General features: G+C 39.9%; 1 protein-coding gene across 1 annotated transcript; it reads left to right on the plus strand.

The window, feature by feature from the left end:
• Positions 1 to 39,825: 39,825 nt before the first annotated feature.
• appbp2 (amyloid beta precursor protein (cytoplasmic tail) binding protein 2) lies at positions 39,826 to 119,429 on the plus strand. Its single transcript, XM_073053495.1, has 13 exons — positions 39,826 to 40,189; positions 53,913 to 54,001; positions 75,330 to 75,481; positions 92,359 to 92,482; positions 95,712 to 95,880; positions 97,415 to 97,504; positions 101,435 to 101,502; positions 101,923 to 102,028; positions 103,712 to 103,836; positions 104,259 to 104,344; positions 109,928 to 110,118; positions 112,011 to 112,176; positions 117,902 to 119,429. The coding sequence occupies exons 1-13, from the start codon at positions 40,052 to 40,054 to the stop codon at positions 118,153 to 118,155; spliced, it is 1,758 nt and encodes a 585-aa protein (XP_072909596.1). The 5' UTR covers positions 39,826 to 40,051; the 3' UTR covers positions 118,156 to 119,429.
• Positions 119,430 to 121,896: the final 2,467 nt, after the last annotated feature.

A 121,896-nucleotide genomic window follows, 5' to 3' on the forward strand; every position in this document is an offset into this window, starting at 1 on the left:
AGCATCTGCAGTGTACTTTGTGTTTACACATCTATAGAAGTTGGCCAAGGTTTTTGATGATGTGCTGAATCTCTGCAAACTCCTAAGGAAGTAGAGGGGCTGTCACACTTACTTCATAAATATATTTCGATGACGGGTCCAGAACAGGTCCTCAATGGAACTAATTATTTTTTATTAAGATACAGTATGGAGTAGGCCCTTTCAGCCCCCCGAGCCACACTGCCCAGCAACCCCTGATTTAACACTAGCCTAATCATGGAACAAGAACGTACAAACTCCTTACAGACGACAGCAGGAACTGAACCCAGGTAGCTAGCACTGAAAAGCATTGTGCTAACCACTACACTACTGTGCCAGGGCAGATTAATAATTTGGCATGAACTAGATGGGCTGAAGGGTTTGTGATGTAGTGTTCTATGACTATGATGTCATTTTTGGAATAGAATTTAACTTCATTTGACCAGTTGAAGGCCAAAAGACAGATCATACCACCTGCTTTCTTTGCCTGTATGAAAACTACAGAAAACCAAAGTTCCAAATTTTAACTTGCCTCAGCAAAAAGGGCATCAAAGGCAGCCTAAGGCAGTCGGCTCTCACCACGGCAAAGCTTGCGGAGGTGACTGAGGGAGGTGTCAATGTCAGCCTGGGAAATAAGTAAGGGTTCTTTCAGGGCAAGGTCAGAGAAGTCTTTGGGAGGACAATTAGTAGGGTATCAGTGGGATATGGACACCCAATCACAAGGAGAAATGTAATGAACACCCACCCAGAAGTACATGGGTCAATGGTCTAGTTAGTGCTAGGCCCTTTTAACTATTGCTAAACCAACCAGAAATCTCCGGTTAATGCCTGCATCATTGTTCAATGCTGTGATGATTTTAAAAAGCCCTAAACTCAAAAGCAGATATTAAGCCCTATCCAATATAGGTATCCTCACTGTAGAGAGGTTATACTATATCAACTAGCTTACTTCCCTATCTTGTCTCAGTGGTAAGGCTTAGCTGCCAATACCTGCTATTTGAGGATTTCTGATTTATAAAAGATTTCCAAATTCCAAAAGACTTATAAACTACAAAGGATTTCCTGGAATTCTTACAACTGAAAGAACATACCAAAATGTTGTCTGTCGGAAACACTGAGAGCTGAGGAATGAATTCTAGTTCTTCTTTTTGTCACCCCATTGTTCTGTTCTTCTCCTGGTCATTCTTAACAATCCCCAATACTTTCTAACATTTATACTGTTTTGTGACTCGTTGACATTATTTGGATGCAAAGTTTTTCAGATACCTTTGTTCAGACAAAGTAATTCACACAGGTGGTCTAAAAGCTTCTGGGGACTAAATAGTGTGAGGGCTGACTCTCTGAGTACACAAATTTCCCAACTATTGATTGATTAGCTGTACCTGTGACCACATTTGTTGTGCTATATGACAACATCAGTCTTCCTTGAACTAAATAACTTAGCGAGTTTGATGCAGTCCAATTAATATAACCCCATTGTCTTGCCTGGTGCAGACGGCAATGTGTCATGGTCACTTCACTTTGTAAAACATATCTCTGGAAAAGTCAGTCCTCTGCTGTGGGCTAGCAGCCTGTGTTCTCTACAGTGCTGCTTGGTTGCAAGGCTGTCCTCTAAACTTCAGATTGATTATTGATAAGATTAGATTAAGAGCTGAAGACCAGTTCTTGTTTGCAACAAGAAGCTGAGCAAGGAATATTGATTAGAAGTTTAACTTGGTCACAATGACTCTGACCCTTTAGAAAGGGCATGCTGCTGTGTTAGAAAGCTGAGGTTAGTAATAAGCCTCTCCAGCCACGGGAAGTGAATATCCATCACAATACTGTTCACAAGCTTCATTTACATAGAACATATAGAACATAGAATAGTACAGCACATTACAGGCCCTTCGGCCCACAATGTTGTGCCGACCCTCAAACCCTGCCTCCCATAACCCCCCACCTTAAATTCCTCCATATAGAAACATAGAAAATAGGTGCAGGAGTAGGCCATTCGGCCCTTTGAGCCTGCACTGCCATCCAGTATGATCATGGCTGATCATCCAACTCAGAACCCTGTACCTGCTTTCTCTCCATACCCACTGATCCCTTTAGCCACAAGGGCCATATCTAACTTCCTCTTAAATATAGCCAATAAACCGGCCTCAACTGTTTCCTGTGGCAGAGTCTAGTACCTTACCTGTCTAGTAGTCTCTTAAACTTCACTAGTGTATCTGCCTCCACCACTGACTCAAGCAGTGCATTCCACACACCAACCACTCTCTGAGTGAAAAACCTTCCTCTAATATCCCCCTTGAACTTCCCTCCCCTTACCTTAAAGCCATGTCCTCTTGTACTGAGCAGTGGTGCCCTGGGGAAGAGGCACGGGCTGTCCATTCTGTCTATTCCTCTTAATATCTTGTACACCTCTATCATGTCTCCTCTCATCCTCCTTCTCTCTAAAGAGTAAAGCCCTAGCTCCCTTAATCTCTGATCATAATCCATACTCTCTAAACCAGGCAGCATCCTGATAAATCTCCTCTGTACCCTTTCCAATGCTTCCACATCCTTCCTATAGTGAGGTGACCAGAACTGGACACAGTACTCCAAGTGTGGCCTAACTAGAGTTTTATAGAGCTGCATCATTACATCGTGTCTCTTAAACTCTATCCCTCGACTTATGAAAGCTAACATCCCATAAGCTTTCTTAACTACCCTATCTACCTGTGAGGCAACTTTCAGGGATCTGTGGACATGTACCCCCAGATCCCCCTGCTCCTCCACACTACCAAGTATCATTACTTTATACTCTGCCTTGGAGTTTGTCCTTCCAAAGTGTACCACTTCACACTTCTCCAGGTTGAACTCCATCTGCCACTTCTCAGCCCACTTCTGCATCCTATCAATGTCTCTCTGCAATCCTCGACAATCCTCTACACTATCTACAACACCACCAACCTTTGTGTCGTCTGCAAACTTGCCAACCCATCCTTCTACCCCCACATCCAGGTCGTTAATAAAAATCACAAAAAGTAGAGGTCCCAGAACAGATCCTTGTGGGACACCACTGATCACAACCCTCCACCACGACCCTCTGCCTTCTGCAGGCAAGCCAATTCTGAATCCACCTGGCCAAACTTCCCTGGATCCCATGCCTTCTGACTTTCTGAATAAGCCTACCGTGTGGAACCTTGTCAAATACCTTACTAAAATCCATGTAGATCACATCCACTGCACTACCCTCATCTAAATGCCTGGTCACCTCCTCAAAGAACTCTATCAGGCTTGTTAGGCACGATCTGCCCTTCACAAAGCCATGCTGACTGTCCCTGATCAGACCATGATTCTCTAAATGCCCATAGATCCTATCTCTAAGAATCTTTTCCAACAGCTTTCCCACCACAGACGTAAGGCTCACTGGTCTATAATTAACTGGACTATCCCTACTACCTTTTTTGAACAAGGGGACAACATTCGCCTCCCTCCAATCCTCCGGTACCAGTCCCGTGGACAACGAGGACATAAAGATCCTAGCCAGAGGTTCAGCAATCTCTTCCCTTGCCTCGTGGAGCAGCCTGGGGAATATTCTGTCAGGCCCCGGGGATTTATCCGTACAAATGTATTTTAACAACTCCAACACCTCCTCTCCCTTAATATCAACATGCTCCAGAACATCAACCTCACTCATATTGTCCTCACCATCATCAAGTTCCCTCTCAGTGCTGAATACCGAAGAGAAGTATTCATTGAGGACCTTGCTCACTTCCACAGCCTCCAGGCACATCTTCCCACTTTTATCTCTAATCGGTCCTACCTTCACTCCTGTCATCCTTTTGTTCTTTACATAATTGAAGAATGCCTTGGGGTTTTCCTTTACCCTACTCGCCAAGGCCTTCTCATGCCCCCTTCTTGCTCTCCTCAGCCCCTTCTTAAGCTCCTTTCTTGCTACCCTATATTCCTCAATAGACCCATCTGATCCTTGCTTCCTAAACCTCATGTATGCTGCCTTCTTCCACCTGACTAGATTTTCCACTTCACTTGTCACCATGGTTCCTTCACCCTACCATTCTTTATCTTCCTCACCGGGACAAATGTATCCCTAACATCCTGCAAGAGATCCCTAAACATCGACCACATGTCCATAGTACATTTCCCTGCAAAAACATCATCCCAATTCACACCCGCAAGTTCTAGCCTTATAACCTCATAATTTTCCCTTCCCCAATTAAAAATTTTCCTGTCCTCTCTGATTCTATCCTTTTCCATGATAATGCTAAAGGTCAGGGAGCGGTGATCACTGTCCCCCAGATGCTCACCCACTGACAGATCTGTGACCTGACCCAGGTCGTGATGATCAGCTTTACGTAGGTGACATTAAAACATGTTTTACCAATTGCATAGCTGTGAATGTGCCAGGGACCACTGTACTTTTGAACAAAGAACACACAGACACACTCACACACTGATGCACCATCAATAACTCTCGGAGACGAGAGGTGAGATATAGGCTTTTATTGGCTGGAAGAAAGAACAAGCAGCAATTGACCACCATGCTACATCCTGGAGACTGAGGCCGGGGCGGTGTCTCCAATCGCCTTTATACCGGGGTCCGTGGGAGGAGCCACAGGAGCAGTCAGTGGGGGGGGGTGGGGGTGTCCAGACAGGTATATGTAGTTCACCACACACACACACACAATAAAATCTAGCTGTAGATACTGAACATCCAGTCAAATTATCCTGTGAGATATTATCCAGATGCCCCCTTACACTGCCCTAAGAGCTGCTTGACCTCAGAGGAGAATTCTTATTAACACATCTGTACTTGAGAGAAATTGGTTTATGTAACAGTAATGACACAATCTGGCATATCATTCTTCTTAGAATTTAGTGTTTTAAAGAACTTCATAAAGCACCAAACACTTGCATGTTCTGGGCATCAGACAGTAGAAAACAGTCAAAAATATATTCAACTGTCCCTTTAAATAGCACCAGTGATGCCAAAACCAAAATAAAAATTGCTGGATGAAGTTAGTGGATTTGACGGTATGGGAAACGGACAGCCAATGGCTCTAGTCATGGTCCCTTATCTGTCCAGTTCTCTCTATGTATGCTGCATGACATCCAAAATTCCTCCAGCAGTCATTTGTTGTTTCTGCACAGTTGGCTGTAAACTGATTATACTGCCCCAAATCAGCAAAGTGCACTGCACTGATTGTCAACAATCTGCCTTCTCTGCAAACTCCCAGCAGTAATATGTGTGCACATGAAAGCATCCTTACACTAGAAGTGAAATGTTCACTCAAATGTGTATGAATGCATATTCTAAAGATGTGGAGGTCAGTGCTGATGGGGGCATTTATTGTCCATCTATCTAAGGAGACAGTGAGAATCAGCTACACAGGTTGGTCTAGGTTACATATAGATTAAAATGGAAGAGGGCTACAGATTTCCTTCCCTAAAGAACATGGGTGAATCAGATAGATCTTTAAGTTGTCTCACAGGTGGATAGGGTAGTTAAGAAAGCATATGGAGTGTTAGCTTTCATAGGTCGAGGGATAGAGTTTAAGAGTCACTAGGTAATGATGCAGCTCTATAAAACTCTGGTTAGGCCACACTTGGAGTACTGTGTCCAGTTCTGGTCACCTCACTATAGGAAGGATGTGGAAGCATTGGAAAGGGTACAGAGGAGATTTACCAGGATGCTGCCTGGTTTAGAGAGTATGCATTATAATCAGAGATTAAGGGAGCTAGGGCTTTACTCTTTAGAGAGAAGGAGGATAAGAGGAGACATGATAGAGGTATACAAGATATTAAGAAGAACAGATAGAGTGGACAGCCAGCACCTCTTTCCCAGGGCACCACTGCTCAATACAAGAGGATATGGCTTTAAGGTAAGGGGAGGGAAGTTCAAGGGGGATATTAGAGGAAGGTTTTTTACTCAGAGAGTGGTTGGTGCGTGGAATGCACTGCCTGAGTCAGTGATGGAGTCAGATACACTAGTGAAATTTAAGAGACTACTAGACAGGTATATGGGGGAATTTAAGGTGGGGGTTATATAGGAGGCAGGGTTTAAGGGTCGGCACAACATTGTGGGCCAAAGGGCCTGTACTATGCCGTACTATTCTATGTTCTATGTTTATGATAATCTGATCATTTCCGGTTACTGTTATGTGACTGATACCTTTATTTCCAGATTTATTTAAATATTTTCATTTAAATTGCTCAGTGGATGGAATTCAAATTTGAATCTCTGGAACAATGGTTCAGAATTCTCACTGCTTGTCCAATAAGTTAGCCACCACATTGTTGTATCCCTGCCACAATGGAACTAATTTGACACTTGCAGTGTTTAACAAATAGACACTGCAGAATCATACCTGACGCCAAGAATTTTAATGAAGAATAAGTGGATAAAAAAAAAGTCTGTTTGTAGCTGGACTATTTTTCCTAACATATTTATAATGGGGAAAGGGATTATTGGATGAAAAATCTGTGTTTCTTTAAAAGGTGAAGAGGTAGTAATAAGTGTCACATTATCTTAAATACGTGTTCTGAAACAGATTTTATTTTTACCTTTATTTATTTTATTTTGAGCTACACTGCAGAATAGGGCCGTCCAGCCATTCAAACTGCACCACCCAGCAACTCCTAAAACTAATCACAGGACAACTTACAATTAGTCTACTAACCGGTACATCTTTGGACTGTGGGAGGAAACCAGAGGACCCAGAGAAAACCCATGCATTCCAAGAGAAGAATGTACAGACTCCTTACAGATGATGTCAGAATTGAACTCTGAACTCTGATGCCCCGAGCTGTAATAGCGTTGTACTCACCGCAGCACCCAATCTATGAATGAAGGATTTCTGGGTGGGTTTTCATGACACTGGCCTGAAGGCCACCTACTTATAGCTAAATTGATTAATGTGCAATATCCGTTTGCACAGAGAAAGCAAATTATTTTCAATTCAGGAGCATATTAACATGTAGAATGAGTAAATACTAATTTATGGACTCAAAAATGTATAATGGAAAGCCCACATGAGCATGACAAAAAAGGAACAGAATTTCACAAAAATATTATTTGTGTGAATCTTCTTAACAATATTTAAATTAGTTAGCCTTGGCTTTATTTACAAATGGGACCAATCTGGCTTACGGTATCAGTAAATAAAATCTCAAGGTATATTTGCAAAGATAGTATTTTTAAGCTGTACTTGCACAATATTTGAAAATAAAGTGCTATTAAAATTGCCTAAATGATCAAAAGTTGGTTTAATGAAAGTTAATAGCTATGACATTTCTAATGATCTCATGGTATGATGGATGCAGTATTTTTATATGAGCAGGCCCAGAATAACAGAAACATCTACTATGACACATCTATTGACCGTGGCAATTTCTTGAACAATGAAGGAAGCACTTAGCTGCTCATGTTAGAAAGGAAAATGTTATTTAGTACTATGGAAGTTTATTTAAAAATAAACTCACCATTGACACCAAATCTGACTGAGCTGTAGATCCCCAGCAAATTTAACTATAATTTCACACTTGTGAATTCATACTCAATGAACATTTAGTTTAATCACAGATGATATTACCTGTGCATTCTGGTGTACTATGGAGATTTACAGAAGACTGAAACATAGACAAGCATGCCAGGTATGCACAAAAACGTTTATTGGTTGTATGACTTTGTAACTGTCTATGGGTCACATTTTGGTTCTTTTGTTAAAGGGCCCCCCCCCCCCCCCCCCCCCACTGAGCAATGGTGACTTTGTTGAATTCTGACTTCCAGTGTTATCTGAGTGGAGTTTGCATATCCACTCTGTTTCTGTGTAAACTTCCTCCACAGTGCTCCAGTTTGTATCCAGATCCGTTCAAGTGCAGCATCGTAACATAATGGTTAGGACGACACTTTACAGTACCAGTGATGTGGGCTCAATTCCTGCCACTGCCTGTAAGGAGTTTGTATGTTCTTCCCCGTGACTGCATGGGTTTCCTGCGAGTGGTCTGGTTTCCTCCCGTAGTCCAAAGACATACTGGTTGGTAGGTTAACTGGACATTGTAAATAGTCCTGTGATTATGCTAGGATTAAATCGGAGAGTTTCTAGGGCCAGAAAAGCCTATTCTGCACTGTATCGCAATAAGTAAGCTGATAAATAAATAAATAGATAAAGGAATAGATAGATAGATAGAGGGGTCAAATCCAATAAGTGCGGTGGGAAAACAGTATGTAGAGAATATGATACAGCTTTATTAGGATTGCTTTATGAACTGGCATCACTTGGTGGACCAAAAGCTTTTTTTTCTATCGTACAGAAATGGAACAATGGAAACCAAGGTTGCATCAGATAGATAGATAGATAGATAGATAGATAGATAGATACTTTATTCATCCCCATGGGGAAATTCAACTTTTTTTCCAATGTCCCATACACTTGTTGTAGCAAAACTAATTACATACAATACTTAACTCAGTAAAAAATATGATATGCATCTAAATCACTATCTCAAAAAGCATTAATAATAGCTTTTAAAAAGTTCTTAAGTCCTGGCGGTAGAATTGTAAAGCCTAATGGCATTGGGGAGTATTGACCTCTTCATCCTGTCTGAGGAGCATTGCATCGATAGTAACCTGTCGCTGAAACTGCTTCTCTGTCTCTGGATGGTGCTATGTAGAGGATGTTCAGAGTTATCCATAATTGACCGTAGCCTACTCAGCGCCCTTCGCTCAGCTACCGATGTTAAACCCTCCAGTACTTTGCCCACGACAGAGCCCGCCTTCCTTACCAGCTTATTAAGACGTGAGGCGTCCCTCTTCTTAATGCTTCCTCCCCAACACGCCACCACAAAGAAGAGGGCGCTCTCCACAACTGACCTATAGAACATCTTCAGCATCTCACTACAGACATTGAATGACGCCAACCTTCTTAGGAAGTACAGTCGACTCTGTGCCTTCCTGCACAAGGCATCTGTGTTGGCAGTCCAGTCTAGCTTCTCGTCTAACTGTACTCCCAGATACTTGTAGGTCTTAACCTGCTCCACACATTCTCCATTAATGATCACTGGCTCCATATGAGGCCTAGATCTCCTAAAGTCCACCACCATCTCCTTGGTCTTGGTGATATTGAGACGCAGGTAGTTTGAGTTGCACCATATCACAAAGTCCTGTATCAGTTTCCTATACTCCTCCTCCTGTCCATTCCTGACACACCCCACTATGGCCGTGTCATCAGCGAACTTCTGCACATTGCAGGACTCCGAGTTATATTGGAAGTCTGATGTGTACAGGGTGAACAGGACCGGAGAGAGTACGGTTCCCTGCGGCGCTCCTGTGCTGCTGACCACCGTGTCAGACCTACAGTCTCCCAACCGCACATACTGAGGTCTATCTGTCAAGTAGTCCACTATCCAATCCACCATGTGAGAGTCTACTCCCATCTCCGTTAGTTTGTGCCTTAAGATCTTGGGCTGGATGGTGTTAAAGGCACTAGAGAAGTCAAGGAATGTAATCCTCACAGCACAACTGACCCCCTCTAGGTGAGAGAGTGATTTGTGCAGCAAATACGTGATAGCATCCTCCACTCCCACCTTCTCCTTATACGCAAACTGAAGAGGATCCTGGGCGTGCCTGGTTTGTGGCCTCAGATTCTGTATTATCAGCCGCTCCATGGTCTTCATAACGTGCGACGTCAAGGCAACAGGTCTGAAGTCATTCAACTCCTTTGGTTGTGGTTTCTTCGGTACCGGGACAATACAGGATGTTTTCCACTGTCTGGGTACTCTTCTCTGCTCCAGGCTCATGTTGAAGATGCGCTGTAGTGGTTCTCCCAGCTCAGTCGCACAGGCCCTCAGTAATCGTGGGGAAACTCCATCCGGTCCAGCCGCCTTGCTGGTACAGATCTTCCTCAGTTGACCTACCACCTGTGCAGCCGTAATCCTGGGCGTGGGCAAGGTCTCCTGTGAGTGGCTATTTTCCTGTGAGGGAAGTAAGCCTGGTGTGGATTTCTGCGGTGAGGATGAGATTGAGCTGTCGAACCTGTTGAAGAAGTTGTTCAGCTGGTTCGCTTTCTCCACATCTCCACTTATTCGTCTATTCTTCCTTCTCTGACTTTCAAAGACATGTGTCATACTATCTCCAAAATAATTCATCATTTGTATCTACCAGAGGACAGGAGTAACAACATCATTATGGTTATGTTATTAGATTTCAATTTCAAATGTCTTATCAGTAGTCCAGACACATGTTTGAATTCTACCAGGGTAGATGAAAAATGTAAACTTCTTTAATAACAGGAATAGAAACTTTATCTCATTAGTGATGACTCTTGAAACTACAGATTGTCAATTAAATGAATCTGGTTCACCATTACCCTTAATGAAAGAAAATTTCTAATAGTCTGGCCTATATTTATTTGTCTGCAAACTACAGCAAAACAATGTAATCAAGATTCAAGATTGTTTAATATCATTTCCAGTACACAAGTGTAAGGGAGATGAAATAATTGTTACTCCAGGTCCAATGCAGCACTAAAAAACACTCTATAACAGGTTTCTCAACCAGGGTTCCATGTGAGGTCGTGATTGAAAAGAAATAAACATTTTTTTTTTTGCGATGCTAGCCTCGCAGTGGTGGGCAGTGACCAAGCAGACTCGTTAGCAATCTCATTAGAGGTCTCTCAGCCCAGTGTGGCAGTGTGCAGTCCATTTTCAGTTTTTGACACAGGATAGGGGAGGCTGTTGATAATTGGTGAGTGTAGTATTTCATGGAGCAGAAGACAGCAGGCTGACCATTGGTGAGTGGTGTTCTGCATGGAAGGGAGCATGGTTGGCTAATGAGGAGCATGAAGTGCGTTTTCTCAGCCTTGAATGGACTCACCCAACTTGGACTGTGACGTCAACCTCTCCCTCCTGAATACCTCCCCCAACTTCCCCTTACACACCACTGACTGACTTATGGGAGCAAACAAACTCTACTGGTGTAGTAGAAAATTGGAGGGTAATTTTTGTTCTAAAGGAGTTTTTACGCGCTGCAACTCAGTTGCTGGCCTGCCACTTTGCTGTTGTTGTAAACATTGCAAAAGGTGAATTGTGTAGTTGAGAAGTGAATAGTATTATGAAGTTTTCATATTTTTGTGGTTTTCTCATTTAGTCTTTTGTAATGCCTTTCTTTTTTATATTTTATTAACCCCTGTTAGGACCAGATGCAACACAAGAATTTGTAAAGGTTTCACTCTCAAACAGTATGATTAAGTCAATGTATTGATGTCATGTCACACGATGCCGAAGAGATTTTGTGCGATAAACTGAAAAACAACAGCTTCTCTATCGAGGTTGATGAGTCGACAGATCTCACTAATAAATGTCATGTTGTAGCATTTGTAAGATTTGTAAATGATGCTGAAATTCAAGAAAAGTATTTCTCTTGCAAAGAGCTGCCTGAAACACACAAAGGCCAAGATACATTTAATGTTTTGTCTTCATATCTGTAAACAAAATGTCTGTCTTGGAGGAACTGTGTTGGCATCTGTACTGATAGTGCCCCATCAATGGTTGGCTCCATGAGAGGTTTTGTTTCTCTTGTAAAAAAAGAAAATCCTGACATTGTCATAACACTCTGCTTTTGTCACAGAGAGGTGTTGGAGTCAAAAACTCTTGGAGATGAAATGAAAAACGTTCTGGATGATGCTACAAAAATGATTAACCTTATTAAACGAAGACCGGTTCACTCGAGAATGTTTAAAAACTGTGTGAAAATCTGGACAAAGTGCACACCAAACTCCTGCTACATACAGAAATCCGGTGCCTTAGCAGAGGAACAGTGTTTGTACTGAAAGGTGAATTGCAGGAGTACTTTCAAGAAAATAGTAGGCCAGATTTTGCCGAGTGCTTTGAAGATGAAGAATGGCTGCAGAAACTAGACTATTTTGCAGACAGTTTTCATCATATGAACCAGTTGAACAAGTCTCTGCAAGGCCCTGGAGAAAGTGTTTCAACTTCAAGTGACAAGATTCTTGGATTTAAAAGGAAACTGAGTTGTTGGAAAAATCATGTTGCAAAAGGAAATCTTGAACCGTTTTCACTGCTGCTTGGGCTTGAGAGCAATGAAAGATATCAGAAAGTCTCAAGTTTTATTGAAAACAGAAATTTATTATGCTTGCCTTATGAGTTTTTAAGTTTTATGAAAGGGAAAGAAAGTAATTAATTTCAAGAAAGGTAAGCTAACCTTAACTACCTGTTTTTTTTCCAAGAAAGGTCGGCTAAAAATTCATTCTCTACTCAAAAGAGCATTGACAATTATTTTTGGATTATTAAATCTACAACTTACTTATCACGCTAACGTAGCGTGAGCTGTAGATATAATAATTTTTACACAGTGGTTTCGAGACCTGAAAATTATTTCAAAGGTTCCTCCAGGGCAAAAAGTTTGAGAAATGCTGCTATATAATAAAGAACACAACAATAATAAAAACACAATAAATATAAATATTATGTACATATTATGCTTATGTACATAGATTGATTATATGTCCATAAATTGACTCTAGACACAGGAATGTCTGTACATAAGGTAACTGGCAGGAAATGATAAAGTGGTAGTGTTTGAGGGTGTGGAGCAGTGGATTAGTGGGTAAAGGTGTTTATCAGCCTTACTGCTTGGTAAAAGTAACTGTTTTTGAGTCTGATGGTCCTGGCATGGAATCAACATAGCCTCCTCCCTGATAGGAGTGGGACAAACAATCCATAAGCAAAATAGGTGGGACTCTTCATGATGTTACTGGCCATTTTCCAGCACCTTTCTGTACATATGTCCTTGATGGCGGGTGAGTGGTGATATATTGGGCAGTTTTGAGTACCTGTTGTAGAGCCTACCTATCCACTGCAGTGTAGTTTCTGTACCATGCAGTGATGCAGCTTTTATGATGCTCTTTACTGCACATCTGTCAAATGACATGATGTGCGTAGGCCAGCTCTCTTCAGCCTCCTCAGGAAGTAGATGCATCGTTGAGCTTCCCTGGTTGTGTAGAATGTGTTCTGGCACCATGAGAGATGTGTACTACCGGGAGTTTGTAACTGTTGCATTTTCCATTGCTGTGCCAACACTGTAAAGGGGTGCAAGTTCTCCTGAAGTCAATGACCATCTTCTTTGTCTTGTTGACATTGCGGAAGAGGTTATTTGCATGACACCAGGCCTCGAGCTCTTTCACCTCTTCTCTGTAGGCAATCTCATCACTGTTGAGTCATTGGTGAACTTGGCAAAGTGATACTCATTCTCAATAATTTCTCCTTCCACTCCGCCCACTTCCTCAAAGTCAAAGGTGTAGCCATGTGCACTTGCATGGGTCTCAGGTATGCCTGCCTTTTTGTTGGCTACGTGGAACAGTCTATGTTCCAAGCCTACACCAGTATCACTCCCCAATTTTTTCTCTACTACATCAATGACTGCATTGGTGCTGCTTCCTGTACCCAAGCAGAGCTTGTTGACTTCATCAACTTTGCCTCCAACTTCCATCCTGCCATCAAATTTAACTGGTCCACTTCTGACACCTCCCTCCCATTTTTCGATCTCTCTGTCTCTGTCTCCTGTATATCAGTAAGACCCAATGTAGATTGGGAGACCGTTTTGCCAAGCACCTACACTTCATGCACCAGAGAAAGCGGGATCTCCCAGAGGCCACCCACTTCAATTCTACTTCCCATTCCGACATTCCATGGCCTCCTCTACTACTGTGTTGAGGCCACAGTGAGGTTGGAGGAGCTACACATTATATTCTGTCTTGGTAGTCTCCAACCTGATGGCATGAACCTCGATTTCTCGCACTTCTGGTGATTGCCCTCCCCCTTCAACATTCCCGTTTCCCTCTCTCACCTCATCTTCTTATCAGCCCATCACCTCCCTCTGGTGCTCCTCCCCCTTCTCTTTCTTCCATGGTCATCTACCCTCTCCTATCTGACTCCCCCTTCTCCAGCTATCTCTTTCACCTATCAGCTTACCAGCTCTTTACTTCACCTCTGCCCCCTCCTAGTTTCAGCTATCACCTACCACCTTGTACTTCTTCTTCCCCTCCCCTTACCTTCTAATCTCCTTTTCTACTCCTGATGAAGGGTCTTGGCCCAAAATGCCAACTGTTTACTCTTTTCCATAGATGCTGCCTAGCCTGCTGAGTTCCAACAGCATTTTGTGCATGTTGCTTAACAATGTGATTACTTGGGTGTTTGGCTGTGCAGTCATGTGTGAGCAGTGTGTACAGCAAAGGCATCAACACACATCCCTGGGGGGAGGGGGCAGTGCACCAGTGTTGAGGTTGAAGGGAAGAGAGGAGCAGTTGTGCATCCAGATTATCTGAGGTCTGTTGTTTAGGAAGTCCAACACCCAGTTGTGTATATAGACCGAGGGGAAGGAGTTAGTTCATCAAGATCTGTGGGACAATAGTGCTGAATGCTGAACTAAAATCCAGAAGCAGCATTCTGACAGAAGTGTTCAAAACATAAAAAGAAAATGTATGAAAGATAAGAAGAATAAAATAAGCATACTCAAAATCTCCAGAATCAACAATGTCACCTAGCCAAACTAACCATTCAAATCCCAGCCATTTAACGTCTTGGAAAATGCTTAAATTAGTTGAGTAACACAGAGTTTAATGTAGCAACACTGTAATATAATCATATGATAGTATCAGGCCTTTTGGCCAATGTCATCTGTATGACCTCATGAGATACTGTCACCTACTAAAGTAGTTCTGGGAAATGGAATTAAACCCAATTTTTATTTTGTTAGAAATGGATTGATTAGATGAAATATGGGTATGTCTCGTTCCAGCTAAAGAACAGACACAGCAGAGGTAGCTGCTCTGTGGAGTAAGAAATCAAAACACCTCTCTGCTGCCACCTCTGGTATGTCTTGACAGTTCAAGAAGCCGGTGGTTGAGAGAACAGTCTGAAATCTGCTTAACTCAATTTATAGTTGTCCACTAAATCTTTCTGTGTCAACAGCTTTGCAGCAGCCATGCTGCAGCTAATAATGTAGGATATGTTGTAGACAAGCATTCAAACTGTGCTTGATATGGTTTTCCAAACTGATGTACTATATAAATATAGTTTTTAACTTATGATTTGATATTGCTTTTTATTCAGCCATCATGATTAAGTAGAAGATATTTCAGCCAACAAATCTCTCCTTTTCTTTCTCCTCCTTCTGTTCCATAATACCAGACAGGATCTGACATCATATTGTCAGGTGCTGATAGATACAGCAAGTGATTGCAAATTTAGACCCTACCTGTGATGTGTACTACCACTGTGGAAGTTGCAGTGAGGCAAAGATAGCCTGGGGCAGATATAGTCAAGTGAGACCTTTGACGTGAGATCACCGGAGCCACCTCTACCTACTACAGGTGAGATAGACTGTGGCAGTGTGTACTCAAGCCAAATGACTGAGACCACTATAATGAGACTTATACAAAAAGGTCTTCCAAAAATATAATGTCTCTTTACACAATAGAGAGCACCAGAGACAGACAAGATAACAAAAGGATATGAAATATACCCAACAACTAAAGCTCTATTGTCTTTACTAACTTTGAAATATCATCAGGTATCTGCTTGAAGTTTCGATTGACTTTAACACCTCTATTGTGAATGGGGGATTGATCTTGCGTATAAGGAATTTAAACATACACAATTTACAATGACCACTATCTGTAACTAATAAGCCAATTCTGTATATTCTGCACACCTTATATTCTGTCTGGGTAGCCTCCAACCTGATGGCATGAACATTGATTTCTCTAACTTCTGTTAATGCCCCTCCTCCTCTTCTTACCCCATCTCTTATTTATAATAACTCCAAAAGACTAGAAGTAGAGTAAATACTGAAAGGCTTTTATTAGCAGTAAAATGGACCGTGTCTATGCTGGATGACTGCCCGGGACTGTTGGAGGAGCAGTGACACAATCACCTTTATCCAGGGGTCTGTGGGAGGAGCCACAGGAGTAGTCAGTAGAGGGGCGTGTCCAGACAGATATACATGGTTTACCACACTGCCCCTCTCACAATCACTCCTTGCCTGCTCCCAATCTCCCTCGGGTGCTCCCCTCCCCCTTTCTTTCTCCCAGGCCTCCTGTCCCATGATCCTTTCCCTTCTCCAGCTGTGTATCCCTTTTGCCAATCAACTTTCGAGCTCTTAGCTTCATCCCTCTCCCTCCGGTCTTCTCCTATCATTTTCCATCTCCCCTTCCTCCTCCGACTTTCAAATCTCTTACTATCTTTTCCTTCAGTTTGTCCTGACGAAGGGTCTCGGCCCGAAATGTCGACAGTACTTCTTCCTATGGATGCTGCCTGACCTGCAGCGTTCCACCAGCATTTTGTGTGTGTTGCTTGAATTTCCAGCATCTGCAGATTTCCTCGCGTTTCTGTATAAAAATAGTAGTTTTTTGTTCAGACTTTAGAACGGTGTGGGTGACAGAGACTTGTGCTGTTTTCCTTGTGCACAAGCAAAATAAAAAGAATGCTTGAGTTGTAAGAGTGTGATTATTTTAGTTATTTAGCTAATTTATTTTATTATCAGCAACAACAGTTACTTCGACACCAGGGTTGGGAAGACTGAGTTGTGGGGTTGGGATGGAGATACAGATGAACAGCAGATGGTGGGATGGTTGATAGTAGTATGAGAGGTTGTCATGGCATTAGGAAGGCCTTGGATTGGGATATCTGAAAATTATTTCAGTGTGAGGTAGGATGCATTATATTGTGCAATTAAATAATTCCTTCCCTCCATCACCAGATTATTGTAGTGAATTGCATCATTAGCAAAATGCCCTGCAGTTACTCTCCTAGCACTTCCCAAACATGTGGCCTCTACCACTGAGAAGGACCAGAGCAACAGGGGCCCATCAAGTCACAAACCTTCCTGATTTGGAAACACTGTATATTACTGTTCCTTCATGGTAACCAGGTCTAAATCCTAGAACTTCCTTGTCCAGTAATATTTTTGAGTGCACTTTCACCAGAATGGTTACAGTGGTGCTTGAGGTTAGTTCATTGTCATAGTCGGTGATGTTGATACCCTGAAAAGTGAATGAAGAAAATTCTTTATTTCCAGTTTAATGTGTTTGGTGCTCCCTATGTGGTCTCCTCCATATTGCAAAAACAAAATGCAGAGTGGGTGACCATTTTCCAGGTCACCTCCACACAATTCACACATGACCCCCAGGCTTCTTGTCATCTGTCAATTTATTCTCCACACTGGTCCTATCTGTCCTGCCTGCAGACAGTGGTAATCTGAAGTGAAAACAATAAAAGTTGGAATCATTGAGCAGGTCAGGCAGCATCTTTTTTGAAAATGCTGCCTGACTTGCTAATAATCCTTTGCACTTTCTGCTCTTGCTTCCCATTGCAATCTCTCGGTCAGTTGCTTGCGACACTGCTCCAGTGAAGTTCAGCCAAAGCTCAAGGAATAGCATCTCATCCTCGGACTCCACACATTGCAATCGTCAATGCTTTCAGCTAAACAACAATTATAGTCTATAGATTATAGATTATATATATATCCTACTTATATCCCCCTGAGGTACATTTTCTGCCATTCACTAGTCTTTATTACTTGTAACAGTTGGTTTCATTATCACGTTTCTCATTCAGCCTGTACCACCTTCCATCCTACCAAGGACCTCGGCCTGAAACGTTGGCTATTTATACTTTTCAATAGATGCTGCCTGACCTGCTAAGTTTCTCTAGCATTTTGCATGTGTTTATATATGGCAGACTGCCAATCTATTAGTTTAGGGAGGGCATCAATTAATAATCAGCAGCAGGTTTCTTCAGCTGTGTTTGTCAGGGTTGCCATGATATTCAATGGAGTATAGTTGAATTTGAACAAAGGAAATATGACCAGTCTTCTCCATCATTTTTAACAGTAGAGGCACTCCTGAGTTGGAGGAAAGCCCTGTGCACTATAGAATTGTTGCCATGGTGGTATCTCAGCAGTCTTTGTGATCTGATTACACAGAGCCCAGCACTGAACATTCACATCAATGTCAGGGCCACAGTGTCATCTTGTGTGGTAGAGGCTTGAGTTTCCATGTAGTGCTCAGCCACTATGTGGCTTCTATGTTGGCATTTATTTCAAGGGGTGTAGAATATAAAAGCAAGGAGCTAATGCTCAGACACTAGACAGGCTGCAGTTGGTGTATTGTCAACAGTTGTGGGCCCCATATCTCAGAAAGAATGTGTTGTTATTGGAGAGAGTCAAGACAGGTTCACAAGGATGATTCTGGGAATGAAGGGGTTAACATACCAGGAGCGTTAGGCAGCTTTGGATCTGTACTCACTGAAATTTAGAAGAACACGGGAAGATATTATTGAAACCTACCAAATGTTGAAAGGACTAGATAGGGTGGATGTGGAGAGGATGTTTCCTATGGTGGGGGTATCCAGAACTAGAGGGCACAACCTCAAAATTGTGGGGCAACCTTGAGGATCTAACCTGGTCCCAACATATTGATGTAGTTATAAAGAATGCAAGACAGCAGCTATACTTCATTAGGAGTTTGAAGAGATTTGGCATGTCAGAAAATATACCCAAAAATTTCTATAGTTGTACTGTGAATTCTGACAGGCTGCATCACTGTCTGGGGCGGGGAACTGCACAGGACCAAAAGAAGCTGCAAAAGGTTGTAAATCTAGTCAGTTCCATCTTGGGTATTAGCCTACAAAGTACCCAGGACATCTTCAAGGAGCGGTGTCTTAGAAAGGCAGCGTCCATTATTAAGGACCTCTAGCACCCAGGGCATGCCCTTTTCTCATTGCTACCATCAGGTAGGAGGTACAGAAGCCTGAAGGCACACACTCAGCGATTCAGGAACAGCTTCTTTCCCTCTGCCATCCGATTCCTAAATGGACATTGAATCTTTGGACACTACCTCACTTTTTTAGAAATATACAGTATTTCTGTTTTTGCACATTTTTAAAATCTATTCAATATACGTAATTGATTTACTTGTTTATTATTATTATTTTATTTTTCTTTTTTTTTCCTCTGCTAGATTATGTATTGCAATGAACTGCTGCTGCTAAGTTAACAAATTTCATGTCACATGCCGGTGATAATAAACCTGATTCTGATTCAGAGGTAAGGCGGAATTTTTTTTAGCTAGGGAGTAATGAAGTAGTGAGCAATGAATCTGTAGAATGCTTTGTCACAGACTGTGGTGGAGGCCAAGTCCATGGGTATACTTAGGGCAAAGGTTGATAGTTTCCTGATCAGTCAGGGCATCGAAGAATATGACGAGAAGGCAGGTGTAAACTACCTCATAGCATGGCAGTAGAAATCTTAACAAGGGAATTACACCTAGAAAGTAACATTTTTAATATTGAGATATAGCTTTAATATGGCAATATGTCTAAATTCAAAATACAGTATATAGTTGATCATTGTTGTTGTTGAGGCACTTCAAGTCATTGTTGACTTATGGCAACCCTATGGATAGTGTAATTATCTATAGGGTTTTCATGGCAAGATACAGAAGCAGATTGCCCGGCCTTTCTTCCAGGAAGATACTACTGCTGCCCAGGTTGGGACCCAGCTGGATTTGAACCCTCCATCTCAAAGTCCAGTGCTGATGCCACTACACCACTGGCCGGCCCAAGTTGATCATTAGGGTTGCATTTTAGATCATTTTGAAAATGTGCTTTCATGGAACAACATTGTCACCTTGCTGAAACAGCACAACATTGTATGCATCAGCACCGATGTATTTTTGGCTCCGGTGCAGAAGAAAGAAGATGATTAATGATAGAAAACATTTTTGTCTCTCGTATTACAGGACTGTTAAAGAGAGAGAGCATGTAACATATGAATGGCCAGTCAGTTAAAAAAAAAGTATTTCTTCCTAATTCTTAAACTTCAGAACTGCATAACTGCCTTCATCCAAATTCCTGCCACTGCCTGTAAAGTGTTTGTACGTTCTCCCTGTGACCACATGGGTTTCCTCTGGGTGCTCAGGTTTCCTCCCACAGTCCAAAGGCACACTGATTGGCAGGTTAATTGGTCATTGTAAATTGTCTGGTGATTAGGCTAGAATTGAATTGGGGGATTGCTGGGCAGCATGGCTCGGAGGGCTGGAAGGGCCTATTCTGTGCTGTATCTCAATAAATAAATAAATCTGAACATTTGTTATCCATTTTCGTCATCTTTGTTAGTAATACTCACTAACATACTATTTGTTACAAGTAGCACACAAAACATGAAATAAATTCTATGCTGTAGATGGTGTTCTGTGAAATTTTAGAGGAAAATGGGAGCAATAAGAATAAAAATCACACAAAATGCTGGAGGAACTCAGCAGGTCAAACAGCAACTACGGAATTGAATAAATTATGTTTAAACTTATTGTTCCTTGTACTTTGATGGTGGATCATTTTCATTAGGTAATAATTTCTAACAGCAAGCAAGGACACAGTAGGAAAGATAGTAGGCAGCTGTCAATCCCAAGGGATTGTGGATTTGTGTCTCTGGTGGACTGTGTCTTCACCAGGGTGCAAGCCTGGGCGGGAAGATTTGAAGAACCAGCTGTTGCCCATGCAGTGGGCTCCCCCTCTCCATGTCACTGATGTAGTCTAAGGGAAGGGCAAACACTGATACAGCTTGGCATCATTATCATCGCAGAAGTTGCCAGAGTGAAGTTGTAAACAACATCAAACTGCCTTAGAGACCCCAGCTGTGGATTTCTTCCTTGGTGGATATGGCCGGAAGGCAGCAGAGGTTTAAAATCAGAGTTTTCCTTCTCCTAGGCGGGTTGCCGTCTAAGACTGACGAGCCCCACCTGCCCGAAGCAACTGGTTTTGAGGCACGAGTGGTCCACCTTTACCCCTTCCCTTGTCAGTAGAAAGAGTTCTGCCAGGCCTAGTAGCTAAGCCACACGTGAAGGCCAAGAGTTGGACTTGGTTGTCAGAGGCTGTTAGAGACACACGCCATTTGGAGCACTTTATAGGTAGTGGGAGCTTATCCCCACTAACACCCCCTGCTATGGCAACCTTAGGAACTTAGGAAAGGTAGTGATGAGAGAAATATTGTGATCCACAGGATTATAACAAAATCTTCCAAATAATATTGCAGCAACTCTGGTTTCCAGCATTTATACCATTTTACATTCTGTATAAGTTCCAAGTTACACAGGGCCTCATCTACTGAAACTATGACCAAATCATTTCATTGGCTCTGATTTGAACTAGTGACAATTGGCTGTCAAATGGCAATGAATCTGGGAGTGTTGTATCTCTGTTTTCATGCAATTACTTAGCCACTAGCGACCATAACTCCCCACTTAGATCTTTTGCTAAGCTGGTCCCTGCACAGATGGCGCAGGATGCAAGATACCATTGTTTTCAATGAGCAAGAAGCAGTGGTGTTACATTTTTTAAAATTATTTCATTTTAAGGTTCGAAGTACACAACTCTGAAATTCTTCAATTCTCCGCATAGCCATGAAATCAAGAAAGAGAAGTAAGCAGCACGATCATCAACCCCCAAATCCCTCCTCCCACCCAAAAAAACAAACAAAATTGACCCCCAAATCCCTCTTCCTGCACAAAGATCAAACAAAACAGATCAGGCACATCAAGCCCCAAATCCCTCTTCACGTGCAAAAAAAATATGAACAAACACAGATCAGGGACATCGAGCCCCAAGTCCCTCTTCCCACACCAAGAAAACAAAAACAGATCAAGCACATTGAGCTCCCCCCCAATCCCTTCTCCCACACAAAAACAACAAAAATGAATCAGGCACATCGACACCCCCTACCAAATCCCTCTTCCCACACAAATGGTTTACTTATAAGCATTTAAGGTGCTTATTTAAATTAGTTTTAATATTAAATAACATTTAATGTTTCAAATATACAGGTTTCCCCAGCAATCCGAAGGTAGAGTGTTCCTTTTTAAGACTTAAATGTCCCTGAATGGCAAAGCTTGGAGCAAAGTGTTACTGCCCGACACAGCTTTCAGATACATTTCAAGATCAGAACTAATTCATTGCACCACTAGAAGTCCCACCACCAATTAGGCTGCAGGACTCTAGGATGCTTTTGGGTCATAAAATGTGCGCTCAATATCTGTTCAATCAAAGTATGGGCATGGGGGTCCTGGTGGAAATAAAAAGTCATAATGTCCATTTCAAAATGTGAGATTATCTGAAAAAAAAAACACCAATGTATTGCAAAATAACTGAGGATTAGCTAAAAATTCTTCCATTGGATTAACCCCAGTAAATATTATTAATAAAATACATAAATCATACTTCAGGGCACATTGATAGACTCATCAAAAAGAGATTGTTTGGATTTCAATAAAAACACAAAACGCTGGCAGAACTCAGCAGGCCAGACAGCATCTATGGGAGGAGGTAATGACGACGTTTCGGGCCGAAACCCTTCATCAGGAGTGAAGTAACATGGGATGGTCAAGGGGGGGATAAGAAGTGGGGGGGGGAATGAAGTAGAGAGCTGGGAAGTGATAGGAAATGAGTTAGGAGGAAGGTGGAGAATTATGGGAAATAAAAGAGAAAGAAAGGTAGGGCTGGGGGGAGATTATAGTGAGGGGGGAAAAAAGAGAGAGAAAGAGAACCAGACTAAAATAATAGATAGGGATGGGGTAAGGGGGGGCAGGGGTATCAACGGAGGTCTGTGAGTTGAATGTTCATGCCGGCAGGTAGGAGGCTACCTAGGCAGGAGATAAGGTATTGCTCCATCGACCTGCGTGTGGCCTCATCTTGACGGTAGAGGAGGCCATGGACAGAAATATCGGAGTGGGAGTGGTCTATGGAATTGAAGTGTGTGGCCACAGGGATATCCCGCCACTGCTGGAGGATTGAGCGCTGGTGTTCGGCAAAATGGTCTCCCAGTCTGCGGCGGGTCTCCCCAATGTATAAATGGCCACATTGGGAGCACCGGATACAGTATATCACCCCAGTTGACTCGTAGGTGAAGTGGTGCCTCACCTGAAAGGACTGTCTGGGGCCTAGGTTGGTGGTGAGGGAAGAAGTGTGGGGGCAGATGTAGCACTTCTTCCGTTTGCAGGGATAAGTGCCTGGAGGGAGGTCGGTGGGAAGGGATGGGGGGGGGGTAAATGAATGGACAAGGGAGTTGCGTAGGGAGCGATCCCTGCGGAAAGCCGAGAGTGGGGGGGAGGGCAAGATGTGGCTGGTGGTGGGATCCCGTAGGAGGTGGCAGAAGTTACAGAGGATTATACGGTGGATCTGTAGGCTGGTAGGGTGATAGATGAGGACCAGGGGGACTCTATCCCTGGTGGGCTGGCGGGGGGGATGGGGTGAGGGCAGAGGTGCGTGAAATACGGGAGACGCGATGGAGGGCAGAGTTGATAGTGGACGAAGGGAAGCCCCTTTCTTTAAAAAAGGAAGACATCTCCTTTGTCCTAGAATGAAACACCTCATCCTGAGAGCAGATGCGGAGGAATTGAGAGAAAGGGTGGGAGGAGGAATAATCTAGGTAGCTGTGAGACCTTCACTTTCACCTTCTCCACCTTCCCCCAGCCCATTTCCCTTCAGCCTATCACTTCCCAGCTCTCTACTTCATCCCTCCCCCCACTTCTTATCCCCCCTCGACCATCCCATGTTACTTCACTCCTGATGAAGGGTTTCGGTCTGAGACATCGTCATCTTCAGCAGTCTGGCCTGCTGAGTTCTGCCAGCATTTTGTGTTTTTATTTATTTCCAGCATCTGCAGATTCACCCCTGTTGTTTGGATTTCCCTTGTTTTAACTAAGATCTCTGTGCTGTGATGTCTTTTGTTATTTTTTGATCCAAGCAGGGATGTTATTCTCTGTTCTGCAATGAACTGATGTTGGTTGCAGCATTCAAGCATATTTTCACATAAACCCATCAAACAAATATGCTGATTGTACCCAAACCAGTGGCTTCAAGAAGGGTAAATTGACAATCCAAATTATATCTGAAGACCACTCATATGAAACAAGTTTTATTTTAACCATATACATTTTAACCATAGACATTGATATTTTTGTCATTTATATGAAGTCACAAATGCTGGAGTTTATCAGAGTAGAGTTTCTGCTCAGATGATTACCAAGCATCATGCTTGGTGATTTAGTGCCTTATAAGCAAAGAATGTCGAAAATGACTGGTATTTTTAAATGTTTAATAGAAAATTTTCTTGAAATAATTTTACAGTCATTTCAGTTAAGGAAATTCTGAAATCAGGGCTTTTCATCCAACCAGCATCTATCATTGACTTTAAAATATTCACTGCTTTCCAAGATAAATAAATGTAATTATTATAGAAGTGCAAATGTACCAACATGGTGTAAAAATATTAATTACCATGCAGATGGTAATTACTTTGTAATTAGTGTTATTTTCTCCCGGGGCTACTTAGACTAGAATCAAAATCCGCGTAGTCTCCTCTACTCCCCAGCTAAAGATTCTAGATCCAACCTCATCACATTTGACCAATAAAATTCTCAGAACACAAGACCTCTGACCTAAGCACAAGTAGATTTTCCTCGCAATGCACACCACAATCAGACCAAGTGGTCCAGCTCCTTCTTCTAGGTTAGGTTAAGGACCTTGACATTTCACAATACAAGCAGCATAAAGCCTTCAATCAGCAGTTAACATCCATGAAATGGACAGTAATCACTGCCTGGCACCCAATCTGACAAAGGTTTTGGATACAAAATTTGAGAGTGGAGTGCCTTGTCAGAATCAGACAGACCACACCAGACAAGTCAAGAAACAGAATATTTGTCCAGTGCTCTAAACGTCAGCTGGAGAAATTCAGCTGTGTGTGAGAGCAATCCCTTGGACTGGCATTTGGGTTTATCAGGATTTGAAGGAGATTTGGCTCTCCTCCCACCATTTAAGCCAGGGAAATAACATACTTATTATGGAGTGACACACAGAGGCAACTTATCTTTTGAATCAATTTCAGAAGCTCAGTACTAAAAAGAAACTTTAAGCAGACAGATTGTGTTGCACACCACCGATACAAACAAACAAATATTTATTAATCAAATTCAGGAACAGGACAAATAGAATGCTGTGTATATTTCACTGAAATTTGCTTCAATAAAAATAAACTGCTCTGTTCCAGTTTCATTGAGTCACACAACATCGTCCATGATAATCTATTATCCAATTCCATTTTTTTATTCTCTATTCCTTGTTATCAGATTCTACTGCTCACCTACACACCACAGGCAATTTACACCGTCAATTAACCTACCAACCTGCATTTCTTTGGAATCTGTTGGAAACCAGAGCAGCCAGAGGACATGGTGTAATGCATGTGGTCACAAAAAGTATGTCAGCACCCAAGGTCGAGATTGACCTCAGCACTGTGAGGCAGCAGCTTTACCTATTGTACTAGTGTGCTGCCCCAACTATTTGGTTGCCTGAACCGAATGGCCTCATTTATTTCACCACATGAACAGAGTTTAAATCCCTGAAATAAAATAGTGGAAGATTCTTGGAGGAAAGTCATTTCCCATTAGTAAGCTGTAAAAGTTCTGATGACTGGCTATCCTCCTTTGGTAACTGAGAAGATCATAAGTTAACCACTAGGTGGTACCCTGTCATTGGTGCAAAATAAAACAAACATAAAACTTTTTCAATGTACTGAGGACACTGGCCACAAGCTATACCAGTCTGCACCTGTTCCTTGGGTGATATTGTCAATCTTTTTAAACCACTTTTCAAACTTATAATAAGAATTGTACCGGCAACTATTCTGCAAAGCATAGAACAAACATTTTTTTTCTTGGGCAGCACCTCAGGACAGAGGATCCAAAATAAAATTACCAGGAAGCATCTGAGATACCGTAATCAAGATAATTTTCAATAAGTCCTGTGAAAAGAGAGCAGCAACATGACTTATGAAGGAAGAGGCCTCTCAGCAGAAAGCTCTTTTCATCAAGAGTATTTAGGAAATGATTCTCCTATGGGAATCTCAGCAGGATGCAATGTATGAATTATTCCACTCTAGCAGTGGTCTGAGCAGAAATATGCCAAATACTGCAGCCACAGCAAAGCCACAAATACTTTGACTACAGAAGAAAACCAAAAATACTTTGCCAGTAGATGTTAATGCCATGGTCATCATCAGCTTTTACACTGCCTGCTCTTTCAAGATTGGAACAAGAAATTAGTGCAGGTTCTAATAAAACCCACATTATCGTTGAGTAGGGTAAATTGGTTGAACAACAAACTACAGCTACAGTGATGTATCACCTTATGCCCTTCACCCATCTCTGCTTTGTTCATAATTATTATGCAAGAGAGAAGCACAGGTAATGAAGAATGTCACAGATTTGTATGAATTGGTTGTGTCACTGAATTGTTGCAAGTTTCTGTAGACTGTGAAACATAGGTCTGAAGTTTAAAGACAGAAAAATGTAAGAAATTTGAGCAGAATGACAAATGAACCATTGAGCCTGCTTCACCATGCAGTAAGCCTGTGGTTGATTTTCATCTTCATTTGCCTAACAAATCCCCATATTGCTTGACTTCATTGGAATTCGTATCTTTTCATTTTAGTTTTTAATTTATTGAACCCATACAAAAGCATGATGAAGGCTGATGCCCTGATGAAGGGTCTCAACTCAAAACATTGACTGTTTATTTCCCCAGACAGATGCTGTCTGACCTGCTGAGTTCCTCAGGCATTTGCATGCATTGCTCTGGATTTCCAGCATCTACAGAATCTCCTGTTCGTAAGGACATTGGTTTTCCTTTATTATATGGAAACACAAATAGTCGAAAAAAAATCTCTTTTAAACTGTGAAAATGTTCGAATTTGATGGATAATTCAGATAAAGGGCACACTGTCAAGGTGAAAACCCTGACTAGCAAAATGGTGAATAGAATACAAAGAAAAACTCTGTGCCATCTCCTAGATGGAATCAGTTTAAAGAAATAAATGGAAAAGCAAGTATCCAGGATAAGAGCAAGAAATGCAGGGAGAAACTGGAAGGAAGTTCTTTGTAATGCACGTGTGTGTCTTCACAACAAAGCTCAGCAATGCTGAGTTAGAGTGGAGAGAAGGAGAAGAGGGAATCTGATAGAAGAGGGTAAAAGATCATGGAAGAAAGGGAAGGGGGAGGAGCTCCAGAGGGAGGTAATGGGCCTAACATCCAGTAATTACCTTCCACCCAACCTCCGTCCTTCACCACCCCCCATTCCCATTTTCCTCTCTCACTTTATCTCCTTGCCAGCCCATCATCTCCCTCTGGTGCTCCTCCCCTTCCCTTTCTTCCATGATCTTCCATCAGATTCCCCCTTCTCCAACCCTTTATCTCTTTCACCAATCAACGTCCCAGCTCCTTACTTCACGCCTCTCCCTCTCCCAGTTTCACCTCTCACCTACCATCTTGTACTTCTTCCTCACTTCCCCCACCTTCTTACTCTGACTTCTCATCTTTTTTCCTCCCCAGTCCTGATGAAGAGTCTTGGCCCGAAACATCAACCATTTATTCATTTCCATAGATGCTGCCTGACCTGCTGGGTTCCTCCAGAATTTTGTCTGTGTTGGTATTTATCAGTTTTGAGGTCACTAAATTTTTGCAAACAAATTATTTATGTTGGTCAAATCAAAGTCTTTCTCTGTTCTGGCTGTGGTCTAATGTGTGGTCTCTCTTGTACTATGCGGAGCAACATCATAGACTGCCTGCAGTTGGCAACTGAAAGACATGGAACAACACCTTACAAAAGATTTTGACAATCATTAGGAAGGAGAGACACACTAACACTAGTGGACTGGAGAAGGCCAACATGAACAACATCTCCACCATGATAAAGCAATACCAAATCTGACGGAATCAGAATTAGAATCAGGTTTACTGTCACCGGCATGTGACATGAAATTTGTTAACTTAGTAGCAGCAGTTCAATGCAATACATAATCTAGCAGAGAGAGAGAGAAAAAAAAACATAATAATAAATAAACAAGTAAATCAATTACATATATTGAATAGATTTTTAAAAATGTGCAAAAAACAGAAATGTCATGTCTCCCCAAAAAGATTCTTACTCTCAGTTGAAGGAAGTTCAGCACGAAGTCCTGGTAGGCAAAGAAACAACGCAAATATAAATCAGAACCAGCCTGAAGAAATTCAGCATTACATCTAAAATCTGGAAAGACAATGCACTCAATAGATACAACTGCGGGAATTCTGTTCAGGAGGAAGCTACGCTACGTGAGAACGACCTTCACTGTGCCACAGAGAACTAGCCGCAGTTGTGAAAGGAGAGACTGAACGACCAAAAGACCCAACTTCTAAGCACAACCAGCACTTACTCTTGCCCACCTTGCAGCAGAATATGTGGATCCCTGATCACCCTTTACAGCCAACCGAGGACCCACCAAAACACAACCCCTTAGGAAAACATCAGGTTCTAATTGAGTGATCACACTGCTGCAGGAAAATAGAAAAAAAAATCTTTCCTAATCCATACCAAGTCCTATTCATTCATTATTATTCACCTGCTCAAACAGATAATCTCTGAGGAGTATTAATAAAGGCTGAGATCATCTGTCTTATAATGACACTTCCCAGAAGAAGGCAATGGCAAACCAATTCTGTAGAAAAATTTGCCAAGAACAATCATGCTCATGGAAAGACCATGATCACCCGTGTCATACAGCACGGCACTTAACAAATGAACAAACTGTTTCATGGACAAACACATAATTGACACTTTTCTGACATCTTGTTCTAGTTCGGATTTTATAAGCATAGTGTCTGACTCTTAAATTTAATGTCTCTGATAGATTCCTGTTTTGTTTTGTTTTGTTAAAGCAGAATGTAGATACTTTTGCAAGGCCTTGTTCCCTTAGCTCAATCTTACATCAAAGATAACACCAATTTGAATATAACTGCAAGGACATAGAGTTATTTTTATGCCTTGCAACAGGAAATGCACAACTATATCTGTAAGGGGGCATTTGAATTTATTACATCTTGAATTATGCATCCAAGACATTCAGAAGGAGCTTTTATCATTGTGTTTTTGCTTCAAACCATTTTAATTTACATGAAACCAAGCATCAGGAAAAAATTGACATATTTTAAATGATAAAGTCACATTGCAGTAGTACCATGGAAAAGAAAACACCATATTAACTCCAGGTATCAAGAAATCTACAATAAGTAGAAAATACTCAGGTACCCTCCCTCTCCACAATTACCTTGTCTACAATTCTAACTATAATTGACTAAGACTTTCTCTTTTAACTTCTCCAAGGCAAAACTCCTCAGTCCTATAATAAAGATTCTAGTTCATCTGATTCATTCATATGAGGACTAAACAGCAATGCTTCATTTCAACACATCCTTCCATATGTTACATTAAGAAACATTGTGGTGATAGTGACAAAACCTCTGCTTGATTTTCTGTCCCCCACTGTCAGCTCTTTCATCATTTCTGCCAGCTTCAGAGGGTAGGATTCAAAAAAATGTAATTATGACATATTTAAATTGGGGAAAAACTTTCCTTTCTCACATCTAAAACTCATCCAGAATTAAAAATCGTGGCCACATACTGTGTTTTACATTTCACAAATGTTATGAAACCAGCAAAGACAAACGATCTTATAATGATATTAGAAACTTGCGTAACCAAAAATTAGCAAAATACATAAAAAAGCAGAATAAGAGGAATCAGCATTCAAATTAGAGGTCAACAAAAAATATCATTATTGTCCCTGCAACACACACAAAATGTTGGTGGAACTCAGTAGGCCAGGCAGCATCTACAGGAAAAAGCACTGTCGATGTTTTGGGCCGAGACCCTTCATCAGGATGAAGTCGACAGTGCTTCTTCCTGTAGATGCTGCCTGGCCTGCTGTGTTCCACTAGCATTTTGTGTGTGTTGCTTGAATTTCCAGCATCTGCAGATTTCCTCATGTTTTCATTATTGTCCCTGGCTGCCTCTAACTAAAACTAACTAACTAGGACGAAGTGTGAATATGTAACTATACTCATTTGTTCCTACTACGACCCAACCTGCATGACAAATTGCCATAACCCATAAAACTCACAACACAAAATACAAATAAACAAAAATATAAATGCATGGCTCAAGTTGGAAGAGCAATGTGACGATAGCCATATGTTCTTTTTATTTGGTAATATGAATAGAGTGTTAAATATTGGTGAAGATGCTGGAGATAATTCCTCTTACACTTAGAAATATTGCTGAGGATCATTCCATTTCACCAGAAAGAGCAACAAGGCCATTGGTTTAATGCCTAATCCAAAATTCAGTACGCTCTGACAATGCAGTATAATCACATTATACTTCCATTGTTTAAAATTCTCATTGACTCCCTTCAGATTCAAACATAAGACACTGAAACAGAATTAGGCTATTCAGCCTATTGAATCTACTCCACCATTATATCATAGCTAATCTGTTATCCCTCTCAACCCCACTCTCCTACCTTCTCCCTGCAATTTTGATAAGCTTACTAATCAAGAACCTATCAATGTCCGCTTTAAATATAGCAGTCTGTGACAATAAGTTCAACAGGTTCACCTCCTTCAAACTATAGAAATTTCTGCTCATCTCTGTTCTAAAGGGACATCTTGTATTTTGAGGCTGTGCTCTCTTGTCCTGGATTCTCCAACTACAGGAAATATCCTCTCCATGTCCATTCTATCTAGGCCTTTCAATATTTTTTAGGTTTCACACTAGAGACTATGTACAATGGCCAATTGCCAACAAAACACAACATTAATTGATGATATTAAAACAATAATCTGATATAGTATATTATACAAGAGGCTTTTCTTTTTAAAAAATCGATATCTCAGTTTCATTGTGTGATCAATATTTATTTTTCAGCAGGTTATCTCCCTGGAAATTCTAATTGGCACAGGCATTTTAGCCAGTTTCTGCTTTTAGATGCTGAGGCCAAAATAGAATCACTATCTATATTTTTGACAATGTATGGAATGGTGAAGCTTAAAAATGTTAAAAAAAGTTCAAGACCCAAATTACTTCTTCTTACATTTAATTGTTCCACAGAAATGAACATCCTCCACATGTTTTGCTGAACATAATGAATATATTTGCAAATATTTTCAAATAGCTATTTCTCTTTTGGATCACATGCTCCTTTGGGGATCATGAACAACTATGACACAAAAAAGTAATAGAGCAATACAGCACAGAAACCGGCCCTTTGGCCCATCTAGTCCATGTCAAACTATTATTCTGCCGAGTCCCATCAACCTGCACCTGGACCATTCATGTACTCATCCAAACTTCTCTTAAATGTTGAAATCGAAATTGCATCTCCAACTTCTGCAAACAGCTCACCACCCTCTGAGTGAAGAAGATCCCTCTCATGTTCCCTTTAAACATTTCATCATTCACTCATAACCCATGACTTGTAAGTCTAGTCTCACCCAACCAATTGTGCTTTATTTTACCTGTGCACAAGGAGAACTGCATGGCTCCTGTCACCACACCATTCTGAAGTCTGAACAGAGAAATTCCATTTGTATACAGAATTGACTAGCAGTTATAGATATGACCATTTGGTAAACTATGTACGTCTGAATTCCTTATTTGCAAGATTAAGTGCCATTCACAATAGAGGAGTTAAAAGTCAATAGAAACTGATAACCAATGATACTTTAAAGTTAATAAAATAAATGTCCCTCAGTTGGTGTGTGTGTTTCACATCTTTTTGTTGTCTTGTTATCTCACCTCCAGTAAATATAACCTGCTTTGCGAAGTGAAGCCATGCTCTCCAAAGAACTTTCTAGAAATGGTCTCATTTCATAAGTCTTACTCATCTCAGTTGACCACACATTTCCCCTGGCTATTCTTGCCTGGACATTATCTTTAACCCTTGCCTTACCACACCTTCTACACTCTCTCCTTTTTGTCCTGTAGAGAACAACACGAATCTTACTGAATTTCAACAGCACAGAGTCTCTGAAACTCTGTGACAGTTGCATCAGGAGCAATTGGTTGTTGTATCATAATAGAGGTGCTGCTGTTTGGACCAATGCTCCACAGAATTATCTCAGACAAGAGATTGAAACGAATATCAGAATCAGATTTAATATCACCAGCATGTGACGTGAAAATGACAACTAGCAAGAATGAAGTTCCCTTTGCCCACCATATAATGGAGTTGCCCTGGCCCCCTAGGAAAGAATGAAGCCAGCTAAAGGGTCCCCATTGTGATGATGAAGTGCCATGTAACTCCTGCCCGGTCTTCTAGCTGGTTATGTATAGTTAAATTGCTGATGTTCTCAGGTGTTTCAAGGATGTATGTGTAACACTCCCGGCCAATAATGACACAAGTATCACCGCTCTCAGCCAACAAGAAAACTAGTGCCAGTCAATTTTAAAGGGTCACAGTGTGATTATCACCATTTCAGCAGTAATGTCGTTGATGGCCTTGCTCATACCTTGTAGTGCTAAGGCTGTATCAATAGCCAATTTCTCCAGCAGCGCTGAGGCCATGTTAGTGCTTTCACAAGTCAGTCTTTCCTATTCAGTTCCACAGAATAGGAAAGCGACAGTCAAGAAATGCTCGGTCGCTGTAGACCTCCAATTGCAGACCCACAGTATGAGTAGAAAGAGCACAGGCAGATTGTACATATATGGTACTATGTAGGCCAGACAACAACAACCCCTCCATGGATTTTGTTCAGGCCAAAGAACCCATTTTAGAAGAGGTATCCCTGGATTCCTGGAAGACAGTGATAGGCCTAATGGCCACATATCCAGTAGTACAGTTAACAAGATTCAGAGGGTCACTGGTCGTACAGGCATTCTTATCTAAATCTCATCCTAAAGCACAGCGGTTACAATAACCACTCTTATCCTCATGAAACAGCTTCAGCGCTGGGAATTTATGCAATCCTCTGTAGGAAGGTTGATACTGTAGGAGTTATGGTAAGACGAGGGTTAAAGACAATGCCCATTTGCGGATGACTGTGATGGTGTGTAGTCAAACCCAGACAAGAGAGACTTTTGAAATGTGTACTCAAGCCAATGGCCATGCCATTCTCCTTGTGCACAAGTAAAATAAAGCATAGTTGAGTCATAAGAGCGTGTGTGTAGTGGATCCAGTTACTTTTTTTTTAAAGCGGAAACAACAACACCATCCTTTAAAACAGTTGCATTGGCAAAGGGCACTTCTATGGGCAGTGGAGTCATATGCTCCTTTCACAGTTCAAGTAATTCACTTTGATTCAGGGATATAGGCTGCACTGGCAATTCTCTTTTCAAATGTATGGACTCTAAAACACAGCCAACAACTTGACAAGTTAGTACATAACAAAGATAAAGTGTTAGGAATGTTACTGTCATGAAATTAAACAGGAAATAGATGCACAGACTATCCAAAACATATAACACATTGTGATCACTTAAGGTCATGAGCAGAAATTATCAGAAATTCAATTAGTCAGTCCTTGTCATCAAGGTTCTTCTGGCCACTAGTTCCCTGGTCTGGTGATGCTGTTGGCTTGACATGTGATGTGCAGATAGTCATCGACTACCCTTGGACCTTCAGAGCAGTATATGTGGTTAACGGTACTTGAAATGGGCCTTCCCAATAGGGCTCAAGGCAATTCAATCATCAGTAGGATCTCACTAGTAGCCAATCTGGTGGCTGATAGATCTGACACTCATGTGGAGATGCACCTGTTACGCAATTTGGAGCACAATGCATTGCCATGAGACCCAGTGGAAACACCATTGGCCACTTTAGTGTAGTCTCTTCACACAATTTAACTAACCTTCTATTCAGGGTCGCTTTCTGTCTTTCAGCTGCCCCAGTAGATTGTGGGTAATAACAGCACGTAAAATGATGCAAGGTTTTTCTCAGTTCTACCATTAACGGTATAACCGTTATCTCTTGAAATTTCTTAGGAATCCCAAACCTAGGAATAAATTGTCATAATCAAAGATTTAGCAACAGTTACAGCATCATTTCTATGAGTTTGGGGTATCATGTGGCCATAGAATTTGCTGCTTCTGCCCTGGCAAAAGAGTCTGCTCATTTGACCCTTCTAGTAATTTCATCATTCCTGTTAGTATGAGCCCCACATGTCATAACATAATTGCAGTTGGTAATTATATAGCAGAAAAAAAAGATTCATCGTTAGTTCATGGTGTTTTATCACAGCTTCTGAAGAGATAAGAAACCCATGTAGTTTCCATGATTGTCTATTATCATGTGTACTCCTAAGGTACAACAAGATTCAGAGCAAGTATATACAACAGCACCAGCAGCAAGGGTGCAGGCTTTTGTGTGGTGCAGCATTCAGACTGGAATCGGCACTACCCCCAGTGTTCAAGGAGCAGAAGGCAAGCTGTATGGAGGTTGCCTGCAGATTCCCTCTGCACTCGTGGACTCAGGGTCTGGACTTTTTTATTTTGTGTGACTGTATTTTAGTGAAATCTTACATGTGCTTGTTACTTTATATGTGCTATATGTGCTTTGTGCTGTGTGTGACTGTTGGTACAGTGTTTTGTACCCTGGTTCCAGAGTAGCGCTACCTTGTAGGGCTGTATTCATGGGTGTTCATGTATGGTTGAATGACAGTCAAACTTGAATTGAATTGAATTTTGTTCAGCTGTTTGTGTGGAATAGGACTGAAGGTAGCTGCGTCACCTCAGCTGCTATGAGGTACAATCACCTCATATTCACTAATTTTTTTTACAATATCAGATTGGGAGGAAAACCAAAGAAAAGTTAGATACAGGCTTACATCAGTTGGCGATTTAGACCGGGCAGAATCAAATTGTACAAGTTCTTAAGTGCAGTTCATGAACAAATTATTTCAAGTAAACTGTGTAACCTATGATGGAGGTGAATGTAGAAACCGTTAGCAAAGTTGTCTTGGTGCTGAGGGCAGCTTCGCCCAGTGGCCTAGGCTGTCCACAAACAAAAACATACCTCTCGCAGGCATTCCCTTGTTTTACCCCTACCCATGTCTGCTATCCCATTTCCATGTTTGTTGAAGTGAATTAAAAACATACATTCAGAATATCACTATCCAAAATATATCTACGATGTACAAAACAAAAATATTGAGTCTCAAGTAGGTCACATGAGCCTTATGTGTATAAAGAAGATAAGGTTAAAAGTTCAGTTTACAGTGAAATTTTAAGCAGAAGTTAATTTTTCAATGATTAGCCAAAATTTGATCACTGTCAATTTGGATAAGTATGAAGGACAGCTGTAAGTTAAAATAACATTTAAAGTGAATGCAATCTCTTTAAAATAATGTACATTATTGCCCAGAGACTATAATGGTGCATCCACAAAGTCTCACATAAGTTTTGTCCCCATTCCCCCTAAGAGCTTTAATCCTTCAAAGTTATAATTGCTTTTGGCAATATTAGAACATAAGAACATAAGAGATAGCAGGAGTAGGCCATCCGGCCCATCGAGCCTGCCCTGCCATTCAATAAGATCATGGCTGATCTGATCTGTCCGTAAACTCAGCTCCATCTGCCTTTTCCCCATAACCCTTAATTCCCTTACTATGTAAAAATCTATCTAACTGTATATTAAATGTATTTAGTGAAGAAGCCACAACTGCTTCCTTGGGCAGAGAATTCCACAGATTCACCACTCTCTGGGAAAAACAGTTTCTCCTCATCTCCTTCCTAAATCTTCTCCCCTGAATTTTGAGGCAATGTCCCCTAGTTCTAGTCTCAACTACCAATGGAAACAACTTTCCTACTTCTATCTTATCTACCCCTTTCAAAATTTTGTATGTTTCTATAAGAACCCCTCTCATTCTTCTGAGTTCCAGAGAGTATAGTCCCAGGTGACTCAATCTTTCCTCATAGGTTAACCCCTTCATTCTCGGTGAACCTCCTCTGCACTGCCTCCAAAGCCAGTATATCCTTCCTCAAGTATGAAGACCAGAACTGCACACAGTATTCCAGGTGTGGTCTCACCAGTAACCTGTATAGTTGCACCATGACCTCCCTGCTCTTGAATTCAATCCCTCCAGCAATGAAGGCCAACATTCCATTTGCCTTCTTAATAACCTGTGTACCTGCAAGCCAACATTTTTTGATTCATGCACAAGCACTCACAATTTTACTTAACTCTTCTCATCTCACACATGTAACAGTATGTGTTTTCCTTTAGCCTAGGTTGCAACTTATAATATTACAATACTTATTAAGACTGGTAATCTGCTTCTAGAGTTAACCTGGAATTCTTTTGAAATCAGTACATACATGTTCTGCATATTCATTACTATCAATGTATTTTGTACAACACTGTATTTTATGCCAATCTACAATGTGAGGGAAACATTTTCTTAGAGCTCCTACTAGATTAGTAGAAGTATATGTAAGTCAATATATCGCTCATCCCTTCTGCACCCCTCCACCTTCCATCACCCAGAGTGCCTGTGGCAAGGTACCAGCTGACACAGCCCTCACTGAGTACTGAACAGACACTACTTGCTGTGGGCCTTATTGAAACCGTGCTTGGGGAAAGGAATGGTACAACATCCAGTTCATCTTCAAACTCTGGTGCCAACCGTTTCTTTTCAAACAGTGAGATAGTTTTATACTTTGCCTGTTCTTTCTATGTCTTTTCCTTCCTTAACTTTTGTTCACATTCTGTGCTTTTTACAGGATTCATCTAACCATTCTTGCATTTCAGATCTACATTGAACCTTACAGGCCACCCAACAGTCTTTTCACATTTTCATTTTCATCTCTCTAACAACACGTCTGTAGACTTAGCCCATTCCACACTCAACTCAACATAGTTAATGCTTTCTGGACGATAATATACAAACATGCACAACACCAGAGTCCCTTAGATGTCCGGGATAGGGAAATTTCACGATACCATTCACATACACACAAAGGGACACATGCATGTGCACACGTACACAGACATGCTAATTTCAGAATTTGTTTTATTTTTGACACATATTTACCGTAGTCCTGCAGGATCTGACCTGGACCAGGGCAACCTCTTTTTTTGGCTCCCATGAGATCTGAGCCAGACTAGGACAACAACTAACGGGTTCCCACGGGATCCAACCCGGACCAGAGCACCCTTCATTTATTTACACTCCTATGTTGGTGACTAAGGTGTTGGCATAACTTGACTACTCTACACAGAAGGAAAGTTGTGTTCCAGCGGCAGACAGTCCCTTGCTCAAGTATGAGCTGCCTAGGATTTAGGACTGATTAGCTACTGGGGCTGAATCCCTTCCTCCCTTATAATGAAGTCATGGGTTAGCCATCTCGCTGGAGCCTCCAAGTGAGGACTGTCATCGCTAATTAACTGCACTCTAAACACAAGCACTCATTCCTCAATCATCCTTTATTTTACTTGTGCATGGCTCCTGTCACCACACTGCTCTGAAGTGTGAACAGGCAAGTTCTATTTTCATGTAGAATTGACTAGCAGTTACAGATATTCACTATTTGGTAAACTCTACAAGATAAATCACCATTCAGAGCAGAGATGTCAAAAGTCAATAGAATTGGGGGATCACAGTTGGAGAGGGTAGAGGACTTGTCCTGGCCCAGTAGAAAAGTGGGGTGGCATGGTAGCATCATGGTTAGCACAACACTTTACAGTACAAGTGACTTGGGTTCATTCCCACCACTGTCTGTAAGGAGACCCTATCTCAAAAAAAGTGAAATTATGAAGAAAGCACCTCTACTTTCAGATTCAGAATCAGGTTTATTATCACCGGCATGTGATGTGAAATTTGTTAACTTAGCAGCAGCAGTTCAATGCAATACATAATATAGGGGAAAAAACAAAATAAAATAAGTAAATAAATTACAGTATACATATATTGAATAGATTAAAAAGTGTGCAAAAAACAGAAATAATATAGATTAAAAAGTTAGGTCATGTCCAAGGGTTCAATGTCCATTTAGTAATCAGATGGCAGAGGGGAAGAAGCTGTTCCTGAATCGCTGAGTGTGTGTGCTTCTGTACCTCTGACCTGATGGTAGCAATGAGAAAAGGGCATGTCCTGGGTGCTGGAGGTCCTTAATAATGGACGCTGCCTTTCTAAGACACCGCTCCTTGAAGATGACCTGAGTACTTTATAGGCCAGTACCCAAGATGGAGCCGACTAAATTTACAACCCTCTGCAGCTTCTTTTGGTCCTGTGCAGTAGCCCCCCCCACCATATCAGACAGTGATGCAGCCTGTCAGAATGCTCCACGGTATATCTATAGAAGTGTTTGAGTGTGTTTGTTGACATACCAAATCTCTTCAAACTTTTTAGAAGTTTGTAAAGATTCTGTATGACATCTAAACTGTAAATGTGACAAACTTCAGTAAATGTGTGGTGGAGAGTATATTGACTGGTTGCATCACAGCCTGGTACAGAAACCACCAAGGCACTTGAATGGAAAATCCTACAAAAAGTAGAGTATATGGCTCAGTACATCACAGGCAAAGCCCTCCCACCATTGACCAGATCTACACAAAACATTGTCTAGATGCAGGTCTCATCAGAGACCCCCTACACCCAGGCTATGCTCACTTCTTGCTGCTGCTATCAGGAAGAAGCCTCAGGACTCACGCCAACAAGTTCAGGAACAGTTATTACCCCTCAACCATCAGGCTCTTGAAACAGAGGGGATAATTCCACACAACTTCACTTGCCCAATCATTGAACTGCTCCCACAATCTATGGACTCACTTTCAAGGACTGTTAATCTCATATTCTCAATTTATATTGCTTATTGATTTATTATTATTATTTATATTTATTTTTCTTTTGTATTTGCACCTTGTTGGGAACAGTCTTTCATTAATTCTATTATGGTTATTTAATTTATTGAGTATGCCCGCAAGATAACAAATCTCACGGTTGTATTCCATGCACTTCAATTATAAGTTTACTTTGACCTTAGATACATATTTTTTTAACATTTCTGCATTACTATCTTTATACTGTTGCGAACATTAATTTTCTTACATAACAAATATTGTTCTGACATGATGATTGGTTGAACCCTCCAAGGATATGAACATTTGGAATACTTGGCTGGCTGACATATCACTGAACGTGTTGCTAACTTAACATTATAGCAACAGCTACTAAATGTTCTAACAAAGAACTTAAAGTTTCTGTCTCTTGCTGACTTCAAGTAATTCCAACACTTTCTGTTTTTAATTCAGTTTTCTGGTACCTGCAGGGTGTTTTTTTTTATTAGCTTTACAGCACCTCAAAAGATTGTTGACTGCTGTCCCTCCTTAAAATTTCAGCTTCATGTTCCCTTTGGGCGTTTCAGTTGACGTTGTCTTATAAAATGCACTGGTGATAATCGACCTGAAAAACTGACTCGGGTTTCTTTCGCTACAGTTGCTACCTGACCAATGAGTATTATCTAGTGGGAGGCAGAGAACGTCCCAAATCTTTAAGTTCCCCTCAACAATCAATCTGCTGGGGGATCCAAGCAGGACGACCAGAGTTTGGGGGTGGGGGGGAATGGATTTGTTCGCATTTGGGTTGGTACCTGCATCAGCCCGTCCGATTCTGATGCCGCTCGGCCCACTGTGTTCCTTCAGCAGACTGTCTGTCGCTCCAGATTCCAGCATCTGGAATCTCCAGCGTCTCCTCCCGCCCGTACAGGTTACATCCTCCCTTTGTGTGTGTGTGTCTATGTCAACTAGAAAAATTAACCCAGCTGAGCCGCGGTAAACCCGCCACTGCGGGTTTTCCTTTCGGTTTTTAAAAGCCCTCCTGACGCCCGATCCGGAGTGGTGGAGCGAGCATGCGCTTGTGCTACGTCATCGCGTACGGCGTAAGGTTGAGGGGAAAAAAATTAGCCTGTGTTCTGCTTGTGAGAAAATTATACCCAAAACGATGAGGGGAAGGCGGTGGAAGTGTTTTTGAATGAAATGGTGATTTGACTATATCACTCTACGAGCGCTGCGTTTGACTGAGAGCGGAAGGTGGGCGAAGGCGTTTTGTGGTGAGGGGAAGGTGGTCTGTGGTCGGTCAGTTGGCTCCTCGGGGTGGGAGACATCAACAACATGGCGGCGGTGGAGCTGGAATGGATTCCTGAAACCTTGTATAACACCGCAATTTCGGCCGTGGTTGACAGCTACACCCGCTCTCGGAGAGAGATCCGATCGCTACCCGAAAACATACAGTTTGACGTTTATTACAAGGTACGGCCATCTTGCCCCGTCGCAGCTTTTTATTTCCATCTCTTGTTGATTTTTTTTATTTGCATTGAAGCTGTCTGACGTGTGGAGTTGTTTTTTGTTTATATTTTACAATCTGCAAAATATCCAGTCCTGCATGTTCTGTTCTGGGTTAGGAGCAAGTTCAATATTATTGTCACCAGTAAATGGTTAACAAATGCATTTAAATTTTAGCTTCCATTTATATTTTAGAAAAGCATTTGCCGCAGATGGAATCCGTCATCCATAAACGGTCAAGTAATGACACATTCCCTATCCATCCCCACACTGCAGTTAATGTAGTATTTTATGGAGATAATTTGTAGAATGTGGTGTAAGCATCGTAATTACATTGTAATGTAAAGGAAATAACGGTCTTTTTCAGCGATTTCTCAATTCATCAGTTAATATGTGCATTTTTTTTGTTTCAAACATCTTTCTCAATTCTTATTTGAAAAAACGCCTTCCTGATTTATTGTTTGTTGAAATCCCAAGTTGAATTGATAAATTTTGTGCACCCCTCAGGTTCCTACTTGTTTCGCAAAAAGTTATTACAGTACTTCATTGTTACGATGTTGCTGCCTCCCATTTATTCAGTGAAGAATTTTAGAGACAAACCTATAGCATTGTTCACTGAGAACAAAACTACTTTTTACTGTGCCTTTTAATTCGGTGCATTCGGTGAACTGAAACGACAAAAAGAATTGCAGATGTTGAAAATCTTGTGCAGTTCATTCAGTTAACCTGTGACTGTTTTGTTCAGTTTTATACGTCAGATGTTGTAGCATTTTACTTCTGCTATGATGCTGTTCAATTTTGCTTTTATAATTAGAACACAAAAATAATGATATTCTATAATGATGGATAGGCAATGTTAAAAATAGTGATGTGCAAATGGTCCATCTGCTTTTTCGTGGTGTGTGTTTGTTTTTATGCACTCTACTGAAGTGTAGGCAAAGTGCTTACTCAGTAAGGAAGGAGAATTGAGGCTCATTCATTCCAAACTGCTTTAATATTTTTATTTTGCAGAATAACAGGCAATAGCCTGGAAATGCCCTTGTGATTTGGCAGTGTTAAATCTGTGACACAAGAAAAAGGTAGTTAACCAAATGAAAAGCAACAATAGTTTATCCTCGGGTTGTCTGACATCCATAATGTACAAACCTTTCTCTAATTGGTTTTTAATATCTGAAAAGCTTGATTTGGTAATATTTTCTAGTAATGAATTGATTTATTTGCTTGGTGTTCCAATTACTGCCATGCTGATAATAAACACATTCTCTCAATATATATTAGAGCAGGGAGTTTGGTATCCACCAATCTCTTAAAGTTACTACATACAATTAAAGAAAATATTAGTGAGTATGTAAAGGTGTAAGTTATGCTTACGATACAGAAATTTAATCAGATTTCAACTGGATATTGTGTTATGTTTTGGTAACATTTCCAAGAAGGGCCTTGGAAATGAAATACTGCAGATTCAGCAAAATTACACTCCAGGTTTAAAATCTGAGGATCGGTGGTATACACCAGGTAATTTTTAGAAGGTTGAGGAAGTATTTCAGATATGGGTAGGATAATTCTTTTGGAGAAAATACAGAATTTTAATAGCAGCAATTTTAAATTTTATATTATGTGTAGTATATTTAATATTTCAGTAATATTTGAGTATTGTAAATTGTAAAGCATTCTTTGTTTACATAATACATTGTGGGTTACATGTAGGAAGTATGCAAATGGCGTTGTGCCACATCATATGTGCACTGCTCTGTAAAAGAAAACTTAGACCATCATCCCAGCTCCTGTATTTTTCTTTCGATTAGTTTCCAGAATTGTAAAACAATGGCAACAAGTAAGTTTTAAAATGAACCTTGGGCAACTACCTACCTATTGAAAGTTTGAGTTAAAAAGAAAGTGCAGCACATTTTCTTCAGAAGAGGTGAGAGACGTTTGAATTAAAAATAAAAGACATAAAATGGATGAAATTCACGGTTTCATAAACAATGAGTACCAGATGATAATTTTTTAAAAAGCAGAAATGGCTGGGTACATCAGAAAGGTAGACATGTTCAATTGTACAACAGATAACTGGATGATGTACTGTACACTGAGCGAATTGAGCAGCATTGTGAAGCAAATAAAATAGCCAATGAAAAGCAAGTGCCAGTGTTACGGAGTGCAATAGGTGGAAAAACATACAGTTTGCTCAGAAGTTTAACTGCTTCAACCAAACCAGCCGAAATAAGCTTTGTTGATTTTGTGAACATAATGCAGAAACATTTAGAACTGAAACTATTGCTCAAAGTAGAATGCTTTAGGTTTCAAATGTGGAATCAGAAGGAAGGGAGGGGGGGTTCCATTTCAGTTTGTGTGGCTGAATTGATGAAATTTTCTTAACATTGTCAGTTCAGTGATGGATTTAATGATGTACTGAAAGATCATTTAGCTTGTGGAATCCTGCAAGAAAGCATTCAAAAATGGCTCCTAACTGAATCACAATTCACATTTAAAAGAGCATTTGAAATCATTGTATCAATGGAAACAACAACCAGAAATGCGATTGAGTTGCAGTCAGGAATGAAATTGAGTGTGAATAAAATTGTAGTGTCCAAACAAAAATCTGCCTGGCCAAACAAATTTTTATTATTGTTGTGGCTGGGGCTTACGTACACTTGACCAATGCAGGTTTAAATTGCAAAAATGAGACAAAATATGCACATGGGAAGAGCATGTTGAGCAGAGAAAAATATAACGTCAAAGGTAACGTTAACAGGAAAAAGGAAAAGATAACATCAAGTTGCAGTTACAAAAAAAGCACTAATCTGCATGCTGTTAATGAAAAATCTGATAATGACAGAAAGTGACACAGGACTGAATAGCCTTGAGATTTATAGTGTGAAAATTAACAAGAGACAAGCAACATCGCTTACACCAGAAGTGAATGGCAAATTAATTAAAATGGAATTGTACACTGGATCAGATGTTTGTCATTCCACAAAGATACTGAACTGAAGCCAGCAGATATCCAACTAAGTACTTGTACTGGAGAAAAGATAACTCCTGTGGGAATGACATTTGTAACAGTGAAATGCAAGAAACCACATTGGGTGAGAAGGCAGGTGTATGGGGTTGAGTGGAATCCGGGATCAACCATGATGGAATTATGGAGCAAACTCAATGGGTGGAATGGCATAATTCTGCTCTATGTCTTATGCTTTCTATGTGGTTAAAAATATTGTTGTGCTATGATTGGCAGAGACAACCACATCTTGATAGGAGAGCCGCCCACTATTTACATGTTCCATACCCTGCAATTGAGTCAACTGAAAGTCAATTGAGAAATGTACTGGATGATGTCACAGCAGCATTCTAGGATGGCATTAGAAAATTCAAACATATCAAGGGTAAAATTGTGTTACATGAAAATGCCACATCCAAGGTTTACAAAGCCTGCCCAGTTCCTTATACTATCTGTGATAATGTATCCAGTGAGCTGGATTGCAAGGAAGCTGAAGTAATTCTTTCAAAGTTTGAGTGGAACCCATGGGCATTACCAGTGGACCCAGTAGTCAAGAAGGATGGGTCTTTCAGGGCTTGTGGTGATTTTAAGGTCATCATCAACCCAGTGCTGAAAGTAGATCAAAGCCATCTGCCCAGTATAGGGGATATCTTCACAAACCTTTCTTGTGGGGGTGGGGGGGGGGGTCAGGAAAGAACACTTCAATAAAAGTGGGCTTAGCTGACACCACCTGCAAATGAAGTTGGAAGAAGAGTCCAATGTGTTTCTCTCCATAAACACTCACACGTGGCTTTATCACTATTATAGGTTTTCTTTTGTAGGAGCATCTGCACCTACACTTTGGCAGAAACCTCTGGTCTTGGTGCTACAAAGCTCCAGGTACTGAATGTTATCTGGATAATATAATTGTTACCAGTGAGGATGATGAGGAACATCTCCAAAATTTTAAAACGATTATTTAAAAGATTGGAAGATTATGGGTTCAGAGCATGACACGGCAAGTGTGTTCTTTAAACCAAGCATCACTTACTGTGATCACAGCATTGATGCACAAGGATTACGCAAGTGTGCTGAGAAAATTCAAGCAGTGGTGGATGCTATCCAAAATGGCTGGAATGTGTACCAGAAATTCCAGTTCCATTTTTAACAGTACCAGAATGAACTTGCCTTTGATAAGGGTTTCCTTATGTGGGGATTGACAGTTATTATACCATGCAAACTGAGAGCTAAAGTGTTGAAGGAGCTACATGCTGGTCATCCAGGCATGGTCAAAATGAAAGCATTTGCTCAAAGCTTTGTCATGTGGCTTGGGATCAATCTGCAGTTTGAGCTCAGCAGAGAGGAGTGTAGTGTATTTAATATTGTAAATACATTTAGCATTTTCTGTTTACATAATTCATTGTGGGTTACATGTAAGAAGTACAGGAATGGCGTACATCATTATGCCACCACGTCAAATGGACATAAAAACTAGGTAGACCATTATCCTGGCTCCTGTGTTTTTCTTTTGATTAGTTTCTGGAGTTTTAAAACATAATAATTTCATTTTGAATAATTTAGTGTTAGGTTATTTTTTTAGTAAAAATCTTAAATTTTTTGGATTTTCTTTGTCTTTTAGTAAGCATGAGAATTATCACCAATATGAATCAGGAGTTGCAGAAATAGAATTGAGTTGCAAATCAGGCTTAATCTAACTGAATGGCAGAGAAAACTTGGCATCAACTTGATAAAGAGAATAACATTGAAAATTTAATTTTTTTTTTGGAAAATTAAAGGTTGGCCTTCTAAGTATCCCTTGCTGAATACTGATAAATATTTCACTGCTTTCCTGCTTTGTCTTGTGAGAATTCATCTTTGGAAAAACAGAAGATGGTTAAACAATAAAAGTCTGAATTTTTTTCTTTCAAATGTTTTATATATTTTACTTTTATGTTCAGATGTGCTAAATGAATAAGTTGCTTTCCAGTTCCATTTTCTGGAATAAGAATCAAAAGCAGGAATGTTCGGACCTTCAAGCTTGCTGCACTATTTATAAGATTTTGGCTAGTCATTTATCTCTTGTTGCTTTCTTACAGTAATTCTTAGGTTCCCTAAACATTGAAAAATCTATTTGTCTTGAATATCTTGAATATTTACTTTCTGGTGAGCAATTTTGAAAAGGTCCACTATCCTTGCAGTGAAGAAATTACTTTTTGTTTCTGTCCTAGATGGCCAATCTTATTTACAATTATAACCCACACAGAGGAAACATTATTCCTCGCATTCCTTGTAAAGCCCTGTTAGAATTTTGTATGTTTCCATGAGATCATCTTTTGTTTTAATAACACAACTTTTATTCTTGTTTTTTCCTTCTTATTACAATTCCTATCCCAGCAAACAAACTAATGAGCCATCTTTACAATTTGTGTATCTTGGTCTTTTTATTTTTTTCCACTAAATGGGAAACCTCATTTTTCTACCTATCCTATTCATCATGTACTTCCCTTAATCACTTAAATTGACTTATCCCATTGAAATCCATTTACCTCCTTCTCAGAACATGTGCTGCCATCCAGTTTTGTATCACTGGCAAACTAATATATTACACATGACAATTCCCATATCAAAATCGTGAAAATTGATTGTGAATAGGTGGGTCATCAGTAAGCACCTGTGACACCCTCCTAACTTGTCAAAAATCACGTTGTTGCTATTGGTTTGTTTGGTGAACCAGTCCTTAACCTACTGACATATAAATCCTAATCCTATGTGCACTCAATATTTTTTAACTTTTTGTTTGACATCTCATGAATGGTCTTCTGTAAGTCCAAATACTGCAACATCCACGCATTCCCTCTTATCTTTTCTATTGGTTACAATCCTTTTTAAAAAAAGAAAACAGATTTCAAGTCTTTTTCATAAAAACCTTAAACCAGTTGCTTCAGTACAGTTTGCTGGAAGAGCTGAGCATGTTGAGCAGCATCAGAAAGAAATTGTTGATTGAATGTGATTTGATTCTCTCATGTTGTTTCAAAAATTTATTTAAGGAGGACTGCAACAAGGCAGGGAGGTTGATTGGTCATTGTAAATTGTCCCATGATGAGGCTAGGATTAAAATCGGGTGATTATTGAGTGGCGTGGCTGGACTTACTTTTATTATTATTTTTTGTATTTGCATATTTTTTCCTTTTGGTTGAACGCCCAAGTTGGTGCGGTCTTTCATTCATTCTATTATGGTTATCCTATTAGAAATTATATAGTATCCTTTGCATGGAGCGATAGATCTATTCCTACATGAAATTAAAGGCACACAATGCACATGCAAATTATTGGCATGCTTTTATTTCTTAGCTTAATTAGTGTATACAGTGGCACTCTTTTAGGCCACTGATAAGCTGCCTGTTGCTTACTAAGACTTACCGTTCACTATGTTCTATACCATGATTGTAAGGCACATCAGCAAAGCTTCACATTGGAAAATTACCTCCCCCTCTGCTATTCAAGAAAAGTAAGAGGAAGAAACCAAGACAGATTGATTTATTAGCACAGTATCCATTGTCAGGATACCAAGTTTAAAATGACCATAAGTAACTGGAACCAGAAAAGCAAGTGTGGCTGAAAGCAAAAAAAATCTATAGTTGCTATAAATTTAAAATACAAAGTGTTGGCGTGCTCAGTCATTCAAGAAGCATCTAAGGAGAATAAGGTAGTCAATATTTTGGGTCAGTGATTATCACAATGTCGATGACTAGATTTTACCTGAAGTGTTCACTGTTTTTTCTCTCTCCACAAATGCTGCCTGATTTAAGTACTTCCTATCTTAGTTTCTGTTTATTTTGTGAAATTGCAGGAATTACTTTGAAGGTGTTAGTTATATGGATATCTTAAACTCAGTCATGTAGACTTTGAGGTTTGCTTCACAAGCAACTGAAGTTGATGCTTGTAGAATCAACTACTGACACTTGATTTGGCTAGAAGATTACAGGATTAGAGCATAAGGATATTGCTTATGTACTCCATTGTTAGGCTGTGACTGGCAGTGAGGCACAAAGACTAGTGTCGGGCATGCAACTGTTCGCTATATTTTTAAATAACTTGGATATTGGGTAGGAAGATTTATATATGTATTTGCTGATGACATAGATGAACAGCAATGTAGGTAGGTGCATTGAATTGCAAAGAGCCTAATAAATTACATGAATGGGCTGTAAAGGTGACAAATAGATTTTTAGGTGGATAACTGAGGTCAGTCCCATTGGATTGGAAAAGGATAAAACAGCAGTATCAACAATGCAAAAAAAAGGAGTAGCATTGACTCATGGACAAGAGGTCATTGTGTTAGGATGGCTAAAGAAGATAAGTTAGTTTAGAGGTATTCTAGCCTTTGTATAGATTGGAGTAGAATAAGTACAGAAGACCTGAAACTTTACACAGTTTTGATTAAACTACAGCTGTTAATAAGATATTATTTGACATTTTCCTCCGTAATCAAAAGGAAGTATAAGGCTCCCACGAAATATTTCACAATTGATTTCCAACTGTTTCCCAACTGTGCTCAACTATGAAATTAGTGATGGAAGTTTAGTAGTGAAGCATTAATTTATCATTTCAGATCAATTAGGCTATAAAGTTTGCCTGTTTGTGCTAGGATAGATCTAGTATGGGTTTGGAACTGAGCTCATTTCTGTGGAAAATAACAATGGGAGTAAGTTTGAAATATTATTATTCAATTGATCATGAAGGATCCCACCCACCTTGCTCATGAGCTGCTTGTCCCATCAGGGAGGAGGCTACGTAGCATCCACGCCAGGACTGTGAGACTCAAAAACATTTATTTTTCCCCAAGCAGTGATGCTGATTAACACCTTCACACATTGATCCACCGCTCCTCATCCCCAACCACCACTACTTTTATCAATTCCTATGTACAGGCACTCCTGTGCCTAGCGTCACATTATGGACATACAATCAATCTATGTATATAAGGTACCTTATGCATTTTATTTATTGTTTTTTATTATTATTATGTTCTTAGTGATTTTATTTTTGTGCTGCAGTGGATCTGGAGTACAATTATTTTCTTCTCTACACTTGTGTGGTGTAAACAATCTTGAATCAAGTTTAATTAGACATTTAATTTTTTTTTAAACTTCTAATACTTTTGTTTCATGTAATCAGAAGATTGGAGATAGTAATATGGTCCAAATTATTCCTTGAAGATCCATGCAAGTGCTGTTCAAATGGGTAGGGTGTCAATAGGAATAGGTTATTGTACTTGGAATGAGTGCATTGTGAGTAACCTAGAATTATACAGGACTCTAATATTAAAATTCTGGAGAATGATACCCAAACTCTGGTTCCATTTACTGGAATTTGAGAATTCTGGGCAATATTCTCAATATTAAGGACAACATATAAGAGCAATTGTTAATACTAGTTGGGATTTGAAGACTAGGGTACAGTGTTAAATTTTTAGAGTGACGGAAAAGGCTGAAAGGGCAAAGTAGCTAACGCATCCCTGTATAAATAGTCAGATGATTGCATTTATAGTGAAGCAATTTCTTTGCCAGTATACTATTTTTTTAAATGTGTGTGTCATCAAGCATATTTTTATTCACTTAACAATACTGCTTCATTCACCAAAAAAATACTTGTGAAGAAGTAACTAATGAACAATAATAACTGGACCTTTCATCAACTGATTTTACAGGAGGCAAGGTCTTTAACAACGGTTCTTTCAGAATATATGTTGATGCTTGGCCAAGTTGTTTTAAACATGCAAAGATATTTGAGTAAACACCACAAGGAAGATCATTTTTTAGTATGCTGGTTTAATTTACAATGAAAGAATCTTTAATATTATGGTTTGAAAATAAGTTGGAGTCATTGGATTTATTTGAGACTTTGTAAAGCAATTCCATGCTTCTCTGGTAAGTCTGCAGCTGAGATCTGCCTGGATGTACAGGTCCACAATCCCTTGTCAGAAATTCCGAAATCCAAAAAGCTCTGAAAACTGAAGATTTTTTTCACCAACAGCTGATGTCACAGGTGTGGCGTGGCAGCACTAGCAGAGGCCGCCAGACATAAGTTGTGGCTTAGCGCTCATACTGGTTACAGATGCATTTGCTGTTCGCTGATATTTTGTGTTCACTGTTGACTTTGTGTTTAATTTCACTGTGAAAATATCAAAAAGAGCTGCAGATACCCCTATGGGTAACAATGAGAAAAAGAGAAGGAAGCATCTATCATTATCAATAACGCAGAAAGTGGAGGTATTGAAAGTGATCGTGGTGTATCTGTGCGGCATCTTTCTGAAGGATATGGTGTTGGAACTATCACTATATATGATTTAAAGAAATAGGCAAGTTACTGAAGTTTTATAGTGACAGTGATGGAACATTTGGAATGGTATTGAAACATTTATTCCAATAAGTTATTTTACCATGTGTTTGATTCAATTCGTTTGAAGCTATATATTTTTATGTTGAATGTTTTTGTTGGAAATAAAATATTGTTCTTGTCATTATTCCCTAAACAATACAGTATAACAATTATTTACATAGCATTGACATTGTATTAGGTATTATAAATAATCTAGAGATGATTTAAAGTATGCGGGAAGATGTGAGTAGGTCTGGAGCTCCGTCGGGTCCTAAAGTCTTCCCACACTGAGACGGGTTAAATAAGGGACTTGAGCATACGTGTCTTTTGGTATCCATGGGGGGGGGGGGGGGTCCCAGAACCAATAAGGAGAGATTCTGAAATCCAAAAACTTCTGAATTCCCAAATGCAACTGGCCCCAAGGATTTTGGATAAGAGATTGTGGACCTGTAATGGCAGATAAGCTTGTGGCTGGGCTGTTTCTGAATTTAGGCAGAACTACAGTGTTGCACACAGCAGAACACCACCCCCAAAGTGTACTTGTGGAGCCTATGAAGGCATTAGCAAATTCCACATGTTTTCAGATCTTCAGAATGGGGAAAATCTGTTAGCTAAATCTACACCAGAGTGAAAAGAAGAATCAGTTTCTGAAGTCACTCAAAACATTCGATGGTAGTGACAGCTTTAATTCTGTAACATGGCCTCACTTGCAGTCAGATCTGTCCTGTCATGCAACCAGCCAAATATGGTTTAAGAGGTCAGTGTCATACTCTGTTATAGTGGGCTTTTCTGAAGATCTGCAGGCCAGGGTCTGAGGAGAAGTCTGCTCCAGACTGCGCTGAAAAAATGGTATGGTCCAAGCAAAGGTGGTCTCTGATTTTGATTATTAAAATACATCTTTGTGTGATTTGTTGCACTTAATATCTGGATCCATTTTACCATACATTGTCTTCACCAGTTAAAGCTGATCTATAGCCTGGCTTAAATGGCATGCTCTTGATACCATTTTGCTGGCTTGTTATCCATATCTAATTTTTACAGAAAACTGTTTTAGTGTATATATTTTGAAAAAAAGTCAGCGTTTGTGCTCGGAAACACGAATTCGAACTTGCTTAATGAATTGTAAATCTTATTGTCCATCTTAAGGCTAGTTGTGCACATACCCCTCATCCCTCCCCCTCAACTTTCCCCTACAACACTTAACTGGAAGCAACTCTTCCAGGTAAGACAGGTTCATGTACATCTCCTCCTGCCTCTTCCAATCGCATTTGGTGCTCTTGATATGACCTCCTCTACATTGGTGAGACCAAACACAAATTAGGCAGCTATTTTGCCGAGTACCTATTTTGTTTGGAGCTCCTGACTGCAAGCCATTTTAATTCCTCTTCCCATTCTCCAACTGACGTGTCTTTCCTTGATTTTCTCCACTTCTAAGGTAAGGCTAAATGCAAACTGTAGAGCAAACCTGGTATTCCTCCTGCATAATCCACAACCCAATAAAAATAATACAATTTTTGAATTCTCCAGTTCAGGTAACCTGTTCCCCTTCTGTCCCTATCTCTCTCATGATCTACCCAGGTCCTCCCATTTCCAATCTGCCCATCATTTCTGTCTCATTTGGTTCTATTCTTTACCTTCCCCATCAGATTTCATTATCTGCAGCACTTGTCTCCATTTATTACCTCCTAACCTCTATTGCTATCTTCACCCTTCCTGACTTTGAGAGTAGCATAAAGAAAACAGTGATCTCTGTATAAATGTGCAGCTCCTGCCCTGGATGTGTATGATGTTAATTTTGCTTACAATAGAAAGTTCCATTTCAGCAGTAGCTTTTGTTTTCTGCTTGACATGCTAATGAATAGTGACAAATACAAGTGGAACTATGGAGTGGACATCCATTAGACTATATCAGATGTTTGAACAGAAATACCCAAACTTCAGGACCTGAGCAGAATGTAGTTTTCTATAGTTCAAGTACTGCTCTTAGAGATAAATAGTTTGTGCTGCAATATTGTCAATAGGTACATATTGGGGAAATATGATTGATCTCCAATCTAAGTAGATGTGTTTTAATGTCCATTGCATTGTGCTCTCTAACCTTGGGCCATGTTTTTAAAGGTTAAGCACCACAATGCCCTCTAATCTCTATGCTGATATATTGTAGATAGCAATTTTGTATACAGTTGTATAAAATAATTCTGCTGAAAACACGGCCTCTGTATTACAGGCTGAGGTCACAACTGGTAAGGTGTGTGTGTCCCTCCTGAAAGGACAAAAATGGCATAAATCAAGGTGTAAGATTCAAAGGTCAGTTTTAGAACATAGAACCGAGAATAGTACAGCACACTACAGGCCCTTCAGCCCACAATGTTGTGCTGACCCTCAAACCCTGCCTCACATATAACCCCCCACCTTAAATTCCTCTATATACCTGTCTAGTAGTCTCTTAAACTTCACTAGTGTGTCTTCCTCCACCACTGACTCAGGCAGTGCATTCCACGCACCAACCACTCTGAATGAAAAACCTTCCTCTAATATCCCCCTTGAACTTCCCTCCCCTTAACTTAAAGCCTTGTCCTCTTGTACTGAGCAATGGTGCCCTGGGGAAGAGGCGCTGGCTGTCCAGTCTGTCTATTCCTCTTAATATCTTGTACACCTCTATCATGTCTCCTCTCATCCTCCTTCTCTCCAAAGAGTAAAGCCCTAGCTCCCTTAATCTCTGATCATAATGCATACTCTCTAAACCAGGCAAATCTCCTGGTAAATCTCCTCTGTACCCTTTCCAATGCTTCCACACTCTTCCTATATTGAGGTGACCAGAACTGGACATAGTTGTTTTAAGATTTTGTTTTAAGACAAAATAAGAAGAACAACATATTTGTACACCTTTCAAAATGGTGCTGCCAGTGCTACGAAGGAATAGTTTGATTTGACACCATGAAATAAATGTCTTCATGTGAATAATCTGGAGCAGAACTGAGTAAAAACAATGTAACTGCTACTAAAGGATTCTTTGCAGCCATCGGACACTGATTTCTGTTATATGGTAAGTAAGCTGAAGAACAGAAGCTAGTTTTATATATCAGGCGATAGCATTTACATGAAATAACAAATTCTTAGTCAGAAATTCAATTTCAGGTCCAAATAACAAAGCTGGAGTGACTAATAAAGTATATCTCACTATTGTTCCACAGTTCATAGAGGAGTATCTCCCAATCAGTGCTATTGTTGTAAGCAGGAAATGCAAAATGCTCAGAAGAATTTACTAACATTTAGCTTTTCTATTAACAACTCTACAGACATAAAAGATCTCAGCTAGAACTGTGTAAAATAAGTTGTTGGATATGATAGTACTAAATGAAACAACCTGGAAGTAAAAAAAAAGTTCACTTAACTGCATTGAAAAATTCCGGTCTAAAAATGACAAATAAACATTTCATCCATGCAGTGGATGAAGCACCAGCAATGGTAGAAAAAATGTAGACATGTTAGACTCTTAGAATTTCCACAATTTCTCCTAGCTTATTTCATCATTCGTCAAGGTTGTCTTGGAGACAGATATTTGAAGTACAAAGATGTTAAAACTATTTCAGAAATTGTAAATTTTATTTTCTGGATTATTGATTAGATAAAATCAAAATGTTGGAATTTAAAGTAATGTGAGATGATCGCAAATCACAGTCTAAAAATTTGAAATGTGAAATAGTTAATTCTGACAATTTATGTGACGAGGTGTGAAGAAAATGAGCACCGTATATTTTGTTTTTCAACCCATGTTTCTTGCACAGATTATGTCATTTTGTGCTATAGAAATTCTATGAAGGCAGCACGTCTATAATATGATAATCAAGTAGATATTTAATACTTTATATCATGTGAATTATTAACATTAAAAATAAAGGTCTGTATTCTTGAGATTAAATGTTTTGAGTAGTATTGCATGTGGCACCCAAAAGCAATCTAGTTTGGCACTCCTGTGTTAGGCAGAAGATAGGAGCCAAGTTATCAGTTACATATTATGCAATATTCACAGACATCCTGTGTGTTTAGTGCCTCTTGGATAAGCTCCCACCCCATTCCTGAACCTACTGTCACAATTAATTAAAATCTTTGATATTCACTACCTGAGTGCACTTAACTCTCCTTGAAAAATCACATGGGTGTAATTAAGAATATGGTTTCTTAGAAGTAACTAAAGTCTGTTTATTTAGTCCTCTCAAGGGCAATTAGAACTGGAATTAAATGATGACCTTATCAGCATTGCCTACAGGTTATGAGAGAACCTGGAAAGTACTAATTTTTCTAATTAAAATCATTTGGCTTTTACAGCTTTATCAACAAGGACGTCTATGCCAATTGGGTGGTGAATTCTGTGAGCTTGAGGTGTTTGCAAAAGTACTGCGAGCTTCAGACAAAAGGTAAGCAAATTCTATGTGAATGTAGAAGTTTATGCTTTGATTTAATCAATTTATACCTGCTGTCAGTCAATTTCAATTTGGAAGTAACAACAGAGTAATAAGATTTTGAGCCTGAAATGTTGTAATCCAGAATATTCGCAGTGATATTTTTGTAATGCACTTTTTCCTTAAAGTCCAATTCTAGGAATCCTGGGCTAGTGCCAGGACATTCATTTCTGAGTTCCAAATTTGCAAAATCAAGACTGTGTCCTGAAGTATAGGCTTAGCCTGTTTCTGTAGATATTATTAGTGTTGTTTTGAAAATTTTGGGTATTAATTTTGTCTTTCTGGGAACAGCAATAATTTCAACAATAAGTTAACTCTGAATTGATTCAGACACAATTGTATGCATTGAGTGGGTTTGCATTCCTCTCTAATATGTTCAAAGGACTTATTCAGTAATTGCAGAACTTTTTATGTGCTAGAGATTTTTCTGAAAATCTTTATGACTTCCTGTACAGGCAATTATACATTGCTGCCTATGTTCTAGAAATTCCTTTACCCATTATTTGCTTTTAGCACATTTATTGCCATCAGCTTTTTCCCCTTTTCTGGTTTACACACATTACTAAAACTGGTCATTTTTGTTCACCCTGAGCTGGAGCTTCTGCATGGTGGAAAGTCATGTTTTTGATCAGAAAATTCTGAGATTTTTAATTCCGAAGTGCATATATTAAAATAAACCAGGAATTGATACTGTTGAATAGGGACTATAAAAGAAAAGATAACATAACAAGCTCCAATAATTGACAGATCGATCATGTAAAAATACAAAAGTATTTTTGCAAGCAAAATGAACTATATTAAACCTTAATTGTTGAATTTGTGAAATTCCCTAAATTTGCAAGGTCTGAAAATATTTAATTTAAGGGCATCTAGTACAAAAATGCTAAGCAACACCCCCAAATACTGGAGGAACTCAGCAGGTCATGCAGCTTCTCTGGGAATGAATAAAGTCAACATTTTGGGACGAGACCCTTCTTCAGAACTAGAAAGGAAGGGGGAAGTAGCAGAATAAAAAGGTGGGGGGAGAGGGAAAAGAGGATTAGTTAGAAGCTGATGAGTGAAGCCAGGTGAGCGGGAAAGATTAAAGGCTGGAGAAGAAGGAATCTGAAAGGAAAGCAGAGTGGACCATGGGAGATAGGAAAGGCAAAGGGGAACCAGGGACATCTGCACTCACTCATCTTCCCACCAAATACAGGGATAGAATTCCTCTTGTCATTACCTACTATCTCATGAGCCTCTGCATCCAACACACCATTCTCTGCAACTTCTGCCATCTTCAACAAATGACTGTCCAAATAAAGCAAGTACTGTACAATTATTTTTTTAAGTTTTTGCTTATTTGACTATTGTCCAGTATTATTTACATCTACTGTGATGAAGGGCTTTGAGAGGTTAGTGATGAAACACATCAACTTCTGCTTGACAAGCGACTTGAATCTGCTCCAATTTGTCTAACAGCACAACTGGTCCACAGCTGATGCCATTTCATTGGCTCTTCACTCAACCCTGGAACATCTGGACAGCAAAGATGCATATATCAGAATCGTCTTTATCAACTACAGCTCAGCATTCAATACCATCATCTCCTCAAAACTAATCAATAAGCTTCAAGACCTTGACCTCAATACCTCCTTGTGCAATTGATCCTCAATTTCCTCACTTGCAGACCTCAGTCAGTTCAGACTGGCAACAGCATCTCCACAATCTCCATCAGGACAGATGCACCACAAGGCTGTATGCTTAGCCCCCTGCTCTGCTCACTTTATCTTTATGACTGTGAGGCTAAGCACAGTTCCGATGTCATATTTAAGTTTGCTGACATCACCACTGTTAGCTGAATCAAAGATGGTGATGAATCAGCATATAGAAGTGTGGTTGAAAATCTGGCTGAGTGGTACTGCAACAACAATCTCTTACTCAGTGTCAGCAAAACCAAGGAGCTGATTATTAACTCCAGGAGGAGGAAACCAAAGGTCCATTAGCCAGCCCTCATTGGGGGATCAGAGGTGGAGAGGGTCAGCAACTTTAAATTCCTTGGTGTTATCATTTCAGACAATGACACAACCAGTCAGAATGCTCCCCCCGGTATATCTGTAGAGAAGTTTTCAATGTTTTAGGTGACCAGCCAAATCTCCTCAAACTCGTAATGAAGTATAGCTGCTGTCTTCTTTATAGTGTTACGTACCCCGTAACTGGGTCACTTACCAGCAAAGATAGAGAAGTCCGTTGAAGTCTGATGGTACTAATTTTAACAGTATTTATTAGTAAAGATTCACAAAAATAATATCAATGCAAACATACAGCTAATATACGTTGTCAATACTAAATCTAAAGGTGCGGGTATAATAATAATCAATAAGAAATAAGCTCTATCGTTGTCTAGGGGATAATGAATTGTCCAATGGAAATGTACAGTTCACTGCAGTTCCACAAGCTGCCGTCTTTTGGTTGTCGCTGTGTTGCACTTTGTTGGAGAGAGAGAGAAATAGGAATAGAATGGGAACAGTTACCCTGCGGGTTTTCCAACCTTTATGAGTTCGATCCGTCGGAGTCTTGTTGGGGGTGGCCGTTCACTTGTGGCCTCTCCTTTAGCTAAAGCCGTTCTTCCGTGGTAGGGCCGCCAATCCCAGGCAAGGGAAGGACGCACACGAGCCCCCCACCGGCTGTCGCTATTAAACGCTGTCACAGGATTTCTAGCGTGTCTTCTGGTGCGTCTGAGGGGCTGTTCACACAGACCCTCTTTTTATCCTGACTCACAGGGTCTCAGGTGTTAATCAGGTTGGGGATGATGCAATCCCTCCACCAACCTCTTCCTTGGTTTATTGCCTGGGGCTTTGATGGCATCGTACAGGATGCAATACACAAGTCTGTCTCCAAGAGACAATAGCCGGTATCAATGGGTCCGCCTTTCGGAGGCCAGGACACATTCTAACCCTTTTGTGGATTCTGCATGTCTTTCTCTCATTTCCTGTGTCTCCTGAATTGACTCAATAGTGATCTTGCGATTCTCACAAAGGAGGGGGCTACCCCCGCACCCTTCGGCCCCTCAGAGCTGTGGTACATTCATAACAATAGCATATATGGCAGCCAGTCAATACACTCACCACTGCACATCTATAGAAGTTTATTAAAGTTTTAGATGTCATGCTGAATTGTTGCAAACTTCTAAGGAAGTAGATGTGCTGCTGTGCTTTCTTCACAGTTGCACTTGCTTCCTAGTCCCATGATAGATTTTTTGAAATGATATCATCGAGGAAATTTAAATTGCTGACCCTCTCCACCTCGGATTCCCGCATAGAGGATTGGCTAATGGACTTCTGGTTTCCTCTTGCAAAAGTCTGGTGCCAGGGTCCGCGATATCTCGGATCGAGTTCTCAGTATTCTCAAGAGGGAGGGTAAGCAGCCAGATGTCGTGGTTCATGTAGGAACCAATGATGTGAGTAGGAAGAGTGAGGAGGTCCTGAAAGGTGAGTTTAGGGAGTTAGGTGCCAACTTAAAGGACAGGACCTCCAGGATAGCAATCTCAGGATTGCTACCAGTGCCACGTGCAGGTGGGTTTAGAAATAGTAAGATAGTACAGATCAACTCGTGGCTGAAGACGTGCAGGAGGGAGGGCTTCAGACTTATAGATAATTGGGCAGTTTTCCAGGGAAGGTGGGACCTGTTCTGGTGGGACGATTTACATCTGAACTGGAGGGGGACAAATATTGTTGCAGGTAGATTTGCTAGAGAGGCTCCAGTGGATTTAAACTAGATACAAGGGGGGGAGGGGAACCAGAGTGTAGGAGCAGATGTATGGGAGAAGGAAGAAAAAGAAGATAGTAAAGTCGCTGCACCGTTAGAGATAAACAGAGAGGAAGAGGTGGAGAATTTCTTAAATGCATTTATTTTAATGCTAGGAGCATTGTAAGAAAGGTGGATGAGCTTAGAGCATGGATTGATACCTGGAAATATGATGTTGCAGTTATTAGTGAAACATGGTTGCAGGACGGGTATGATTGACAACTAAATATTCCTGGATTTCGTTGCTTCAGGTGTGATAGAATAGGAGGGACAAGAGGTGGAGGTGTTGCATTGCTTGTCAGAGAAAATATTACAGCGGTGCTCTGTAAGGATCGATTAGAGGGCTTGTCCAGGGAGGCTATTTGGGTGGAATTGAGGGATGGGGAAGGTGTAGTAACACTTTTAGGGGTGTATTATAGACCACCTAATGGGGAGCGAGAATCAGAGGAGCAGATTTGTAAGGAGATGAATCAGCATATAATGAGCGTATAATCAGCAGATATTTGTAGTAAGCACAGGGTTGTGATTGTGGGTGATTTTAATTTTCCACACATTGACTGGGAAGCCCATACTGTAAAAGGGCTGGATGGTTTGGAGTTTGTAAAATGTGTGCAGGATAGCTTTTTGCAGCAATACATAGAGGTACCAACTAGAGAAGGGGTAGTGTTGGATCTCCTGCTAGGGAATGAGATAGGTCAGGTGACGGAGGTATGTGTACGGGAGTACTTTGGGTCCAGTGATCACAATGCCATTAGTTTCAATATAATTATGGAGAAGGATGGGACTGGACCGAGGGTTGAGATTTTTGATTAGAGAAAGGCTAACTTTGAGGAGATGCGAAAAGATTTAGAAGGAGTGGGTTGGGACAACTTGTTTTATGGGAAGGATGTAATAGAGAAATGGAGGTCATTTAAAGGTGAAATTTTGAGGGTACAGAATCTTTATGTTCCTGTTAGGTTGAAAGGAAAGGTTAAAAGTTTGAGAGAGCCATGGTTTTCAAGGGATATTGGAAACTTGGTTTGGGAAAAGAGAGAGATCGACAATAAATATAGGCAGCATGGAGTAAATGAGGTGCTCAAGGAATATAAAGAATGTAAAGAGAATCTTAAGAAAGAAATTAGAAAAGCTAAAAGAAGATATGAGGTTTCTTTAGCAAGTAAGGTGAAAATAAATCCGAAGGGTTTCTACAGTTATATTAATAGCAAAAGGATAGTGAGGGATAAAATTGGTCCCTTAGAAAATCAGAGTGGACAGCTATGTGTGGAGCCAAAAGAGATGGGGGAGATTTTGAACAATTTTTTCAGTGTTCACTAAGGAGAAGGATATTGAATTGTGTAAGGTCAGGGAAACAAGTAGGGAAGTTTTGGAAACTATGACGATTAAAGAGGAGGAAGTACTGGCGCTTTTAAGGAATATAAAAGTGGATAAATCTCTGGGTCCTGACAGGATATTCCCTAGGACCTTGAGGGAAGTTAGTGTAGAAATAGCAGGGGCTCTGACAGAAATATTTCAAATGTCATTAGAAATAGGGATAGTGCCAGAGGACTGGCGTATTGCTCATGTTGTTCCATTGTTTAAAAAAGGTTCTAAGAGTAAACCTAGCAATTATAGGTCTGTAAGTTTGACATCAGTGGTGGGTAAATTAATGGAAGATATTCTTTTAGATGGTATAGATAATTATCTGGATAGACAGGGTCTGATTAGGAACAGTCAACATGGATTTGTGCGTGGAAGGTAATGTTTGACAAATCTTAATTGAATTTTTTGAAGAGGTTACTAGGAAAGTTGACAAGGGTAAAAAGCAGTGGATGTTGTCAACATGGACTTTAGTAAGGCCTTTGACAAGGTTCCGCACGGAAGGTTAGTTAGGAAGTTTCAATCATTAGGTATTAATATTGAAGTAGTAAAATGGATTCAACAGTGGCTGGATGGGAGATGCCAGAGAATAGTGGTGGATAACTGTTTGTCAGGTTGGAGGCCGGTGACTAGTGGTGTGCCTCAGGGATCTGTACTGAGTCCAATGTTGTTTGTCATATACATTAATGATCTGGATGATGGGGTGGTAAATTGGATTAGTAAGTATGCAGATGATACTAAGGTAGGTGGCGTTGTGGATAATGAAGTAGGTTTTCAAAGCTTGCAGAGAGATTTAGGCCAGTTAGAAGAGTGGGCTGAACGATGGCAGATGGAGTTTAATGCTGATAAGTGTGAGGTGCTACATTTTGGTAAGAATAACCCAAATAGGACATACATGGTAAATGGTAGGGCATTGAAGAAAGCAGTAAAACAGAGTGATCTAGGAATAATGGTGCATAGTTCCCTGAAGGTGGAATCTCATGTGGATAGGGTGGTGAAGAAAGCTTTTGGTATGCTGGCCTTTATAAATCAGAGCATCGAGTATAGGAATTGGGGTGTAATGTTAAAATTATACAAGGCATTGGTAAGGCCGAATTTGGAGTATTGTGTACAGTTCTGGTCACCGAATTATAGGAAAGATGTCAACAAAGTAGAGAGAGTACAGAAAAGATTTACTAGAATGTTACCTGGGTTTCAGCACCTAAGTTACAGAGAAAGGTTGAACAAGTTAGGTCTTTATTCTTTGGAGCGTAGAAGATTGAGGGGGGACTTGATAGAGGTATTTAAAATTATGAGGAGGATAGATAAGAGTTGACATGGTCAGGCTTTTTCTATTGCGAGTAGGGGAGATTCAAACAAGAGGACATGAGTTGAGAGTTGGGGGCAAAATTTTAGGGGTAACATGAGGGGGATTTTCTTTACTCAGAGTGGTAGCTGTGTAGAATGAGCTTCTAGTAGAATTGGTAGAGGCAGGTTCGATGTTGTCATTTAAAGTAAAATTGGATAGGTATATGGACAGGAAAGGAATGGAGGGTTATGGGCTGAGTGCAGGTCGGTGGGACTAGGTGAGAGTAAGCATTCAGCATGGACTAGAAGGGCCAAGATGGCTGTTTCCGTGGTGTAATTGTTATATGGTTATATAAGTCAATGGTGAGCTCCTTGATCTTGCTGACATTGAGGGATGTGGTTGTTGTGACACTGCTCAGCCAGATTTTCAATGCTGATTTGTCACCACCTCCGTTTTGGCCAATGACAGGCGTGTCATCTGCAAATTTAAGTATGGCATTGGAGCTGTGGTTAGCCTCGCATTTGTAAGTAAAAAGGGAGTAGAGCAGGCGCTTAAGCACACAACCTTGCACTCGTTTTATGATACAAAACTTTATGAAAAGTAAAGATTTTGTACAGATTTTAATATTCTTTCCTAATAATAAGACACTAATCTTGTGTGATAGCTACATTTTATATCAATTTTTATGTCTGTCTAAATGGTTGGTTTTTAGAGAACAGTAGTTGTTCTTCTGTGGAAATGGTTCCACAAGAGATGACTGAATTCCTTTTCACTTTTATACCTAGCACTTAATAGTTTAGTGCAATCAGAATAAACTACTTCATTCGAAATCTGCTGCTTTTGAATTCTGGTTTTGAACACCTGAACAAGGTGTCATTAATTTACTGAAAAGTATTAGTCTTTTTTAGTGACCTAAAGAATTGGTGGTTTTTGCCTCAACACTATCATTCTAGAAGCTTTATTTACCTGTTAAGCCTATTTAAAGATTGCTGTTCAACTTGCTTTTAATGTTGTCAACAACACTGAAGGAATGTTGCAAATGAGAAAGATCTTAAGTTAAGACAGTAAACCACCATTCATTCCTTTAAATACAATGCCTTGTAGAAGCTTTCATTTTCCATCCCTTTGTTCATATAAATGAGTATCTCAACCAGGGATTTTGACCAATTGAACTGAGAATTTTTATTTGTGAATCACATGCTCTTTTTTCCACAGTAAAGCCCAAAAAAAACAGGGAAAATTGTAAAGCATGAAAAACTTAAAAATTGAAATGCCAGCAGTTCAAAAGTTCATCCTGCCCTTTGTTCAGCACTTAGGACTGCCTGCCTCTTACAGCTACTACAGCCAGTAGTTATTTTGGATAAGACTCTATTGGCTCTACACAACATGATGAAGCAAGATTGCCGATTCCTCCTTGCAAAATTGCTCAAGCTAGTTGGGGAGTGGTGGTGTACAGCAATCTTGAGGTCTAGCCGGAGACGTTCCATTGGGTTAATGTCAGGACTTCTAGCCACGTAAAAGCATCAATTTTCTTTATTTGAAAATACTCCATGGTTGCTCTGGCTGCGTGCTTATGGGTCATTGTCCTGCTTGGAAGATGAGCTTTCTCCCCAATTTAAGCTTTCTGTCAGAGGCTAGCAAGTTTTTATCCAGGATCTCTCTGTATTTAGCAGCATACATCTTCCCATCAATCCTACCCAGATTTCCTGTCCCTGCTGCTGAAAAGTATCCTCATAGCATGATGCTACCTCCACCATACTGTACAGTGTTACCTGGTGCAGGATTAAATTTATTCCGCATGTACCACTTAGTGTTGAGGTCAAAAAATTCCTCTTCAATCTCATCCAGCCACAAGACCTTCTTCCACTTCTTTACGGTAACTTCCAAGTGACACCTTGCAAAGTCTTTATGGGCCAGGATGAGCATTTTTAAGCTAGGGCTTCTTCCTTGCCACTCTTCCATTTGTACCCTTTTTGTGCAAGGCCATGTGGAGCCATGAACTTCATCTCCAGTTGCAGCCAGTAACTTCTACAGATCACTCAGTGACTGTTGGCGTCACAGTACCCTCTCTTACAAGTGCCATTCTTCACAGGTGAACAAGTTTAGAGGGGCCACCCGACCTAGGCAGTGTGGCTGTGGTACTATATTTTCTCACTGTTTTAGTGCCTTTGAAATGGTCTTGTACCGTTCCCATGATTTATGCTTCTCTATTATCATTTCCCTGACTTGCCTTGAATGCACTTTTGTCTTCTTTTGGTTTGGTCTGATGAAAATCTACCATGCAGTTGGACCTTACAGAGAGAGGGGGTATTTACTCAGGTGATCCTCCAATTTCCTTTCCTGGGTGTGTTGGTAAGTTAATATACAGTATTGCACTTGAGAAAAGTTAGCATAGTAATTACAAAGGGAATGAATACTTTTTCAGCCTCACAAATTTGGTTTTTAAGTTTTACTAAATTGTTGACAGGTTTTGGAATTTTTGTTTTGATTTGACATGATACACAATATTTTGTAGATCAGCACAAAAAAATCCTATTTCAATCTATATACAGTTGGCCCTCCTTATTGGCGAATTCAGCATGCGCGAATTCAACCAACCACAGATCGCGAAAACCTGGAAGTGCTCTTCCAGCAGTTGTTCGAGCATGTACAGACTTTTTTTTTTCTTGTCATTATTCCCTAAACAATGAAGTATAACAACCATTTTACATAGCATTTACATTGTATTAGGTATTATAAGTAATCTGGAGATGATTTAAAGTATATGGGAGGGCGTGTGTGGATTATTGTGGATCAGGATCGAAAAAATCAGAAGTTCTCTTACCAAGTAAGACAGATCAGGTACATTCGGTATTATTTAGCATCAGTTAGTCAAACGTTTATCTTAGTATATAGTATATATTTTACCTTTCTATGCATGTAAAACACTTAAGAACGTATGTTTCAGCGCCGGGATTGGGAACGGAAGTTCTCGGGACTCGGGACAGATTGCTCCTGAGTGCGCTTTCCACCGTGCCGGGTTGATATGAGGATCAAAAACCCAAAACCCAATAATTAAACCATTGCGTTGCTTAGTAATAATTGTAGCTTTCATCGGGGCAGAGCCTTTCTCACTTTATCCTTTAAAATTGTTCCGATCGTTGACCAACTGTAGCCTAACGCTTTTCCAATGATGTTTCACCTCTTTCCAATCGCTTTATTATTTCCACTTTATTTTCAATCGTGATTTTTTCGTGAACAGAAACACTGCGCTTTCAGAGTTCTGGCGCTGGGTCCTAATGTCTCAGTGCGCTGGACAAGTTAAATAAGATCTGGTGTTCCACTGGGTCCTAAGGTCCACCGGATGGAGACAGGTTGCATAAGGGACTTGAGCATCCGCGAATTGTGGTATCCATGAGGGGTCTCGGAACCAATCCCCCGCGGATAAGGATGGCCGACTGTACTACTAAAACTCTCATGCTCTGTGTTCTGTTTGTGACCTCCAGTTAGCGCAAACGGTGCATTACAGCGACACTTTTTTGGCTAAATCGACCTAAAATGCGCTAACTTACAGAATGCAGACAAAGTTCAGGGTTATATATTCGTATAAAATTGCTCATTCGCCAAAATCAACTTCCCCGTTTTTACCCAAGAGGCAATCTGCCATCATGGAAATCGGGACGCAACACCACGATGCATGCGCACGGCCAGCCTCAGCAGCAACACCAACCGGAGCAAATGGGGAAAGCAGCTCTATTTCAAGCGGTCACATATCACCATCAGCATGTGCAGGATTGGGACAGCTCTAACTACCACCCATCAATAAGAGATCATTAAATCTTATTGTAATGACGTACTTTTCTTTCAATATTTTTATTTGTTTCTGCATAGAGGAATACAGAATACAAGAAGATATACAAGTCAAAAAATAGTACCAAATACATTGTATTAAAAATACAGTTACAATCACAAAACCCTGTATTCACAAAAATTAAATTAAATCGTAATATTGAAATATAATAATTTTGTTATACAGAAAAAAAATCTAAACCCACTACCAACGTCAGAGCTGTTAGGAAAAGCAAGAAAAAAGGGAAAAAAAACCTTATATAATAAAATAAATTATATGTTAAATATATTATTAGCCACCATCTGTACTTTTACAACAAATCAAAGATTTTGAAAATAACTCAAAAATGGTCCCCACAATGAATAAAAGTCTTGACTAGATTCAAAAACTGAACATCGTATCTTCTCTAACTTTAAGCATGACATAACATCTCGTAACCTGTAATGATGTACAGGTGTCCCCTGTTTTTCGAGCGTTTGTTTTACAACACCTCACTGTTATGAAAGACCTACATTAGTTACCTGTTTTCACTAACAGAAGGTGTTTTCACTGTTAACGAGAAAAGGTAGCGCGTGCGCCAAGCAGCCAAGCTCCTCCCCCAGAACTGCATTCTAGCTAGCACTGCTTAAACACATGCCTGTGAGCATCTGTGCTTTATGTTGATTTATTTTGTGCATCCGTTAGCAAGATGAGTTCTAAGGTATCGGAAAAGCATAGAAGAGCGCATAAGGGTGTTACACTTAGCATAAAACTAGACATAATTAAGCATTTTGATCGTGATGAACGAAGTAAGTATATAGTGAGTTTGGCTAAGGATTTGTGGAAGTTGGCGAAGATGATGTTGAAGAGATTTTGGCATCCCATGACCAAGAACTGACAGATGAAGAGCTGATGAAGAGGAAAGGATAACAATTGAAACCGAATGCAGTAGCGAACGGCCCGAAAGTGAAGTAATCCAGGAACTGAACGTGAAGCAATTGCGTGAGATTTTCGCTGCAATTGACAACGCTGCAATGATTGCAGAAAAGTATGACTTTAATTTTGAAAGGGTGCGTAGGTTTAGGGCATATTTGCAGGATGGTTTGAGTGTTTACAAAGAATTGTATGATAGAAAAATGCGCAAGGCTAAGCAGTCAAGCATACTGTCGTTTTTCAAGCCTTCCACATCAGCCACAGCAGACGATGAAACTCGACCTTTGACATTGAGGCAGGCAGACATAGAAGAAGGTGACCTGCTTGCCCTGATGGAAACAGACAACGAGATGACACCCCAGTCACCTCCACCTCCCACCACCCCAACCTCCGACGACTCAGCCTAACACACCATCATCAGTGTGCTCACTGTCTTCCCGATTCCAGTAAGTGAAACTACACTGGACGTACATTATTTCTACTTTATATAGGCTGTGTATTTTTATGTGTTATTTGGTATGATTTGGCAGCTTCATAGCTTAAAGGTTACTGGAAAGAGTGCTTCTGCCGAGAGCACTTGCGCTGAGTGTTTTTGCCGCAAGTACTGCCAAGAGCGCTTGTGTGAGATTTTCGCTACGATGGACAATGCAGTCAAACAACAGTGGTGACTATGTCACGTCCATTTAGGAGAGCGCCAATCACATCATCAAGAATAATCAGCTTCCTTTGGTATTACTGCTTCGTATCTTCTATCCAGCATTAGGGTAAAAAAAAATATGGTCAACCTAATTATGCCGCGTGGAAAGAGAAGGGGGACGTTATGGTCGAGATGACACCAAACGTCGTCAGGAAGCAGCAAGGAGAGGGAGAGAACAAGAATCAGATGAGGCCAGGGCCGCACAACTCCAGGATCAAAGAATCAGGACAAAAAAGATGAGAGAAGAAGAGACGTGCAGGAGGAGAGGCATGCACCTGTCCAGAATAACAAAAACAGGCACAGAAGGAGGAGAGAGGAAGGGACAAAGGAGCTGAGAAATGCAAGTCTCTAAGATCAGAGACAAAGAACAAACAGCAGAAGAGATAAAGAGGCAGCACATGAAAGGACTGCACGTCTCCAGAATGACAATGAGAGACACGAGTGGCAGATCAACCCGAAATGTTGCCATCAGAAGTGTCCTTCGTTAAACGAGGAGGAGCCTTGCTACTACGCGTCTTTCTTCTTTCATAAACTGTTTTTTCTTCTTCAATTTCCAAAACAAAGCAAAAGCAGTAGCATTCAGGTAAACTTAATGTTCATTCTGGTCACATCAGACTGCACTACCTTTTTATCAAAGGGGCCCCAATGGATCACCCCGTTATCTAGTTTATTTTAAATTTAGAAAATGAGTTAATAAAATGTGGAAATAGTTGTGAGTACTGAGTACTTCTTCAAGGCATCATAGGTTAATGGATATCAACATTGAACCTGAACATATATGCAGGTCAATTCGAATGATGTTGCATTTCCTCATAAGACATGCTAGAATTCTAAAGTTAATAGTTCATGGCTTTTATCTTTCAACATAACCGGAAGGTACCTGGTTCCAAACCATTAAAAGGATTTCATGTGATGAGCTTTCTTGCAACAAAAAAGTTGAGCTATTTCATATGGATGGCTTGCTAAAGTTGAAAATTAGTGCTTTGATATTCCAACAGTTGTCATGCTTTTGTGCTATGTGGAATTGAGTTAATAAAAGCACTTTGTACTTTTGTACAGAACCTGCTATGTCAGATTGATTAGAATGTTAATATGCTGTTAGGGGTGAATTATGTCATAAATCCATGCAACCTGAAAGCCACTGGAATAATTGATCTAACATATCAGCCAGAGTATCTGTATTGTTACTCCTGGTTGATCTCTATTCCATATACAGTGGATTCTGTTAATTGGGCCATTGGTTAATCAAGGCAGCCACTTACTCGGGACAACTAATAAAGAACAGAAACAAGTTGAGGAAATAGCTGGGAATCCATTTGTTTTTTGGGGGCACTATACCACTTAATTGAGACAGCAGACTGTTGTTGAACAGTTTCTAACCAGCATCAGTCTCGTGTGTTTGCATGGTCACTTGACACAGCACTGTTTTGAGCAATCAGTTCTTAAATAGCGTCAGTTGAGTGCATTTGTGTTTAAAATGCAGTGATTTTTTTTCATTGATAGTTGGCAAGAAATAAGCAGTAAGACAATTCAGAACTCTTTGCTCACTGTGGTTTCACATGTTCAGGCTTGGAGCTGCTAGAAATGACCATAAAAATAAACTATTTCACTACTTCCAAGTTAGAAACTACCAAGAACTTGAAGATATTGACGATCATCTTGAACGTTACAATGAAAATTAAGATTTGGACGATGCAATTGTCGACAGCATTATATGAAGGCAATCCATTATTTGCACTAGTTTCTGCACCAGTTTTGTTCATGTATAGTCAAAAGAACGTGGTGTGGATGAGTTGCTCTGTCAATAAGTATTCGAAACTAATACAGTTTTGTAGTCCTGCAATGGTATTGGTAGTATTCTAATTTGTTCTGTATTTCATGTAAATACGTAATTTGTTAATCAGTTTGTCTTTTTTATACCTTCAGTTCATTGGGGCAGCTGATAATTTGCCCAAAATGTACGGGTCTTTCCCCAATTAACCAGAATCCACTGTATATAGCAGACCTTACAGAACTGGAATGGATGCAAATCATGCTTGACCCTGAGAGTTTTCCCAAAAAGACTACAGAAGTATTTGCTAGCTATAGAGCACTCTGCAAAATCTGATGTTAATGAAAATTTCCAGGAAATATTTATTCAGATACTGTTGGGAGTGGTGGGCCATATGCGATCTACCACACAGTGTAGTCTGACCCTTAGTTTTCTAATTTAGTGTCACTTTCCTGCTAGGACACTTCCATCCTTTCAGGTGGTGTAAGAGTGCTTCTTTGTGCAATGTGGAGTACAACATGTGTTTGGTATTTCCATCTTGTTCACTAACCTTAATCACTGAAGAGAAGGTGATATTTAATACCTAGAAGATTTGATCATCCTTCAGTTACATGCCATTATATTTCCTTTCTGTGAAATTTGAGGCTGTTCAGTATATGGCAGAATCTAAGGAGATGATTAGAATATGTGAAGATTAAAAATGACTGGATTAATTCGAAGTTAGTGCATATGGGTGACTGATAGTCAATGCAAATTCAGTGAACAGAATAGCCTTTTTCTGTACTGTATCAATCATTCTTTGACCCAATTTTTATAATTATGTCTTTAAGAACAACCCATTGAAACCATGAGGCTATTTTAAGCTATTTCCTTATTGTTACTAATACATTAGGATTAAGAGAGGATCTGATTGAAATCTGCCAAGTACCAAAAGGCCTAGATAGAGTGGAAGTGGAGGAGATATTTCTACTACTGTGAGATACGGAGACCTGAGGGCATCACCACAGAAGAAAATAGTCTGTTTAGAATAGAGTTGAAATGTCCACAAACTTGGCCACAAAGCCTTCAATTTCATCATCCAGATCATTGACATATAACATGAAAAGAAGTGATCTCAACACCAACTCCTGCGGAACACCATTAGTTTCTGGTAGCCAGCCAGAAAAGGGCCCTTTATTACCAGTCTTTGCTTCTTGCCAGTCCTCAACTCTGCTGTCCATGCTAGTATCTTCTATAATACTATGGGCCCTTATCTTTTTTCTTAGCAGTCTCATGTACAGTACCTTGTCTAACGTCTCCTGATAATCCAAGTGGACAACATCCGCTGATTATTTGTCACTCTTTCCTGTTATTTTCTCAAAGGATTCCAACAGCTTTATCAGGCAAGATTTTTCCTTAAGGAAGCCCATGTTATCATGTGTCTCCAAATATCCCAAATCCTTGTCCTTAATAATGGACTCCAACATCTTGCTAACCACTGAAGTTAGGCTAACTGCCTATAACTTCCTGTCTTTTGCCAACTTCCCTTCTTAAAGAATGGAGTGACATTTGCAATTTTCCAGTCATCCAGAACCATTCCGGAATCTAATGATTCTTGATGGATCACTAAAAATGCCTCCATAATTATTTCAGCTTCCCAAGCATCTTCTCCTTAGTAACAGCAACTACACTTTCTTCTGTTTCAGTAGGTTTCAGTAGGTACATTTAATGTCAGAGAAATGTATATAATATACATCCTGAAGTTCTTATTCTTTGGAAACATCCACAAAAACAGGAGTGCCCCAAAGAATGAATGACAGTTAAATGTCAGAACTCCAAAGCACCCCCCCGCTCCCCCTCCCATGCATAACCAACAGCAAAGCAACGATCTCCCCCACCAGCAAAAAAGCATTGGCATCCCCCACCGAGCACTCAAGCATGCAGCATGGCATCAATAACGATGCAGACTTGCAGAACCCCAAAGACTACTTGTTCACCCAGTAATTCGACATGCCACAGGCTCTCTCTCTCTCTCCTTAATAAGGGAAAAAAGAGTTATACCTATTTCACAGCAAGAGGGGAGACATAACAAAGCAACTCGTCGACTTATGGAGTTAGAAGTCTGTCGTGTTGCTTTTTCTGAGCTTTGTGCCCAAAGAACTCAGATCTCTGGGCATGCAGCCAGCAGTCAACTCGCTGCTTACGATCTTCCATCTTCCACGATGTACCAGGCGGCGGCACCAGCCTTGAGTCCGCTTGCCTCTAGAGCCATGAAAATCCAGCACCCTGAAGACGCACTAGTCTTCCAGGACATGTCTCTGGCATATCGAAAAGTGTCCAATTGTGAGACCCCGAGAGTGGATCCCATTTCCACAAAGAACCGGAGTTGGCGTGTAACTCCAAGTCAGGGTCTTCAAAAGAACCCTGAAAAGGAAAAGAAGAGATATTAGAAATAGAGCTGTTTCCAAAGATGTGAGTAAAGAAGTCGCCATTGGGTGCCATCTTCCTCTGCACCACCCTCTGCCCCTTACACTCTCGAACTTCTGGCATTGTAGTGGTATTTTCCACAGTGAAGACTGATGCAAAATGCCTACTTGGTTCGTCTACTATATTCTTTTTGTCCCCCAATACTAACTTTGTATTGTCATTTTCCAGTACTCCAACATACACTCTTGTCTCTCTTTTACTCTTTATATACCTGAAAAATCATTTGGTACCCTCTTTTGTATTACTGTATAGCTTACATTTTATATTTCATCTATTACCTTGCTTTCATCTTTGTCTTTCATCTTGCTTTCATATTTGCTCCTCTTGTGCATAGAATTACCGTAGATTTCGCACTACAGAGCGCACCTGATTAAAAGCCGCAGGCTCTAATTTTAGAAAGAAAATCAATTTTGTACTTGTACAAGCCGCACCGGATTTTAGGCCGCAGGTGTCCCACGTTGTAATATGAGATATTTACACAGAAAGATATTACACGTGAGGATTTTTTAACTTTTAATTAAATCCATATGGTAACATAAACAAATACATATTGCAAATGCTTTTTTTCGAACCGTGCCTGTAACACGGCTACTTTTAAATATACATACGTATCGGTAACACACAAATTACGTTGCGTATACTTTTTTACTGAACAGTGCACGAACAACATTCCAATATCTCCTAACGACTGGTAAAAAAATATATACTGTAGCCTACCAGTAAAAGTTATTGATCGCCTTTAACTTAAAAGCAGCGTTTTCGCTCGGGTGTAATGTGCTCGCCCCCACCTTCCCGTTTATCGCAAACCAGTATTTCCCACAAGACGCGGCGAAACCGGATGTGACGTCATAGTATCCCGGGATGTAGTACAGAAAACAAATATACTTAACACTTCTAACTTTAACTAGAAAATACTAACAAATGAATTACTAAGCGAAAATATTATAAATTAAATAACTGCCATAAAGGCAGCACAATGCTTTTCTTCGAGTGTTTTCCATGTTGATGAGGGTGAGTACAAATGACTGATTTACAATAATTTAATTGTGAAAGTGCGCTTGATTTATCGTACAATTTCATTGGACCTCTGTGAACTACTCATCAATTTTATTGGTCTACTGTTACGAGGCAAAATGTTTTTGGCGGCATGAAAAAAAACCATGCATTAGCCGCACCGTAGTAAAGGCCGCAGTGTTCAAAGCTGTTCAAAGCGTGGGAAAAAAGTAGCGGCTTATAATCCGGCATCTACGGTATGTGAAAAATCTAGAAATAGGCAAATAATTCTGTGTTTATCCTCCAGATAAGCCCTCTCCAAACATAATTTCACACTGCCATCACTGCCATCCATTAGTTTCAGCTATGCCATGTTCAAATTCTATTTTACTAATGTATTCAGAGTAGTTATGGCAAACATGGAAAATCCATTCTTGTTTTAACTTGTGAAATTCCTTCATATTTTTAAAGGTTTGTTTTAGGTCATCTATTGATATTTTTCCAGCCTAATCATTGTTTCCTAATAATTGTACACTCAGTTCTGCTGTTATCTTTGTAAATTGTTAAGACTTTTTCTTACGCTTTACAATCTGGAGACTTGAATTCTGCATTGTTACACTGAAGTGTGATCAATTTTTTGTAAAAAAAAAAAAAAGAGGTTCTGTGTACTTAATATTTCTGCTGTTGCTCAGGTAATGATACCCTTGGCTCTTGAGTCAGGAAATTGGGTGGTCATGTTTTGGTGCATTTGATTGAAGAAATAAAGGGGTTAGCTACTTCCCAGACTTTTCATAACTTAATAGCCTTTTATGTTAACATTAACTTAGAAAACATTCAAAGTGCTGAGAATTAGAGGAATTAGAACTAGGTTGGCTTTGTTGTTGGCTTTGAAGTGCAAGAAAAAAATTCCTATGGTTCAATTCAAAGAGATGAGAGAGATTCTGCAGATGCTGGAAATCTTGAGCAACACAGAAATTGCTGGTGGAGCACAGCAAGTCAGGCATCATCTGTAGAGGGGAATAAACAATTGAAGGTTTGTGCTGAGATCTTTCATCAGGATTGGAAAGGAAGAGGACAAATGTCAGAATAAGGTAGTGTGGGGAAGGGGAGGAGCACAAGCTGGTAAATGATAGGTGAGTTCAGGTGAGGGGGAAGGTAGGATTGGGTGGTGGGATTGAAATGAGTGGGAACCAGGAGATCCTAATTGCTGTTCTGGACAGACCAAAGGTGCTCAATGAAGTGGTCCCCCAATCTGCAGTGGAGGAGGCTACACCAAGACCATCAGATACAATAAATGAAGCAGACAGACATGGGTAAAGTTCTGCCTTACCTGAAAGGACAGTTTAGTCCCTGAATGGTGGTGAAGGAGAAAGTGTTGGGCTGGTGTAGCACTCAGCATGGTTGCAGTGATAGGTGCCATAAGGGAGATCTGTCGGGAAGGAGTTGGGGAGAGAGGGACCCCATAGAAAGCGGAAAGGAATGGGAGGCAAAGATGTGCATGGTGCTGTGTTCTCATTGGAGATGGCAGAGGATGTGTTGGATGCAGAGGCTCATTGAGTAGTAGATGAGGACAAGGGGAACCCTGTTGCTGTTATTTCAGGTGGTGGTAGGAATGGGATGAGGACACACTTGCAGGAAATGGAGGAGACACGTGTGAAGACAGTATCAATAGAGGTGGAAGGGAAAACCTACTGAAGAAAGTATACATCTTGGATGTCCTGAGGTGGAAAGACTCACCATGTGATTAGATGCAGCAGAGGTGAAGGAACTAAGAGAAGGGAATGGGTTTTTATAAGGGACATGGTAGGAAGAGTTGTAGTTAAGCTAACAGGTTTGTAAAAGATGTTGATAAATAATCTGTTTCTGAAGATGGCAACAGATCAAGAAAAGGGAGAGAGTTATGTGGTGAACTAGATATACCTGTCTGACTGCTCCTGTGGCTCCTCCCACAGACCCTGCTGACTGCTCCTGTGGCTCCTCCCACAGACCCCTGTATAAAGGCGACTGTGGGCTGCTGCTCTCCCTCATTTTCCCCAGGATGTAGTGCTGTTTATTCTTCCAGTCAATAAAAGCCGATATCTCACTTCCTAAGTCTCAGCGTGAGTTATTGATGGTGCATCAAGTTATCAGAGAGGCACCGTAAGCTTGAAGGCAGTGTAAAAGCTGGAGGCAAAGTTGATGAAATTGATGAGCTCAGCATGGCTGCAGAAGGCAGCATAAATGGAGTCATCAGTATAGCAGACAGAGTTGAATTTGACTGGTGTAGGCTTGAAACATCGATCTAGTTGATGAAAAGGCAGTTGTAGGTGGGGCCCATGGTAGCATCCATCTACACCTTTGGTTTGAAGAAATTGGGAGGAGTTGAAAGAGAAATTAAGCTCCAGTTCCACCAGATGAAGAAGGGTGGCTGTGGAGGGGGATTGGTTAGGTCTCTTAAGGTCTTTCTGATTTGGGGGTGCAGGGGTGTGGATGGAAGCATCCAGAAACTGGATGTCCATGGTGAAAATAGGGTGGTCAGGACCAGTGAACTGAAAATAGTGGAAGTGATGGCAAACGTGTGAAGTATCAAAGGTTCAAAGGTCCAATTTAATGTCAGAGAAATGTATATAATATACATCCTGAGCTGCTTTTTTTTCGCAAACACCCACTAAATCAGAGAAGTACCCCCAAAGAATGAACGACAGATAAATATAAGAACCCCAAAGTCCCTCCCATGTGTAAGCGGCAGCAAGCAGCAATGCCCCCTCCCCCACCAGCAAAAAAAGAGTAGGCATCGGCACCGTCACCAAGCACTCAAGCGTGAACAAAGCAATAACAGAGACACAGACTTGCAGTTACCCCAAAGACTTCATGTTACACCCGGCATTCAACATATCGCAGATTCTCTCTCTCCCTAATAAGGGAGAAAAAGGTGTCTCTGATTTTTCCCCAGCGAGTGGGGAGACATAACTAACAACTTGCTGGTTTATGATGTTAAAAGTCCATTGTGTCACTTTTTTTGAGCTGTGTTCCTGAAGATCGCAAAGATTCTGGGTCTGCCAGTCCTGAAACCCAAGAACAGGTCCCATTCCCACAGAGAACCGAAGTCAGTGTGTAACTTCAGGTCAGGGTCTTCAAAAGAACCTTGAAAGGGAAAAATAAAGATATTAAAGTTGGAAATAGAGCTGTTTCTGAAGATGCATCAAAGGAGTCGCCATTTAGCGCCATCTTAACTTCGCTCCATGTAAGTGAGAAGGGGCTGAATCAAGGGGAACCAAATGAAGTCAAGATACGCAGACACGAGTTCAGTGAAGCTGGAGCAGATGGGTTTGTGAATCTTGGGAGAAAGCGGCAGTACAGAGTATGGGAATTCTGGTTGGATGTTATTGATTGGAGACCTCCAGAGGTGATGAGGTTGGTGATACTGCACAGTTAATGTCCTGATACTTCTTAGTGTGGTCTTGGTTAAGGCGTAAGTGGGACAGTTCCTCTAGTTCCCTACTTTTGATTTCATTGCCCACTTTTTCCTATCAGAATTGTTCTTTAACTGCTTACCTATTCCACTGAGCACCTCTCTGCTTTTCTCGCATCATTCCCCCTTGTACTCCTTCCCCTCCCTCCGGAACCTCAACTATTTATTTCCCTCCATGGATACTGCCTGACTTGCTGATTTCATCAGCATTTTGTGTGTATTGCTCAGTTCGAAGAGGAGATTTTCTTGATGTAATGCACAATATTAATAATACTTTCAAAGATAGATTGTCTGTTCTTTACTGCCTGTGAAAGTTTGCTTTGTAAAATATAAAGAGCGGACAGTCTAGCTTAATTTGAAAGTTTTGTAATTTAATGTCTTTCTTGCAGATGTAAATCTCAGCACTTTACAGGTTTTATAGGTTGGTTTTTGTGTTCTGCTCTTACTTCTTTGTTTCTACCTGATCTTGTTAGAGGAGTAGATGTCCCTTTATTCTATTTTATCAAATGCTGCCTAATACTTAAATTGTTGGTTATTTCCTTTCTGCAACTTTATGGAAGTCTCATTTTTGCTGAGGTCTTGCTCAATGTAATTATAAAATATATTTTTTTTTGGTCCAGTGAAGGGATTTAGTTACCCCACCCCCACTACATAATATTATTATGTATAAAGGTAAAAGTTAACTTCAGTAAAAGGTCTTTTAAGTTGTTCCTAATGCAAACTGCTCTCTCTCCTAGACATCTCCTGCATCACTGTTTCCAAGCTTTAATGGACCATGGAGTAAAGGTGGCTTCGGTATTAGCCAATTCCTTCAGCAGACGCTGTTCCTATATTGAAGAGTCAGATGCTCATGTGAAAGAGAAAGCAATCCAATTTGGATTTGTTTTAGGTAAGCCATGCTTTTAAGTTGATAAAAAATATATTTGGACCATGTTCAGTTGTAGTGTTGCACTGTCCTTGACAGTAATACTATCCTTCCATCATGTGCTATATTTTGGTTAGTGTTTCGCCTATTTATTTGAATTTGTTTCCTTCTGTCGAAAAATACAATTTTGATTCTTTTACAGATCTCTGTCCCTTTTTATTTTGTAATTTTTTTTAGAACCATTGAATTTTGTGATAGGTTCTTTTTAAATCAATTTTCCAAGAATTACTTGGACCTTTTTGAATTTTCTGCTTGAGTTCTTGACATACATCATTTCTGGGTGACACTAAATTAATAATTAGCATTGGGCATGTATTTAATTCCTTTTGAATTTTTTGGCAATTATAACATTTAAGTTTTCATGATATAATTGTTAAAATCTGAATAAAATAATTGAATTAAATTAGTTTTGATATTGAAAGGTTTGGCTTAAGTGCTAGTATATTCATAAATTTGCCTGAATTTGCCTGTGAAATATTCATCATTTTTGATAGTTTTTCAAAAGCTATTATTGAAGATTTAAATACTGATTTTGCAACAGTAATTTTTTGGAGTATCTATTATTACATGTAGCAATATCTTTTCAATCATGATTAGAATAACACTACATTTGATTCCTGTATCTGATTTCTTAAATGTGATTTGTATATTGTTGATGTAACTACTAACCTGTGCTCCTGTTGCAGTGTCTTTCACCTTTTTAATTAATTATTTGATCAGACATAGGAATTTTAAATACTTCACTGCTTTGTTTTGAATTTGTACAAGCTAATTTACAATGCTTTCTCTTTAAATAGTCTTTAGTTTCTTCAAGATCATCATGTTTAACTTTTCACATTGAATTTCCTCCCCCCACCCCCACTTACTCCCTCCCTACACCCAACAACAAAATAAGTTTCCTTTAGGTTATAACTTGAAGTGTTAGAAAGGATCTTCTCAACTTGCAATTTGATCTTTTGGACTTGCATCTGTCAAGAATTGTAGGAATGAGTAATTTTGATCATTGTTATTAAACATTACAACTTGATCATATTTAGTTTAGTATTTTTTATGCTTTCAATTTAATTACTTATCTGGAATTTTCATGACATCACGATAAAACTGCTAGCAGCTGAAATGGTATATTGATCACTGCTGGATATTAAGAACACTAAGTACTGCCCCATTAGCAAGTTGTTGATAGCAATTAGAGCTGGGCTGTCTGTGATAGTGTGTGGCAGATTATAATATTTGGCAGAGTAATTGTTTTACATATTGAAATGCAACAAATAATTCCAAATTGCTTTGGAGTTTTATATTTAGTGAGAGAAGTTTGCAAGTACACCCTATCCCCGTTATATGTGTCTTCACGTTATGTGCGTTTAACCAGTTGTGCGTCGAACCTATTTCTACCAACTTCTCCTTAAGTGCATCCAAAACTCACAGTTAAGCGTGCGTGTCCAGTGGAGTCTGCGAGGCTGTTGGCCAACCAGTATTGTGTGGGACGAGATGCACCACTTTCCCACCAAAACAAGCCACGCGCGCACGCCTCTCAGCCTCACTCCCGCCAGTCTTGCATTGGTAATGGCAGCATGTGGATGTGCGATCTTGCGCTCTTAACATCTTGTTCTTATTACCTATGGTGCGGTGATTTTGTGCTTGAAATATTTAACTGTGCCTCCTAAGCATCCTATGTCAAGTCCTGGGCCATCAGCCAAGCGGCAGAGAACCACTTTAACACTTGAAAAAAAGTTGGAAATTATAAATAGGGCCACGTCAGGTGAAGGTAACACAGCTTTGGGACGCTACTTTGGCCTGGGTGAGTCCACAATCAGGAACATAAAGAAAAATGCTGAGAAAATAAAAAGTGCAGTGATTGATTCATCTCAAGTGTCTTCAAAGATTGTTACCAAAGTGCGTCACCCAATTATGACGAAAATGGAGAAAGTGTTGAGTTTGTACATTGAGCATGAAACAAAGAAAAGAACAACACTCAGTGTGAAAGCTTTGGAAATTTATGGTCACCTTTGTTCAGAGGCTAGTGAGGAAGTGTCAAGTGATATTGTTAGCTTTAATGCAAGTAGGGGATGGTTTTCTAAGTTTGTTAATCGTCAGAGGCTTCACAACTTAGCTGTGCGTGGTGAGCAGGCTAGGCTGACCATGAAGCTGCTGGACACTACCCTGTGCAGTTGCGGGCTATGATAGCTGAGTTAGGCATCACACCAAAGCAGGTGTTTAATGCAGACGAGACCGGGCTTTTTTGAAGGTGTATGTTGAAACGCACTTACATAAGTAAGGATGAAAAGACTGTGTCAGGTTTCAATGCAGCAAAGGATAGGTTGACTTTGCTTATGTGCTCCAATGCTGAAGGAGACTGTAAGATAAAGCCTCTCGTAGTTTACCATTTACTAAACCTCTGTGCTCTTAAGAGTTTGAGTAAGAATATGCTTCCTGTCCACTGGGCAGCTAACAAGAAAGCATGGGTCACTGGTCAAGTCTTTGAAGATTGGCTTGCTAAAGATTTTGCTGTTGAGGCTGAATGCTACTACTGGGAACAGAATCTTGCCTGTAAAGTTCTTTTGTTGCTTGATAATGCACCAGCCCATCCTAAACATTTGGACAGCATTCATCCTAACATAATAGTGTGTTACCTGCTGCCGAACACAACATCGCTGATTCAACCACTTGACCAAGGTGTGATATCCACATTCAAGGTGTATTTTTTATGGCGAACCATCTCTCAGATGCTGCAAGCAACAGATGATTTTAAAAATCCCGGGAGATTACCAACAGTGAGGGAATGGTGGAAGTCCTTCAACATCAGACATGCCATCAACAACATGGATAAATCCTGGAAAGAGGTCAGGTCTTCCACTCTCAATTGAGCATGGAAATCAGTTTGGGCAGAGTGTGTGCACACCTTCAAGGGGTTTCCTGCATTCATTGCAGCTGTCCAGGATTGTGTGGCCCTGGGCTGTAAAATTGGTGGGGAAGGGTTCTCAGATCTCACAACTGCTGACGTGGTAGAACTCCTGGATTCTCTTGATGAAGAAATAAGTGTGGATGACCTTCTGCGTTCAACTCAAACTGAAGGTGATAACAATAATGAAGAAGAAAGTGTCGAGTTGCAGGTGAAGGATTTTACGGTGAAGCAACTGGCAGAATTTTTTAAGGCTGGGGAACACTTGGCACAAATTACGATGGACGTGGACCCAAGTTTAGAACGGAGTCAGCATTTCAGTCATTCCCTACAGTCAGTCTTTCTTCCCTACAAGCAAATTTATGCTGAAAAACAAAATGCTGCCAAGCAAACAACCCTCACCACTTCCTTCAAATCGGTGTCATCCACACCAACTCCACCTCCACCTGAGCACTCCACACTTTATCGCATCTTCTGCTACCGGCAGTTCTGAGAGTTCCACTAACTTGACAAAGTTCTTTGAGTCTTCCTTCACCCCTTGCTGAACTTGATGATCCTGATGACCCACAACCATCCACCTCATTCATATAAAGCTGCCCAACACCACTGCACAACCACTCATCTCCCAGAGCCTACATACCCGGCACTGTTGGTGAGTACCGTAGATTCCGGACTACAGAGCGCACCTGATTAAAAGCCGCTGGCTCTAATTTTAGAAATAAAATCAATTTTTTAATTATACAGGCCGCATCGGATTTTAGGCCGCACCGAATTTCCGGCGGAACGGATTTTCGGCGCACTGGATTTCCGGCGGACCGGATTTTCGGCGCACTGGATTTCTGGCGGACCGGATTTTCGGCGCACCGGATTTTCGGCCGCTTGTAATATGAGATATTTACACAGAAAGATATTACACGTGTTGGGCTTCAAATTCTGCCCTGTGTTCGTTTTGGAAGAGAGACAACCAACACCGGATTACAGTGCAGCGTGGCTTTATTGCAGAACGCGTTTTGCCTTCCCCTTACATTCTGCTCTTATTTATACTCCTTTTTCCCCCAAACCAAACCCTCGCTACACATATTTGGTAAGGCTAAACTTTGTTATACCTACCGGTATTTGGTAACATCGGACACTTGTGTCCTTATTGGCCCGATACCATTCACACACGAGTTTTACTGTTTTTTTGTTTACTGAATCGCTAGCAGTTTCGGTGCAGCGGAATCCTCAGTTTCGCTCCCTCCCTCCCTTGTACTGCTGTCTAATATCACGTGAGCCATTCCTGACCTGAAGCGGCAGTCCCAAATTAAATCTCCACCGTCTCACCATCGATTCATGTATGCCAAGATTACGCGCAGCAGCTCGATTTCCTTGTTCAACCGCCAGATTGATTGCCTTTAACTTAAAAGCTGCATCATATGCTTTTCTTCGAGTGTTTTCCATGTTGATGAGGGTGAGTACAAATGGCTGATTTACAATAATTTGTGAAGTGCGCTTGATTTATCGTACAATTTCATTGGACCTCTGTGAACTACTCATCAATTTTATTGGTCTACTGTTACGAGGCAAAATGTTTTGGCGGCATGGGAAAAAACCTTCTATTAGCCGCACCTTATTATAAGCCGCTATGTTCAATGCTGTTCAAAGCATGGGAAAAAAGTAGCGGCTTATAATCCGACATCTACGGTACTGTACACCCTAGTATGTTAACTTCCTATGATTTATTATGTTGAATATTACCTTAAGTTGATGAAATATAATACGAATGTTGCCTTGTGGTACTGCTTTTGTGTCATATTGGTAAGAAAATGTGAATAAATTACAGATAAAACATATTTAGGAAGCCCTCCAGAACACATCCCTATTTTCTCCATTTAAATAATTACTCACATAATGCATTTTCCATACTATGCGTCGACTGCATGGAACGCATCCCTTGCATATAACGGGGATAGGGTGTAATGCTTAAAATGTGACAAAGGTCCATAGTTGAAATTGATTGAAAGTTGATGTGTGCAGCTTGTAGATAGTTTTTGAAGTTGTCTCCATTTTGAATTGTATTTTCCAACCTGGCCTTCTCACTCAAGTTTGAACAAATGTTCAATTAATTATTACTGGAAACAAAATCTTTCATTAAGCCAGCTAAAAGTATTTACTTTTCATACTTATACTTTGTTTAATACAACTAAAATGGTTTTGTTTCAATCAAATGATCAAACTATAATTTTTAAAGAAACATTACAGGGATCAGAGCTGTGTGCATACATCTACTGATGCTTCTGGACACATCATCAGTGATGTTCCTGGAATCATCAGGTGTTTCGGGTCTTTCAACATCATACACCCTTCTCCAGGTGACCCAGCCGGGGCTGATCAGACCCCAGCTTGTGTCCAGATGGCTAGCTACACATAACTCCATGGCTCCCCTCTCTTGAGCCACAGCCACCTTGAGGCCCTCTCTGCCGCATCGGTGGTACTGCAGATGGCTCTCCTCTTCCTCTCTCCCTCGAGGCCCAAATTGCTGTAGGCTCTAGCTAAGGAACAGGCTGCAAATCCCCTACAACCAACTTCCACTGGGAGACACCTTACTTTCCATCCAGCCTGCTGGCAGTTGCTGAGCAGTCCTGCCACAGATTTCAGCCAGCCTTCCAACTCGGTGCAGGTGGCCTGAATGGATGCCGTGTCCCTTAGCTGCGATGCTGACCATGATTGTTGTCATGGCTTGCAGCTTCCTATTGACCCCTTCCTTCGCCGTCGCCTCCAGAATTTGGTTGACATCTTCGTCAAACTGTTTCCACAGTGATGTCATGTTAGCTGCAGGCCATTTGATCTGCCTTCTGTTAGAATTGATGTTAGAGGGATCAGTTTGCAACACTTGGAGGTTCCGGGCACTATGGGGTGATTCCGGGCCTGGCGCCTCCTTCGTCTCACGAGGCTGGACACTTGCGTGTTGTGCTGCTCCTGCTCCCGCCAGACACTTCATCCTCACTTGATGGATCTTCAAGCTGCGATTGTTCTTGCAGATTTTGCCACATACACACTGCTTGCTCATAGTCATTTGTTCATTGGCTGGGTCTGTTACCGTCGTGTCCATCCGACTGTGGTGCTCATATTCCCCCCCACCCTCGGGCACCCCCGGGGGTATCTTTCCCTTAGAATCATAGTAGCTATTGTGGGGGTCCTCCTCTCGCAAAGATTGAGAATCCCAAACGTTGCGATGCTTGTCTGGTGCCCACGTTCAGGATATCTCATCTGATCTGTAGAGGAATTTGCAGTGGGAGGCAAGCAATCTAGTTATTGTGGTCCATGAGGGTACCAATGACATATGTAGAACAAGGAAAGAGGTTCTGCTAAGGGGAATATAAGCAGCTAAGGAAAAAATTACCAAGCAGAATCAAGAGGGTTTTAGATCAATCTCTGGATTGTCACCTGAGCCACATGCAACTTTGACTCAAAGATTTGTGTCGGTCTGAAGTGGGCTTGAGTTTGTGGGACATTGACACCAGTATTGGAGAAGGAAGGAGCTGTTCTGATGGGGCAGTATGTGTTGGGATCAAAGTCCTGATGAATCACATTAGGGCTGTGGATAGTGCTTTAAACCTTAGTAAGGAGGTGGGTTCAACTGATTAGAAAAAGATTTGAAAAGTTAAAGGGAGGAAGAACACAGGAGAGGTTACTGAAGTCACCAGAAGAACAACAAAAATTAGAAAGTTAGAAGAATTTAACTTCAGGCACCAGAGATGATTTTAAGAAGAGGGGTAGTGAATACTGGACTAAAGGGGTTAAATTTAATGCACGCAGTATATGAAACGATATGAAGGAGCTTATTGAATTGACAAGTACATGGGAAGAGAAGTGAAGGCTCATGGTTAAAAAAAAAGTGAAATCAAACCTGCACTAAAAAGTGACATAGGATCAGGGATGTAGAATCCTTGTTAAAGTTAAGAACCACTGCAAAGGTAAAAGACCACAATAGGAGAACAGCAGTCAGAATGTGGGTACAAATTACAACAAAAGATAGAAAAATCCATTTAAGAGTCGGTGTTACTGTGGCCATGGGGAACTTCCATATCCAAGTCAACTGGAAAAATCAAGTTGGCACTGGATCCCAAGAGAAGGACTTATTTAGAATGAGGGTGGTACTGTTACTCATTGTTACTGAGATGTGAAAAGATTAAGGGAGGATCTCATTGAAATCTACCAAGTACTGAAAGGCCAGGATAGAGTGGATTTGGAGAGGATGTTTCCAGTAATGGGAAATTTTAGGACCTGAAGGCATTGCCTCAGAATAAAAAGAAGTCTTTAGAATAGAGATGAGGAATTTCTTTAGCTAGAGGGTGGTGAATCTGGAATTCATTAACACTAATGGCTGTAGAAGCCAAGTGATTAAATATATTTAAAGTGTAGGTTGGTAGATTCTTGTCTGGTAAGGGTGTCAAAGGTTACAGGGAGAAGGCAGAAGAAGGGGGTTAAAAGGGAACAATAAATCAGCCATGATTGATTGGCGGAATGGACTCAATGAGCCAAGCAGCCTAATTCGGCTCCTTTGTTTAATGGTCTTGTTACAAAACCATCAAGTCTTTCTAGCTTGCTAGGCAGAAGTAACTTGCAGCATTTTGTAAACGAGGGTAAATCATTATTGGAAACAGGGCATAATTTGTACTTAAGAAGTTTATAGTCCTTTGTTCCAACCAAGGTAACTTATAATAAATTGAGGGGAACACAAAATGTTATGCTAATCTGATTTTTTTCTCTTTGAAAAATACATCATTTAGCATTGCTGTATCTGATTTTGGAGTTAATGGATAATTTGTTTTGTGATGTTTTACTGAATGATGAGTTTCTGTTTGTCCTTTTAAGCTTTCCCTTTGAAGGTGGTTTGTGCAAAATTTGGATCAGAGGTGCTCTAATGCATGCTTATCCATTGGAAATAAGTTTTATGATATCTGAAGTCAGAAACCTGGAGTTATTACCATCCTTGATATAAAATAGAGGTCCTCTATTTAGTCCTGCAACCTATCAATTAATTCAGATGGAAGAAGAATTGAACTGGGGAGGGTGGTTGGAATTTATGTTCTGCGTAATGTATTGTACTAATGAGCCATCAAACAAACCTGAACATTAATCTTATTAGAAATATTTTCAACAGGTAATGGATATCAAAATTAGTTGAACACTTGGGAGGACACCCGTTTTCTAAAAGCTGTACCAAATTCTCTGTCAGTAAAACTCTGAACTGTTGAGAGATAGCGTGCTTGTTTCACTGTCATCTCCACAGCTGACTTCTAAGAATTATGACGAGGCTTGCTCTCAACTACTCTCCATGTGTTTCAAGGCTGGTTATTGATTCGTCAGCTAATTCTTGGAAGCATATAGAAAAAATGAGCCATGCACTCAAATCCTTTGCCAACCTGTCCCTGATAATAAAGGTCGTGGCAAAACCCTGAAAAAAAGTAGGGACTATTTCCTTTATCATGATGATCTGAGGAAATGGCAGTTTAAGACATCATGACAAACCAGTGCAAAACTCATGGTCTACCAGGCAGCAGAGTTCTCTGCCCTATATCCACTCTACTTCTGAGTAGATAGTTACTCCTCTGCATCAAGGATAAGCAAACCAATGTCTTGTGGTTTTGTTTTTGCAGGCCAATACTTCTGAGATTGCAGCCCTAACAACATCTAGTCAGAATCATGTTTGTATGGCCAAAAATCTGGAAAAGGATGTTTTTTTTTAAGCTCTGGAATAAGAAGAGATGCAGTGATAATTTTAAAGCTCCTTTTGGGGAAATACAATATCTCCATTGACTCGTGATAATTCCTAATTCATACTCATCGTGGAGAAAAGGCTTTTGAGTTGGCTCTGGGAACTTTGAGTCTGTGTGTGGGGCTATCTATTAGCCATCATAAAAAGTGGATGGCATGCAGCAGTTTAGACCTCTCCTGCCTGAGAGGCAAATTGTATCCACTCCAATTTGCCTCCAGGAGCAACAGATCCACAGCAATTGCCGTCTCATTGGTTCTTCACTCAATCCTGGAATATCTGGGCAGCAAAAATCTATGCATCGGGATGCTCTTTATCAACTAGTATTCAATCCCCTCAAAACTAAGACCTTAGCTTCAATACCTCCTTTTACAATTGGATCCTGGATTTCATCACTTGTAGACCCCAGCCAGTTTGGATTGGCAACAACATCTCCATGATCTTCATCAGCACAGGCGTACCACAAAGCTGTGTGCTTAACCCCATACTCTATTTGTTTTATACCTATGACTATGTGGCTAAGCACGGCTCCAATGTCAAATTTACTGATGACACCACTGTCATGGGCCGAATCAAAGGTGATGATGTATCAGCATGTAGGAGATTGAAAATCTGGCAGAGTGGTGTCATAGCAAGAACCTCCCACTCAATGTCAGCAAGACCAAGGAATTGATCATAGACTTCAGGAGAAGGAAACCAGAGGTCCATGAGCCAGTGCTCATCGGAGGATCAGAGGTAGAAAGGATGAGCAACTTTAAATTCCTAGATGTTAAGAAAATGTTTGTGAACCCATTGCAGTTACTCATAAAATGTGGTCTGATCTTAATCTAAGTCACAGCAATAGACAAACGCAATCTGCCTAAACTAGTAACACACAAGCAATTGTACTACTTCTTGTCAATACTGAGTACACCATTTAAACAGTCACAATCTAGGTTCACAGAAGTATGTGAACCTCTGGAGTAATGCCTTCTACAAAATTTATTTAGACTCGTGTTCAAATCAATGAGATGAGATAGGTGGTGAGGGTTGTAAAAAAAAAAGACACACAAAATCAGGTTACTGACAGAGCCTGTTCTCAAGAAAGATCTGTTTATATGCACAAAAAGCCTATAGAAGCATTTCTAAAGTCCTGCATCTTCATCAGTACACAGTAAGAGAAATTGTCTACAAATGGAGGAAATTCAGTACTGTTGTGACTCTCTCTAGGACTGTGTGTATTGCAAAGATCACACCAAGAGTACAATATTCACTGCTGAAGGAGGTGAAAAAGAACCCAAGGGTAGCAGCAAAAAACCTGCAGAAATCTCTAGATGAAGTTTCTGTTCATGCGTTCACTATAAGAAAAAACTGAACACGAATGGTGTTTGTGGAAGAACACCATAGAAGAAACTGCTGCACCCCAAAAAAAAATTGCTGCACGTCTCAAGTGTGCAAAAAAAAAACCCACCTGAATATTCCACAGTGCTTTCAGGACAATGTTCTCAGAACAGATGAGATAAAAGTTGAACTTTCTGGCAGAAATGCACACCGCTGTGTTTGGAGGAAAAAAGATACTGTACACCAACACCAAAACCTTATCCCAACTGTGAAGTATGTTGGAAGAAGCATCATGGTTTGGAGCTGCTTTGCTGCCTCAAGGCCTGGACAGCTTGCAGTCATGAGGGAACAATGGATTTGAAATTGAATCAAGACATTTTACAGGGGAATGTCAGGGTAGCGGTCCATCACCTGAAGCTTAATAGAATTTGGATGATACAACAAGACAATGATCTGAAACACAAGAGTAAATCAACAACAGAATGGTTAAAAAAGAAAATTTGTGTTTTGGAATGACCAAGTTGGAGTCCAGACCTTAACCCAATTGAGAAGCTGTGGCATGACCTGAAGAGGGCTTTTCATGCAAGGTATCCCAGAAATATTGATGAACTGAAACAGTTTTGTTTGGAGGCATGGTCTAAAATTCCTCCTCACCATTGTGCAAGTCTGATCAGCAATTACAGAAAATATTTGCTGGAGGTTATTGCTCCTAAAGGAGGTTCTACCAGTTATTAAATACAAGGGTTCACATAATCTTCAGATACTACAAGTGGTGGGAAGGAATGCACCTGTGATATATTGGGCATCAACTACCATCTGCTGCTTTTTGCAATCCTATGCATTTAAGTAGCTGTGTCAGGCCACGATGCAGCCAGACTTTCAACAGTGCCTCTGTCCAAGTTAGCATTCAGTGACAGGCCAAACCTGAACATGGTATACAAAGGCTGTTGTAAATCAAGTCAAGAAGAAAAGGTTCAAAAGAGCTTACAAAAGCTTCAAAAAGCTAGGTAATAATAGATAGCTAGAAGATTATAAGGCTAGCAGGAAGGAGCTCAAGAAAGAAATTAGGAGAACCAGAAGGGGCAATGAGAAGGCCTTGGCGGACAGGATTAAGGAAAACCCCAGTGCATTGTACAAGTATATTAAGAGCAAGAGGATATACGTGAGAGAATAGGACCATTCAAGTGTGACAGTGGAAAAGTGTATGGAACCGGAGGAGATAGCAGAGGTACTTAATGAGTACTTTGCTTCAGTATTCACTATGGAAAAGGATACTGGTGATTGTAGGGATGACTTACAGCTGACTGAAAAGTTTGAGCATGTCGATATTTTCAAAATGGGGCCGCAGATGGCGGCCTCGGTGCCGAGCTCTCTGGCTTTTTATGTGTTTTTGTGTCTTTTTATTGTTTTTGTTCAAGCGGATCCAGTCATATTCAGCAGGGATGAGCTCCTGAACACCAAGCAGATCATTAACATCTACCTTCCAACTTTCCACTCTGACCCGAATAGTTTTTCTGAGATCTTGGTCGGCGGAGCAGCGGTTCTGTATGGATTATGGAAGAGTCGTAAACGACGGAAGAGAGCCAGTGTGCTTGTTAAACTGAGACTGTGGGGATTCCGCTCCGCGCTCCCAGCGATACACCTCGCCAACGTTCGCTCTCTTCCTAATAAGATGGACGAGCTGCTTCTTCTGACCAGAACCAGCAGAGACTTTGCGAATTCTGCGGCTCTTTGTTTCACTGAAACGTGGCTCGGTGATTCCGTTCCGGACGGAGGTCTGCACGTCCCCGGCTACCAGCTGCTGTGAGCGGACCGCGTCACGGAGTTATTGGGGAAATCAAGGGGTGGTGGAATCTGCTTTTACATCCATGAAGGCTGGTGCACTGATGTTAAGGTTCTTCACAGACACTGCGACCCGAACCTGGAGTTTCTCGTTCTGAACTGTAAGCCTTTCTATTCTCCGCGAGAGTTTTCCTCATTTATCCTTGTCGGTGTTTATGTTCCACCTCAGGCCAACGTGAGCGAGGCCGTTCGGCGGCTGGCTGATCATATTATGCGTTTAGAACGGGAACACACAGATTCGCTGTTGATCATCCTAGGAGATTTCAACAGAGCTAAACTGAATTACGAACTCCTGAAATACAGACAACATGTTAACTGCCCCACCAGGGACAGTAACACTCTGGACCACTGTTATACTATCCTAAATAATGCTTACCGTTCTATTCCCAGTGCAGCCTTAGGACTCTCTGACCACTGTCTGATCTACCTCATCCCAGCCTATAGGCAGAGACTTAAATCTGCTAAGCCTGTGGTGAGGACAGTGAAGAAATGGACCAGTGAGGCGAAACAGCAACTTCAGGACTGTTTTGACACCACTGACTGGGGTGTCTTTGAAGCTGCAGCCACCAATATACATGAACTGACAGATACTGTGACATCCTACATCAGTTTTTGTGAGGATGCATGTGTACCCACAAAAACTTTCCGGACCTTCGCCAACAATAAGCCATGGTTTACCCCCAAACTCAGACATCTTCGCCAAGCTAAGGAGGACGCCCACAGGAGCGGGAATAGGGCCCTGTACAGGCTGGCCAGAAATGCACTGACCAGAGAAATCAGAGTGGCCAAGCGGTTCTACTCTGAAAAGTTGAGGAATAATTTCTCAGCTAACGACTCATTGTTGGTGTGGAGAGGCCTGCAGGAGGTCACTGGCTACAGGAGACGCCCTGCCCCCCCCCCCCCCCCCCCCCCCCCCGCTGAGGTTAACAAAGCTTTGGCTGACGACCTTAATACCTTTTACTGTAGATTTGAGAGGGTCCATCTTACACCTGTTCCTCCCCCCTCTTCGGTCTCTCTTCCTGCCTTCCCTCGACCATCACTCACTGGCACTCATCCCCCAATCACTGCAATCACCTCCCCACCATCTCTGCCCAGCCCCCCTGGATCACAGCTTAGAATCAGCGAAGGAGAAGTATGTCGACTGTTCCAGCGACTTAAGACCCGAAAATCTCCAGGCCCAGATGGGGTCTCCCCCTCCTGTCTACGAGCCTGTGCTGATCAGCTGGCTTCCATCTTCACTCAGCTCTTTAACAGATCTCTGGAGCTGAGTGAGGTTCCGACTTGCTTCAAGCGCTCTACCATCATCCCGGTCCCCAAGAAACCCACCATCACAGGACTGAACGACTACAGACCTGTTGCACTGACATCTGTAGTCATGAAATCCTTTGAACGCTTGGTGTTGAACCACCTGAAGACCCTCACCAGCAGCCTGCTGGATCCCCTGCAGTTTGCCTACCGGGCAAATAGGTCAGTAGACGATGCAGTCAACCTGGGACTGCACTATATCCTGCAACATCTGGATTGTCCTGGGACCTATGCTCGGATGCTGTTTGTGGATTTCAGTTCGGCGTTTAACACCATCGTCCCTTATACCCTCTGCTCCAAATTGTCTCACCTTACTGTGCCACCTGACCTCTGCGATTGGATTTACAGTTTCCTGACCAACAGAAGTCAGCAGGTAAGGATGGGACAGGTCACCTCGGATATTCGAATCACCAACACCGGCGCCCCCCAGGGGTGTGTCCTCTCTCCACTGCTGTTCTCCCTCTACACCAATGACTGCACCTCCTCCAACCCCTATGTGAAGCTTTTGAAGTTTGCAGACGACACTACCGTCATCGGACTCATCCAGAATAGTGATGAGTCTGCATATCGACAGCAGGTGCTCTGGTGCAGTCGGAACAATCTGGAGCTGAACACGCTCAAGACAAAGGAGATAATAGTGGATTTCAGGAGACATCCCCCCGCTATGTCTCCCCTCACAGTCCTCAGCAGCCCTGTGTCCACCGTGGAGAACTTCAGGTTCCTGGGAACCACCATCTCTCAGGATCTGAAGTGGGAGCAGAACATCAGCTCCATCTTGAAGGAGGCCCAGCAGCGGATGTATTTCCTGCGGTTCTTGAGGAAATACGGTCTGCCTCAGGAATTGCTGCTGCAGTTCTACACTGCAGTCATTGAGTCTGTCCTGTGCACCTCCATCATTGTGTGGTTTGGAGCCGCCACCAAGCAGGATAGAACCAGACTACAGCGCATAGTGAGGACTGCCGAGCGCATCATTGGAGCCTCCCTGCCCTCTATTGTGGACCTGTACTCTTCCAGGTTGAAGAAGAGGGCGGGGAACATCATAAAGGACTCCTCCCATCCTGCGCACGGACTGTTTGATCTGCTTCTGTCTGGTAGGCGCTTCAGATCCCTCCAGACTAAGACTAATAGGCACTGGAGAAGTTTTTCCCTACTGTGGTCACTTTGCTGAACAGTTAACTGCCGGTTAACTGTCGGCTAACTATTACTTGGATTGCACTACCTGTATGTATAATCTATATTTTCATTTATATTTATCGTTATTATTGTTATGAGCAGAGAGACAACATCTGCCGGAAGTAAATTCCTTGTATGTGCATAGGTACTTGGCGATTAAAGTCTGATTCTGATTCTGAGAGGATTGTGCTGCAGCTTTTGGAAAGCATCAAGTTGGATAAGTCACTGGGACCAGAAGAGATGTACCCCAGGCTACTGGGGAAGAGATTGCTGAGCCTCTGGCGATGATCTTTGCATCATCAATGTGTGTGGGAGAGGTTCTGGAAGATTGGAGGGTTGCGGATGTTGTTCCATTATTCAAAAAAGGGAGTAAAGATAGCCCAGAAAATTATAGACCAGTGAGTCTTACTTCAGTGTTTGGTAAGTTGATGGAGAAGCTCCTGAGAGGCAGGATTTATAAACATTTGGAGAGGTATAATATGATTAGGAATAGTCAGTATGGCATTGTGAAAGGCAGGTCATGCCTTACGAACCTGATTGAATTTTTTGAGGATGTGACTAACCACATTGATGAAGGAAGAGCTGTAAATGTAGTGTATATGAATTTCAGCAAGGCATTTGACAAGGTACCCCACACAAGGCTTATTGAGAAAGTAAGGAGGCATGGGATCCAAGGGGAAATTGCTTTGTGGATCCAGAGCTGGCTTGCCCACAGAAGACAAAGAGTGGTTGTAGACGGGTCATGTTCTGCATGGAGGTCGGTGACCAGTGGTTTGCCTCAGGGATCTGTTCTGGGACCCCTACTCTTCGTGATTTTTATAAATGATCTGGAAGAGGAAGTGGAGGGATGGATTAGTAAATTTGCTGATGACACAAAGGTTGGAGGTGTTGTTGATAGTGTGAAGGGCTGTCTGAGGTTACAGTGGGACATTGATAGGATGCAAAACTAGGCTGAGAAGTGGCAGATGGAGTTCAACCCAGATAAGTGTGAGGTGGTTCATTTTGGTAGGTCAAATATGATGGCACAATGTACTATTAATGGTAAGACTGCTGGCAGTGTGGAGGATCAGAGGGATCTTGGGGTCTGAGACCATAGGACACTCAAGGCTGTTGCGCAGGTTGACTCTGGTTAAGAAAACATATGGTGCATTGGCCTTCATTAATCATGGGATTGAGTTTAGGAGCTGAGGGGTAATGTTGCAGCTATGTAGGACCCTGGTCAGAACCCACTTGGAGTACTGTGGTCAGCTCTGGTCGCCACACTATAGGAAGGATGTGGAAACCATAGAAAGGGTGCAGAGGAGAGTTAAAAGGATCTTGCCTGGATTGGGGAGCATGTCTTATGAGAATAGGTTGAGTAAACTCAGCCTTTTTTCCTTGGAGCGATGGAAGTTGAGAGGTGACCTGACAGAGGTGTACAAGATAATGAGAGGCATTGATCATGTGAATAGTCAGAAACTTTTTCCCAGGGTTGAAATGGCTAGTACAAGAGGGCACAGTTTTAAGGTGCTTGGAAGTAGGTACAGAGGAGATATCAAGGGTAAGTTTTTTACGCAGAGAGTGGTGAGTGTGTGGAATGGGCTGCCGGTGACGTTGGTGGAAGCGGGTACAATGGGGTCTTTTAAGTGACTCCTGGGCAGTTATATGAAACTCAGAAAAATAGAGGGCTATGAGTAACCCTAGGTAATTTCTCAGGTAAGGACATATTCGGCACAGCTTTGCGGGCCGAAGGGCCTGTATTGTGCTGTAGGTTTTCTATGTTCCTAAGAAAATAATTATGCATTTGTGCTTTCTTTACAATTAAAGGTGTGAGGCTCAGAGCTAACTGCTGTACCACTGAGCTAAATTTATCCTTAGTGATTTTTTTTAAATGTATGTGCTATTTTCTGTTCTAAAATCAAAATAATGATGAAGATTAGTCCCTTAAAGTCACCTCAGTGATGATATAAGTAGGTGTAGGATAAGGAGCATATTTGAAGTTTATCCAATTATTTCTTGTTTATTCCAGAAGTATTTTTTTCTTGGTCCTCAAGCATTGGAATTACAGATATCATTTGATATTATCACGGGCTTATCATCTTGTTTTGTTCATTTGAGAAAGTGGAGTTGTAAGTGAAAATATGCAGTGGAAGATGAGGCTTTTCACCCAGTTTTTAAGCCTGTAACTGTGAGAGCTGTGATGAATTCAAAACCTTTAATTAGACATACTTGACTTCTATAGTGTTTATTAGAAGTTGGAATTGTATAGCTTAATTTCATTTATCATCTTAAATGAGTACTCTAACATGTTGTTCAGTCCATTTCTTTTAGTGTAAGTATGCTATTGGAATTTATGGAAACCCAAATGAAGTACAAGTAACAAGCTATTTCAGTTATCTTTTTATAGTTGCTGCAGCTGTTCCGAAAGCTTTAATTGTTTAATGAGAGGTCAGCTGATTTTAAATGTAATTCTGCTTGGTGTGCCTCTGATTTGAAGGCTGTACAAAATATCCATTCATGAGCCAACAAGAAATTGCTTGACAACTTTGTTTTCCTTTTCTGCAGGTGGTTTTCTTTCTGATGCAGGCTGGTACAGTGATGCTGAGAAGGTGTTCCTTTCCTGTCTGCAGTTATGCTCACTGCATGATGAAGTACTTCACTGGTTTCGTGCTGTGGAATGCTGTGTCAGGTGAGTGGTAAATAAAAAATCTTTTTATGTAACAGTTTGCAACTCTAGGCACTTCATTACTTTTAACATATAGTCTTATTTGTAATGTAAATATTGCAGTAGTTCACACAGTTCTAAAGTGAGGCAGATAATAAATTCCAAAACAAAGACCACATAATTCTGTAAATATTTAGCAAGTCGGGCAGTATTTGTAAGGAGAAAAATGTTCCAGCACAATGCCCTCACAAATTATTTATGTGCTCATTTATGTCTCTCAAGTGGATAATTAAATCAGTTGTTCATGAATTCAGAATCATGAGTTATACACTTACTATAGAAGTTATCATTTACAAGCTAATTTTAAAATTTGATTTTAAAACTGCTTGGCCTAAGTCTGTTCTCAATATATGGCCCATGCAGAGTGACTGATTTTATATTGAGAATGAATCAATTTCGAATATTGCATATAATAGATCTTTCCTAGCTGTTACATAGATGCATTTTGTTTTGAAAAATAGGCACGATGCAGCAATTTGGAACAAGGGGAATAATCAAATTTAGTTCTACTAAAGGTCTTGGGTCTTCTATTTTGGCTTGACTATTCATTGCCAATCGTATTAAGCAGTCTATTTTAATTCAGAATTTACATTAGTTAAGTCCCACATATGACCTGACTTCAGTTTATAACAGAAGGATCAACTTGTACTCTAAAATGTGATTAATTTTTGGGTCTATTTCAAGAATTGTCCCTGTATTTATTTTTGGGCCACAGTTAAAAATGTGTTGCACATGAAGAGCAACATATTCAATGTTTGTAAGAAGACTCATTTGTTTAATGTTTATAAGAAGTATTCTCTTTTTACAGTCTAGATCAGGATGTTGCCAGAGTCCCAGCTAAGGAAGCTCGGAGTTGAGCAGTAAGCAGCATTATAGATTGCCATGTACTGTTTTAATTTGGTGTTGTCAGATGGCCACCCTGGTTTAATGGAAAAATAAAAAAGTAGAATCCCACACAGTTTATTGATTTGTAGCTATCCGTAGCTGGCACCTTTGCAGCCTATCAGAAATATTCTATTTGTTCTATCTATCCATCCCTCCTATTACTACAAGTGAAAATTTAATTGTTATCTATCTTTCACAATTCCATCAAAGGGCTCTCAGACGTGAAACATTATTTCTGTTTCTTTTTCCATAGTTGCTGCTTAACCTGTTGAATGTTTTTAGCATTTTCTGTTTTAATATCATGAGCATGCTGCCATGAAGTAGAGGTTAGAGGTTCTTTCACTGTTTATTTATTTTATTTTTTCTGTGTTCTTCTTCCCCTGCCCCCACTACCCTTCTACTGCAGAAGAAAGTAAGCATCTATTGAGGGGTGTTATCAGCAAAATTTAAAACTGATTTCCAATCAGAATTTTGTTTTACATTTGTTTAGTTAAAAAAAAATTCCTTTTCTACATTTTATTGTATTTCAGACTATCCTCCACTAAAACATACATGCTGTCTAACCAAATATAGTATATGCAGCATGGTTTCTGTTTCTGTGCTACCAGGTATAAGACAGTTGGCATTTCAGGAAGTCTCCAGATCACTGGAAAGTGTATGCTATGTGACATTGAACCCAATACACAACTCTCTGCAAAAAGCTGTAAACCTCTTAATGTCACCAAGACATAGGAGCTGATTATTGATTTCAAGAGGAGGAAACCAGAGTCCATGAGTTACTACTCATTGGGGTATTAGAGGTGGAGAAGGTCAGCAATATTAAATTCTTCAGTGTTATCATTTCAGAGGACTTGGCCTAGACCAGCACGTAAGTGCATTTATGAAAGAAGCATGGCAGATTTGGCATGACCTCTAAAACTTTGCCAAACTTCTATAGACGTGTGGTGGAGAGTATATTGACTGGCTGCATCACAGCCTGGTATGGAAACACCAGGGTCCTGGAATGGAAAATCTTACAAAAAGTAGTGATATGGCCCAGTTCATCATGGGTAAAACCCTCCCCACTATTGAACATCTTCATGGAACGTTGTTGCAGGAAAGCAGCATCCATCATCAAGGAGCCTCAGGACTCTCACTACTACATTCAGGAGCAGTTATTATTCCTCAACCGTCAGGGTCTGGAACCAGAGGGGATAACTTCACTCAGCTTCCACTTGCCTCACCACTGAACTGTTCTCGCAACCTTTGGATTCACTTTCAAGGACTCTTCATCTCATTTTCTGGATATTTATTGCTTAATTTTTTATCTATTATCTCTTTCATTTTCTTTGTATCTGCACAGAATGTTGTCTTTTGCACACTGGTTGTCTGCCCTGTTGGATGCAGTCTTTTATTGATTCCATTATGGTTATTGAATATATTGAGTATGCCCATAAGAAAACTAATATCAGGATTATATTTGGTTACATATATGTACTTTGAAAATAAGTTTACTTTGAATTTTTGAGCTGTGAAATTCCCCAGCAAATGTTACATTCAAGTGCATATAACAGCTGGTAAATTTTGCACTTATTATTTCAATGCAAGTCACTTTTATTTGAATTTTCAGCACATTTTTGCACTATTGATCCAAGAACAACAAAGAAGTTCCAAGCTATTATCGCCAAAAATGATCTTTAGGTTCAAAACATTGAAAATTGATCTATTTTAATGTTATTACAGGTTTCCCTCGCAATCCGAAGGTAGAGTGTTCCTATGAAACTGCTTGTAATCCGAAATGTCGTAAAGCGAAGAAGCAATTACCATTAATTTATATGGGAAAAATTTTTGAGCATTCCCAGACCTAAAAAAAATAACCTACCAAATCAAAGCAAATAACACATAAAACCTAAAATAACACTAACATATAGTAAAAGCAGGAATAATATGATAAATTTACACCCTATATGAAGTAGAAATATTGTAGGTACTGTGTAGTTTCACTTATCAAACTCGGGAAGGCAGCGAACCAAAATCGATTTGGAGAAAAAAAATCGGCAAGTACACACATACATATGCACGTGTGTACACACGTACACGCATGCACAAACAACTGCCCGCACGAGGCTTCACGGTCATTGTAGTCTTTTTCGGGGTGAACACGTGTATAAGGCGGGCGTCTTTTTTTTCGTAAAAGCAAAAATCCTCTTTGGTTAGTGAAAACAGGTACTAATGTAAGTCTTTCGTAGCAGCGAGTTGTCTTAAATCGAACGTTCGAAAAGCGGGAGCCACCTGTATTCATTATAATTGTTATTCATTTATTTTCAAGGTTACTCCATGTACGTAACGGCAATTGTAAGTATCACTTGGGAGAAGAGACCTACAAACAGGCTCAGATTTACATTGAGAAGCTGGCAAAACATGGTCATCAGGCAAACAAAGCAGCGCTGTTTGGAGAGCTCTGTGCATTACTTTTTGCTAAGAGTCATTATGATGAGGTAAGTTTTGTATAATGCAAAAAAGGTATTGATATATGGCTGTTCCAGAAAGCACAGCAGTTTTTAGTTCTTCTAATGCATATATCAGAAATTCTGAAATGGTAACAACTTTTTAAATGTTTGAATTCTGTTCAAAATCTCCAGCTGTATGCAGTATGATAGTCCAGATTCAGTGTACAGTATATGCATCATATACCAGTCTCGTTTTCTGCTGTTACATGGCCATAACAATTACCTTCCTTTCGTGTTACAATAAAAGGGAAATTAACTGTGACTTTACTATTTTTTGTTACAAGTCATTTTTCATGCTTGAATATTCTTAAGTTGCTCACTATCCAGATCACAGGTTAAAGGAGAGTTTCAAGACTCAGCCCTACAAAAATACAAGTCATTATGTTTAGAGGGGATAGAAATGAATGCAAAATAAAATAGTCATTGTTAATTGTGTTTAACACTGGACATTCAGTATCATTATGTGATATTGGGGAGCAGAACTATTAAAACAAATGGAGATTTGCAAATTGCTGGAAGGAACTAATGCTTTCTTTCTGGTATTGAAATGTTACATGTGCTCCACAGCAAAGTACTTTAGAAATACAGTCACTCTTGAAATGTGTAGTGAACTGGCATATAACAAAGTTCTACAAATGATGTGCAGAAATAAGTACATTCCAGTATCATTCATAAAATACTGCTCAGAGGCACTGGGAAAGTTCCCCTACTCTTAACTTGCCACAGAGCATTAGGTTATTTAAGTTTCAACACACCATCAGAAAAGGGCCCCTTTGGCACTACTGCACTGGCATGTGTTACCATATTAATTTTTTTGAAAAATGGATATTGTTCTCCAACCAAGATTTCAGTTGACTGAGCCCAACCTTAAGTAGATGATTGAAGTATGAATGGACATAGACTAAAAGTAATTACATTCCAATCTGGGCCCCACAGACCCCTTGCTTAATGGTATGGGTCCATGGCATAATGTTTGGGAACCCCTGTTTAGCTGCTTTCACATATTCAAATCATTTTTTTAAAAAATAAGCTAAAACACATTCATTTTTCCCCAAAAGCTTAATTTTCTCTTTTGCTAATGTGCCACATTCTCTTTGCCGAAATTATTTTTATAGAAAAATCACTCGTCTTTAATTAGCTGATATAAATTTTGATTGTCAGTTTGCCAGCTTCTAGGAAAGTTAAAGAAATGATTCAACATTATTTCCTCCTGTATATCAAGGAATCTAGTATACATTTTACCATTGTAGTTGTGATGTAGATTTGAAAAGTTAAAAGTAATAATTGTTTTATGTGGCTGTTGTATGACTTTGTGAAAATTGCTATGCCAGTTGTTTTATCGTCCACCTAATGAATTGGAATTAATACTGCAGTATAGCATTAAATATGCTTAACCTACAGCATTGCAATAGTTATCTTAAAAGGAATTATTTTCTTGCACTGTATTCAATGAACTCAACTTGTTGCATATGGTGTTTAAAGGCATTTACCGTAATTACAATGCATTTGTTTGTGTTATTAGGCTTATAAATGGTGTGTAGAAGCCATGAAGGAAATCACTGTTGGTTTGCCAGTGAAAGTAGCAGTTGATGTTTTGAGGCAAGCTTCAAAAGTGAGTAGTTTTTCCTTTTTGTGAATACATTTGAACTAAACCAGAAAAACATATAGCTTAAAAATTAAGATTGTAATGCAGCAAAAGATTGCTAATTCAATTAAACAAACTCTTTAAAATGGCAAGGAGTAAGGCATTGCATTCAACAAATTCCACTAAAATCTATTAGTACTGAATGCACGTCCATTTGTCCTTTTTTTAATTTCATGAGCTAGATGATGAAATTTATTTGTGTTTGTATATATTATGATTGGTACCCTCCAAATCAGTATAATCATATATTCCAATGCTTCAATTTTCATATTTCGGACTTTCTCGTGATATAACGGGTGTCTGTACTAACTCCTAGAAAAATCACATTTCCCCTACATTTCCTGTAATCCATCTCTTCTCATATGCTCATTGACTCCATTTTGATTTCACTACCACTCAATTGCAATAGTTTAGAGTAACCATGTTGAATAAATGATAACTGACCAGGGGACGAGAGTAACTTGTTTCTTGTTTTTCAAATCTCAAGATGCCTTTAATATCCATGTGTCAAAATAGATGCAAGCTAGATTTACTCATTCCTAATCTGAAAATTTCCATTTCCAACAGTAGAATACCTCTTCAATATTTTGTTGGAATATCTGTCTAGAATTTTATGCCTGGGAGTAGGAACCTGTTGACTTGCATGAGACTAAGTTGAAGCTACCAACTGAGTTATAGCTTATTTGTTTTATGTAGTATGTTCTATATATACTAATTTTCTTCAAGTATAAATCTGGTTCAAAATTTACAACCTGCATGTGGAATTATGACATTATAGTCATTAGTGAGTTTTGATTGCAGGAGGGTCAGGACTTGGCAGCTCAATGTTCCAGAGTTTCGTTGATTAAAATGATATAGAGCGGAAGAGATTAAAGGGTGAGGGGTGGCATTACTGGTGGGAAAGTATCATGACAATGCTCAGTCAGAACCGACTTGAAAGCTCATCCAGTGAGGCTTTATAGTTAGAATTGAGGAATAAGAAGTGTATGACCAAATTATGGGATTATATTATAGACCACCTAACAGTCTGTGGGATTTAGAGGAACAAATTTGTAGAGAGATCACAGACTGTTGCAAGAAACATAATATTGTGATAGCAGGTGATTTTAACTTTCCACAGATGTCTGAGACTCCCATATTATAAAAGGGCCGGATGGGAATGAGTATGTCAGATGTGTTCACATAGTTAGTACATAAGTCCCAACTAAAGAGGATGTGATGCTAATTCTATTAGGGAATGAGAGGGCATGTGACAGAAGTTTGTGTAGAGGAACACTTTGCATTTAGTGATCATAGTGCTTTTTTTTCCAAGGTAGGTATGGAAAATATAGGTATGGTCCATGGGTTGAGATTCCAAATTGGAGAAAGACCACTTTTGATGGTATCAAAAAGGATCTGACAAACGTAGATTGGAATAAGTTGTTCTCTAGCAAAGCTGTACTTGGTAAATGGGAGGCCTTCAAAAGTGAAATTTTGAGCATATTGAGTCTGTATGTTCCTGTGAGAATAAAAGGCAAGGATAACAGGTTTAGGGAACCTTGGTTTTCAAGAGATGTTGAGGCCTTGGTTAAAGAAATAGAGGAGATACATACCAGAAATAGGCAGGCAAGAACAAGTTAGTTACTGAAAGATATAAGAAATGTAACAGAATGCTTAAGGAAATCAGAGGCTAAAAGAATACATGAGTTTTCTCCATTAGACAAGGTGAAGGAGAATCCTAAGGGCTTCTACAGAAGATTAAAAGCAAAAGGATAGCAAGTGACAAAATTGATCCTCTGGAAGATCAGAGTAGTAATCTGTGTGTGGCCTCAAAAGAGGTGGAGGAGATCTTTAAAATGATTTTTTTTTTGCATCTGTATTCCCTCAGGAGGTAGACACAGTCTACAGGTGTGAGGAAATGCAGCAGTGAGGTCATGGGGTCATGGATCCTGTACAGATTACAGAAAAGGAGGTGTTTGGAGGCAAATTAGGCTGGATAAATCACCAGGGCATGAAAAAATGTTCCCTTAGATGCTGTGGGAGTCTAGTACAGAAACTGTAGGGGCCCTAGTAGAAATATTTAAAACATTCTTAGCCGTGGATGAGGTGCTGGAGGATTGGAAGATAGCTAATGTTGTTTCATTGTTTAAGGAAAACTCTAAGAATAAGCTAGGAAATTATAGACTGTTGAGCCTGACATCAGTAGTGGGAATGTTATTGGAAGGTGTTCTAAGGGACTGGATATACAGTATAAGTATTTATACTGGGACTGATAAGGGATGGTCAGTGTGGCTTTTGTGTGGTAAGCTGTGTCTAACCTATCTTTTTTCAAAGAAATTACCAGGAAAGTTGATGAAGGCAAGGCAGTGGATGTTGTCTAAATGGAATATAGCAAGGCTTTTGACAAGGTCCCTCATGGGACTTCAGTCAAGAAGGTTCAATCACTTGGCATTCAAAATGATGTAGTAAATTGGTATGGACATTGGCTTTGCAGGAAAAGCCAGAGGAATCAGAGAAGTAGATTATTGCCTCTCCTGCCTGCCTGTGATGAGTGGTGTGCTGCAGGTATCGATGCTTGGTCTGTGGTTATTTGTCATCTACATTAACAGTCTGGATGATAACATGGTAAACTGGACCAGCAAATTTGCAGATGACACCGAGATTGGGGATCTAGTGGACAGTGAGGAAGCTTACAGCAGGATTTGTACCAGCTGGAATAATGGACTGAAAAATGGCAGATTAAATTTAATGCAGATAAGTGTGAGGTGTTGCACTTTGTGAGGACCAACCAGGGTAGGTCTTAGACAGTGAATGGTAGGGCACTGAGAAATGCGGTAGAACAGTAGGATCTGGGAATACTGATCCATAATTCCTTGAAAGTGGTGTCACAGGTAGATAAGGTTGTAAAGAAAGCTTTTGGCACATTGGCCATAAATCAATATACTGAGTACAGGAGTTGGGATGTCTAAGGTGTTGCTGAGGCCTAATTTGGAGTTTTGTGTGCAGTTTTGGTCACCAACCTACAGGAAAAATGCAAATAAGATTGAAAGAGTACAGAGAAAATTTACTGGGGCATGACGACCTGAGTTCTTGGGAAAGGTTGATTAGACTAGGACTTTATACCCAAAATTTAGAAGATTGAGGGGAGATTTGATAGAAGTATACAAAATTAAAAGGGGTGTAGTCTGGGTAAATGCAAGTAGGATTTTTCCACTGTCATTGGGTGAGTCTGCAACTAGAGGTCATAGGTTAAGGGTGAAAGGTGAAATGTTTAAGGGGAACACGAGGGGAAAACTTCATTCAGAGGTGTTGAGAGTGTGGAATGAGTTGCCAGCACAGATGGTGGGTGCGAGGTCGATTTCAACACTTAAGAGAAATTTGGCTAGGTATATGGATCCGTGGGTTATGGAGGTCTGGGATCCAGGTGCAGGTCAATGGGACTAGGCAGATTAATGGTTCATTACAGAGTAGGTAGATGAGCTGGAGGGCCTGTCTCTCTCTGCTGTAGTATTCTATGAATCTATATACTTGGTAACATATTTTCAGACTATCTCATGGACCAAATATGTACCTTTGAATGTTAGGCACATACGTATTAACATTTAAGGCAAGGTAGAAATTCAAGTTTAACTTTTTCATTATTGATCTTTGGATCATCGGTATTAAGTATGTATTTAACAAAGCTTTTCAAGTTTGTATAGTTTTGATCATAGACTGCTTTTGATTGCAAACTACTCCACCAGATAATGCTAATTTCTCCTGACAGTTTTAGTTTAAGCGAAAATAACTGTATTCATTACAGATGTCTTTAATTTCATTAACAGCAAATAGTGTTAATTTTAAAAATGTATTAATGTTTCTTTCTGGAAATATTTTTTTCATTACGTTACTTGGAATTAAATTATTTTTGCTTTATAGGCATGTGTAGTGAAGCGGGAATTCAAGAAAGCAGAACAATTAATAAAACATGCTGTGTATTTAGCACGGTAAGCACCCATGTAAAAATAGCTTGGCACCATTGATTTATAGTTAAATGTTGCTCAGGATACAAGTTAGAGTTTCAGAATTTTTTTTTCAAAGCTAACTTGTTCAGTTTTCTAAACCCATTCCATCACATTTGTTGAGTGTGCAAATTAACAATTAAGCCAAAATTCAGATATTACTCTTCCATTCTTTATTATTGGGTTGATTTCTTTAAAAAATCAAAGAACAAAATCATTGCAACGAATAAAAGACTTTTTTGTACCCAGCATGCCATCTTTTCTATAGAAAGGTGAAAAAGTCTTAACAAGGGATATTAACAATATGCACAGCTAAAGAGGATTTAAAATTTTAAGTGTAAAAGAAAAAAAATCTAAATTGTGAAAATACACGACCTAATGTTAACTAAAGAAATTTATTTTCAGGGAACATTTTGGATCTAAACATCCCAAATATTCTGATACCCTCTTAGATTATGGATTTTACTTGCTGAACGTAGATAATATTTGTCAATCAGTGGCTATTTATCAGGTATGTTGGAAAATTTGAGATATGTATTTGTGAATTTCATTCTCAAGTATGTTCTTGTTTAGTTATAGGAAGACTATGTTAGACTTAGACTTAAGTGACCTTTAATTTTCTCAAGTTAAAAGTTGGGAAGATCAAAACTAACTTCTATTATCCTGCTACAAATACCATGCAGTCTTGTCTATACTTAAACGTTCAAAGTAAGTTTATTATCAAAATACATGTGTTGTCATATACATTGAGATTCCTTTGCTTGCAGCTATTTGCAGGAACTCAAAATCAGCCATTTTTAATTTTTTTTATTCAAAATAAACCTGCTATTTTGACTACTTCATTTAGTTCAGCATTGAACACAGCTTACATCACACATTTCTCATTTTTGAAGGTCTAATTTACCTCTTTTGGTCTGACTTCACCAATAATTAAACTTGTCACCCCTGAAATCTTTGTGCTTGAGTTGTCCCCTCTGTATTCAATTCTGTGCTTTTCATGAACATTTCAGCTCAAAATCAATTGTAATTGTCTTTTATTCAACATCAAATTCTCTATCATCCTTAATGTACACCCATATTGATTCCAGTTGTTTCAAATTCAAATTATGTTCCGTCTTAATTCTAAGTGATGATTTAAGTCCTCTGAATGTTGTATTCAGCTTTTCCTTTCATCTTCTTTCCACTACCACTCATCAAGTAGCTTCTCTTGTTCTGATCTCCCACTTGCCGTCAGAGGTTACGTCTTTATCTTCTGTCATTCAAAACCATTCAATTCCGATCTCCTTGGCATATTTATTTCTCATTCACAGACTGTCTTTGGGAAAATTTTGTTTTGTTTGCCTACATTTTCCTAGCTAAGTAATCCAGGAAATGCAGTTAATATGTACCAGATTGAATCATAGAATAGTGGATTTGTCATATGAGGAGAAATTAAGTAGATACCCTCTCATTTAAAATAATGAGAGGGAAACTCATTGAAATGTATAGAATTCTTAGCAGTCTTGAGGAGATTAGTTGCAAGGGTGATGTTTGGCTTGGAGTTAGGTTTCTAGATCTAGGGGTCATAGTTTCAAAATAAGGAGTTGCCCATTCAGTACAGTGAGTGGTAATTATTTAGAAGGCTATAAAATTTGAGTTACTGAGAAAATGCAAGTCAGTTAAAAGGATATTGATTCATGCAGGAAATTGGTACTGAAGTAAAAGACTAGTTGTGATCTTATTAAATGTTGGAGCAAATATGTTAGCCAAAGTGGCTCCTCCTATTCTTTACATTTCTTAACCTGAATTGTTGTGTTTCGTAACTTCATGTGAATATCAAAGGCATTATTTTTATAAGGAATCTTTTGGTCAAGTTGAAAGCTAATGGCAAGTTAATGTAGGAGATTTTAAGGATGGTGTGACAATGGCAAAGGAAGAAAGATTTATTTACTAAGGCAACTGAGGCTATTAGTGTCACTGTGACATTAATTTTAAGTGATTAAAGTTCGTGCACACATTTTTAGCCTTTTAAGTTTTGTTATTTGTTGTCATGCATAATGTTGCTAAAATGGAGTTTTGATAATGCATGAATTTCCAAATGTAGATATTGCCAATATCTGCACTAGTAGATAAAGTAGATTTGCAGGTAGTTGATGCTTGCAGCATGTGCAGACTAATAATTGTAAACTTCAACTTTTAACAATTTGTTTGTTAGACAGCGCTTGACATCCGACAGTCTGTATTTGGGGGCAAGAATATCCATGTAGCAACAGCTCATGAAGACCTGGCTTATTCCTCTTATGTGCACCAGTATAGTTCTGGGAAGTTTGACAATGCAAAGTAAGTCAATTAATTTAGTAGCATATTAATAATATTTCCTGTTAAATCGGTGATTCGATTTTATTTTCAGAACTCCATATACTAAATTAAAAATCTTCTCAGTATCTGCAGATCAAAATTTTACTGCAGTTCGATAATTTTGAACTTTAGAAATTTACAGACCTTGAAATGGCTCATTTTTACAAACTTAAATGTTCATTCTGCCAGATGTTCTTACTGTAGATTAAATAACTTGGTTTTTTTTAATTATTTTTGACGTCTGCATGTCTTCTACAAACTAGTTTGAATTCCCAATATTCTTTCTCATCTTCTTTTTCTTTTCCTTTTCTCTTTAGTTACCTGATAATTTTATTTGGCCTGCTACCCTGACAAGAGCAAGTCTGCATTTTTTACAATGTTGAATATGTACTTTCCCTCAACAGATTCCATGCTGAGCGAGCTATAGATATCATCACTCATATCCTCCCAGAAGACCACTTATTGTTGGCTTCTTCAAAAAGAGTTAAAGGTTGGTACTTTAAAATTGTTTGACTGTTATCAACACATACAAAATGCTGGAGGAACTCGGCTGATCATACAGCATTTATGGAGAAAAATGGACAGTCAATATTATGACTGTGACCTTTCAAGACTAGAAAGGAAGGGGGTAGAAGCCAGAATAAAAGAGTCGGGGCAGGAGCTGGGAGGTGATAGGTGAAACCAAGTGAGAGAAGGAAAGGGATATAAAAGTGGAATAATGTGAGAAGCTAGAAAATGATAGGTGAGGAAAGCAAATGGCTGAAGAGCACAGTAGACCCTTGAATAAGGGAAGGAGGCAGGAAACCAGAGAAAGCAAGCTGAAGGTGGTGGGCAGATTGTGAGGGTAGGGGAGGAGAAAGAGAGGGGGAAATGGGGCCACAGAGACAGATAAAACTGAAGGGAGGATTTCTTAGAAGTTAGAAAAATCAATGTTCATGCTGTCAGGTTGGGTACTTCTCAGATGAAATATGAAGTGTTGTCAGTGTCTGGCTTCAATGTGTCAGTGGAGAAGGCTGTTGACAGATAGGCTAATGTGGGAACAGGAAGTGCAGTTAAAATAATTCATCACTCCATATCCCCCAACATAACAGGGATTAGGTTCCCCTACCATCCCATTATCTTCTGTATCCAGCATATCATTCCCCATAATTCTAACAGGATCCCACCACCAGGCACATTTTCCCCTTTAGAGGTGTTGACACATAGGATCCCCTTTCCACTGCTGACCCCCTAATGAGAACTCTGACCCAATGCAGACTGGGGTATCACTTTGCTAAACATCTTCACTTTGTTGCTCAATGATCATCATCTTCCCCCCACTCCCCTTTTATTCTGACTTCTGCTCCTTTCCTTTCCAGTCCTGATAAAAGGTCTCAGCCCAAAACATCGACTGTTCATTTTCTTCCATAGATGCTGCCTGGTCTACTGAGCTCCTCCAACATTTTGTATGTGTTGATCCAGATTTACATCATCTGGAGTCTCTTGAGTCTTAAATCAAATCTTATATATATCTTATACTTAATGAGATGTGCCTTCAACCTAACACCTAATAATTCATAGAGAAACATTTTGTTTCCAGTTTCATCATTCAAGTTTCATGAGAGGTCTCTTCTGCCATTTATAACCAATAAAGGTGGCTACTTGAGTAAAAGCCCCAACAATGGTCAGTCTGAACCCAAGTCTAAGTAAATGTAATTTTCTTCTGTACCTAGTCTGATCATCACCAATTAATGTGTTTGAGAATGAAGCATCGGTTACAGATGAAGAATAAAGGATTTTTTTATATATATATATATCAGAATTTATTTATATATATATATATATATATATATGGATTTTTTTATTTTTATATATATATATATCAGAATTTATATATATATATATATATATATATACACACAGCAAGCAGACCCATCTAGAATACTGAACTGGCATGGAATTACCAAAACTAAGTATTTTACCAGAGTATAACAATTCCAAATTCAATGTGGTTGGACCCTTTTAACACTCAAGTCAGATACCCAGGATCTTTAAAAGATTACTTAAGTTATATGTGTTATAATGATCAATTGAATTGTGATCTGAAATGAAAACTGCATATGCTGCAAATCTAAAATAAAATCAGAAAATGCTGAAAGCACTCAGCAGTTCAGGCAGTATCTGTTGTTAATGGTGGAATAGCCTAACAAGTCAAAAATTTAAGAGCAAAATTCTTAAAGGATAATGCCGTGAATAGTTTTCTTCCCCATTAAGCCAAACACAATTAACACCTTACTCTGAAACCTCTATAAGGTGACTTTTTTGCAGCAGCCATTTGGTGGTGCTCAAGAGCAACCTTATTTGTTTAATCCCAGATCTCATTGAACACACCAGTGGAACTAAGATTAGATATTTTGGAAATGTAGAAATTTTGATAACATCTTGTGTCTTGAACTTGATAGCTTTTAATATGATACTACGGTATTGAAACTCATTGGTTTCCATAGCATTTTTAAAATTGGTTTATGGGTGTCCAAAATGCTAAAGTGGTGTAACCTTAGTTAAGCAGACAATGACTTACAAGTATTTGGAGTAAAATTCTGATCTAGCATCCTCAGGACCTGTGCTGGACAATCATATTTTCTAGCTTATTGGTTACACATCATACCCTAACATGCTTTAATGTAATTTTGCTGACCTGTGACCTAATTCCATGTACCCACTTTAACCCCATATTTCTGAACATGTTTGGTTAATGGTCTCACTGTATCAAGTAATTAACAACTAATATGAGCATCCAATGCTATTCTTGGGTGCAGCTATGACTTGATTTGTATGGAAATAGTCCCTGCATGTCTGATCTTTTTGGCTGTGAACCCTGGCTTCAGACTTTAATCAGAGAAAATTGTATTCCTTAATTTAGAGACATAGAGCATCTACAGCATAATACAGGCCCTTCGGCCCACAAAGTTGTGCCAAACATGTCCCTACCTTAGAAATTACTAGGGTTACCCATGGTCCTCTATTTTTCTAAGCTCCATGTACCTATCCAAGAGTCTCTTAAAAGACCCTATCGCATCTACGGCCACCACCATTGCCGGCAGCCCATTCCACGCACTCATCACTCTCTGTGTATTAAAAAAAAACAACTTACCCCTGAGATCTCCTCTACCTACTCCCAAGCACCTTAAAGCTATGCCCTCTTGTGTTAGCCTATTTAGCCCTGGGGAAAAAGCCTCTGGCTATCCACATGATCAGTGCCTGTCATCATCTTATTCACCTCCATCAGGTCACCTCTCATTCTCCGTCGCTCCAAGGAGAAAAGGCCAAGTTCACTCAACCTATTCTCTTAAGGCACACTCTCCAATCCAGGCAACATCCTTGTAAATCTCCTCTGCGCTCTCTTTATAGTATCTAACATCTTTCCTGTAGTGAGATGACCAGAACTAAACACAGTACTGCAAGTGAGCTCTGAGCATAGGCTTGTATAGCTGTAGCATTAACTCTCGACTCTTGAACTCTCTATCTCAATGCCAACACAACATACTCCTTAATAACACTGTCAACCTGTGCAGCAGCTTTGAGTGTCCTATGAACGCGAACCCCAAGATCTCTCTGATCCTTCACACTGCCAAGAGTCTTGCCATTAATACTATAGTCTGTCTTCAGATTTGAGCTACCAGAAAGAACCACTTCACACTTATCTGGGTTGAACTCCATCTGTCTCTTCTCAGCCCAGTTCTTCATCCTATCGATCTCCTGCTGTAACCTCTGATAATACTCCAGACAACACCTCCAACCTCTGTGTCAACAGCAAACTTACCAGCCCACCCTTCTACTTCTTCATCAAGGTCATTTATAAAATTTACGAAGAGGAGGGATCCCAGAATAGATCCACTGGTCACTGACCTCAATTTCCTCAGGTTCAATCCTGCATTTGTAAACTAACTTGCTCTTCTCTTTCCCCATGTAAGGAAGAGTCTCAGACCTGAAACCAGTTTACCTTCCTAGCAATGCTACCTAACCTGCTGAGTGTTCTAATGTTTTTGTTTTTACTTTAAACAAAATGCTCAGTCAATGTCCATGCCACCCGTTTATCTACCTAATTACATTCACCCTTCTTGGGTCCATCGCCTTCTGTGCTTTAGCAGTTCAATACTTGACTTGTGGTGAGAGTATATTTACCATCTATTCAGGCAGTAGATTAATGGCTGCTACTTTGTGTAGGGAAAATAATTCTCCCTCTAATCTTCTCTGAACCTCTCACCTTAAACCTTTGCCCTCTGGTCCCTGGACTCCTTTGCTATAGAGAAAGATTATTTATTTTGATCTGTGTTATCTGTTCCCCACATGATTTTATATACCATAGCTGATGAAGGCAGACTTCCTTCATCACCACATCCACCAGTGCTTTCAGGGATCTCTGGTTTGGACCAAGTTCATCAGTACTGCCTCAGGCCTTAACATTTATTGTGTATGTTCTGTTATTGTTTGCCCTCTCAAAATGTATCACCTCATGGTTGTCAAAAGTTAAATTCCATTTGTTGTTGCTGTACCCAACATTTTATAAGATGTCTTCTGGAATGCCACTTAGATTATGTACTTGGTCATTCTCTATTCACTACTTTAGGCATCAAAACAATAGCTCAATCAAAATATAACCTTTTGTAAATCCATAGTTGCTAACTGAATAATTGAAAGCCCCTAAAATATTAAATATCCTTAATTATGGATTCTAGTTATTTTCCAGTAACAGTGATTAAGCTCATTGTTTTCCCATGCTCACTTTAAATCATAATATGTATTTTGACCAACTGAAGCAATTGTCCAACTTTAAAGTTGGACTTCACCTAAACGCTAAAAAGACAGTACAAGGCGTTCAACTACGACGAAGGTACTCTCAAGACCGTAAAGAATGATACAATTAAGTAAATCTTAGACTTCAAGTACCTCAGGTCAAGAATGATGAGTTTGGAGAAGGACATAAAGATACGGAAGGCGCTGGCATGGAGGGCAATGAATGACATGAACGAAATCTGGAGGTTGAACCGGACCAGAGGGCTCAAAAAGAGAATCTTCATAGCATTCATAGAGTTCATTCTCACGTACAGATGTGAGACGTGGACACTCACCAAGACCGTGCGAAAGTCATTAGATGGTTGCTATACACGAATGCTCCGGATGGCTCTTGATGTGAGTTGGCAACAGCACATGACGAACGTTGAGCTCTATGACGACCTACCAATATTCAGTACTAAAATCGAGGCGAGAAGACTGCAACTAGCAGGGCACTGTCTACGCCACCTTGAGCTGCCAGCCTAGTCATCACATGGGAACCCAACTATGAGAGGATGAACCCTGGGTGCCCTCCCAAGACTATGGTCAACACGCTCCTAGAAGATAGAAGCGTGGCTAATGTAGATGAACTGAACACACTGATGAGGGAGAGGGAGGAGTGGAGAGTCCATCATTGTGCCCGACGCCGGCCCCCTAGGCCTGAGTCAACGTAGTAGTAGAAACAATTGTCTTCAGTTGAAAGAACTTTGCTAGGTTATGTTGGGAAACCTGCAGTATTAACTCCCATTTGTTTCAACAAGAGAATTTTAAAGCAATCTAGAATTGAAGCTAGTGCCATTATTTTATTTGTTAGTGTTTTATTTGCATATCCCTCTTTCAGTATTAGCTTTCTTGTCTTCATGAAGTATAAATTTAAAGTAAGTATTGAACATCAGCATTTCCTTATTTTCTAGATCATTTGGTTTTCATTTTATTTTGAAGTAATAGAAATTATTAATTCATGTCTGACATTAGTGTTAAAATCTTGATTTCAAATTATTTGTGAATGGCTGGCAAATTCACATGGTGTGTATATTTTTTCCAAATAGGGAGAATCATTTTTTAGCTGAAGTGCTATCTTAATATTAAAAATTAGCATTTATTGTGCCTTCCTAAATTCACCTGGAAAAGGTGGTGGTGAAATGGTTTCACTATGTGCTAGACTTGTCTGAATATTCAACATTTATGTTTCTTTTTCTTTAGATATGCCTTACAAAAGCCACTTGTTGATTGATCTTGTCACTTGTTTATTTTCCAGCACTTATATTGGAGGAAATTGCTATTGACTGTCATAATAAAGAAACTGAGCAGCGACTCCTTCAGGAGGCCCATGATTTGCACCTTTCTTCACTCCAATTAGCCAAGAAAGCCTTTGGAGAATTCAATGTGCAGACAGCAAAGCACTATGGAAACTTGGGCAGACTCTATCAATCAATGCGGAAGTTCAAGGTAACGTTTAATGCATGGCTTTGATTCAAAGGTTGGGTTTTTCAGAACCCATTTTATTCTTATTCCAATCCTACCCACCACTTATTCTATTCTGAATTGTCCATATCTTGTCACAATAGGCAACAGGTTCTGCTGGTGCTTTCATAGAAACAAAGTGCTTTGATGTTGTTCAGGATTTTCTGAAGGTGGCAGGCCTGTATGTTCAAAAACTTGCTGTTTGGTCTTCTCAAAATCACACCAAAGTCAGGTCCACCAATATTGCACCAGTTTTCTAACTGCCTCCAGTTAACAACAGGAAGACCAGAGGGTATGGAAGCTGAATGTTAAAGTATCAAGAAACTCAGAGGTTATACAGATTGGAGAGCTGTGAAGTTTTCTTTGATTCCTCTTTGTATTGATAGGAAGCAATCAAAGCAAACAGTGGAGCATTCAGAAAATGAGAGAGCCTGAAGTAGATGCAGCAGCTCCAAGAAAGAATGTAAAATCTACTGTTACTACTTTTGATGATGGTGCATGATAAGAAGCAGCTGGTAGAAGTAAAAAGCCAACCTTCCTTATTGCACCTTATAAATCGTTAAAGATTATATCCCAGTCTAGAATCTGCTTTGTGGAGTAAGCTGTACCTGGTCTAAGCAAATTCAGCAAGTATTTAACTCCACCCATCCTGTATATAACAATGAGTCATGCAAGACTGTCAAAGATCTTCTAGCAAGGTTGACAGGTTTGGTCAGTTTGAATCACCATGCCCAGAACAAAACAGAACCAATCAGATAGAATCTTGTGACATGCAAAACAGCATTTTTTCAGTTATTCCTCTTTTTTTGTAAATCTCTCTTCTGGAAAACTGGTACGCTACAAGTTAGAATTACCGTGTTGTACATTTCTAGCAGATGTGGGTCGATCCAGTGCCATGTATCCAGTAAAAGTGAACTGGCAAGCCATCACTCTTAGCTAGCTTGCCTGCCTACTCATCTCACGTTAACAGTGGCTAGGACTTGTTGTTGTCTAACCTCAAAGACAGAAGACAGGAATTTCTGAGAGGCTTTGCTCTCTGTAGCTATTAGATAGCATTGTGTGACCATTTGCAGATACTTAATATGTTAGGCTGTGGAGATGTTATTGTTCCTATCAGGTGCCTTTCTGAGCAAACGATCAAAATCATTTGGTAGAATACCAAGCTTTCGACAAGCCCAATACCCTGTTTGGCAGTGAAGGAAGCCCTCTGTGTTATTTCTTCTGTGTAGGTCAAAATGGTGACCATACGCATGCTGCCCTCATGACAACTGCAATGGAAATGACTCAGTTGCTCATCTCCTAAGTGCAGCTTTGCCAGGAAGATATGGGATTAGATGCCCAGGTATTTTTTTGAGGCTCATGCCGAACAGCTGTATTACCTGGGATTCAGTGCTGGATGGGCTGTTCCCTAGTGCTCATAGTGAGACAAATATTAATTGGAAAAGAATCAATGCTGCAAAAGGCTGTCTCTGGGTATGCTTGAAAATCAGTGGTGTTCTAGAGGGAACAAAGTGTTGCAAACTGGTATGCTGGACTACATGCTGAACCCGATTGCAAAGACTTTGTGGGCATGGAAGCTCCTCATTGTAATCAAATTAATTAGAATCTATGTGTTTCAATTACATCTGATGTCATGGTAATGTTTAAGTATTTGGAATAACATAAAATGCTTAATAAATGCTATTATAAATTATTTTTAATAAAGTATATTTAAATGTTTAAAAAGTTAGATTGTTGTCACACGTGTGTAAAAAGTAACACTGATAGTTTATATGGTATCAGTTAAGGAGCAAAAGGCAAAATTCATTGCCTTGAAAAATTCATCATAATCACAGTTGTAATAATAATTGTCAGTAATACTTGTGTTGCTTTTATAGGAAGCTGAAGAAATGCACATTAAAGCGATTCAAATTAAGGAGCAACTCTTAGGCCAGGAAGATTATGAAGTGGCATTGTCAGTGGGACATCTTGCTTCTCTCTATAACTACGACATGAATCAATATGCAGATGCTGAAAAGCTTTATCTGAGGTCCATAGCAATAGGTATGTACCCCTGTAATTGTACTGTGAGAAAGCAGTGCCAAATTAAATGTATTTTGCATGCTGTGCAAAATGAAAGTTCAAAGCATGATCAAGATCTTGACAGGTAATAACTGCAAGTTTATTGTTGTTTGGCACCAGTACTTCCAGTACTTGAGAAAACTCATGCCTATTTTTGAGTTTAGTACAAAGATCCAAAAGTGTTGTTAGTGATTCAACCCCCCCCCCCCCCCCGCCCCTTCCAGAAGCATGGCTGTTTGAAGTAAAGTGATTAGAGTTGGTATTAATTTAACTTTTTTACAAATCAGTAAGTATCTGAAATGGAAAGGAAAAAAGAATGTGATAGAAGTACACTGCAGTTTGGACAGCATCAAAAGAGGAATGGGTAATGTTTCAGGTTAATAAACCTAACTCAGAACTAAATCCTGAAATTTCAATTCTTTCTCTGCACGGATGCTGCCTGACATGAATATTTTATGTTCTTTTTGATTTTATTTTCTCAGATATGTAAAATGAGCTTAAAAGATAAATGCTCTTTTAAACTTAAAAAGCTTTTGCATTTCATGTTTGCCCTTAATCTTGTTTTTGTGGTGATGTTTATTCAGCAGTCTATTTAAATTGCTACTTAGAAATTGTAAATTTTACCTACTCAATCATATTGTTGAATCACAAAAGCTGTAAATTAGGGGCTCTTTGTTTTAATCCCTGACAACTACAGGTATCAGACTAGGGAAAGTTGGATCTCTTGCAAAACGTAATTGGAGTAGATAACGGCTTCATTTGGCAAATATGCCTTAAAACGTGGTCGTTTCTGGAATTCCCGCCTAATTCCTTTTTAAGAACTTCATTAAAATCTAACTCTTTGATCACATTATTGGCTTTTTTATGTGACTTGGTATACAAATTGTACTTAAGTTCTTCTTCAAGATACCTTGGACTACTTTCTGTTTATTACAGCCCAGGAGGTGGACATTCAGGTCACTGAGTCCAAGCCAGCTCCTATTAGATTAGTCCAATTTCCCTTTCCCCTGTAGATTTGTAATTACTCTCCGGCAATTAAAGTTTGGTCAGTATGACATTGTGGGCATCATTGAGCCGTGGCTGAAAGAAATCCATAATTGTGAGTTAACATCTAAGGATATACTTTCTTTCGAAAGGACAGACAGGAAGCATAAGCAGTGGTGTGGCTCTGTTGGTGAGATGGAATTACATCTTTAGAAAGAGGTGACATAGGGTTAGAGAATGGTGAATCTTTGTGGGTGGAGTTAAGAAACTGCAAGGGTGAAGAAAACATGGAAATCATATATCGGCCTCCAAGTAGTAGCCAAGATGTGGGGTTGAGATTGCAAAGGGAGCTGGAAATTGCTGGAAATAAGAGTAAGGACACAATTTTAATGGGGGATTTCAGTATGCAAGGGGATTGGGAAAATCAGGTTGGTGTTGAATCGCAAGAGGGAGTTTGTTGAATGCCTATGAGTTGGCTTTTTAGAGCAGCTTGTGCTTGAACCTACTCAGGGAAAGGCTATCTTAGATTGGGTGTTGTGTTATAACTCAGATCTTATTAGGGAGCTTAACATAAAGAAACCCTTAGGAGGCAGTGATCATAATATGATTGAATTCATACTGGAATTTGAGAGGGAGAAGCATAACTCACATGTATCAGTATCACCATGGAATAAAGAGAATTACAGAGGCATGAGAGAGGTGCTTGCCCAGGTGAATTAGAGGAGGATACTGGTGAGGATGACAGAAAAGCAGAGGTAGCTGAAGTTTCTGGGAATAGTTCATAAGGCACAGAATAGATTTGTCCCACAGAGGAAGAAATTCTCAAATGGCAGGAGCGGGCAACTGTCACTGACAAGGGGTGTTAGGAACTGCATAAAAGCCAAGGAAAGGGCATATAAAGTAGCAAGTGGGAAGTTGATTGATTGGGAAGCTTTTAAAATCCAACAAAAAGCAACTAGAAGGGAAATATGGGGGCAAACTAGCCAATATTATAAAGGAGGATACCAAAAGTTTTTTCAGTTATATAAAGAGTGAAAGGGGAGGGGGTGAGAGTTGATAATGGATCGCTGGAAAACGATGCTGGTGAGGTAGTAATGGGGGACAAAGAAATAGCAGATGAACTTAATGGGTACTTTGCATCTGTCTTCACTGTGGAATACACTAGCTGTGTGCCAGAGGTCTGTGAATGTCAGACAGCCGGAGTGAGTGCAATTGCTATTACAAAGGAAAAAGTGCTAGATGGATGTCATAAGATGGATAAGTCACCTGGACCAAATGGACTACATCCCAGAGTCCTGAGAGGTTGCTGAAGAGATAACAAATGCATTGGTCATGATCTTTCAAGAATCATTTGATTCTGGCATGTTCCCAGATAACTGGAAGATTGCAAATGTCACTCCACTCTTTAAGAAGGGAGGAAGGCAAAAGAAAAGAAATTATTGGCCAGTTAACCTAACCTCAGTGGTTGGGAAAGTGTTGGAATCTATTATTAAGGATGGGGTTTCAGTGTTCTTGGAGACTAATGATTAAACAAGTCAAAGTCAGCATGGTTTCTGTAAAGGGAAATCTTGCCTGACAAATCTATTCATGTTCTTCGAGGAAGTAACAAGCAGGGTGGATGAAGGAGAGGCAGTGAATGTCATTTACTTGGATTTTCAGAAGGCATTTGATAATGTGTTACACATGAGGCTGCTTTAACAAGATAAAATCCTGTGGCGTTACAGAAAAGATACTGGCATGGGTAGAGGAATGGTTGCCTGACAGGAGGCAGTGAGTGGGAATAAAAGGGGCTTTTTCTGGCAGTGACTAGTGGTGTTCCTCAGGGGGTCAGTATTGGGACCAGTTGTTTGTCAATGATTTGGATAATGGATGGCTTTGTCACAAAGTTTGTGGATGATACAAAGGTAGGTGGAGGGGTAAGTAGTGCTGAGGAAGCAATGTGATTACAGCAGCCTTGGATGAAGTGGAAGAATGGGCAAAAAAGTGGCAGATGGAATACGGTGTTGGGAAATGTATAATAATGCATTTTGGCGAAAGGAACAATAGTATGGACTGTTATCTAAATAGGTAGAAGGTTCAAGCATCAGAGGTGCAAAGGGACTTGGGACTCCTCATGCAAGACTCCCAGAAGATTAATTTACAGGTTGAGTCTGTGGTAAAGAAGGCGAAAACAATGCTGGCTGAGCCTTTATAACACACTAGTCAGGCTGCACTTGGAGTATTGTCAACAGTTTTGGGCCCCATTATCTCAAGAAGGATGTGTTGTCATTGGAGAGAGTCCAGAGGATGTTCATAGAGTTTATTCCGTGAATTAAGGGGCTAACATACGAGGAGCATTTGACAGCTTTGGGTGTGTACTCACTGGAATTTAGAAGAATGCAGGAGGGATCTCATTGAAACCTACCGAATGGTGAAATACGACTCCCTGGAGCTGTGAGTCCCTTCAAGCTTCTGTAGCTCCTACCAGATGGTACAGTGAGAAAAGGGCATACCCTGAGTGCTAGGGTTCCTTAATAATAGACACTGCCTTTCTGAGACACTGCTCCTTGAAGATGTCCTGGGTACTTTGGAGGCTAGTACCCAAGATGGAGCGGACTAAATTTACAACCCTCTGCAGCTTCTTTGGTCCTGTGCAGTAGCCCCCATGCCAGACAGTGATGCAGCCTGTCAGAATGCTGTCCACAGTACATCCATAGAAATTTCTGAGTGTTTTTGTTGACATGCCAGTTTTGTTTTTAAGAAGACCTCGTATCTGAAGACTTGCAATAAAGTGGTGAACTTAATGTTGCACTAGGATTCATTCATTGCACTGAAAGGGAATTGGACATCTTGTCTGAAGTTAAAATAAGCTAGTATTATTTCAAACATATCTGAACAATTGAGTCAATTTTCTTGTCTTTTTCACAAAGAAAATACTCATGAAGTCTAGTTCATGTTCATTTTGGTTATCTGCATTGCCTATTGTTTGTTGGTAGTGTATTTTGGTTTGCATGAATTTACTCCTCTGCATACCACAGTGTATCTCCACTGCAACGTTTTATTATTTTCTGATACATCACCTTTTACTCCTTTCTTTATCTGCACTGTTATTGAAACAAACTATCCCTTCAGGCTGTTGATATCATTGGAAAATTAACATGCAGGCACAGGACACCATTGGCTACACTGTTTAGTTTGGTTTCAACTTAGAATGCTTATGAAAGAAATAAATAATGCAGCCAAAAGATGCTGTAAGTCATTATGTAAAAATGTTACTAGTTTCTAATCCTTGGTCTTTAAAAGGATCTGGAATGAGTTGTAACTATTCATCTTTCCACTCTGGATCAGGCTTTTGACCAACCCACAGTACTGAAAAGAACCCGTTTAAAATTGCATGCTGTTCTGTCATCATGATCAGTAAGCAGCATCAATTTTTACTGTTGCCTTGCCTTACAGGAGACAATGTGTATTGTAATTTGGTTTTCAGTGGCATCATTGGCTTACATTTAGTGCATTTACTGAGTTGGAACAACACAGATGTTTAGGGTGGGAGGCCGGATTTGTTAACATATCAGGTTGAAGTCCTGCATCAGAACCAGATACAAATACCTGCAATCACCCATATCCCTTAGAGTCTAGACTTGCCCCCTTTACTGACACAACACATGCAAAATCATCTTAGTCATTTTCAGATTTCTTCATTGTTTATTGCACCACCATTTTTCCCATTTTCACACTTTCTCCAACTCCCTTGTTTCTAACATTGATGGCAGAACATAAGATGGCTTATTCGCAACCATTCTGTAATGCAAGTCCATTGCCCTGGAACTATTTAGTAAGTATTTTCTACACCTGTCAATCCTTTTCATCCTTACTAAAAAATCAGAAGCAATATTCTAATTGTGACTGAAACATTGTTTTATCAAGGTTCATCATAGATGCTTGGCTTTTGTACCAAGTTTAAGTATTCATGAAGGCCGAAATCCATAGGTTTTTATCAACACTGGAATTTCCATATTTATAAATCCAGGTTTTCTGTTCCTGCTTCTCACTTTAGAATTGTATTTTGTTTTGAATGTTGTTTGTCATTCTTCCTGCCAGTTACATTCCTTGGAATAACTTCTCTAATTCCTTTTTTTTTTGTTATATCCTTCCTCAGTGACAAGACTATTGCTACTACCTCTCAGCTGTGGCAGTCAAGGTTTACTTCTGACTTCTGGTGATGTTTGTGTAGAGTTTGTACATTATTTCCATGACTGTATGGCTTTCTCTAGGATTCTTGAGTTTTCTCCAAGAGCAATTGGTTAAATAATCCCAAATATAGGTGGGTGGAAAGATAATCAGGATGGAGTTGATGAGCATGTGACATGGACATTCGTGGGGGATTGGTGGGATTACTTTGGAAACTAGCATAAAACCAGTTGGCCAATGTTAAAAGATAGAACATAAGCAAAACCTCATTTTTCTTTTCAATCTGAATCAGTTGCTTCATTTTTCATCCCTAGATGAAAATCTATATCAGGGTGTAGATTGAAAATCTAGATAATCATATCAGGGTGTGGCCTGGTCTAAAAATTGAGTTTTTCAAAGAAGTTCAAACTACTTGAAGTTGATTACTTTGATCCAAGTATAACTTCCCCATCATTTTGATTTCAGATTCAACAGTGCTTTATTTCCCCACCCCCAAAAGAATTAAACTTGCATACTCAGCAAATATTAAAAGTTATTTTGTGTTTGCTTGCAGGAAAGAAGTTATTTGGCGATGGTTACAGTGGACTGGAATATGATTACAGAGGTCTCATCAAACTGTACAACTCTGTTGGCAATTTTGAAAAAGTATTTGAATACCATAATATTCTGTCCAACTGGAACCGACTGCGAGATCGACAGTTTGCCATCAGTGATGCCCTTGAGGATGTAAATGGCAGTACACAGTCCACAGAAGAAGTAGTCAGATCATTTCTGTTAGCTCAGCCTACAAATGGACAGGGATGCTGAGAATCAAGATGAATATATTGTCACATACAGTCTTTATTCCCTGGACTGAAAGGGAGAAACATACTGTGAAACAATCCAGTAACTACACTTAATACCATTAGGGTAATTACTTTCTTTTAGGTGTTAAGCTCCGAGCTAAAGGAAATGGGGGAAAAAAGATTCATGTAATAGATACGAGACTAGGAACGATCTGGCCGGAAACAGTCGCCATGGCATGTCATTGTATCGTAATGTTTGCAAATGCTGATGACGCGGAGGATTTGTCTCAGCAAGTGAAATTATTTTGCAGCTGCAGCCTTTAATATTATTTTAATTATATTTCAAATCATTTGCTGCTGATGAAAAGTAATTTTTGAATAATAATTCAACCATTTCTTTATGCATAAAGATTTTAAGATGTGCAAGTGGATTTCAGACATTCAGGCCTTTCTACCTATTTTCGTTTTGCATCTTGAACATAACTGCAATTCCCTGAAAAGTATGCTAACAGGTGCCATTGCACTGCGAGTGTCCATAAGAACTCGTAGGTAGTCCTAATTGTTTTGCTTACATCACACTTTCCAAAATGACAACCTTAAGGGCACTGTGATAGGTTTGCTGTACATTACAGTATGTCATTATATTCCTAGGTATCTATAGCATGGTGGCCTTAGTGAATTTGTTGAAGTGCACATTTTTTAAACTGAAGTATTAAAGGAATATATCTAGAAATTGGTTTATGATGCACAAGTTCAGTATCGGATCACTAACTGATGTTTTTAGGTACCATTTGTGTCATCCAGTTTTTAAAAATTCAATTTATATTCCTCATTGGGAATAATGTTGCCATATTCCACATTAAGTGAATAATAAAGTTTTGATAACCTTGTGGATGTGGAAATGAAAAAAGGTCAGCTGTGTTCATTTTATTGCACATTTAAGTAAACAGTACTATTTTTGTATTTTCCTAAATTGCGTTGACAACAGTTGCTAACACTATTACCAAATTCAGCCTCTCCTGTTGAAAGCAAGATGAGACACTTCCTTGATACTTGAGCAGCTCTTGTATTAGTGCCACGCTGAATTTGTACAACATCACAATTTTTTTGTTTTAATTCCATTAAATGTGTACAAAATCTTAGTGTAACAACAGGCTGCAGCGCCCAATATAATGTGCAACCATCAAGCCATTATTGCTTATGTTTGTAACAAACATTGTGATATTATGTAACTGTACTACTACAAAATATTATTGATCTGCTAAATATAGTGTTCATGCACAACCTCAGTCTTTGCTTCTTAGCTGATTGTTCAATTCATTTCAAGATGTGTGGTTTTTCCACATGGGTGTAGGCACCACACAGTCGACAGGGAGGTGTGGTTATAAATCAAGAGTTGGAAGGGTGAGAAAAGCTTCAAATAACCAGGCAAGTGGAGCCTGTGTCTTGATGGGTTTTATTGCAGAGTAGTTTAGTTAGATAATGCATTAATTTTAATTTTCCAAAATTTTCTGTGTGAAAGGCACTAAATAAATTGGGAAATAACTAATTTAGTTTAATTGAGAAAGGAAAAGAAACCAGAAAGCAGGAAACTATAAACTAGTTAGCTTAACATCTGTTACAGGGCAAATGTTGGTTGCTATTATTTTAAGACATTTCAATGTTGATTTATAAAATGGGCAAAATCTACATGATTTTGTGGAAGACAAATGATTTTCATCAAATAATTGGAATTCTTTGAGGAAATTGCATGTCCAGTAGATGAAGGGGAACCAGTGGTTTTGATGAAGTGCTGCATTAAAGGTCATTGTGGAAAACTATTCACGGTATAGAAGGTAGCATATTGACATAAATGGATAATTGCCTAGCTAAGAGGAAGCACAATAGGCTTAAAATGATTTAATGAATGGTGTGCCACTGGGATGAGTGTTAGAATCTTGACATTTTACAATTATGATTTTGAAAATAGGCATCAAAGAGATGGTTTCTAAATTTGCTGTTTTCACAAAAATAGTAAAGTAAGTTGTGAAAAGGGGAGAAGAAGGTAGCTCTTTTTAGTTAGGTTAAATGAGTGAACAAAGATTAAGTGGTTCATAAATGGGAAAAATGCAGAATTGTAAGATATCAATGAGTAATCAGGAAAGCTAACTAAGCTGTTGCTAGGGAAGCAATACAAAAGCAAAGAGACAGACTGCAGATGCAGGAAAACTGGGAGCAAAAAGTAAGCTGCTGGATGAACTCCTGAGTTGAGCAGTGGAGTGAGTGGAGACAAACAGAAGATTATGTTTTGGATTGAGACCCTGCATTAGGCAGGTTGTGCTTCAATTATGTATTGTGCTGATTATATCTGGAGTAGAGTGTTAAGTTGTTGAGCTTCAGATTTAAGGATGGATGCAAATGCAGTGAAAACAGTTCAGAGAAGGATTACGTAGTTTATGCCTGGAATGAGTGAGTTGGGACATGTATTTTGATTTTATGATGTTTAAAAGTTGTGTGATGATTTTATTGAAAAATTGTAATAAGTTTTGTGATTAAATGTGGACAGAATTTAAGGGGTCATTAAAATGCATTGCCTATTAGATGAGGCAAAATATTTTCCTCAGGCTAGGGATAGTGACAACATCAGAAAGAAGTTTATTACGTGGCTAAAAGAGATTAGAGGGATACAGAACAAACATAGGAAAATGGGGCTAGCTTGGTGGGGCACCACAGTTAGCATGGGTGAGTTGGGCCAAAGGGTTTATTTTCCATACTATTGTTCTATGACTAGTGGATCTTTGGAACTTTTAGCTTCCACTATCTTTTGATGTCTGAATACGTTTTAAGGTAGCAATAAATAAAATCTTAAAAAGCAATGGGGTGAGAAGTTATGGTGATAAACAAGACAGAACTGAGAAAATAGTCAAGCTCTTTTGGACTGCTGGACCTCTCCTGCTCCCTGTATATATGTACTTGTAGCCATTGACTTTGTATGGTGCTGTTCAGGTATTTTTCCTGAAACATTAACTTTCTCCTTCAACAGGTGCTTTCTAGCATTTTCTTTTTATTTTCAGATTTCCAGCATCTGAAGTTTTTTAATTTTCATTTTGAATTTACACATTTGAGCTTAACTGGTAGGAAATGACATTGATTGCCCTTCATTGTAACTAGAAAAGTGTTTATACACAATACATTTGCATGAGTTTGAGAGCAGAAATACTGTTCTTTCTTTGCGGGGGCCATGGGATGCAGGTTGTATGTGTTGTATAAAGACCATTACAAAATTGGAATAAAACTGGGTCTTAAAATTACTGCCTCAAATGCAATCTTCCCACTGATTTGCTTGTAATGATCTATTACTAAGTTTACATTTGTTGCTAGAATATCATTAGTGATGTGCTACCAGAACATTTATTCCAAAGTTTTGTGAAACTGTAATGTATTTTCAGAATGACAAGAGTTTGGGACAAGTAGTATATCCCTCAGTTAATTACCAGCAAATGCAATTATTTCTAGATTTGTGTAGATATTGGAGACTTCTTTGCCGAAACTACCAATTGTTTAGTTGCTATATAATAAACATGAGAGATCCTGCAGATGCTGGAAATATTAAACAACACACATAAGTGCTGGAGAAACTCTGCACTCTCCACTTATTTTAAACTACTTCTCCCCTTTCTTTCCAGTACTGATGAAAGGTCTTGGCATGAAACATAGCCAGTTTCTTCCCCTCTATAGATGCTGCCTGACTTGAGTTCCTGCAGCACTTTTGTGTATGTTGTAT

Source organism: Hemitrygon akajei, chromosome 8 (genome assembly GCF_048418815.1).
Source record: "Hemitrygon akajei chromosome 8, sHemAka1.3, whole genome shotgun sequence".
In the NCBI taxonomy this organism is placed as follows: domain Eukaryota; kingdom Metazoa; phylum Chordata; class Chondrichthyes; order Myliobatiformes; family Dasyatidae; genus Hemitrygon; species Hemitrygon akajei.

Excerpts from the sequence above, each read along its gene's own strand:
- appbp2 (XM_073053495.1), top strand. The coding sequence starts at position 40,052 with ATGGCGGCGGTGGAGCTGGAATGGATTCCTGAAACCTTGTATAACACC. Across the intron at positions 104,345-109,927 it reads TTCTTCAAAAAGAGTTAAAG|CACTTATATTGGAGGAAATT; the intron begins GTTGGTACTTTA and ends TTTATTTTCCAG. Across the intron at positions 110,119-112,010 it reads AATCAATGCGGAAGTTCAAG|GAAGCTGAAGAAATGCACAT; the intron begins GTAACGTTTAAT and ends TTGCTTTTATAG.